The sequence below is a fragment of the Chiroxiphia lanceolata genome, chromosome 14 (assembly GCF_009829145.1).
Source record: "Chiroxiphia lanceolata isolate bChiLan1 chromosome 14, bChiLan1.pri, whole genome shotgun sequence".
Taxonomy (NCBI): domain Eukaryota; kingdom Metazoa; phylum Chordata; class Aves; order Passeriformes; family Pipridae; genus Chiroxiphia; species Chiroxiphia lanceolata.
Window position 1 is genome coordinate 10,503,308 of NC_045650.1, and position 114,564 is coordinate 10,617,871.

Here is a 114,564-nt window from a genome sequence, read left to right on the forward strand (position 1 = left end):
TGGATTTTGACATTGATTAATTTTCTTTAATACCACTTTTTGTTGTGTATGACAATCTCATTATGACCCAAGGTTTGAGATTCACAACCACTGCAAGTGCAGAGACCTGAGAGAACCAGAGGGCTCAGCTCTGCTCTCAGTTCCACCACAGCCTGCCCACTGTGTGCTTACAGTCATTGTCTTCCCAAGCATTGCCAACACAGATCAGAAATCCCAAGCCATTAAGGCTCTCCAAAACATGATCTGGGAGCTGGTCTCGTGCCAGAGGAGGAGCATCCAAGGGCGGAGAGCATGGTACCTGATTTGTTGGACACCTGATATAGTCCTGGAAAGATATAAAACAACCTTTTCTCCTGCACATCCTTCCCTGTTGTTGAATGCTCCCTTTTTCCTGTTACTGCTCTCTGTTTTCCTTCACTTTTTTAGCTTTCCAGCATATTCTGTTTTTACCTTCCCACCAAGCCACTCTCAATCTTCTCTCTTCCTGCTGAGCTGCACAGCCAGGTCAGCTCTCCCTGCCATGGGCAGCTGGTGATCTGCTCACACCGTCCCTCTCATGAGCTCTGGTCTTCTCACCTGAGGGAGGAGAATTAAAATTGTCTTAGCAAAACCCTACACAGTGATGGACAATTGACCACTGCACTTTCCCCCTGGACATTGCATCCCCCCACAGGCATTGCTTGAGCTGGCAGCTTGCTTGGTTTTTTGTGTTTTAATGTGTGCCCATGAGCTTCCCAAAGAGCAGCCTGGGCAGTGCAGGTCCTTTCATTATTTTTCCTTCTGAAGCCCCAGGCTCCATCCAAGTCACCAGCTGCAGAGGAACAGCCTGTGCAGACACAAAGAAATATCACAGTACTGGTATTTACCAGCAATTACGTAAAGCAAACTCTCACCTTGAGAACATATTGACATTATTTAAAACTTGTGCTCCCAGTGACTTTGCTCACGCCCATCACGATGGAGGCTGCAGCGGATTGTTGCCTGGAGTCTGCCATGCCAGTGATCTTTCCTCACTGCCAGAGCTGAGACTCTTGCTCCTCATGGGCAGGGCTGGGTGCTCCCCCCTCCACCCTTTAGGTCTGCAGCTCCCAAAATGACTTCTGCATTTAGTCACTCAGCTCAAAACCCTCAAGAGCAGCTGCTGTCTCCCACATGGCACAACCTGCTGGGCCACATTGGGCACTGATCCCACTAGAAACACCTCCTTTGTCCAGATGCCTTCCCCACTAATTTTGCAGAGCAGGAAGGAGCCATCAGAGACAGTTGCCACAAAAGCAATGCCTTCACAGCCCCAGTGTGGGTAAATGGCCCTCAGGCTTCCTGCCAGCTGCTGCCCCAAGATGGGAAACACACCCCCCCCAGCCAGAGAGGTCGGCAGCTGTGACATGGGGCACAGGGGAAGATGAGCAGCCTGAAGACCACAGAGGCATGTATCCTATTTTGAGCAGCTAAAACTCTCTGCAGAGAACCAGATACTAGCCTGGGCTTTTCCCCTGCACATGAGGAGGGGGGTTTCTGCTCTCACATCGGCTCACAGTCCCTGCTGTCATCCGGGACACACACACTGGGCTCACCATGCACGGAGACCTCGCTGCACATGCAAACTCAGCAACATGGTGCCACTGCTGGAGACATCCAGGTGTGGCTGTGCCCCTCCACACAGAACCCAGGTAGCTGCAAATGTCAGCTGGGCAGGTGCTGCTGTCTCACAGGCCAATTATTGAGCCAGAGGCAGCAGCACTGTGCTGGCCACCAGCAACTCTCCTGCTCACTCGTAGGTGTTATGCATCCAGATGAGTGATGAGAGCTGCAAAACCTACCTGTCTGGGCAGTCAGCTTTAATTGCAGCATCTTCCCCCAGGATGGGGCCTCAGAGGGCAAAGCTATTCCTCCCCAGGGACCAGCTGTGATCCTGAGGGCTCACTCTGGAATGCTGGGCTCTGGTGGTCCTTTTGCTTCAGGCTGATGCACTTGTCATCACTGAGCATTTGCAACCAGCCCTCAAGGATCATTTCCATGGATGAGGGCAGCTAGTCAGCTGATCAGCTTGTGAGTTTTGCTGCTGCACTCTCCTTACATGAAAAAGGCAGCTTTAATTTGAGAAAGGCAGCTTTAATCCTGCTGGAGGAGAAAAGCCATCAGGAGTTCATTTAGTGTAGTTCAACGGCAGTGCTGCATGTCAGCTCTCACGCCATCGGATGCTTAGTGAGAAGCAACTCCAATTGGGAATTAAACCATTTTGCAGTTACTGCTAAACCTCTGGGTTTAATTATTTTTAAGAAAGTATTTTAATCCCCATTCTTGTTTCTTTCCCAGAGATCTCTTGGCCTTAAAGCAGGTTCATTTCTACAATGGCAACTTCAGAATGTTCTCTGAGGTAGGTTGGATCCAGAGCTCAAGAGGCCCCAGGCCACCCAACACATCCAAGTCTCCCAAGACCATTAGCCTCAAGGGCTCTTCTACGCATAAAAATAGCCTTTTTTTTTTTTCTCCCCCCTTCCCTCCATTGGTACAGCTAAATTTTATTTTCCTTTATGCCAAGCCTTTATTCCTTAACAACAGCCTGCCCTGAGAGAAGGATGAAGAGGAACTGTCTGGAGGTTTGTGTATTGTAAGGTCACAGCAGGCTTTCCCTGATGTAAGGCACTAATAGCATGGCTAGACACACTAAATGACATAAAAGTCAAGAGTGGACAATTAAATATAATTTCAAAGTGATAGTTATCCTACTTGGGAAGGCCACTGGATTTACCGTGTCTAATCCTTTGCAAAATGCCTGTACATTAAACAGCAATATTTAATGTGACCACGTATCCTCTTGGTGACCTCTTTAGTCTATCCCCTGGCTAAAAATACTCTTGGATTGTCTCTGGGAATACAGTGATTCTCATTAGCAAATCGTGGTTGCTCTTATCTAATACAACAGCACAGACTAATACACATGAAGAATACATCAAAGAAACTAAACGATGGCTTTATGCCTTTCTGAGGGGTAAAAATAGTCAAAGCAATCAGTTATTTTCTTGTGAGAATATAAAAAACCACCACACCACTACATGCAAAATCTAACAATAATCTTGTGCATGTATAAATTACACAATGCCCCTCCCTGTGCTCAGACCATGCATTGTACCCACAGCCACACCCTTTCATTCCCTTATGGCACCTCTTGGAGTTCATTGACATAAGCAACACACCAACCTGGCAGGGTCATGCCAGCTGGAAACACCACCTTACTGCAGAGCTCTACACCCATGTCAGGCTCAGTTTAGTTCCTGAAGTCACAGCTTTCCAATGTCTCTTCATTACAAGAAGTTGGCCTCAAATTTCAGGCAGTTGCTTTTTGAATTTCTCCGTGCTGTCACAGCATCCTGAGGGATGCAGCACAAGCCCTGTGTTGCCTTTTCACATAAAGGCCTAATTGCTAAAAAAACCCCAAACCAAACAGTTTAAAGAAGTGTAAAAGCAAACAACTGGGAATTCTTAAGACTATACAAAGCACCTCCCATAAGAGTGTGCTGGTCATGGGGCTGATCAGGATCTCCCTTTCTTCCTCTCTACCCGCTCAAGGTCAGTACTCTTATTTACCAATAAAAAGGCTATTCTCATTAGCAAATCATGGTTACTCTTATTATTATTTACTCCTGGATTATTTAAACCCCAAAAGGAAGCACCATTACCTTGCAAAACAGCATCAGGAAGGCAAAAACATTCACACTCACATGTTTATTTTTATTATTGGAACAAGGATTACACATCAGTGAAGAAATAAAATGATACTTTTTTTAATAAGGGTAACTCTTTGGAGGAGGAAAAAAACCCACAAAACACAAACCCCCAGACTTACAGATTTTTCCTGGCAGTAAGATCCTCCTGGGATCTGGTTAGACAGCAAATACCACTTGGCATTCAAGAGCTTGTTCACCTCCTCTGCTTCATTTAGCTTTTCTATTGAGAAAATGAAGTGACCAAAGTAAGACCTGTATCTCCTGAAGGCATCCAGTTTGGAGACCACCCACTCCAACAGCACAGCTGACTGAGGAGCAGCTGGTCACACCAGGGGCAGCCCAGAACTGCTGGGCAGGTGGGTGCTGAATCCAGCCCCTCTCACAGGAGGAAGCAGAGGCTGCAGGCAAGATGCTCCCTTGTCTGGAGGAAGCTGTGCCCCAGGAGGCTGATGAAGCTCTCAGGTACCAGGAGCCTTGCCAAAGAGCCTGCCCAAGGCCTGGATGCTTCCCTGGCCTCCACACCTTAAAACAGCAAAACCCCAAGAACCTACCAAACAGGCTGAAAGGGAAGCAGTATTGTTCCTAAAATTCCTTTAAAAATCACTCTAGCTTTCATAAAACTCTCATTTTACCAGTAATATTATCAAGGTAAAATAAGCTCGTTCCTTGGTGATAGCCACAAACAAAAACTCACACCACCCCATGCCTGTAGTAATGCTGTAGGCTAATGCTCCAGATATTTCTCTAAGCCTAAAATCACTTGGAATAACTTGAAAAATCTGATCTGTGACCCCCACACAAACATCTCAACTGGTTCCACATCATTCACTGGAGCTGGAAGGAAAATGGACCTTAACAAATATAAACATCTGAGTATTTTAAATTGCATCTTTTTCAACTGAGGGAAAACAGTTCCCCTGTTACACTTTTCCTGTTCACCACTTTATTCAGCTGGGAACACACAACTATTGGTGATAGAGACCCTAAGAAGTGACTAAAATTACTTCTAATTAGTGAACAAATGTAACTTTTACTGAATAAGTAAAGTGCAAAGCTTTCTTTTGTTCTTATGGGATGTATTTTCTCATATATTGTCTGTGATCATATTACCAGAGTCCTGATATTATGCAAACGTGGTACACAAAACATCAGGCAATCTGGAAGGTCTGAACAGGGCAAATGCTGTGGCAAAATGGCTGGTGGGGCTGTACCATTCACAAGAACAAGTTGCTACTGAACTACTGCAGCCCTTTCCAGCACCTCAGTGATGAAAAGTAAAGATGTGAGCTTGTGGAGAAGTGGTAAAGAACTTGCTAGAGGCCCTGAGAAGGAGAAGGGCTGAAACTGTCATAAATTTGTCACTGGGGTGCACATCTTTACAACCAAATTTTCATGTATAAACCACGATCCATTAGCTGTGATGAGACAAGCACTAAAAATGAAAGAAAGAATGTTCAGCTGCTAATTACCTACTCACATTTTTTATTTAGCCATTCAAGGTGGTTTGATTTTTTGCCCCTTTTTTTTTTAAACAATTCATCCCACTCCACCTTGACATCTTGTTTACAATTTGTTTCTAGCCACAGAGAGAGCTGACAGATGTGATGTGATTAGCAAGACAAGGCAGCCTAAATACAGAGCAGACAGCACAGCAGACAACACGCAAGGGGACTGCGAGTCACTTTGCACGCTCCAACATACCTACCAGCCTTGGAAGTGTTCATCTGACAGCAGAGATGGGCATTAACCCCTGAAATTCCAGACAAGTTTCCATTTCAAAACTGGTTGCATTTAGGAGCAAACCCAGTTTTTGTTGAATTACAGAGGAAAAGTAGGTGGCTTTCTGTGGCTCATTTCCTTCAGACAGGAGAATTTCCAGCTCAGTTCCACTGTCATTAGCAGAGTTACTAAAATAGTTATTGCAGCTCAGCTTTGTGCTGGTGACCTTCTCCTTGGTGCCACCTCTGCAGTGCTACAGTAAGAGGAGCCTGCCCGACAGGCACTGCAGAGCACCACACCTGCTCTGATCTGCACACGGACGTGCCTGCGGGGAAAGCCTCCCCTCCAGTATTCAGAGCTGTCAGACATGAAGTCATCTGTGTATTTCCAAGCAAAGAGGTCATGACTGGGAGGAAGAAGAAAAAACTGAGGAACTGTCTAACAGACCCAAATGAGCATCTCTGGTGTTAGCAAATTCAGATACCTGGGGCCTCCCTTGCCAGGGTCTTTACATCACAATGCTTTGGCTTCTCAAAAAAACCCCCAACCAAGTAACAACGTCCAGAGAAGAAGCCACTTTGCAGCCTTTTGATAGAGTCTTTCCAAAATATTACTCCCTAGTTTTGACAGGCACATGAGGCTATCTGATATCCACACCTCAGGACCATGCATTAGAGATCACACTGTCCAGGATCTGCAGACAGGTCACAGGCCTGGGCAGGTGGCTTTACTTACTGGTTTGGTGGAGTGTTTTCACTGAAGGCTGTCAAATCACATGGATAAGTCAACAGTTAGAGAGTAGACACCAAAAATTGAGTGAGATGCACACCACCTTTGGCAAGAGCAGCACAAGTCATTTCAGGGGATGATGGTTCACATCCCAGCAGCCACACACAGCATTTTGGCAGGGGCATTAACAAACAGGGATGAGTTCAGAGCCAGGAGGGGCAGCCTGTACCACAGCAGATATTTAATTTGTACCACACCAGACTTTCAATTGCTTACTCCTGTGACAAGCAGCAATTCAAGAACTGTTTTCATAAAATAACCAGTGGGCATAGGTTCTTGTCTGCCTTCTGTGTATGGCCAATACAGATACTTGACACCACAGTCTTTGCTGTTGACATCAAAAATGTCACCTGACCCAACATCTACCTTCAGGTGGATCACAAGATGTTAGGGCTTTTTCAGAAAAAAAAAAAAAATAATATCATTAAACAGTTGGAGAAAACAAGCCCTTCAAACCTTACATGAGAACCAGCATCAAAAGAGTGCCAGAAATTACTGGCTCCCATTTCATGCATAAGGGAACACAGGCTTTCCAGGTGGCTTAGAAAGGAAACAAGAAAGAAAAAGATCTTCCTTCAGCAAACAGAATTAGGAAAATAAAGACATATCACACACTCTGACCAAGACCCACCCCTGAACAGGCCAGGCCAAGGGTGCCCCTCCCAGACTCTGGCCCTGCTCTCCCCAGCTCCCCACCCTGATCCTGCTCACAGAACCTGGGCAAACAGCAGGGCTGGTGAAACTGAGGAGCCACAGTGCTGGAGGTCACCTCTCACAGGAGGTTCATGATGCTCCTGCTCTCAGGGCACTGGTTTTGCCCACCAGTTACAGCATTCAAGGCATCTTCCAGCAGGTCCTTCCCTCTACTCTCAGGAAACATTGTACCTTTCAGATTTAGCAATACAGAGGTTTCACTTGCCTATTAGCTTTCATATTTGCAATCATACACATCGAGCATTCCTCTGCTTACTCCCAACCCATTTCCAGTGGCCAAGCAGTAACAATGAGCACAGGGTCTAAAGGTTTGATGCTGCAGTCAGATCTATGTAGGGCATGGGGAGAAGACTCAGAGCAGGGGCTTTTGTAAAAAGAAACTCTTTCAATTTTTCATTTGTTTGCTAATTGATAAGCTGATTTTATACTGCTCAAAAGAGTAACCGCTATTTCCTTCAGCCAGTGAACTGTTAATGAAGCTGCAATTTGTGCTAAAGACCATATGGCACACGTCATCTCTATCAAATTATCTAAATTCCAGAAAGTCCACATTTATAAGTGTACAAATATGGAAGAGGAAAATGAAAAGTGATTCCTTAAGAAGTGTATTTTCTGGAGTAACCCTGAGCTGCAAGCTGCAGCTGTTTATCAAATGGCATTGGTCTCTCCTTCCACATGGTGTTAACAGAAGACAAAAAAATTCATCTGAATTTGGAACAGACAGCAAAAATGAGGAGCGATATGGAGAATGTGAGGCACCTTTTTAAAACTCCCGGTCTGATGCCTGGTCTAATCAAAATGTTAGTTTACAGTTAGGATGGGTTTTCTTTGGGGAGCAAGTAAAGAGGGGGAGAGCAAACAGGGTCACAGCTTTTTTTGATCAGCATCTCTAATTACAGGACATAAGCTTGGTGACACAAGGTCTTAGTCACATCTCTAACTACTTAGCATCTACACTGCCCAACCTGCCTGGAATCAGACACACAAAATGTCTGAGAAATATTTAAGGACTTGGCAGAAAATTAGGGGGGGGAAATCTTGACCCTCTCCAAAATCAGTGGCTGATGAGTGCTAAAACTGAGTGATCTCATCTAGACATGCTCTTAGTGACCTTACATGCAATGATTGCAGCTCAAATTTGCCCTATACTTTGGAGAGCCAAGATTCAAATTATTCTGATGAACAATCAAGGATATAAAAAAAGATCCTTCCTCCATGTTGCTGGATGAAGGTATTTTCATGGCTCTGCACAGGAGCCCTGCTGTGAGCCTTGCTGGTCAGACAGGCAGAGCAGAACATGCCTTCCCAAACCCATGCTCCCTTCCCAACCTTCAGCTCCCCAGCACCAGAGGCTGGAGCCCAGCAGGGACAGGGGTGCCCTGTGATGGCCCCTGGCTCTGGGAGTGGACCTGTGCCCCAGGCAGGAGCAGAGATGGGATTTGAGGCTCAGTGCCTTCGTGCAGGTGAGTCTGCACTGTTATTCCACAGCATATGACAAAAGTCACAGATCGGGGAATAATGCAAAGATGTTTGCCAGCACTGTGTCACTGCAGGCCAAATGGAAACTCCCTGAGTTACTACACAAGATAAATCTGACAGGATTATAAATCAGAAAATTGTCCCAAATGGCAGAGCTGCTGACAACATACACTATAGTCCTGTTGGCATCTGATGTTTCCTTTTCTTTGTTTCTTCTTGCCACCAGAAGAAACATCCTCTCCTTAAAACTGTGCAGTGAAAAGAAGGAGAAACAATTCCAAAAACATCTGAGTGATGAAACAAAACCTGACATTCCATGTTTGCTGGGTTTGACTAAATGCAATAATGCTAAAATAGCTAGATACATAAACTAGCTTTAAAAAAACAGTTTGGAAAAAACCACAAAAGTATATCCTCTAATATTCTATATGAAAACATTATTCAGAATTGACTATATGGAAAACACTGACACATGGGAACTAGGGCACAACTCAAGTGATATGAGCACTTGAGACATCCCAGATATACACAAAGTCAAATGTTAATAGTGTGGCATATCAACAGAAACAATCTTTCTGTGTTTCAGAGACAGACTTGGGGATTTATTTAATTGTCCCTATTTACAGCAACAATCCTTTCCTTGCTAATACCCTCAACTCCTGACAAAACATGCCTAAGGGACAGCAGCTCTCCCTCTCAGAAAGACTCATTGAGATTGATGTTCTCCCAGCTTCAGAGGAACAACGTTGTGTAACTCAAGAACCTGCACCAGGGACAGGAGAAGTGAACTTGGATTGAAAATCAAAGCAGCTTCTGAATTGCAGTTAAAATACAGTCAATGACCAAGTCAAAGTCTTTCCCATCAGCAGGAGTTATATGGCTCTGTAGTGACATTTACTGACAGCTGTCAAGCATTTGGGTAAAAATATGGAAAGATATACTGGCAGGCACTGAGTAAGAAACATGGGGAGGGGACTCAGGTGATCATTGGTGTGTTTATTTCGGTGCATAAAACATGTAAGGAAAATGATTTCCACATTTCTAAGAAAAGGTTACAAGCAATGAAAAACAAATGGAAAAGAAACCAAGCAATTTTTTTACAGTAACGTTGAACAAGGAAGGTAAAGGCGAAGTTGTTAATTCAACAGAAGCCAAGTATTTTGGAACAATCCTGGTTATGACAAACACAGGTTAAAACAGACTAAATTTAAATTTTTCCTTTCCTAATTGATACTGTTCTGTGAGACAATGTTTAAAATCTGAAATGTTCCTACAGCTCTTTTTCCTGCAGTGTTGTGCAGACAGATGAGAGTAAATAATCTTGCTCTCTACTGAGAGCTGGAAAGCGTGACCAAACCCTGACCTTCCCTCCTGCAATCTCCATCTGGGCACAGAAGAAAGGCCAAGAAAATGAATGGTTAACCAAAGAGTTACTGCATCTGTCCCCTTCCAGAGGACTCAGCAGCTCAGGTACCCAAAACTCCTTAAAAAGAGGATAAGGAAACTCTGGTGGTCTTTATATGCCAAGGTAACTAAAATTTTCAGCCTGAGAGATTTACCTCCCGCACACAGATTTGAGCTGGGTTTGGGAACATCTTGCAAAGCAGCAAGGGGCTGGTGGGGAATTAAATATCAAAGCCATGGCCCTCATTCCGTGACTCCACATGATCTTTAGCTCCACAGGTACTTCAGATGCAAGAATCCAAGCTCAGATTTATTTTGGAACACAATCAACAGGCAGCATGGAAGACAGGAGATGCTCTTACACGAGGAAGCAAATGCCAGACATCACGGAATGCTGCGGTCTAAGGGAGAACACAGCAACAGGAGCCAAGAGTGTAAGCAGGTATGAACAACTGAGCTTTGCTTCACCTAAGCCAACTATAAATTATTTTAAAAAAAGAAAAAAAAAAATCACTCTACACAGTCTGTGGAAGCTCAGTGTCCAAACTAGCCACTGAATAATGCCAACAAACTCTAAAAAAAACCCCCAAAACCAACCAAACAAAAAACCCTGGCTTTTCCTTCCAGTCCAAACACATTTTCATCTGAGATCTTTTCACATTGCAAACTGATTTCTTCTAAATGCTCAGGAAACAGAGCTCCACATAGAAAACTTTTTAATAACTATGTGGATAGCCTGACAGCACATAACTCTGAAAGAACCAGCTGAACCTCTCACTCCCACTACAGACTCAGAGAGGCATTACCTGTTTCATTAATAAAAGTTAAAAACTCAAATAGCAGCAATAAATACTCCCAATGAAAGGGAAAAAAAAACAGCACTTGAGCCAAAATAATACACAGGGGACCATCCCTTCCAGAATGTCAACCACTCATAGTTCCCACTGTAGCACCACTCCCAGGTTATCTGGGCTACATCTTCCATACAGATCACCTGGTCATTAAATAACTCTGGAGGACTCCTGTGTGTCACAGATGATAGAATTCCTGACAAAAACTAGCCATAATGTTTAACTGAGTAAGATAGGTTGTGAAACAAATCCCACCACATTCTCCCCAGAACGGGTAATCAGCAGGTCCAACAGAGCTGGACATCAAAACATGGAGCCTACAGACGGAGAAAAGTTCACTTAATGACATGTAAAAGACTGGTGACAAGAACATGTGAACTGGTGACAGGCAGGAAAGCCATCCTAATTTCCTAGCTTGCTCTCAAAACTGCAATCACCTTTCCACAGCTGAATGGGTCCTGCAATACTCACAGGACCAAAAACGTTATCATTAAGCAAAGTATACATAACACTGCACTTTAAGACTTTTTTTTCTGACCACATTTGTACACAAAGAACTATTATTCACAGGTAAACTAAAATACAAAAGAAAAAATACCTGATAAGCTACATATGGTGTGCAAGTAAAGAACACTTTCACAGAGCTTAGAGAGCATAAAGTGCTACATGAGAGTTTGACTCACCCTACAGATCTCTGGGTAACCACAACCCAAACACCACGTAAGGTGCCAGGAGGAAATGGGCACACATTACTCCTTCAACACACACAGACCTTTCACAGCTTAAAGCTGCCTGTATATTTCCAAGTAAGCACAAGCTGAATTATGAATATATTTATCAGAAGTACCTTACATGCCAGCAGTGGGCTGTTTTGTCCCCTGACATAAGGACTGTGCCACTAGAAAAGCTTCAGTTTTATTGATTCTTATTAGGAGCAGGGGAAGTAACAGAGATGTCAGCTACAAAACAGAGGGATTAAAAAACTAGTGACCAGCAGTCAGACACCAATGTAAAGGTGAGGTAATTACCAGCTGGAGGGCAAACCAAGAAGGAACAACAATTCCAGTAGGTAGAGTGAACTTAAAAAAAAAAAAAAGGTGCTATGATCTTTCCAGATCAGATAATCTCCAATTCTTTGGTTATAAACTTCTCCAGATGTTTGTACTGCACTTATTGCTGTGGCATCAAATTATTTTTTTATGTCCAACCAGCTCATCAGATTAAGACTGTAAGCTTTTGGGGAAAATTCTATTTATCTGTATGCAAACTGCCCTAATCCAAGATTTCCATTATTCCATTAAAGAACCAGACTACTGGATTGAGTTTCTGATTGATTCCAATCCTCAGAAACAGAATGGGCAATTTAAAAATAACACTGTGAGCAAACAACTCAATGAGAACAGGTAAAGTGATTCTTCCACACAAGGGACCTTTAGAAAGGCCATCAGAGCTCATCCCTTCAGCACAACTCCACTATCCCAAGAATGCCAAGACTGCAAATGCCCCAGGATGGGCTGGGTCCTGCCACAAATTGGTTTCCCTGGACTTGGACTTCACAACTTTCTAAGGGAAAGGGAACCCCTGAAAACTGGATATCTGCAGATGCTCAACTCTTTGATGTGACAGGGCAAAGAAACTTCATGTAACCTGGGTCTTCCCAGGTCTTCTTCCCCATTGCTCCTGTCCTATCTCAAAACACAGCACAAAGGAAATGTCACCTCAGATGTCTCCAGTCAGAGTGTTGTGTTTTGCAGGGATGTCAAGCAGGGCTTTTTGCTGAGTTGTATATGGAAGTAAGCACTTTTGGCATTTGCTGCTAATTGGACACCAAAAAAGCAAAGTCTGACCGAATTTTGTGATCACAGTGTGGGTCTGCCATCATCGGGAGAGGGCAGACAGCTCCCGTGGCTCTCCCGGCTGGCACACCATGTAGTCTTAATTTCATTCAAGTCAAATATCTACTAATTGCTTTTTATCCAGATGCTTTTCTTATTTAGGTACTACAACTGCAGAATGAAAGACTTCGACATTTATGAAAAGAAAAGGCAGCTGGTCACCATGTGGACACTGCTGGCTCTAGTTACCAGGATAACTCACTCTTCATACAGGCAGCCTTACTGATAATGGAGATGGAATATCTGCTGTATCCATATGTACACCTACAGCTGTGGATTCAGAGATGGAAAGGGTTTCTTATGCTACAGTTAAGATGTAATAAATATTAAATCATTTTACACTGCATTACAGCAAAAAAATAGTTTGCAGGTTTTGGCAAATTTTTGATGTTTGCTTTTCAATCCTGGTGAGTAAATGTTAACTAATGTCATTATGAACACTTTAATCCAGAGGGAGATATTAAAAAAAACCCCTCAAGGATTAATTTGATTGAAGCACTACATTTAATCCACTATGTTGTGTCCAACACTGATGTCAAAATGACGTTCAAAAATAATTCTTCCACTTTACATGTAACAGATAATGAGTCACTAAAAAAAAAATAAAAATCTCTATATTGTGGCCATATACCAGCTCCTGGCTATTCAAGGCTCAGACACAAAACTGACATCCTGACTTCAGACCATCTCAGAATGGTTAGAACCCACCCTAACCTTCTTCCAGACAGAGAATGCCAGTGAAGATACTCACTTTTAAACAGTGTGTCTCCTCATCCCCAGCATACAAGTAGCAGGATATACTTACATTATCCAAAAGGAATTGCAACTCCTTCAAGTACTTTTCAGTTTAATTAATAAAGAGAAACTGAATATGGATTTCAGAGGATTTAAGCTCAAGCAGGGTCTAAAATTTGGTCTCTGAGATAGGAAAAAAAATTAGTAGCACGTGACACTTAAATGACTGACATACTTAAACATACTTAAAATGGCATACTTAAACAACAGAGCAACATTTTCCTATCCAGTGCTTTGCACAGCATTAGAAAAGTATTCTTAGGGTGATGAGTCAATTTATCTTCACTGGCTACTTTCCAAGAGTATCCACTGGTGTCACTATTCCACCTGTAACAACCTTGCACAGCCAAGTAGAATTAAGATTTTATTACCTTAAAGAGGAAGAATTAATTTTGATTTTAGTCAAAACAATCACAAAACCTACAGTTTACATGTAGATTTTGGCAGTGATCATTACTAGTAAACTGCATAAAGAATAAATATCAGTACTTCCAAAACTGACACCATAGTAATGCTGCTGCTTGATGCATCAAGCAGGGACGAAATACAAATAACAAACTCCCAACAAAAGTTTATTAAGTTTTACTTGGTTATTGTTAACAGGTAACACAATAAAATAAGCTGATTTAAACAGTTTTCCCCAGAGAATACCCCTGTGACTGTGCTCATTGGCAAAACCACTTGTAACATAAGATGGGAAGTTCAGAACAAGCAGGATGGTATAATCAGAGCTGCAATTTGTCAGCAGTGGACTGTATTTAGGAGCAGATAAAGATTTCTGTAAATTTAAAAGGCTGCATACATAAGCAATAGTTCTCCAAGTAATAGTTCTCATCAGTCCTTAACAATAAAATGAACACATCAGACCAAAATAGTTTCTTAAAAGTAGGTCAAAAATACCCATTCATGATCACTTCTGCATTGGTTTCCTGGCAAATTCATCTACCCACACAGATATACGTAATGTGTATCCTGGAGACAGTGAGGCAGAGGAAGAAAACCAAATACATTAATGAGGTAGCTTAGACTGGGTAACTGCAGTTAAAAGTTTTATTGAACAAAAGAAGGTAAAACGTGGTAGTCCAAATTCACTGAGCAAAAGCAGCTCTCTCGCTGAAGCTGCGTTTTGTGCTAAATAACCTTATTAACTGAGACTATACAGAGGACACATTATGCAAGTTATCTCAACAGCAAAGGAGAAAAGGTAGATTAAACTTGATCTGATGGAACGATTTGGTCAAATTCAGTGGCTTAAGTTACTGTTTCTAGCCCTTAACTACCTCTATTCAGTACAGGCATACAACAGAGTATACAACTGCACTGAATTCCCATTTGTTAATAGTGTGTGCTCCCATGCAAGCGGAAGCCAATTCCTGAAAAAAAAATAAAATTAAAAAATGTAAAGGTATTTAAAATGTTTTATTTGAAGCATCATTCAACTGACTCAGGAAAAACACTCGATATATGTTATAAAAAAACTCCCGGCTCTACAAGGTCCGCTTCCTGTACAGTGCTAATATTTTAAAATTATTTTATTTCTCCCCTCTGCCTAAGAAACTTCATATGCTCTGAAAGCACCCACAAAGTTAGGTGGGTAAGCAGATATGTCAAAAATACTCTGTGAAAAGAGGGAGGTAGCTCAGGCCCCTTGGCAACCTTCGGACAGTTCACATTGTTGTGGTCTACCTCCCCTTGTCATCTGCAGTCAAAAATGAAAGGAAACAGGATTTCAACTATGAAATTTAGTGAAAGAACGTGTTCAATACAAAAATCTTCAAATTTGACTCATTGGGCTCCCAAATGTAAGCTATAAGGTACCTCACATCCAATACACAACATTAATAACGTACCTAGTTCATACATTTTATAGACAATATCCTCTCATTTGTTAAACATTTGGCTCGGGCGAGTACATCTTTTTTGTTAACCACTTGACAAACATTCTAGGCCAAACAAACAGCACAAGTAATGTCAAAGTCTTTTTTTTTTTTTTTTTTTCCCAGTAATTGTACGAAATGCTGTAGGCTAAGCCTAACAGAAACTACTGAAGAAAAATAACAGACTCCATGATGCAGTGCAAAGGTGTTACTACAACATCATAAGTCAAGGGATGGTTCTAAGGTGCTGAAAGAGGAGATTCTCTAGATGGTGACCCTGAATTGTCCTCCGGTGGGAAAACAGTAAGAGTGCAGGCTCGAATGCCACCAAGGGATTCTGGGAGGTCAAATACTTTATGCCACTCATCTTTTTCTGGATCATATTTCTGAACTATTTCCACCATGCACCGATTATTCCAAGAATATCCTCCAACAACATAGATTTTATTTTCAAAGACAGCAACCCCAACATCACTTTGCCCACGTAACATGGCAGCAATTGGAGTCCACTGGTCTAGAGTTGGTGAGTAATATTCACAGCTTAGAACATCATCATAATCACTGGTTCCTCTAAAGTGATTTCCACCAATAACATACAGCTTGTCTCCTACAGTACACATGCAATGCAGACCTCTGACTGTCGTCATCGGAGCTTTCTGAGTCCATTTGTCTGTGTCAGGGTCAAAACACATAAGTTCCTTTTGGAAAGTATCATGGGTAATTCCCCCTAGAGAGACAAAACATATGTTAGAGTAGTGCTCACCCTAATAATAAGCATTAAATAACAGCCCCCCCCCAAAGAAACATTTTAGTGAAATAATTCCATCTTCCTTAAAACTTCTTCACTCTAGCTTAGATTACTATCACAGATGTACTCAATTTCAAATGACACTTGTTCCTTTAAACATCAACACAGGCAGGCAGAAGCCATGTCTCACACAACACTTTATTACACATGATTGTTACTGTTTATTACACATGATCGCACTTCAGTTTGGCAAAATTACCTTTGCTTACATTCAATCAGTTTCCTAGTTTTGTTTCTCACCATCTAGAAAACAGCAATCCATTTCCCTTTCCAATTTTGCTGCTATGCCATTGTGTTTTAAACAGTCCTATCACACAGCAGAATTTTATCAGAAAACCTTTTCCATCAACTTCAAGTGAATAGAAAGTGGACATAGATTTCAAATATTCTTCTCTTAACAGATGTCTATGGTTCCCTCTACATTTCTGTCATTCCCATAGCTCTCTGCAAAAGCACATGGAGAAAAACTTCAGGGGAAGTCACAGGATGATTTCCTGTTAGTGGATGAAACATCCCACCTTTCCACAAGGTCACTAGGCAGGTCCCAAAGCAGTCACACCAATTTCAGGCACTGCAGGTGTATTAGATATGGTTTAAGACCATAATGCTACTATATTTGATGTCCAAAAAGTATGCAGAGAACACACTGCTACTGAACAATCTCTTGCTGGGCTAACCATGCCACATGGAATTATCACCAGACAGAGATGGTATGGTGTCTACAATACTTAATTCTTCAGCTGGACAGTAAGAACTAAATACAGAAAAAACCTGGACTATCCAGCCTTGGTCCTTAATGGCACCTATAGCAGTGGTAGTGCGTGGGAGCTCATCAGAAAGAACAGCATCTAAAGACAAAGGAAGCAATCTTCACATTTTCAGTCCCAAAAGTGTTTGGAGCAGATCAAAGGAAAAGAAAAATCTGGGGGAAATACACAGCATCTACATGAAAAAAACCACAGCAGAGAGCATATACATGTGCTACCTGCAGTAAAACAAGCAAAATGGACAAAAAAGTACTGATAACAGCACAGTAATTAGAAGCTTAATGAACATGTTCACAGAAAAATCAGCAGCTGTACCTGACAGTAAATTTTAAAATAAATCCCTCCTAGTTTACTGGCACAAGGCCCCCTAATTTAAGATACCCCTAATTTAAGGATCAAGCTGCTCCAGCACATTTCCCCACCAGTTCTTGTCAGCTAAGCAACCTTGTCCCACCTCTTGCCCTGAATTTCATCTTACTTCTTAAGAGGACATCCCTTAAAATTTCAGTAGTAGAATATACATAAGCCTATGACCTCTCTAGTGATCACTGACAGACAGATTGAATCTTCTTTAAAAATTGAGAAGGTACCATATTATCAGACAACCTATTGCCCTACTTTGGAAAAAAATGGAATGAAACTATAACCTTGGTGACGTACAGGACTGAGCATATTCCAAATGAAAGACCAGTGAAAGTACAGACGTCATTCACATACTGTGATTCCATGAAAACTTATTTTCCATTAGCTCAATGAAGGCAAATGTTCTTCTTTAAAGTAATAAAATTTTCAATGCTTTCCAAAGGGGATGCGTTCAATTATACTGCTATAGTATAATTTTATTATATAAAATATATAATATTATATTTAATTATATTGCTATATAAATGTATATCTGTGCCATTGCTACAAAAACTGTATTCTGATAGTTAAAGTGAATAACTGCTTTGGAATTCAGAACTGTCAATTACTATGAAAATGCATAATATTATCTAAAATAATTTTGTCAGAGCCTGCAGTATGTATGTTATTTCACTGCCTTCATGTGAAATTGCATCAGTACTTATAGTACAGCAAACCTACTGCAACCACAGATAAATTTTTATTGTCTCCCACTGAAATAGAAAAGGTTAGATAAGTAATCGTTTCATAGAGATAACGTCATAGGAATTATTTACCTGAAATATACATTAATCCCCCATACACGGTTCCAGCGTGACCATAGTGGGGTTCATTCATTTTTGCGACGTAGCTCCATTCATTCATTCTGGGATTGTAACATTCCACAGTGGCTGTTGGAAACAAATGACAACATAAAAGTGTTGAAGCCATTGTGGCATTTTAGTATTGAGTACAGTGCAGTGGCAGAAACTCATAAACAGAGGAAGTACCCACAAGAAACACGGTTCAGCTGAGAAAGTGTCAAGGGAATTATTGAGCTTTATCACAGAATCACAGAATGGTTGGGGTTGGAAGGGACGTCTGGAGAACATCTAGTCCAACTCCCCTGCTAAAGCTAAAGCAGGGCCACCCAAAGCAGGTTGCACAAGACTGTGCTCAGCTGGGTTTTGAATATTCCCAGAGAAGGAGACTCCACAACCTCCCTGGGCAGCCTGTTCCAGTGCTCTGTCACCCTCACAGTAAAGAATTTTCTCATCCAATTCAGATGGAACTTTCCAAATATAAATTTGTGCCCCTTGCCCCTTGTCATGTCACTGGGCACCACTGAAAAGAGTCTGCTCCCATCCTCTTGAGATCTGTCCTTCAGATATTTGTGTGCATTGATAAAATCCCCTCTCAGTCCTCTCTTCTCTGGGCTGAACCCAGCTCCCTCACGTTTCCTCATAAGACAGATGCTCCAGTTCACTCATCTTCCTAGCCCTCCACTGCACCCTCTCCAGTAGTTCCTTGTCTTCTTTGTACTGGAGAGCCCATAACTGGACACAGCAGTCCAGATGTGGCCTCACCAGGGCTGAGCAGAGGAGCAGAATCACCTCTCTCAACTTGATGCGAACTCATTCTCTTCCTATTGTACCCCAGGATACCCTTGGCATTCTTGTCCCCCAGGGCACACTGCTGGCTCATGGACAGCTTTTTGTCTACCAGGACTCTCAGGTCCTTCTCCACAGACCTGTTTCCCAGCAGGTCAGCCCCCAGCCTGTGCTGATGCCTGTACTTGCCTGTGCTGAACTTCATTAGGCTCCTCTACAGCGTGTCCTGGCCTTGCTGAATGTCAGCAATACTCTGACTGTTCCAGTCACTCCTCCCAAGTCTGTACCATCAGCAAACCTGCTGAGAGTACACTCTGTCCCTTGTTGACTAATTTTCTATTGTCTAGTGTTTTATTAAGTACTTGCACAGCAACATACAGCACAGCATATGGAAGTCACTAAACCAAACAGTTTACAAAAGCCAGGCTTTAAAAAAATACAAGATGAAACATCCCTGAATCTGGAAAGGAGAGGAGTGCCTGTGTCAATACACAGTTCCATTTGTGCAGTTTTCTTTGTGAACTGGAATGTTAAAATGATCAAAGGATTTATCAGATCAGAAATCACAGAGGATAGATAGTACTAAGTTAAAAAGAAACCCAGCACCCAGGAGTCCTTGCAGAATGCATTGCTGAGAAGGAATCCTCTCTTCCAAGTAAGATGGGAGAGATGCAGGCTGCAGGGAAAGGGTTATACAATAAATACAGAGAATACAAACAGAAAACAGATTCAATAATGGTTATGTGCAGGCTGTAGGGATTGGCAGCTTGAATAGTACAGTGTGATTGGAGGGGCAGGAGATCCTCCAAAATCCTCTAATATACTAACCTTATGATGCACAGAGCAATTCTCAATAATTAAGTTATCTTAAAGACAAATTAAACCTCATTTAAAATAATTAAAATTGAGAATGAGATTCTAATGCCTGTTATACAATGCTTAATCTCTGAAGAGAGATGTTTATGAACAATTCACACAAAAAATGAATCTGTCTTCAGAAGTGGCATTTTACATGCTCTAGAAAATGTTTTTTATGGAATCAAGGGTAGAAAATCTGAGTCAGCTCTATGGAATCAGTGATGGTAACTTAACAGTCCAGGATTATGCATCTACTGAAAGAAACAACAACAACAAAAAAAACAGAACCTGAGAAACTTGCCATTTTAAAGGCAGAATGTAGTTAGTGTTAGTCTAAGTCTGCAAAATTAGCAGTACTGGCCAGGCCAGTAAAGAACCCCAAACAGGAGCACTTATACAGTGATTAACAGGCAACTCAACCTAACTCCAAGCTGTCCTAAAAATATCCTTTGCCTGGATTATGGTAATGAACACATCAGAAGTTATACTATTAAATATATACATATCTATGAGTTGTATTTCTCTGTACTGCAACTTGACACCACATGCAGTATTTGCCCAATCTCCAAATAAACCCATGCTCGCTCTGGTAAAAATGAATCCATCCATTCCAATATTCTTTTCTAAAAAGGAAAGCTCCTTTCTACTCTGCTCCATTTAGCAATCAGAAGCAAAGATGTGCGGAAATTTCAAAAACAGAAAAAAAAAAGATTTGATGGGTAATTATAGCTGTCCCATTTCCACCCTTCCGACCTGCTGCTCATCATTCTACTTGCTTTCACAAAAACAAAGGCATCCTCTTTCCCATGGTGCTTCCATTGTGCGCTGAGGTGAGGAACTTGGATTTCTAACACACTAGGACAGGAAGAGCAGAGTATGTGCAGAGCAATCACAAAGCCAGCAGCACCCAGATGAACATGACATTCAACACTGGACGGTTTTATCTCACTCTGCACTATGGACTGCATTTAAGAGAGAAGTTGTAGCCAAAAAATCACTTCAGCAAGAGAAAACAGAACATGCAGAAATCGGTACACATTACTGCCCTCACTATCACCAAGTTATAAAGATATTAGTTATCTGAGAAGGGAGGATGTTCAGTCCAAGATCCCTCACATCCTGATGTGTCTCTAAAATTCTCTCGAACATTCCCAGTAGGGCTAAAGTACTGTTTGATGGTATTTCAGGCAAACTATTCCAACTCAAATCTCACTTTACTGTGCTCTAGAACAAAGTTAATCACTTTCCAGTTGAAAAGCCCTACTCTTGTTTGATTGATTGGTGTAGTTGTTTCCCTGTTACCTTGCAAGGTCATTCAATTTCTCTGCACTGAAAAGATATCCCTCTGCACTGAAAAGAAAAAAATATTCAAAATTCCAGTTATTAAAGGTGTCCATCAATTTAAGGGAGGCATCAGGATGTTCTCTACAAAGTCTCCAGGCAGAGCACAGTTCACAAAACACTCAAAACCTGCTACTTTACTGAACCTAAGTATATATCCTATAAAGCATGAGACTGATGGATTTATTCTTTCAACAGCATGAATGATTCAAACCAGACTTTATTTATGTTTAACAGTAGAACTTCTGATGTGTTCATTACCATAATCCAGGCAAGACAAGCCTTGTTTTAATAGAATTAAGCAATCTCAAAAAGACACAAAGCTTTGGCAGTCCCAAGGGATGCTCAGCTCGCACTCATTTTATGGTGCCATCTGTGATGCTATTTGAGGAGTATACAGATATTTAGCACTTCTCTGTCAGTAGCATCTACTGTGTCCTGAGATTTATTACAGCAGCACTTAGCAACTGTGTGATTCTTAATTTTGTTACATAATTTCTATAATACAGTTGGTTTCTGTACAACTCAAAGATGACTTGGTTAAAGAGTTCCTGACTGATTTTGTCCTAGAATAGAAAGGAGCCACTTCAAAATAAGCCCCTATGCAAGAGGTCCTCCAGTTGACATTTACTTTGATATTCACATTACTACTCACAGTAAACAGCCCAAATGGGTAATGATGCTTATATCCTTAATCAAAAACATTTAAAATATATTTTTTTAGTACATAGTTATAATTAAAATATAGACTCCCAGGAGAAGTTTTTACATAAACAAGGAGGGTTCAGCATCATAGAGGGCACCTGGAAAATAAATGCTTTCCAACTTGATGGGCAGAGGGTCAGAAGAACAAGTCCTGCCTGGACTACAAGTCTTCTCTTTCCATCTTCATTGCAGCGTGGTGATCAAAGTATCAATGAATCTGTGGTTGAGTCACAACTCAACATCCCCTAAGGTGCTTTAGGAAAAGCCCATATATAAAAATCTCAAACTCCACTCAGGCCCATCAACAGCAGAGCCTGAAATATTCCAAAATACCTAAATGCACAAGTTTTCTAGTACTTACAGGCACAGCTTCTGCCATCAAGCATCACAACTGAGCTCTTGAAATGAGCTACAAAAATCTGCTTGTCTGAGAATAGAACACAGTCTCCAATACTCTGCACAACAGCCCAGCTGGAAATTACCAATGTGCTCTGATTCATGAGTATCTCAGTGAGTCACACCTGGTTTTCCCTTTGCCTCCTTTTCCAAGAAGTCTTGTCTTTTGCACACCTGCCTTCTCCAGGTTGGGCTCCTCCTTTTGCCAAAGCGCTGTTCTCCCTGCCTTCTGTTCTAGGAATACCTTTAGCAGGTGCCAGCTTTGCCACTCTAAGAGAACCAACCAGAATTATGTACAATCCTTCCAGGAGCAGTGCATGTTTCTGCACAGCCCTAAGTTGTTATACAGCTGAAAAATCTGAATTGTAATTCAGGATGTTTCACGTATATATTTACCACATTGCAACGCATGTAACCACACACCTGGAAATTCACTTGTCCTCACCAGTGAACCAAACTTTTCTCAGTGGCATGCACTGGTAAAACAGCAGCTGATTATTACACTAAGGCACGTACTGCAGAGGTAGAAAGTGGCATTTACAAAGTTCTCAGAAGATGAAACACCTGAAAACTGTTTTGATAAGGCTCGATAGAAAGCTTCAAAAAAGCATACTTTCTATTCCAGTGAATGTCAGGAGAAAGAAAAAAATTCATTTTAGTAACTTTAATCTTTTGGCCCTTTTCCATAAGAGCTGATCTTCCAGAAAGCTGAATTCTGGTTTGGGGAATTTTTCCCCTCTAACAACAGACTGAAATTAGTTTGAACCCAAGGGCAACTTCTTTAATACCTGTCCAACACATGTTTGACCTTCTCTTCTATGAAATGCCTGAGAGTTTTTCTCATCTGAAGAGAATGGGAAGTTTAAGCTGGATTTCATCTTTTGGCTGTCAAGGTTTATGAAAGAAACATGAAAATGAAAAGTGACTTGCCTCACAATTAACAAGAAAAGAAACTGAAGCCCAAATCAAAGCATCAGACAGCTACAATATTTAGCATTTAGAGTGCTCTTCCCACAGAATGATCCAATGACATTTTTCAGGTCTGTGTGGAAATCGCTGCAGCATTTTAATGATACCTTTACAGAAGATTTTATATAGGTGATAAATTTTGTATTTTAATTAAAGCTGCAGAAGAGTTGAGGTCAGCAGAACGATACTGCTTGATCTAATTTAAGGGAACACTGCACTTAAAGCCTGCTGCACACACAGCTTGCACTGGCTTAGTGACGGCATTATTTCACATTGATTTGGGTAGACTTGCAACTTTTTCACTGACATTTTTATAACCCTACTCTGCTGAGATGGTACAGTGCACAAGGTCAGCAATCTGATTATCCACTATTAATTCACACCATTAGAAAATAGCTCACTGAAGTTATTTTTCAGGTTTTCTGATACTCAAGAAAAATGTCAATACGTGTTAGTTTGTACATTTGGCCTTTTACAGCCTATTAAGCTTGTTTAGAATGTATTTTCAGGTAAATAAAGTGACATGTAGGAAAAACTCTGAAAACCTCATGATCTGCATCAGAAAATGGCTGTCTAAGGAAAACAAATTATTGCAAAACAGTTTCCCATCTTTTTTGGAAACAGGAGGCATTTTTAAATGTCCCATTTTATCAAAGATTAGAACAGATTTTAAGCTTCTAGCAAACCCAGCCCAGTTTTGTGTGGTGGAAGCAATGTACTATATGTTTCCTCAGAAAGTTTGCAACATGATCATGAAAAAGAAAGTGTGTATGTAAATAACTGAGATGCATTAATTAAAAATATCACAAATGCTGCAGCAGAAATTAGATTTAGTATTGTTTCAATTAAAAATGTTTCTCATTGCACTTAAAGATATCTGTGCATGTCCAAAAAGCAAATCCTAGCAGCAAGAGATACTGCCAGAAAGACTTGACAAGACACAGCTGAGTACTGGACTGAAAGCAGCAAACAAAATAATGAAATGTTACATCTGGTTGAGATGCAATATTATGCTAAATTATTCCAAGCATAATCACTGTAATATTTCAATTTTAAAGCACAGACAAATGTACAATTGAGTGCACTCCCCCAGACTTGAATAAATGCTAACCACTGTGGCTTTGCACAAAGCAATGGATTAATACAGGTCATCCTCTGCAGACTTTTGCTAAATTGAAAGTTACCATGTATTTGTTGTTTCCAACCATCTTACTTCCCATAAATTGATTTTTTTTCTTTTTTATATGTCAAGTGAAAGGAATTATCATTTGCAAGGGGGAAGAAAAACAGGAGGCAGCAGGAGAGTCATACATACAAGTAAGTTACCTATGTACTCACAAAACGTAACAAATTAAATAATTAAAAAGCCCAGAATGTCAGAATAAATTAATCTCACTGGTCTCTGAGTGAAAGAAATCACTGTCATTACTCCACTTAAAAAAGAAAAAAGCAGCAGCAAAAAACCCTTAGTATTTCAAATTACTGATCCAGAAAATTTGTGTCTTTTAAAATGTAACCTTCATTGAACAGCAAGTTTCAGTTACTCATGTATCCCTTAAGAGTGGGTTTTGTTTCTCAACTAATGATTTTTTTTTTTCTTATAATTGCATTTATATACCACCACACTTGCACACATACATGCTTATTTCATGTTTGATGGTAAGGGCAAAGACATTGGATGTCATGAATCACTACACAAGATAAATGCATTTGGACTTTTTTTTTTTTTTTTGTAGAATCCCTTCTAAAATTAACTTCTAACGCTACCCAGACAAATTTCCCTCTGCATTTGCAGTATTTTCAGAAAGAAGCTGCACGCCAATGACTTCAACTTGTTTCCTCTCCACCCTTCAAGGCCTAAGACACGGGGCAAGAGGCCGGCTCCAGGAGAACTCACCTAGTTCACCCGCTGCATTTCGGCCGCCGACTGCATACAAATGTCCTTTGAGGGCACTTAGGTGGAAGAAGGTCCGCTTCTCATTTAAAGACGCGACTTGCATCCACTTGTTGTAGCGAGGGTCAAACCTGAAGACCGTGTCAACCGCCGTCTTTCCTTTCGTGTCGTAATTGCTCTGGCCCCCGACCACGTAAAGAAAGTTTCCGATCACGGCGATGCCGTGCTGGTACCTGGGTGCATCCATGGGAGCCAAGGATTTCCATTCGTGGGCCTTCTCGTCGTACATCCGTAACTCCTTGCTGACAACCAGCTGCTGCCTCAGCACTCCCCCCAACGTCACCAAGTGCGTGCTGTCCGACCGAATGGCCGTTCTCTCCGACTGCATCACCGGCTGCATGTATGGCATCATTTGGTAGTTGCTGGCTTCCAAAAGCAAGTTGACACAGGTGTTGTCAGTTCTCATGAAGTCCACTGTTTGAACGTAGTTAATAAGATCATTGGGTGTCATCAGTGGAAACCTGATGTTCTTCATTAGCTTTGCAGCGTACTCCATCCGAGGCTCCTCGTAGCGCAGCCAGCGACAAGCCGCCTTGAAGAGTTCAAGTTCAGTGCAGTGCTTAAGGCTATTACTTGAAAGCACAAAGGCAAGACGTTCAAAGGGGAGTTTCACAAATTCACCAGTACTTAATAATGCAGGGAAGTTCTTCAGGATGAAGTTATTAACATATTTATCCACTTCTGTGAGATTGTATGTGTTGGCAATTCGCCCAACCTCAACACAGTTTTCCAACGAAACCTATTAAGTAAACAGAAAAAGGAATCAAAACACTTTCTTAATTTGATGTCTAAATGATAATGTAAAATTTAATGAATACTGTAGAATCAGCAATATTTCATCATTTCACAATGCTCAGGGTGATTTACACATGAGCATATAAATATTCAATGTGATGTATATATTCATGACTGCAAGGGGAGACCCAATTTATTTCTTATTTTGAAGAAAGAAATGAGACAAGTAACGAGCAGATGGCATATATTGTGCCAAATACATTATACAATGACTATGCATAGCAATCATACAGCACTTCGTCTTTGAAAAACTCTGAAAACATCTTTGTAAGAAAGACATGTGGAAAATACAGTTAAGGGAGAGGTGATCAGCCCAAGGTTACAGAGAGCAATGCAGAAATCTTACCATTAGACATTTAAACTTTTAACACTTAGACTTTTAAACATTATTAAAATTGTATTGGCATAATGAAACCAAAGAGAATGGCACAGCTACCCCACCTATGCCACATATTTCAGACGCTTTATTTACAGTGTTCAATCCTATGAATACATTCCTTCAAAACAAACAAAAATGGATCTTTAATAAATTAAGGTTGTCCTCATACAAACTATGTTCAAAATTAAATACATATAAAAAATAAGACAAAGGTAGTGACTTTATTTCATATATATATAAATTTTTTTAAGAAGGAACCTAATACCCACCACATTAAATGCTATAGCAGCATGGATCACACCCTACTTTAATTCAACACTTGAGTGACCATAATCTTGATAAACACCTATTTTACACTGTTCCTGCATCTATGTTTCTGATGTCTTTGGCTCCTAAATTTCTGAGGTCACTTGGGATCCAAAGCAGAGGGAGGAAGAAACATGTCAGGCATGGGGTGTAACTTAAAGTGGGTTTCCAGAGAATCCAGTCAATTAATTTCATCGAGCTCCGTGCTACATGTACAAAGCAAGTCAATCGAACGCTTCTTGCTGAGAATTGCAGCTTTTTTTGCATTCAAACCTTATTGCAATTCAAGCTTCATTTACACATGCTTTCTAGTCTCTGTGCATGTCAGTCCTACTCAGTGTCAACCATTTCCACGACTTTGTGATTCTCATTATACTTGTAATGCCAAAAGAATTTAAGCTTCCGAACCTCATGGTTATTTTTAAAAAGATTATAAAGATTGAGGACTATGACCTGACTGCAACCTAAGATTTCAAAAACCTTCAAATGACCTTCTGGTCATGACAGAGATTACAAGATTTTAATGCTGTATAACTCAATCTGATCATTGCCCTTTAATACCAGACAATTCAAATGTCTAATGAGTACAGGAATAGGAGATAATCTTAATTCACTAGAAACTGATCTAACTTGCCCTGGAGTTAAGATCTGTGGTTATCCAAAGTCTTCATTCACACATTTTGAAACGCCTTCATACACTCAAAGGTTCCAAACCTTATTCTTCATCTCCAGGAACAGTAACCCTGTAATCAGATCCTATCTGTAAGATGAAGGTGCAGTGGACTCTCAGGAGTTCTATTATGAAACTATATGTGCAATGGATACCTGGAAATTATTTTATTATTACAAGACAGACCACATTGTTTATATAAAAATGTAATCACACCAACAAGTAGTGGCCTATAAAACATTCTCTGACTGTTTTTTATAGTCAGTACCAAACAGGTTGTTCATAGAAGTTGTGGATTCTCCATCCCTGGAAGTGCTCAAGGCCAGGTTGGACGGGGCTCTGAGCAACCTGGTCTAGTAAAAGGTGTCACTGCCTATGGCAAGGGTGTTGGAACTAGATCATCTTTAAGGTCCCTTCTAACCCAAGCTGTTCTATGATTCTAATTTCTGTACATTTCCTAAGGATGAATCCTAAATTTTTAATTTACATAAATTAATTGCATAATGGAAGTAACACCACGCCATAAATTAAGTAAATGAAACAGGACATTCTTACTTCTAAAATTTCTTTCCAGTTGTATAATAAAAAAATTAAGCAATGGAAAAATCATAAACATCTTACTTGCAGCATAGCACAAATCTTAACTCTTGGTATACAGTTATTGTATTTAAAAATCCCTTTGGAATACATTTACTGGCATCAAAACACAGAGATGCAGCACTTCCTCCACGTGAAGGTAAGATACTGCCCACTGCAAAGGCATGCTTGAAGTTAAAAGATCAAAGCAAAACCCATACAGGTTCTGTACCATTGGTACATGGGGTTCAGGCTGCAGTGAAGTATTTGGAGTCACTGCAGACACTCTGACACTTACCAAGTGCCCAGCATGCATTGAGTTATGTATTATCATAGTTATGTTACACTGTAAATCAATGCAATTGAATATATTCCTGGAATTCTTACATTTGAGAAATTTATTGACACATTACACACTGTTAATGACTGATGAACATGACATGAGCAGTTTCCAGTCACCCCAAAATTCTCAGAACATTTACCTTACACTGCCTTTATTAATCCACTGGAACTGTACTGCACTCAGGGTTGGGATTTTTCATATATGATTGCAAGAACTTCCCATTATGCTTATGAAATTGTGCACTACATTTGGCTCGCTAACAAATTCCACCATTCACCTCAGATGAGGGTGCCAAAGCAAATATTTTCTTAAAAGTTACTTTCCCTGGCAAAATTACTATTACCCTCTTTACCATGTTCTAAGATAATAATCATTGTACCAGGCTAAATTATATTGCAAAGACTTAACAGTCATAAAAATATATATATTCTATACATTCTTATATCCTGAGTCAAAAAAACCCCAAAAAAACCTTCAATAGAATGTAATGCAATAGCTACTTTTACTTAAATATTTGAAATTGGACAGAGAGTAAGTACAGTAATGCTACTTAAACACTTAAGTACATCAGTTACTCAAGTGTTGAAAAAAAAAAAAGGTCTGACTTATGCTATGCTACTCATGAGACGCATGGAAATGGTTCTGTATGAAAGTCAGTCAATCAGGAGCTCATCAACTGTAACTTCTGGAAATCCCACCAAAGTGAACAGGAGGAATGGAAATATCAGATGAAAATATAAGACTGGCTGTACAGTGTATCCAGTAACTACTAAAAATACTCACACAGAAAGATCTAAAAGCCATAAACAGCTAAGCAGCTCCATAAGGAGTTGAAAATTTTATTTAAATAAATTCTATTTTATGTGGTCTTTGACTCCTGAGCAGAGACACTCATTCATGTTACTCATTGCAATTGTTATTACAAAGCAGAAGTTGCACAAAATACTAAAAAGCTTTTCAAAAAAGAAAGGTCAAGCACAACACTGTATTATTACAGCCTGCAAATCCCAATGCAAAAGCCAAAGTGCTTTCTTGAGAATGTGGTTCACTTAATTCTTTGAAATTTTGAAGCAATCACTACCCAAGCTGTCATAAAAACTTAATGGACTATAAAATACTACAAAACTGGACACAGCAAAACGATTGCAAGCATATTTCTGAGAGAAGCTCAGAAATAACACGCACAGAAAGTCAAGCTCTGAAGCCCAGTACCACAAAACATCTGGGTGCCTAACTCTGTTTTGTTCCAATGACCGTTAGACATTGAAGCACTTAACACAGTGTTTCAAAGAGTGGAAGTTTAAAAGAGCTCACATACCCCTGAAACCCTCAATTTTTCTGTGGGCTCCCATACACAGAAGCCAGGAAAAAACAGCAAAGAAATTTGACCAGCTCAGAAAGTGGAATCAATCATACCCCTACCTAACAAAAGGCAAATTTCTGGTGGCTGGCAGAGCTGGTCGCAGCATTAAATCCCACGCTCCCACAAAACAGATTACCTTGCTCCATCCTCAGATAACCAAGTTCTTTTGACAAGACAGGACTTCCAAGTATTAAGCCCTCAATATTTGACAATTTGCTAGTTGTTACAAAAAACTCTAAAGCACAGAATTATGGAAGGAATAAATTTTACTTAAGCAAGTACAGCCAAAACATTCATTTTCAATGTTCTGGAATGTTGTCTTTAATTACAGTACAACACCCCCTTCCCCATTACCCTGTGATTTTCCCCTGAGTGCTGTAATTTACTTGGACAGTTTCTCATCTTTCTCCATTTTGTACACTACTCCTACTTTTGCAAAATCACTACTGCGTGCTCTCCAGCACTCACTACTCTGAAAACAGTTCCATGGCATTTTTATTAATTTAAATTACATTATGCCTCATTTAGATGTGAACATAGGAGTAGTCCTAGTCTATTGTACAGCTATAAATATTTAAAACTGAGTTAAACTGAAAACATCTTAGGAAGTATTTCAGTGTTTCTCAGAGTCAGTTTGGCTACAGAGCAAAGATTGTCACAGCAATGGGCTACTCGACAGGAGAGGTGTACATGCAGAGCAAATAAAAGAACACTTTCAAGTCAACTACAACAGATACAATTCTTTGAAGGTCTCACTGTTTTTGTTACATGAATTAAGCTGTTACCTTAAGCTTCTCCTTTTCTTTCTAAATATTTCCAAAACCCTCTTATGAATTAACACAATTACATTATGCCTTACATAAACTGACTTCTATAATCTCTTTAATAATGGACTCCCTAGACAATTCAAAGACAAATAAGCATTTGTCTGGAAATGCTTACATCAGGTCGTGGATGCTGCTCTCAAGTCAGATATCTTCAGTAGAAATCAGCTCAAGACTTGCTTAGAATACTCATTTAAATTACAGAAATGCTCCTTCAAAAAAATAGAGTGAAACTGGGGAATAGTCTTTGTAAAGCTAAGATATGATAATTAAAAAAGTGAAAAACCACAACCCAATTTCCTAGCCAACTCTTGTTCCAACAAAAGTAAGTTCATTCAAAATTTCTTTATACAAGGATGTGGAGAATACAACCAGGTCAACAGCACAACCTCAATTTTGTACTTCCTCTAGAGCTACACCATGAATTAAATTATGTCTCCTTAGACATTTGTGTAAATGAAAGCCTTCCAGAAAAAAAGAATCAATAAAATGAAGAGAATTAATAAAGTCTTCCTGATTCTTTGAAAATGTAGTATCAAACAAGACCTTTTTTACTTGAACAAGAGCAGTGACTGAGTCGATATCATAAGTGAAGGCACCTTCACAGAACAAGCATTTTAAACAATGAAAAAAATTATTCCAAATAACACTATTTAATATTAAAAAAGCTCTTTCCCTCAGAAAGCAAAATAAACAAGCAGCTGCCCTATGCAGAAAGGGGAAAGGGCAACATGATGTCCCTGGGGCTCACCTCCCATCAACGGGAGGCCGCTCCAAATCCCTGATTTAGAACACCACTAAGACCTTTTCCCAAGCTGATATTTATAATAGTGTCAACCCTGGAAAGGCATACTGTGTTCATTTTGGAAGGCAAAAAACCACTGAGCAACATAAAATAGGTGGTGTAGGATTGAAGAGTATTAAGATTAATGAAACATTATTGCAATAATCTCAGAGAATCTCAGCCAGTTAGAAAATATTCCCAAATTAAAAGCAAAACAGCACATTATAGACCCTAGATGTCTCTAACACTTCCTTTACAAAACAAATTGCTGTTATTACCAGCTTGGAGTCCTCTTCTTTGCAGAAATCCTGGTAGTATATGTCAACTAGGGAGGTCACATTTTTAAGCCTGTACTCTGCAGAGCAATGGGAATACCTGGTTCTTTATTTCTCATTACAGGCTATCAGAAAGCTGAATTCCATATAATATGAGTTCATGTGGAACACACCAGTCTCCCTGTTACAGGTAAAATGAAATTTCTAGTAAGGTATATAATCAATTAACATTAACATTAGAAAACCTCCAGGAAACATTACAAATAACACCAAAGTGTCTCTCCAGGCAGAAGTGCTTTGATGGCACAGCTCTTGCACTTACATAAACTGACACTGTACGTAATACTCAGAAAAAAAAAAGATTTTCAAGAAAACAACACAGCAAACTTGTTCTCTGGGAATCCAAATTATGAATAATGGCAAGTTTTAGACTTAACTTCGACTATTACATGGTCAATGTCATTATAAAAGAAACCCCCACATACCAAGGCATTAATCATTGTAAATGGGAAACAAGGAGTCTTACCCCAGAGATAAGAAACACTTTACAGAAGTCCAAAACAGGTAAAATCTGCAAAAAACTGGCAGCTTCCAGAGTGTCCTGAAGGTTGTCCATGTTAAGGGAAAGTTTTGCAGTATAGATGAAATCAATGATCTTCTTTAGGCCTATTTTGTTCACACCATGAAGCTTAATGCACATTAAATCTTGTTCCTTCATTCCCCCTGAAAAAGACACACAGGTAAATTTATGTGATCATTTTGATGGGGTTGAAATAATCTCATAAACTTATACAAAATTAAAACATAATTTAAAATTTTAATTAAAAACCCCATATGCAAGAGTAGAGAGAGTTAATTAGTCCATAACGTCGTTTGCAGTCCTGATTCACACCCAGCACTGAACTTGTGTCTGAGTGTCCCAATGACAGCAGCTTGGAGACAGCAACTCTAACAAAAACCCCACCTGTGAACATGGCCTTGAAGTAATCACTGGCAGAAGCCATCATTGCTCTGTGAACAGGAAACACCTCGTCACCATCTCCAGGAACAAGCGTCACATCACAAAGCAAACCTTCCACTCGCAGCTGGTCAAAACCCTGCAGGAAAAGCACAGTGCAAAGCACCCACTTGATTTGGGAGGAGAGTAGGAATCTTTCATTTCCCTTTTGTAAATACTTATTTATACTTTTACATCCATACGTACTGTAGTACCGAAAAAGTGACAAAGAAATAATTTGTCATCTTAAACCCATTATCTCTAATATATTCTATTATTATTATTCATTGAAAACAAGCAGAATAATCATTATTTTCCAGATATGGCCAAAGAATGCAAAGTACACTGGACCTTAGAAAGTAGCTTTATTCAAATAATTAAGGTATTTTCAGGAAGGTGTTTCTTTTGTAAGCATTCACAATAGCAGTTTTTTCAGGTAGGGACTGATGTCTTTTTTTGGACCTACCTTTTCTGGACACATATGCATTCTAGATATAATTCTGTTCCACACCAGTTTAAGTGCTTTGCAGCCTAAGTGGCTGCCAAATTCTGCAGCCTGAAAGAAAAGCTGTCACCTGGTTCCATGATTATCAAATTTGTTACCAAATTCCAAAATTAGCTCCCATTATACATCTGATCTTCTCTGAATTACATATAATGGCTAAATGTAATAAAACAATAGAGTCAGCTAAAGCATTGTAGAATAAGATTTTCCTCTAAAGTTGAGGATACTGGAAGATGGGTGAAATACTCTCCTCCTTCATGCACTACAGAACATAAGCGCAAACATAAAATATTTTCCTTCAACCTGGTGTTTTTCTAATACTAGCAAGAATGCAAATATTGTCTTTATAGATTTAAAACTTAAAGAAGTCTTGGGATCAACCTGCATGCTTTAAAATTTAACTTCTCTTAAAGCAAGTTTGTATTTTTAAAACTGCAAAAGTAAGTAGAAATGAACATTCAAATTTGTTGCACAGAAAAGAACAGAGTGCAAACGAAAAAATGAGTATTGGCTTCAATGTATCGGAAGCCAAAGACAGGATTATATAAACCCAGTGTATTTCAATCAGTCAAATGACTTGCCTGTAGTTCCTACAAACTAGGCTACAAACAAAACTACCAGTTCACCAACTGCTCAAATTTGGAAGAAAGAAATTAGTAAGGAGGAAATAAGCTCTCTGCCTAATGTTCAAGCAAGGAAAAACTATGCCCAACCATGCAAGCCTTAGAAACTAAATCAAAAAAATCACTAGCTTCTGTGAACTAAAAATCAAATTTTTTCCCCAAACTGAGGCAATCTATTTAGGCAGCAAGTAAAAAAAGTTAGTGGCAGTTTTCCAAGGAATCATTACCATAGAAAAGTCATCTGCACTACTGAGAAAGACCACACTGCAAAGCAGCAAGAGCTATGAAGCTGTTGGATTGACTCTGTATGGCATGTAAAAGCTCCAGCAGAAACGAGAGGATAAAATGACTACACTCTTAAATTCCTAAAGCTTCAGGAAGGATCACATTTTTATCTGTTAGAGGAATGTCCTGCCATACAGCAGCGCCACAGTCGGGCCCAGCACAGGCTGTTACACCAAACCTGGCAGGGCTCTGCCAGCTTAGGGATGTAAAGATGGAGCACAGAGTTCTCCTCATCACATCCCTACAGCAGCTTTCACACAGGAGATGGTATACAAGTGTTTGCCTAACATAATTACATGATTACATTTAAGTGAGCTTCTTTGACACTGCTGTCACTTCATAATTTAAATTATATAACCTCTTAGAAACTGAGAGTGGACAAGGATACGACCCAAGGAAAAGGCCAGGCTTTTCATGCTGTTTCTACAAGTTGAATCTTTAACTCAGTGGAAATGCAGTCACAGGCTATGCTTGCTTGTGGGCATTGCCAGCCCAGCACAATAACATGGGGGTTTTTGAGGCCTTTTTAGGAAATACCAGACTGATAAAGGCTATTGAGAGGAGGCATTGTTTAGAGCAGCCAAAATTCTCAGCACAGATCAATACAAACATAAGAATATTTAATTACCTGTAACACCACAGAACTGTGAGTATTGCTGGTGAAAAATCTTGTGGTTCCTGTCTTCGAAGACTGTAGATGGGCAGAGACGCCCATATCGCTGCTACCAAGAGATACTTTCATATGAGGATCCTCCTCTTCCACCAGAGATCTACGAAAATCGGAACAGAGGAAACTTAAGACCAAACTCATTTTCACTCAGTGATCTTTTGTTCTTAAACCACAGTCTTCTGGGATGAAATGTAACAGCTGAGAGGCTATAGGAAAAAAAAAATCTGCAGGCAACAGAATCAGTCCTTAGTGGTTCCCTTCAGCTAATTTAAGAAAGTGAAGCATTAAGTCTCTAAAAAAGCATAACTTCAAAAACCTGATTTTCGGCTAGTAAGTTTTTCTTTTTCCTTCCACTCCCAAGTCCCTGATTTAGACACTAGCACACCACTTTATTTCTACATGTGCTTTCAGTATTGTAGGATGCTTGCAGGGGTTTTATCTGGTTTCCAAAATCAAGTATCTTAGCTTTTCCTTGGCAAACTCTGGTGAAATATAAAAACTCTAAGTGTAATATTTTTAAGTAAGCATTTTCAGTCTTATGGTTTGCATTATCTTGCTCATCTATGAACACCATAATAGAAAATACAGACCATGGAGTTTCAAGCTGTAACTTTAAGCTGCCTTTAGAAACTAGAGACTAGAACTCCATTAGGACATGATGATCCAGTATTTTGCTACTGCAGGCAACCACTTCACAATTTTAATTTAAGATTTGATTCCCAGCAATTACTGTCCAAATCTAGATAGGAAGAGCTAATTTTGAGTAGAACAGTTAAAGAATTACTGCACTATTATTAGCCTTCTATTTTCATCTTAAGATGTAAATTAGGTTTACATAAAGAGATATACATATGAGAGTCTAACTACCCTAACCTGTAATTATTATACAATGTAAATTAATTTCATCTCCAGAAATATTAACAATAACTAGCTTCTGTAATTTCCGTGATCTAATGTGCCACCTATGAGCATGCAGGGCAGCATAACTCATATATACACAATTTTAATTAGCAAACATAAGCTGTTAATCTACAGATGAGGGCATCTTCATTATTAATAAAGACTCCGTGCCTCACAGAAGATTGCCATTTGATGTAATTGCTGCAAAACTCAGACAGGAAAAGTTTTCCAAATTTTAAATGTGCAGGTTAAAACACTGGCCTCCAAGCTAGTTTCAGAAATTACTTTAAATAAATGCTTAAATCCCCCTCCTCTTCCCCAATTTTGATTATGTTCACTATGTAAGGGCAAATTTGGAATTTGCAGAAGATAAATAATTTTCATCATTTCCTTTTATAAAAAAATATTTCCCCCACCTTCTTTGGGTACAAAGCCCATGCAGAGCAGTTTCTGAAACTCACACATTACCCCGAAAGCACCAATGTGCCTTGTTCAAACCCATGAGTACAAAAGGTCAGCTACAAAAACATATTCAGAACAAATTCACCATTCAACAGCATACATGGGTTTGAAACAGTGAGATTTTATGCACACAGACATAACATTGTAGGAACAAGGGTACATCTAAATAGCTGTGACTTCTAATGTATTCAGACAGCTGAATAAACCAATAAATGTGGATGTACTGCAGCATGCAAAATTTGTGCAATTTTGAAACAGAATTATCTCTATTTTATAAAACAAATCCAGAATTTATTAAAGTTTACAGGGTGTACTTCAGAAAAGTGTTCTCCAAGCTATCTTTGGCATACAACAAATACAACAATGTAACACAGCAGCAAAGGAATTTCTAGCTCATGACCCAAAATATTTTTGTTCACTTTGTTCTAGGGTGTTTTAGCTTTGGTGGTGTTTGTTTGTTTTAGTTTTAATACATTCACATCAAGGCAAGAATCTAACATAATTTCAAAGGACACCCAGTCTCTAAATTTGTACATGTCTTTCTAAGAAGAAATATAAAATAATGTGGGGAGACTTGTAAGCGTGGGTGGGAAGGAACAACAGATTCAACAAGCACGAATCTGACTGTTTGTTCTTGAAGCAGTTTCCCAGAATGTCAGATCAGATAGATGTTACATGAAGGAGCTTTTAAAATACTTTCTCTAAATTCAGAAGAAAATAGAAGATGTACACATCCATTAAAATCATTAGGAAAAGAAATACACAAGTAAGCCAACCTTCTTGGCTCTTTGGACTGAGCTTTTTACCATGTTTGCCATAACACTGCTTGATTTCCTGACAGCCAGTATAATTCATAAGTTTTGTAAATGAAGGCAAAGACCTTGACCATGTTCCATTTATTCCAAGAACAGCAGGGATCATGGAAACATTTTTCTGAACGGGTCATGTCACACACAGTTTCCCAAGCTCTGCCCTAAGAGGTTGGTCTCTATAGCACACAGTGCCTTGTTACAACTGCACAGCCAACAGAGAGGATATAAAAAAAGTTACAATACTTGCAATACTTAACAGTACACATTCGATGTGCCAGGTGTGACTATAAGCAGTTATTTCCCCTACCTGATTTGCAATAGATAAGCAGTTCTCTAATACCTGTACCACACACATCAGCTCAGCAGCTCACAACTTGGAGCTCTTCTGCAGAAGAGATTTGCACTATTTCTCTTCCACACTGGTTGTTACATATGGACAGGAACTTGCACACGTGAATTAGACATTAAAACCTGCAAATTTCACACTATAAAAATCCACCAGAATATAAGTGTTACAGTTCTAGTCTCAAGCCTTGACTTGGTTGTGTATGACTCCACGAGAAAAAATATTAAAGATAAGCAGATTGTATTAATATTATAGTGATTTTTTGCTTATATCTAAGCAACTATGACAAAAAAACCTGGGATGTGTTTGTTTGTGGGGCTTTGGGGATTTTTGTTTGTTTGTTTTGTCATTGCTAAATAAACCACCTTTTTAACCTACAGCTTAACAGTTTAGGAGGGCCAAGTACCCTCTCCCTTTCTGCAGAAAGTGACATTGAGGAGCTGGGTTTGGCAGGAGTTCCAACGCAAGTCAGCAATAAGACCTGGTGACAGCACCCTGATCCCCTGAATTCCAGCTCTGTGACATTCACCGAGAGGGAAAGAGCACTCCCAGAGCAACCAGAAATCATGTCTTTGTCACTGGCTCTGTGCAAGTTTCAGCATTTATCGTCACACAACAAGAGGAACCTTTCTTTGCAAGACAAAGTGCAACTGCGACAGCTCTTACTCTCTGTGTTGATAGAAATATATGGAGAGCAGAACCCAAGCACTGTATCACACACAATAATTTAAAACTGCCCTGCAGAAAAATTTCAAAGCATTCAGAACATAACTTCTGCTGGGGGGGCTGTAAAGTGAATATTCAGAAATAACTCTGCCATTCACAGCCAGAACAGGCAGGAAATGCGCTTCATGTCCAACTGAATTCCCAACAAAACCATAGTAAGTACATCTGTCTTCTTTGGACACTTACCAAAGGCATTATTTACATTCATTAACATAGGTCTGCTAAGCACTATAATTAACTCAATAATAATGAATGTAAACATATTGATTTTTTTACTTTAATATAAGTACAGTGTATCACAATTAAGCATATACTGAAGAAGAAAGTTAATTCACTTTCTAATTAATTCTATTGTTCTGATCAACGGAAATCATTAAACAAGAAGTGCAGCACAGCAGTACCATTTTTAACCAGTTTTAAAAAAAAGAAAAAAAAAGTTAGAAAAAGTTAAAACTACAATAACATGTAGTGAGAATTCATAACAAGCTGCTCTGAATGTGGAAATTAACACCACCTTCAAGGCACACGCTTGGCCTGGAGGGGGTTGAACATTATAGTGGTAAGAAGAAGGGAATGTTGGAATTGAATGTGAAATGAATATTAACACTGCAATAGGAGGGCAGAGGAGCTGCAACCTCTGGGATGCAGTGGTTCACAGTTCAGAGAAAGGCACCAGAGGTTAATTAGTTGCCATCACAAAGTAACTTGAATCAGAATTTTCTTTCTAACCTTACACTGATCCTTTCAAGTACAGCAGTTTTTCCCTTACAGCTATAACCAAATGTGACTCCAAGTTAATCCTCCAAGTACTTCCAACTGGTATTTTTGTAGCAATGAAATACAGAGTGTGCGTTATATGGATATTAATATGCTTTAGCTTTCCAGCAAATACTGACAAATTTAACTGGCTGGAGATACAACATGATTTACAGAGGCAAACTGCTTTCTAAAGCACTTAGCAAATATTAACCTGGTAAAACTGTTCAGAGGCATCCAGGCGACCCACGATAAGCAAAGATCTGTGGAAACTATTACAAATTTTATTCTCAACTAGAATATTCAAATTATGGAGTGGCCATTTTGTATAGAGCTCAGTGGCATAAATAAAATAAAACAATATTCTGTTATGTTTTCTTCAGAAGTAGTTGAGCTCATTCTGATGCAACAGAAACAAGGCAACCAAGAATATTAAGGATTTGTTCATTTACATTAGTAAACCATTCATCTGTTGTGCAGAGTCTTTGAAAATAAAGGAGATCAGCCTACAGCTACAGATATTTTAGAGTGCATGTTCTCCATTTACTTAAAACCCACAATCTTTACATAAGTCAGTAAAAGCTTGCCAAAGCCATATAGGTCAGACAGTGAATTCTTAATTTCTCAGCAGCTTGTTTTTGAAAGAACTACAACTTATTTTCTCTGTCAAATTACTGTTCAATGACTCATAACCACAAGTGTTCTGGTCACTGGTAAATGGCATCTTCAGCAATCACCCTTGGCATATGCCAGGACTCTGGTATTTATCAGGTAACAAAGAACAAGATTTCAATTTCATATTAAGACATTCTTACTATAAGCCAAATTTTTACAATTTTATGACTTATTGAAAATCTGTCACATTACAGGGCTATCCTGTACATGCAGCTATGAATGTAATTTGCTAATGAACTTACTAATGAAAAGATCTGTAAAATACAACAAAACTTTCATTTACTATTAAATATACAGTAATTTTTTTTTACTTTGCGTAATCTGACAGAAAGTATTTTAGTAAGCTTGTTCTGCCAAAAAGTAAGTGTTGACTCTATTACTGTCTTCCTATTATGAACAGATGTTCCAACTTCATGAGTAATGACTTTAGGAATTTCCCAACAAATTAAATGTCCACCTTGGAGTTCAATAAGCACAACTGATATGGCAGCATTGTATAAAAGAAAATCTCATAATACTTCTATTAAGAAATGCAAATATTAATATAATGTAGATGAACAAATTACACTATCATGGTATTTCACATTTCTTCCATTCCATATCTCCTACTCATACAATTTCAGGAAATCCTTTATTCAGGCAAAGAAGTTACTTTTACACTTGTCCTCCCCTAAAATAACATCTCTTCCTTTTATTACTGTTTTTTAACATGAGTTTCTAACTTAACTCTTCTATGGTATCACCAACCCAGTAAAACTAAACAGTTTTATCATTTGTTAATGATTTCTTATTACAAAAATACAGAAGTGTCTATAAGAAATGCAAGTTTTTTAAAAGAGATACATGACTGCAGAAGAGAAAACAAAGAGAAAAGTTCATTTTTGTTCTGATAGGTTGACATAGCAAGTTAACTCCTCTCAACAGTCCATCTAGTACGTTCAGTTCTTGCTCTGGGGGCACAGGTACTGACCCACGCTGCTGCTTGAGATCCGACTGCAGGATGAACACAGGAACGGCACTGGAAGGCAGGACCTAAATCGATTTGCATGGATCACCTTTGTGACACACACAGAACATTAGGAGTGGGAATCTTGCCCTTTTTTTTCCCTTATTATTATGACCAGTTATCCCATTCTATCAGCTTCAGATGTCGGTGTTTTTACTGGACAGTTTAAAGACTATATTTTTAATAGATGAGCTAGGGGTTGCAAATGTAATTAAAAACATTTTGCATTTATCAGGTTACTGAATTTCTTAAAATCGTCACTTAATGATGTTCGCTTGAAAGGGGCCATCACAACCACAAGTTTACAAACCTTTTGCCTCAAGTCAATGAACACTGCACTGTAACTACTGTGAATGCAATTTTCTAAAATAGCTACAGCAGCTAGTGCTGAATACTGCTCACCTTGGGCAATGCTCTGATGTTTATATTCAAATATCTCACTTTTTACACCTGACCTTGTTTATAGATTAGAAGGACAGCAGTAACAGCAGAACATTTAAACATTTATTTAGTAACTTCATTCTGAGCTCTTTTAAATCTCCACTCCAGAAGAAAGGTATATAAACCTAAGCTTTCTGTTTCTTAAATTGAAAAGCAAATAGATGTTCCATTTTTCACCCTTCCTCGAAACTAAGGGTGTTCTGTAAAAGGAGATCAGAAAACCAGGCTTTATATAACATAGCAAAGCAGTGAGAAGTGGCTTTTTACTTTTACAAGGCTCTGGCCAAGGGCAGCATGAGATGAGGATATAGGACTTCCAGACCTCACAAAATCAGCACAGAAGGACAAAGGTGGTTTCTGGGCACACGCTGGAGAGCAGAGGCAGGGAGTGCACCAACTTCACCTGCTGTTCAGACACAGGTGTAGCATGAGATGCTCATTCCAGTGACCACATGAAGAAGGTGTCCAAAAGGGAAAGTCAGTACAGAAGCAATGCAGTGTGAGAGCTCTGCAAGTCTGATCACCCAAGGCAGCAAAGCCACGAGGGGAACAACAAACACAACCTCATTTGAAGGACAGGACACTGAACCGTGTTCAAATCAAGTCAGGCTCTAGGTAACCTACTTAAGCTACTCTAGAAGCAAAGTTTTGGAGACTAGTACTTAAATGTCAAGCCTTAACCTTTCTTTTTTTTCCTTTTTTTTTTTTTTTTTTTAATATAGTCAAGTCTTCCTGGATTTCAACACGCAATCACCATATTGAGAAAAAGTTTCTGTCGGAGCACACAAGCCCAGGATGTCACCAGAAATGATGACAGCTACTAGAAACACTCAGATGATTGAAGATATGATCACTGTTTCCAACACCAATGGATATGGATGGACAACACAGAAATGATGACGCTCCCAACATCACTTAAACCTTTTTGTATCGCTTTTTAGCAAGGCCACACTGTGACCAAAGCCAGCACAAAATTAGTTCCCACAATACCAGTAGAAGAGGACTGAGCAACATCATCCACTGATTTGGTACGATTTCCAAAGGATATGCACACAGAAAATATTATCTTCAAATTCCTTCTAAAACAACTAAATGATCACAGGTCTCAAGCTGTTTGCAGCATAATTACAGCCCGCTGGTTAATTCAAATTTGTTTTCCACAGAAACAAAGCAATATTTGGCTCAGTCAGTGCTATAAAGCTTTTGTTCCTAACAGCATTTAGTCTCTCTGGGAGCCTTAGTATCACATCCACATTTATCTATTTGACAAAGGGTTTACATTCATTGAGCCATTTGTAGTTTAAATTTGCAGACTCAGATTGTTTAATGATGCTAAATTAGAAACAGCTCTGTAACGACTTTTTGCCGAAGTTGGTGTTAGTCTATTGATTCCTACTATTAGAAACAGAAAAAGCAAGACAAATACACATACCTTGTAACTTTTCTACAGCAGCAGAACTATTTTATTCTGTCACTGTTGAAAAAGCTAAAATTCAGCAGTCAGAAGTTTCACAGTTTAGGCTGGACTAACATTTATTTTTTGCCCTTTATATTTGGCCTTAAGTGTTTAAAAGTTAACTCATAATTTTGGCTAGGCAGCTTAAGCCCTCCTGAGCACTACAAAATACTTAAGAAAACCAGCAGATTACAGTTCTACCTGATGTGTCCTTAGTTTTCATACACAGAAATTGCTGAGTTTGCAGAATAAATGGTTCCTTGGAGACAAAACCCTATATATGACTAAGGTGGTACCTGCACATGCAAGATTTGGTCATAGAATATATATCCCACTGTATTCCTCTAACAGGTTTAAGAACAACTCCTTTCCAGAGTGTTGGGGTTTTTTTTCCCCTATATACTGTACAGAATAATTCTGATACCTTAAAAGCCAGTAAAAAAAAATAAATAAGATTCTGACATTAGGGTTTGGGTTCTGCTCTACCATTCCTCTTGCTTTGTCACTTCTCACAGTTGTCTTGGCATTCCTTTATTACAACCTCCTGGGGAGAATGCAGAGGAGCATTAATTACTTTAAATAGTAAAATAGTTTTTCCTCTACATGATAAAGCATTTAGATCTAAGCATGTCAGATAACAGGTGTGACTTGTTCATCCCATGAAAAAAACACATTTTTGCAATTTAGACACTGAAAAAAAAAAATCTCAGTCATTGCTGGACAAAATATTACAGCACTAATATAGATGTGAACTTCTACTGAAGTGTTATAGCTATGTATTATTACTCTACAATTCCCACTATTAACATTTAGAACAAGCAACTATTATTTTAAAACCCAAATATTCACCATGTACTTTATGAAAATCCATAGGTATTCTCATCCAAACATCAACAGAAAATACCTCAAAAGTAGAAAAGTCAGTGAGTAGAATGTGATTGGACAACAAGATTTTTCCACATTAACAAGGAAATAATGGCAAAAATAACAAAGTGGCAGAACTGACATGCAGGCAGAACAAGCTGAGTAACATATTCTAGATAATTCAATAAAGATGCTTTAGCATGTCACAACATAATGTCAATATTGCCACAGCATGCTATATAAGGAGAAGCATGGAATTTTGAGGACCTGTAAGCCACAGCATCACCTCCAAAGGTCTCTCACCTCTAAAGGTCTCCCCAGAAAAACCATTAGCCCTGGGAAACTTCATGACAAACAGGTTGTGTTTTTTTGCCCTCGTTTTTACCAGTTTATTACTGCAATAAAACGTCACATTTGAAAAGAGTAATCTACTGAAATACTTGTTATATAAAAAGCAAAAGGAAGATCAAAAGCCACAAATGAGAACTCTGTACGCAAAATTTATGGGATTGAAAGCAGTCTTCTACTAGTAAGATACAAGCCCCTTCTATTCCCCACTCATCCAATTCATCTCTTTGCATGTATTCTCAGATTAGTTAAAAAAATATATGACGTGACCTGCACATTGACTTTCAATGTGTTGAAATTTGAAATATCTAGGAAGCAATGTCTTAAAATGGAAATGCTGCCAAAGACAGTTGAGTGTGTTTCTCTGTGAATATTGTGTAACCCATCAAATGCTCAGGAGCCCAACAAAAGGGTTCATCTACTAAAAATGACCGACAAAGGCAGCAGACACACACAGGGTGGTCTCACAAAGGAGAACTAATACAGGTGGTCTAATGAATTAGGCATGCACAGCTTTTCCCATTTAAGTATATATCACTGTATAGCATAAATTCAAAAAGCTTATTGTAAAGCAAGTCAGATATTTGAAAGATGACACAAAAGCATTAACCTATATAGCCAATATAAGCAGCTAAAACCAGCGCTGCTTAGTCCAGAGTATTAAGAATTTATTCTGCTTTTCTGCACAGTAATCGATCTCTATTGCTGTGAAGCATTTCCTATCAGACAAATTTCACAAGCACATGACTCAGGATAGACTGACAGTGTTGCAAACCCTTTGATAGTAATATATTTGGAATACCACATTTAATTTATTTCTCCTAACATTAGTCAGTTACTTAAGAAAACACATGCAAGGGATAGTTGCCATTTAAAATGTCAACATAGTATTCCATGTAAAAGGATAGAAGGCACTAAGATTACAAACGGATTATTCTTAAGAATTTTTTCATTTTTCTTATTTTTCAGAATGGCATGTGGGCGACTAAAAACACTTAACTGAACATTTTACTCTTCAGAAAACAGCTGAAAATATTCTCACATGACACAGTCTGATAGAACAATCCTCTGTAATAATATGTTTCAATTAGTATTTTTGCATTTTTTTTTGCATTACTGAATTCTTTGTAGATGTCCATCATAGTTCTTTAACCTCCTGAGTTTCCACAAACGTTTCTTCCGTTCATATTAATGGAAGATGTGCACAACTTTGGAAAACAATATGACGTTGGTAGTGTGAATAAGAAGGAATTCTCTTGCTTCTTCATGTATGAGATGATGTGACCCATGAACAATAACTGGGATTGATGTTCCTTAGCACCTCAAAGCTGTTATATGCAACCAAATGTGGAATTGTTCCTCACTCTGTCTGTAATAGTGCTTTAATTCTTAACCTCTACTTAGGTCAGTCTTTGGGGTTTTTTGTTTTTAACACATGGCAGTCACGTTAAATGACAGCTATGATGCCACAGAATGCCACTTTTTCAACTCTGTATTATTCACTTTGTCCTTTCCTCTGATTCACTTGCTGAAACTGCCCACATAATACATTAAGTCACCTAGGTCTCTGCCCACATAGTCAACACGACCACAAATATGAATATAATTTGAGTAGTGGTGCATAAACTTGCTGTAACAGCTTCCACACTGTTTGACAAAAGGAATCTATATTCTAAATCCCAGCAACATGAGTGCCATGAAAGAAAACGCAAAGCAGCCTGACAAAGGCATGTGCACGCACCCAGAGCTGCACATTCCTCCCTCGTGCACTAAACCAGCTGTGCTACACCTACATATACTGGCACATGCCAGCACTCCAGTTTTAATAGTACCTAATTTTCCCTATGAAATGTATCTCTGTAACTTGAGGGAAAGTTCAAGCAATTCTGGACCAGTTCCACCAGAAGACAGCGAATGTCTGCATTCCCCATCAGAGGGACCCTTCATCCTTTGAGTAACATCAAGAGTTACCTCTTGCAGTCAGGATGTCCTGAAAATATCCCTAATAAATAACGGGTGGTAAACAAAGCTACCAGCCAAGAGGCAGCGAGTCACTGCTGCTCCTTCCCATTGCCAGGAAAGCAGTACCAGACCCAGCAAAACCAGCAGAATTCCCAGTAACAGAACCACCTCCTCGCCTTCAAACTCATCAGCTCAAGTTCCACAGGTCCTTTATTTCATGTACTGCCCATCCACTACTTTCCCACAGCACAGAACTCTCCGAGCTCCTCATACTCATTCCCCACCTCAGGAACTGCCACAAACTTTTCAGGCAGAGATTGAGCTAAGCTACCCCAGCAGCACAGTTTGCAGGACAGTCAACGTTTCACAGTGGTACTTTGTACGTAGGTGCTGCTTCATCCAAGAACACACTTCATCCAAGAAGCCAAACATGCTCACAACCACCAGTCTTGGCATCAGGATACAGGGAAACTAAGGCAGAGTTCAGGTATTGGGTACCCAGACCAAGTGAGATTAATAAAATCTGTGTGTCCTGATCATTAGTTTAACCTCTAGATAAGTTACTTGTAAATCATAAGCAGCATGAAATTTTTTTAAGTTAAGGTCAACTTTACTAGAGGAACCTGAAAAATTGGAATTTCATTACAAATATAAAAAAAAAAACCCAAACCAAAAAAAGCCCCACACCTTTAGGACCTCCTTACTTTACATTTTAAACCACACTAAAACCCGTTTTGTACGATTAAGATGACAAGTATTAAAGGGATTAAAACTCCATCACACCTTTGTATATCCTAGATCCAAAATGCCAAGTATAAAAGCATTCATCTGTGAATTCTAGAGTTTTATGGTCATTTATTTTACATCAATATATGTACTGTTTCACACACCACTTATTCCTCAATCTTTTACTCAAAACATAAGCCCTTTGCCAGTGTGCAGAGTACTACTTATGACAGAAAACTTATAAATATGAATGCGAAAAAGATTGGATCACATAAAACAGTAATAAATTTACTGTAATCTCTGCAACGGAGATAATTAATTCTATCACCTATTTTACTGGTCAACCTATATTAGAAGGGGTTTTTTTAATCAGTTGATATATATTGCCAAATCAAATAGGTGCCATTTTGTAATGTTTCTCATTCTTTATAATAAAGTGTATGAATAATTTTAACATTAGATTCATGAGTCCTGCTAATGTCAGGTCTGCGTGCCACTAAAGAAATGCCTTCATAAACGCTGAGATACATTGACTCATTATAAGGAGATGATTAGGGCTGCTGATCACATATTTCTCATGCTCCAGATAAGCTCAGCATCGTATAGTTAAGCATGATCACTAAACCTGTTCATGCTTTGAACACACTGAAATAATCAGCTACACGATCCCCAGCACAAAAGCTGGAGCACACACAGAGCTAAGATTAGTGATTTAAAGGCGACGCACAAAAGAAACGCTCGCTTTCAGCAGCAGATAGATCAGACTGGGCTATTTCTGATTTTCTTGCATTTAAAAGTACTACAGTTTAAAAAACAAAAGCATCACATACAACACTAAAGGCACTCTTTCCATGAAATAGGTTCAAATGCCTCACAGCTCTTCTAACACCATGACTGTCATTGTATTTAAACCATATTTTTAAAGAACTCTGAATAGGTAGCAATTTATTGGTAATAGCTTATCTTCTGGTGGCCTTAAACATACTGGCTCCCAGTAAAAAGGTAGAAGCACTTCCATGAAAATTAATCTTAAAATTGGAGCGTGCACAGCCCAGGTTCTGTACAGCCAGGTTATCTCCCTCAGCCTCAGCCTTCCTGACCGAGAACAATAGTGACCATGCACACGGCGCTGGATTGTTTCAGCCCCACTGTTACCAATGCAGTTCTCAGCAACAACAAAAAAAAGACATTGAGAGGACCTGTGTATCTCTTACAGCGTGTCCCTACAGTAGCTGAAGCACAAGCTTATCAGTAAGCAGACAATACAGGCTTAAAAGTACTAATATTGTAGGTATTAGACTGGAATACTATTGGAAAGTACTAGCCTTTACAGTAATTTCCAGATAGGAAAGTCATCTACAGAGTGAAATTTAAAGCAACTCTTCCTCATTTTGAAAGAGCTGCTTCCTTAAATAAAGGCAGAAGCAATTCAGTACCCTGTGCTCAGTAGTTTTATTCCACAGAAGGAAAAAAAGCCACCTGTATATGCTAACACAGAACTCGCAGCAACAAAAGGTGAACAAAAGCTGCATCAAGAGTTGGCAAGACAAAGGCATATTGTCACCATGTGTATTAAAATACTCATTTATATGAAGTTACTTTACATGGACAACCTGTATAAACTGTAAAAGGATTCAGATATGAACAATTTATATTTATGTTTTAAGCTTTTATTGGAATTTTCAATTTATATTAAGGCTAAGACTTTAAAGAATAAAACAAGACCAAACAGGATGATTTCTTCTACACAAGAACTCACACGAACAAAAGTGCAGTACAATATAGCAGGTGATTTCAAGCTCAATTTCCAAGTGCAAATGTCAGGAGGAAGAAATGTTAGCATATATACTATAAAGAAAGCCTGCCAGCCTCAAAGCTTAACTTGTCAATTCAAGATCAGCTCTACAAATTAACAACAACACAAACTTTTCAAATGAACATATACAATATTATTATGAATATGGTTTAATCTGAACATTTTCTCTAGGTTTCAACAAGAAGGGAAAGACTCGACACGACATCCATCATGAAACATCCAGGATAAAATCTGGGGGGGTCTACACAGCAAACAGAAAATTCTGAGTGCCAATGTCATTTAATATACAACAGGGTATTTTGCCACAGGGTAGTCTCACGAAAAAAATTCCCACCTTATTATCCTCATTTCTCTCACTTACATGTATGCTGGAGAAAGTGGCGATGACCTGGATGTTTTAAGCACAGGAACTGGGAATTTCCAGATAGCAGGAGAGCTCGTTTTCCATTTCAATGGCATGTTGTCACCACGGTACTACAATAACAGTAAACAGCGTTTCCATAACAGACTACCAACTAGGACTTCCATTCCACACACTACTGACACAGCAGTGGCTGCTGCTAAGAACAAGGAAATGATTCTGCCAATGCCCTTAAACCGATGCTTCCAATCTGTAAAACAGGGCTGCAAGGCATCTCCTTTTAAATCCTGCTGTCCCCTAAAGCAATATGATGATTCTATCCTTCTAACTCAACAATAGTGCCACCTCGTTAGGGAAGCACTGACTGCAGTATATGCTTTAAAAAAAAAGAAAGACTGCACTGTGCACACCAGCACAATGCAGCTTTATTTAATAAAAGCAGCTAATTTTTAAAGAACTGTTTCTGATGCTATTGTTCTACCTTAACAGGAACACTGCAGCACTGTACTATATTCTCTTCCTATTAACCTCATTTCTGACCAATGGAAGCAGAAAAAAAAAAATGGGTTTCATATGAAAATGAAACAACATACCTACTCAGAATACACTTGTCATCCTCTGAACATTCTTCTTTTGAGCTGCAACAATACAAATGGGATATAAATCTCAGCATAGCCTTAGGCCACGGCTAATAGAGATCAGTGACTAAATTCAGCAGCCTGTTTTCCTCCTGTGCAAGCTCTGACCAAACAATACAAGAATGCCATTATGGAAAAAGCCCATTGCAAAAATCAGTCCTTCTAATCCATAGCTAGGAAGACAAAATAAAGCACAAATCGCTGCAGGTTTCTGCATGTTCTTCTAATAGCTTCTGGTTCAGGATGCTCTCATTCTCCTATTCTCATTTCCAAGGAGGATGAGCAAAATCTCATGCATTTCACAACATGCTATGGGAACACAAATATCACTCTGTCTTCTGCAGTAGAGAAGCAGAGACTAGCAGGCTGTTAATAGCAGCCTTTGTAGGAACGCTATCAACAATCTAATTCTCAACGCCCCCCCAGCAGCTCACAAATTGCCTGAAGAACTGACGAAGCAGATGGTCACGCAGGTCCCCATCAGGGACCACTCTGCAACTCAGTGCTCTGCCTGGTGACCTCCCGGGGCTGATGACAGCAGGGAGCATAGCAGGCAAACTATTAAAAAGGGAATGGAGAATTTAATAGCATATTATGCATAAGCAGAGCAGGTTCCTAGGGAAAAGAAGGCAGAGCTTCAGTTCTATTGATCACCTTACAGGGGAAAAAAAAAATAAATCACTTGTAATTTATTGCCACAGTCGACCAAATCAACAGTAAGATGTTTAAACTACAGATTTCAGAACAGTCTTTGTACAGCGTGACAATATTTCTGTTCATCAGGACAGCTTAATCCTGTCACCAAAAAGCCAACACCCTGTCATGCTACCCAGCAATGAAGAATCAAACCAGGAGCTATCTCTACAAATGTCTATAAATTTAATCATTCTAATAACATCTAATAAATGTTGATAGGTTTTTTTGTAGCACTGAAACCTCCAACATTAATTTTGGGATGGAATCACCAGGGAATAATTGCTGCTTCTGATCACCAGTATTGAAAATGTTTGACCAAAATAGTTTTGGACGTTTGAAGCTGTTACCATAACCACAGGTAAGGAACTACAACAACCCAGGGTGACCAGAGTCAAGGACTCATTCAAAACTAGCTGCACCTCCTGGACAAACAATTGAGGAGCTCTCTCCCACTTCTTTGAAGAAGTTCTAAATTACACACGAGCACCATTAACCCAGGCAACAAATTTCACAGGAACTGCTACCTGGGTTGCTGAACAGACATCACTGTGTAGGACAACAGTGTTTCATATGCTATAACTACTAAGAAACACTAGTCCTGCAGAGCATGCAGTATTAGCATAAAAAAGTCATACTTTTAGTAAAATAATTCATGCATTTACATGCCAACAGGCACGCTTGGTTGCACACATGGTAAACACTGCCTGCAGTCTCATACCCACACATAACACCAGACTACCAAATCATGCCAGCTCTGCACTGAAGGCCTAGAAGTCAAGTTGAAAGATGTCAGGTAGCAGCTATCACAAAGAAAAAAATCCCCATTTTGAATTCATACACTCAACTGTCTTAAAATACGATAAGCAAGTGCTGTAACTCCCATCCTCACACTGAGTGCAGCCAGTGCAATAAACTAGTAACTGCTTGTAATATCTCTATTTCCCTGCTCTGCTAACCCCAAGGAGATGATCATGTTTTATGTATTAGCAGTGGCATTACTAATACTAAAGAATGAGGTTAAAGACACTCAATGCACCACTTTTCCAAAAGTAACTCTTGAAACACCCTTTTGACCAGTAAAAGCCTACTCAGGCCACAAAGTCATTGCCAAGCATTGACTGGCATTTAAGTCAATCAAAGCGCATCCAGAAATCAGACTTATTTTTCACTTTTGACCCCAAGAAGATCATTCAGCCTACAGGACAACATGAGTCCTCAAAAACCTGCTCTCCCTTTGGGTGCCTCTGATCCCATTTATTTTTCCAGTTAATCTACAAGCAACCTAAATAAAAACTTTACAGGAAAATCCAGTAGCACTAAACATTTTTTTGAAAGCACACAAATCCCAAGCACTGTCCAACCAAATCTCCTCCCACTGTCCAGCACACACTATTCAAACTGCCCATGTACAAAATGCAGAATTGAAGAAAGCAGCAACACCAGGTACTCTAAAAATAGAGAAATGCTTTTCAATTGCTAAAGAACAACCATGTGAGAAATGAATCACCTCTCTGCACATAAGGAGAAAAAACAAATCAAATCCCATTTTCTTCCTGACAGTCACAGAGTGGTTGCATATTCACAGGGAAAATACTATTATAATGTATTTTACACTTTACATAAACTATTCTTACGACAACAGAAAATCACAGTATATTATTCTGATATTTTAATTAAGACCTCAAAATAACAGTCTAGTTACACATGTAAAAATATGAGAAAAGAAATCTGATCTCCTGGTGTGCATTGCACCTACTGAATGTACATTTTCTGTTCTCATATTACAGTGCTTTGCCACTCATCCCCAAATGAACTGGTTCTGAGGGCCAAAAGCAGCAATACAGCTCTGTGCAGAATCCTACTTGCTGGGAAAACAGTTATTTCCAGACAAATGCTCTGAAAATACAACAAACTGACACACAAACCAGAGATTTGCTTTAAGTTTAAAACCCTTAAATGCTGAAGTCCCATGACAATTGCACAGATTACACAGCATCTTGAGACCATATAAGGAACTTGTTTTCTGTGGTTTTCTCACAAGCAAGTTCACACCCAAAATTAAAAACACTTATAACTTGCCTAAAGTTACATTCTACTTATTATCTCAGTCTCTTACATATCCTTTACTCTGCGTACAAAAGATGAGAAAACCTTTGAGGCTTAAGCAACCATTTCTGTGCTTGTGTTTCCAAAGCTGCACTGAGCAGATAGAAAGCAAGGAACTGACAGTGTCAAGCACTTCTGCAGAAAATTCCTCCATAAAGGAAAGGAAGAGGTGCATAAGAAGGAAAAAAAAAGTAAATAAGGCCACCAAAGGCAAGATCCCAAGATGCCACTTTACAGACCTGAGATGTTAAGCAAGGCCAGAAGCTACTGACTGGGGCTGTACAGAAGTGAGGCTCTGATCCCACAGTGAGAAGGGACACTGAAGAGCTGTTAAAAGAGCAAAGCATTTCTTAACCCTCTTCCTCCACCCCTGCACCCCAAATCCTGCTTCACTATTGACCAATAACCACGATTTAGCCCCAAATCAGAGAAGCAGGCACTCAGCACCATATTCAGCAAGCACATGATCAAGTCACACACAGAACCAACCACCCCCTGCCAGGAGGCTGATCTCAGCACCATTTCTTCTGCAAGCCCTCCCTGATCTTCAGGGCAGGAATGCAGCTAAACCCACGTCCCTTGTGACTCCTTTTCCTTAGGATATCCTCTTCCTTTTTTTGTGCAACTTGAATGCTAACTCACACTGCTTCGTACATACTGTCAACATATATGCCTTTGCTGCTTTTTACCTGCATTATAAAATAAATGCTGTCCTCTTACAGCCCACCACATTTACATTTCTGGAGCATGTATACTTCCAACAAAACTTTTAAAACTACCTCTGCATTTCCCATAAGACTTCCCTTCACAGTTGTTCAAAGGAAAAGGCACAGGCAGAAAGATGTATCAGAGCCCAGGCAATGTAAAACTATACTAGTGTGAAAATATTTATTCTTAGCCTTAGCCACATGAATTTTTGTAGGAAAACTAGGCAGAATAAAAGTCAACTTCCAGAAATGCCACTGGATTTTCCTCATTTTGCACAGATCGAGTTTAACTTTCCTCACTCTGTTAAAAACAAAACTGAAAAAAATATTTGCTCAGTGAAGTGATGTGGTGCAGTTAAAAAAATTTGCTGTTCCACTCTAACAAGCTACTTACCTCTCTCCTTTTATTCATCTACTAAGTATCAGAGGAACTGAAAGCATTAGATGAAAACAGGGTTATGCTATATGGAAACTTTCTCAAGTCTTGCAAACTGTTTCTAGCGTGACCTGAAAAGTCTTCTCACTTCCAGAACCTCAGGCTTCTTTTAGTTTTACAGAAAGAAAAACAGTCAAAGTTACAGAGATAGTGTGATTTACATCTCCTATTTTCATCTAGAAATTTAAACAGAAAGGTCTAAATATTTGTGTCACAAATATTATGTGTTCTAATATTAGACTGTTTCCTGCTCATGAAGTGTTTGTATAACAAAAGACACCAGACTCAGATACACAGACAAATACTTTCAAATGGTGGTGGTAAGACCAGTAAACATCTTCAAACTTTTGAGATTCTTGTCCCCAACACCCATGTTCTAAAAATTCATTGAGACAAAGCCCTGTTTCCATTTTAAAACAGGTATTTGTTATTATATGACAAACCACCTGATTTATGATATTAGCACTAGCAAAGCTCACTCTGAACTGAAGGCAGAAAATCAGTTTCACATTGGGAGGAACTGCTCTGATCTTTTCCATATCTTCAAACTGCCAGCCTGCTGAGCTGATGCATCCTGCTATACAAGGTCCTTTTGATACAGAATGAAATAAAGCAGAACCTCCAAAATCCAATAAAGTATTCCCAAAGCAATGGAGCTCAAATGCAATAATAATTTCAATATCAAATCATTTCAGCAGTTTAAATATGGCTGTAAAGACACAAGTCTGAAACTGAACAAATAAGGAGCAAATAAGGATGCATAAAATTTCTCTTCAGGTTCCCTAAAAAACTGACGGTGTGATAGTTTAATTGGCTTCCTTATTCAGCTCTTTCCCCTCCACATGGGTGCTTCTCATGCCTCTACCTCTGGCTTTTCAGTCTATTAAACTGCAGCTGCTCCAATTACTGAAAGAGAATAATTAAAAGATGGTGTTGACAGTATTGCCCTATATATGAGTCAGTTAATTAATACAATTTCTTTGACCATATATTGTGAAAATATTCACACCAAAATTCATATGAAGGGAAAACAAATCTCTGCCTAAGGAGGAATCCAAAGGAAACCAGTCCTCTTGCAGTGATACTGTAACATTCCAGAAATACTGAAGTACAGAAAAAAATTGGCAATATCCACCTGGCAATGCTTTTACTGAAACTGCAACTATTCTAGAAACACCAAGGATCTATCTTGCTAAGAAACAGAGTTTCAATTATTTTTTTTTTTTAATTTCACTCAGAAATAAGCTTTAAAACAGCTCAAGACAGTTCTGACAATTACACATTTACTTTGACTTACTATCCACTATGCTGTCTCAGAGAATTTTTTTTAATAACTGGAGGTAAAAAAGCCCTCAGACACCAGATATAAGTTACAGCATCTTTTGGAAGCAGTTGTACTGTAGATATCAACATGCACATGGCCTCATAAATGGAGAAGAGACACTTACTAAGTAGTTACTATCAAATATATTTAATTCTCTTAAATTGGTCTGACTGCTCAAGGAACAAGGAACAATCATAAAGCATAAAGAAGTGAGATAAAATGAGTTTGCAGCCAACCCCTCCTGCTGTCAAAATGCTGTAAGTAGTGCAGGTTCCCATCTCTGTAGCAATACGTGTAGGGCCATTTCTAAAACACGGGAAAAAAATCCCCAAATCTTTAAATATTAAGTTAAGCAGTCAGGGCATGTACCATGTGTTTAACAAGAAGTACTGCAGTTTTCCATCCACCCACTCAGCATTTTTTCCTATATAAATGAGGAAATTGCTGCAGTAACATTTTATGATGCATCATTTCAGTGAAAATTATTTTTATACATAAATGTACATATGCATTTTTATACACAAATATACATATGCATACTATATATATGGGATTGTGTATATAGCATGTATATATATATACATACTATATATATATATATACACACACATATATTATTTCTATATATAATTTGACAAATGTATATTACCCTGCATCTGACACAGTCACTTCCCCTTCCTTCCCAGACACTACAGTTAGGAAAGATTCAAATTCTCACATGATTTTGGGACTACCAAAATGTATGTTCTTCAACAAACAGGCAGCAGCTGTCCAACTGAGCAGGAATCATTTTGAGAAATTAATTTCTCCATTTCATACATTCTTCAAAAGCCCATTATCCTGGTCTTTGCATCATTCATTAATGAAAAAAAAAATGATAGTCTGAGTATGAAACTTCTGAAATTATTCAGGAACAGCAAACAGTCAAACTCACACCATTTCCTATCAGGCCACAAGCAGCTATTTTTAAAACAATTTAAATAAAATAACTTCAGTTAAACCTTAAGTCAGCTTTCAAAAAACTTTCAGGAAAAGGGGGAAAAACAAGAAACGAGCAAATTTAGTCCATGCAGTATTCACACTTTTAATATTTGGAAGTGTTAATTTATTAAAATATTAAATTCTGTTTCAGGTATATTTTCTAACTACTCATGGTCTCAAAAATTTTAAATCTATTCCTAAGTGTGTGTTTCTGGCCATGAAAGTGGTTTTTATGTTATGCCACTTGTGGATGCCCTGCATTTTCTTGTGTGTATACTTGAAGAGGGATTGTTCTAAAATTGAGGTAAGATTTCCAGCAAGAAATCACTTTCAAGAGTCAAGATGCACTGTTAACTTAATTACAAGCTACAGGTTATAATATGCAAAAAAAACCCCAAAAAACCAAACCAGTTTTGCTTGGGCAAATTACTCTTACATAAAAGGCATTAGGTAAAATAAGGTCTTAAAACACTTAATAGGAGGTAAAACCGAAGTGAGTTAATGAAGGTTTCCAATTTTTGATCTAAGCCAATGTACTCTGCTGACAACACACTGCTAAGAACAAATGCTTTTGAATTAACACCAATTTATTCAGAGAACTTTGCTCATCTTCCCCAGGTGATTATATTTAATAAATCAACACAGAAACCCGAATGCACAGTCACAGCAGCCAGACTGACCCTGCTGAAGATAATTGTCTGAAGCAACAGTTACTTTTATTACATCAAACTGTGAACTACAAAGAATTTATTTCTAAACAGCTTCTCCACAGCTGTTATGGTCTGGTGGCTGCACAATTTATTTTAGTAAAGTATGCTTAAACACATTTACACATCTGACTCAAATGATGCAAATATATTAAACAATTTAGTAATTAAACAGTGGCTAGGACTGAGCACCAGCCACTAACAAGTTCAGTATTTCCTGCACCACAGACAGCAAAGTGCAAACTACTTGAGCCATGTGTTGGGTAAAGTTTTATGAAAATATTCTTAAAATTAAAGTTTGTAGGCTTTTTTCTTTCATTCTTCCACTATTTACAAAGAATCTCTTAGTCATTTTGCATTCATAAGCCTTACTGTCTTTATCCTCTGGAATGAGTATCTGTGGTCCTTCACACCTACACAAAGTGTCCCTGATGAAAAGAGCAGGCATGGGGAGGCAAGAATAAAGCCCACTGACACCTGCTCTTGTATGCTTCTGTAATGACTCAACTTCATTAAAAGACAAAAATACAAACTTTTCCTGAGCACAGGAATTCCCACTGCACTGTCACCTCTGTTGTCTGCTAACCCACAATCCCCAAATCTCCACTGTGGGCACCCTGGCATCTTTATCTGAGGGCCAGAGTCCCTCGGGAAGACTGACAGAGAATGACATGGAAAAGGTTTTGAGAAAGATGCTGATACTTCAAGCCCAGGTTGTGAGAAATTGCTGTGTGCCACCCAGGAGCCAAAAAACCAGCAGGAATGCATCTTCTCCAACAACCCTTGAAGCTGCTGCACCATGCTGCCCATGGCCACTGCACTGCAGCTGGCTGGATTCCTTTAAGGAATCACAAAAGAGACACACAGATGCACTCAATTTAATTTTCTGCCATCAGCATGATAGATACAATTTTTTATGAAATAGCAACTTGACCTTAGAGTTCAGCTTGCCTTCACATACAAGGACATGTGAAAAAGGCTTACACAGCAAAGAGTTTGATTTCAAATTTATCACTAATGTTAGCTTGCCTTCACATACAAGGACATGTGAAAAAGGCTTACACAGCAAAGAGTTTGATTTCAAATTTATCACTAATGTTAATTGTTTATCACCAGTAAGAAAAAAAGTACAATTTCTCTACACTAGGAAAGGAGTTTCAAGTCCACAGAGTATTCCAACTAAATGCCATGAGAAGAGGTAGAAATAGTACCAAAGTTGGAACAGCTGAAGAGGTCATGTGAGAAAAAGGGAGTCTTGTACTAAACACTATACTTTAAATTTCCTTTTTTTTTCCTCCCCCTATGAGCCAGAAACAATCAGGAATCAACTCCTACCAAGTGACAAAGGTAGGTGCTGTCCAAAGACTCCTTCCCAAAAGACAACATGGGGGAAGTCCCTGGTTCACTTACCCAGGATCCTCCCTTCCTCGGCAAACCAAGCCAGTGATAACCTCCACATACCTCCTCCCAAAACCAAAGCAAAATCAAGCAACCAGGTCTCTTGTTTTGATGCACTGCCACACCCAATAGCAGCAGTGAGAATTGACAAAAATGAATAGTTTTCACATGTTCTTTCACTTGGGAGGGGGTCAAGAGCAAAGACACTGATGATGTGTGTTTGCAGTTCACTGATGATTTACACCTCATGGATCCCTGTAGCCACCACTGCAGTCCTAAGCGCATGGAGCAACTTTAATTCCAAGATTTCTGCAGAGTTGGATACTACCTCTTCAGAAAACATCCAGTTATCTTCTATGGCAAAAAGAGGTGTTCTTGGCAAGTTCTCACTGGTGAGTGTTGTTATACAAAGAACCCAAGGCCACAGCCTTTCACATGGAGCTGAACGGAAGGTATAAAATCAATGAGTGTGTTCGTGCCACAGAATTAGCACAATCTTAGTTGTCATCAACATTAAAAATAACACATGAGACTTTAAAAATGCATACCTTGCTTACATTTAGATTCTTCTAGGAGACAAAAAAAAAAAAGCGTGATCCCAAAAAACAATTCTTTATATGAAACAGTTCCATTTCTCTGAAATACACCACTATGTTATAATGCTAAATCATCAAATGTCAAAATTCCTGCGTAATAGTTACAGAAATAAAATTACAAACTGCTTTCTTCTCTAGCAGCTATGAGAACATAAATTTAAAGAAAATTCTGTATTTCCTAGGCAAAGTTTCAAATTATGCGAGTTATTTATTTCAAATTTGTTATGCTGGGCAAACATACAAGCTATTGATTCATTTCCAAAAGCAGATTTAAAGTGACAGTTTTAAGATATTCACTTAGCAGATTGGAAGAACTCTGAAATTGCAATACCCCTATTTAGTGACAGTGTAACTATCTGGATAATTTAGGATCAAATCAGGACATGCTGCTTTGCATAAAATAATTGTACATAGCAAGAAAAGTCTAAGTACAAGCTGTTTTTAGAACGGCCCACAGAAGAACAGCAATCTTATTTGCATTTTTAAAAGCTATGAAATACTTAAATAGTTTATAGTCTTCTGATTGCAAACTCTTATAACACTTCAAAGATCTGACTCTTCAAAACTGAAGTTCAGTGCTTTCTCCAGTGTCCACAGAGCAGCTACTAAAGGTCCCTCCGTGGAGAAATTTAACCAGCACTCCACACACTCCAGGCAGTTTTCTACATCTTTATAGCATTGTACATGTGACCACATCACGGCAAAACCACCCTTCAGTGACACAGAACTGACAATAAAATCGGTGATGCTCAGAGGAGGAGAGGACTGCAGAGAGGTGGGTGGAAGGCTCAGCCCATGACAGCTGCAGCCACTGGAGCGGCACCATTTCCTTCCACCCACCTCCCAGAGGTTTGGTCAGCAAAATAAAGGGTTTAAATTCTGCAAAAACTCAAGGTTCCTGTGCAAAACAGTCATATCCTTCTCATCTGTGCTGCTCTAATGAATCACAGCAGGCTCAGGGTAGACCACATAAAAGAGAAGAAAAAAAAAACAAAAACCAGTAGATCTGGTATAGAAGTCCTTGGGGTGAAACAGCATTGAACAGCTGTGGTGAGCAAAGAAGCAGTACAACAGTCAGCTAAACCAAGAAATATTGATATTTCAGCACCTCCTACAGCTGCAATAATGTACTTTTCTACAGCTGAAAATATCCTTTTGATGCACACACATAGAACATCAAGCAACTGTGATAACTTCGAGCTGGGACAAGCCTTTGTCTGAAATATTTGAAAGTAAAGCAGTTGTAATTCAGGTGTTTGTCTGCCAGAGGGAGCTGAAGGAAAGAGAAAAAATCCCATGTATCTCATTCCTTCAAAAGTTTAGGGGTTATCCTACACCAATTAATTTTACTATTCAAACAAAAAAGAGTTTTAATGCGAAATCAACCCCAGCGGTGTCTGGCACCGGGCAGTCACAGCCTCATCCCTCACAGGGCACCCCTGCACAGACACCTCCACTGCCAAAACCTTGCCAATTATGCCCAATGCACTCTCTATGAGTAAGTCCCTCTAGGTCTTTGAATGGAAACAATACCTATTTTTAAAGTATATTTAAGTGCTTTTTGATCAACACCACAGTGAAGATGACAGCCCTAGAGACAGACTAATAAGGAAAGCATCACATGAAATGGCCTCTAATAACATCAGCTTGTCATTAAATGCAGGGCAACACTGCACAAAGACTAAGTTTCCTGTTTGTCAGAATGAAATTCAAATTATGCTGAAAACAGATCGTCATTTAAAGGCTTATTGGTCTTTTTTGCACACTTTTCACTTACCTCTTCTAACACAACACTGGCACACCTATAAATCTGCATGTGGTTAGAGCTGCTACAGCACAGAACTATAAGTTATGAGTTACCATACTAATAATTTATTCTTTCATAGCACAAGTTAACAAGAAGAGCTTAAAACAGGCAGGAATTGGTCTCATTTTGCAAACTGGTAAAGCAAAATATCTAAACAATGTATTCATGGGAAACTGGGATTCTGTAAAACAGCTCAGGAAAGAAATTGCACTTATAGACATGGTAGAGGATCCCTTCCTTCCCCCTGCACTCTCAAGTAAAGTACTTCCAACTTCAAAAACTTTAGCTGTAAAAGCCAGCATGAATCTCACCAGAGGTTTCACATTTGGGGAAAAAAAAAAAAAGCAGAATGCGTATACCTTTAAATAACTCCCTCAAATTTTAAGGTCCAAACTGATCCAATTTCCCTTAGATCAAAATTTCAGCTTTAAAATAAGTGTAGTAGCATCCTGTGCATTTCTTGCAATCAAAACATTTTAGGAAAATCTGTTATGCCACCTTCTGGTATTCACAAGAACTACTCTACAAGACAGATATTTTTATACATTCCCATTTTAAACGAGAACAACACCAATACAATCAGAAAACTCAGTTCATATATGAAACTGATGCAAAACGTGACTATTTTTAAGCTTTGGTTGATCTGTGCAACTTCATAGCTACGACCTGCAAGCTTGGACTAGCTTGTTTCCAGCCTAAAAGTTCCTAAGCCTGTACTGCCCAGAAGTTGGACCTGATGATCCTTTGGAGTCACTTCCAACTCAGGATACCCTGTGACAGCTGCTGACAAACAGCACCATTCCCCCACATTACCTAATTTGAGATATGAGCTGTTCTGCTCCCTGCCCCATCTCACAGCAAAGGAACAAGGAAAGGCAGAGAGGGGAAAGGATGAGAAAACTTGTGCAATGGCTTCTGTACAGGGATCAACTTTTAACAGCACAAAAGGCAGACAAGCAAGAAGAAATACATTAAGAGTCTACAGTGCCACAAAAAGCACAGTAAAGGTGTGGGGGGGTCATTATTCACCAGCTCTCCAACACAATAAAGAGAAAGCTTCACATGAAGCTAGCAGATGTTTGGTGGAAAAGAAAAAAAACCCAAACAACCAAACAAACCACCAAAACCTGCGTATTAAAAAAAACCACAGGAGCCTTAATCACATAACATGTTTCCGCTCTCCCACTATCAGCTTTCCAGTAACCATTTCTTTTTACGACACAGATTCACAGAAGCAACTGAGAAAAACAGTTTAAAAATAAGTGGTTTGTACAGAGAGGCTCCAGCAGTGATATACAAGGCCAGCAATCAAACTTTGCCACTTTACCTCCCACTACCAAAGCCTCCTTAATATTGCTGAGGGACACACACGTGCATATGTGAGGCCAACTATAAGCCCCCTTCCCTCTGTGTTATGCTTGGATGTATGCAATATAATCTGTACTGCTAAGCACACAAGGAAGGATGAATTTAAGCTATGACTTCAAGAAATTTTTGATCATTCCCAACCTAAGCCTTCAATATAAAACTGTTTCTAGATGTCAAATTTCCACTGACAATTTCTCAAGCAGAAAAAGCTTCACTGAAGGAAGAAAGAAGACACAGAATTAGGTATGAAATAACATTAACAAATTATGTGGATAACTTACTCCAAAGTGTGTCAATTCAGATGCTTCACTGTTCCTCCCAAGACAACCTAGTGATTCTCCAATCTTGGAGAATCTTTGATGCAGAAAGATATTTCTGGTTATAATTTTCCACTGTAACTTTGAACTCTAAAGTTGAACTATATGAATTTAAAATGGAATTAGGAAGTTCGGTGTAGGCATCGGACAAACCCAAGACCACGCTCAGGTATGTACAAGCACCAGAACCAACAAAAGACAAGTGACATGCAAGGACATCCATACGCATCCCCACTTGTTCATCACACCTTCCCACAAGCCTCTGCATATTCTTTCAACTATGTATATTCAGCTCTCTGCAGTATATAATCATTTTCTGGATCTCTAAACAAAGCAAAACCTTTGTTAAACAAAGTTCTGCTCTAACGTGTTCTTACAATTAAGGTATATTTTACTCATTCTTAAGTTCAGCAGTTTGTTCTCTGGAGATGCTGTAATTATGATTTTGCCCACACAAGGCAGGATGATAATATGCAGGAGGGTATACATACACCATGAGAAATACAAAACATGACTTTCATCACAAGCAACATCATAAGTCATGCTGCAACAACACCTTATTTGCCTGAAAGATTTTCCAAGAACCTCAGAAATAACTAATATAACAGCAAAGTTGAGCAATAATACTTCAGGAGAATCATGACAGCAACTCAGACCAGGAAAAATGTGACTGTGATCACCTGAACAAAGTCTTGCTGCATATGGCACAAAGCATTGCCTGGAAAATGCAGTGCTATAATCCCACATAACCAACTCTTAAAATAATTTAAAAAAAGAGTCATGCACTGACATCAGTCATGCCTGAACTGCTCCTGCCTGCCCATGTATTCACAGACATTCAGAACTGGAACTGAATAGATTTCTGCAGTTTAGCAAAGCATTTCTTCACTCACTTGGAACACTGATTCTAAATTTCAAACCTAGACTGAAAGTAGTATTGGTGTCTAGCAATTCAAAGGCAATCTCAAAGAAACTCAATACTTTCATGACACTAAAATCCTTGAAAGCTGAAGCTTTTGAGGCCTTTGAACAGCATATACTGGGAACATGAAAAGAAGACAAGATTAATTCTGGGGACACCTGGGAAATCTCTGCTGAGCCAGCCATATGCTATTCCAAATCCAAAAGCACAGGATACAGCAGTCAGATTAGGAAGGAAGGAAGGCAGGGCAGTAAGTCAGACATTTATTCAATAGGGTCAGTACTGAACTCAAAGTAAGATGCAGTTGGTAGCTTGAGATAAGATGAATGTTTGCCACAAGGGTTTCTGTAAACACTGAATAAAAACTGTCCAGTGAATAATAAACTTACAGGGAAACCAACAGGTACAGCAACTACTGGACCACAGGAGTTTTACATAAACTGTTACAGAAGACTTTTCCTTCTTTAGTGCTTCTCATCAAATTTCTGCAAACTTATGTTCTGGCACATATCCCAAATCAAGCACCAGCACACACAAACACACCACCTTCCTCTGTCTGATTCTTTCACTGAAGTCAAAACATAAGCAAACTACCAACATCTTGCTGCACAAAAAGCAGTCTCTGGGGAGAAGTTTCTAAAACATGACAAAATTTTGCTGGATCCTGAAATTTGCATTCAGGAACTTTTTTTTTGGGGGGGTGGGCAGATGGCAATAATCAATATAAACATCAAAGACTGATTCGATAAAAAGAAAATACATATTTGAAGACTCCTAAGTATTTTAAATAATGACATTCAGTAAACAGTTAAGAAAGTGTTTGGGGTTCTCAGACATTGTATCAAGGACCTCGATGTAAAATAACTAAATATAAGTATGTGTAGATAAGCAGCCTATTTATGATTCTTTTTAATCAACACCCTAGAACAACACACAAGGCACAGTGTGACTAAGATTTTACTTCATTGCTCTAATCTGATGAAAGCATACAGAATCCAAAGGGTAAAAGTAAAATTAACTAAAATTATTATGCCTTAGTTTTCTGGTGTTGAACGCACAAATTCTTTTTAACAGCAAATTCCGGCAATGTGATTCCGTTCATTTACCCTCCTCCCTCCCTTTGCTCCCAAGTTCTGCATTGGTCTTCTAAACCCAGTACGTTAACTGTCCAGAAAACAAGGCCATTTCTGTTCTCCAGCATCACTCCTCATTACTCCTGGAGCATGTACAGCAGAGAGGTGGCTGGTCCAACTGCACCTCAAGCCAGCAGGCAACATGTAATTACTCCTCATCAGCCAAAGTCTTTGTCACCCCACTGAAGAGCAGCAATGAGAAGGATTTCCGGTTCCCAATGACAGACCAGTGATGTCCCAGCAAAGGCTCTGAGCAAAACCTGAGACAGACAACCATGTATTTTGCTATATGGGCCCAGCTCTAATTATCTGAAAACAGAAATGAACACAGCCACATTGCTGCTCTAATTACTGGGGAGACAGAACAACAGAGGAGAAAACCTCACTGTGAGAGCAAAGAGGTACCCAAACAACAGCCAAAAGACACTGCTCCAGCTAGGAGAGAAGAGCTTTACGAAGCCTGAAAACTCCTCTGCTTCAGTTCTCATGTTCTGCTTCACTCCCACATTGACTCACTCAAGTCACACCAATTCACGTTCAAGCACCTGCAAACACAGCTTTGCTCTCCTCGTCCAGCTGGGCTTCTGAGGGACTTGCTGGCTTGTTGATACATGACCTCTGTGCAATTTGGGACAACAGAAGCAAACTGGGACTGTCTGAAGATTTAACACATTCACTTCAAACTGATTTTCCTCCCAGATTTTTGGTTGATACACCTCCACCTACCTGGCTGTCGGCTTGGATTCAACTACGCTGTACTGGGTGAGCTGGAGCAGAATAATGAAACTAGAAGCCTGGAATTTGGAACAGGGCCGTTGCATGCGGAAAACGTTTGGAATCCAACATGATGGAACTGGATGTGATAACACAGCTTGGGAAAATGGAAGGAGATTATCAAGATGCTCAAGTTTCAGAAATGTCATAGGAAGGTCAGGCATAAATATACACACAATATTGTGACAAAGCAGAACAGTAGTAGCTGTAGCTCAGGGTTTTTCTGTGACAGACTTCTACATTTTACAGTTATTAAATTGGCTATTATCTGCAAGAATCATACTGATGTCTGGATGTCAGGGTGCACCTATTTATGGGACTGGTAGTCACCAAGCTGCAGTACAAGATGCTGCTTGAAAAACTGAGCTGTTTTCTTGAACAGCACTCGCTGGTCCTGGAGGATACTTGTGTAACACCTCTGAAGATCACATGAAAATTAATTGCTTCAACTTTCACTGTCCAGGGCAGGACACAAATGCAAAGACAACCCAACACCTCTCACCTTTACAAGATGTCCTTAACAACATTAGCAAGCTCGAACTGCAGCTCATTAAAACAAATCTGTTTCAGATGCAAAACCTACTGATCTCCCCATACAATGAACACCCAAGGGAGACTGAGTATCTTGTGGAAGTCAATAAAGGAATTTTTGGACTCCAACAGTATCCTGTTTTTCCAGCACAGGCTCCACCACTGTGCGATTACTTTCCAAGATATGTCTGATTTTGCATCCAAGTGAACTAAAACTGAATCAGACACATCCCAGATGTTTAACGACAGCAGAATAATCAGAAATGTATTACCAAGCTGCACATAGGAACATACACAGACAGAACACCTCTAGCATTAAAAAATGGAATATGTAAGTGGAGGGGGGAGGGGTTGATTGGTTGAATTTTATAAGACAAGTTTTTTTGGTGTTCAGGTGCAGGGGTTTTTCCTGTTCAAATAAGGCACAAATATACACATCCCTCAGTTGTTTTGGGGTAGGATGGGGGGAGTTTTTTTCTTTTTTTCTTCTTTTTGCATGTAGGAAGTACCAAGCTACTTAGCATTCACAAAGAAAGGGACACTTCCCTTTTGAAAATGAGGTCACTTCTTAACAGAAAAATGAAATAAAACAGATTAGACGTACCCACAAAAAAGTTCTATTTATTTTCCCCCTTTTCTTTATGAATTGCAGGTTTAATTCCTCCATGTTTGGCTATATGGAAGGACACTGATTATAGCTGAACGTTATCACCAAATAATTTTCTGAGAGTAAGTAAAGACAGCATTGTTGCTTTTCAGGATTACAAGTTTTATTTCAAAAGTATTGATTTAGATGATTAGCTGCTAGCTAAGACAAATTAAGTTTTTTAATGTTTTGTGCATTATCAATTTAAGAACTATACTAGCCTGTACCCAAAAGTGATACACTCAGTTAAAATACAGGGTCACAATGGATAAATTTCGTGCAGAAAAACAAATGCCATATTTCCTTCAAAGGGACAATGCTATACACACTATGTGAGTAGATTATTTTAGGTTTAGGATTTAAAAACACTTTACCATAAGCATAAAGTTGCTTTGGTTAAAGCCCCTCTTTTTAACTTGATGTATTCAAATAAACAGCAAACACAGCAGGGAAACAATTACTCATAACCCTACACTCATCAAGAGAACAGCTACAACCAGTACACGTCCACCCAAGTGACAGAAGACAGACATGGAAACAACAGGGAAAGTGACAATCAGCAGGAGACCACATTACACACCAAACAACGTGTCACCCCCTGGAGAACATTCAGAGAGTCAGAGATTTACTGCTTACACGGTATCAAACATGGTACAAACCAGCCAGACCTTCCAAGCAGCCAGCCTAATTTGCAAGCTCACACATCCCATTAAAAGCAGCAGGATCACCTCCTTCACATGAAATATAAACTATTTTAGATCCACACCTATTTGCTTCCAACTTTAAGTTCAAGTTGCAAATGTTTCACGTGTCAAAAGGTACTGGTTTACAAATCACACATAAAGCTGCACTTAAACAGATGTTAGAGCCAGGTATAGAGGGAGTTTAACTGCACATAACCCAGAACCAAAACCCAGCTTTTAAATATGCAAGAGAATGTCTGAACCACCATTTCTTTCTTCATGGAAAAAAAAAGAAAGTAACAGGACTACACCTGTGTTATATTTCAGTATGTTCATTAAGCCTATATGTCAATTTCTAGTCAAAGAAGAGGAACTTTTGCTTTTTTATCAAATACTCCATCAAAAAGAAAATATTACTTTTACCTGGTCAACTAAAAAAAACCCAGAGATTTTGTTTCAATGCAAGTCAACACTAAAGCTGTGAGTTTTCACTATATTAATCTTTAAGTCATTTGGAGTGGTTGGTTAAAAAATGGTAGCTTGGAAAGCTAAAAGCATTGATTGGAGAAAAACTTTTTACTGAAGAGGTTAATTCTTCCACTGAAGTAACAAAATCTTTTCCCTCTAAACAAGCATTAACTCTGTCATACACATCATACTGTGACCAGATGTGACCAGTACAAGTGTCCAGTAAATAAGGTATGAAACTTGTCATTTCCCAAAAAAAATCCACTCTTTTTTCCCCAGTTCTTTACCTTCCAATTTTAACTCTTACATGAATATATTCAAAAGGCTTCAGATGACAATGTCAACATTCACATTTTGAATGGAAACATACTTCTAAAGTATTCAAGTGCACATGCCTGGCAATGAAGGACATAAATTCATGGACCTAATAAGAAGGAGAGAAAATACTTGTAACATCAGTGCTATGGATGGAGAGATGCACAACTGCTAAACAAAATGAAATATAAAAGAATAACTAGAGGGAAATAGGACTGAGTAGGTACTGTTTGGAATTATTAGAGACTGGAAGCTTTTGGAGATGGAGAGAACACACACGTGATAACTCCGCTCTAAGGAGAGCTTTCATAATTTTTTTTCTTCCAAGTTTCACAGCATTATTCATTAAAGAGCCATTTCTCCTGCTAAGCAGAAACGTGACTGACCAAAACACTGCTAAGAGGTTGTGTGCACTCAGAGCGACAGCAGGACACAAGAATTCCACCCAGACACAAGTCTGAAAAGTGAAACTTGAGACTGAATATGCTCAAGTACATAAATGCATCCAGCAGACAAAAGGCACTTGTGTGCCTGTTTTGAAAAAAAAAAAAAAAAAGCTGAAAATCCGTTGCTTCTAATCCAAGATCAAACATGTAGGGAAAAATCCCCCCGGAAGCAGAGAGCAGCATACTGATGAGTTTGGTCATTCTTCAAGAATGATTTAGCTACTGCCAAGACATAACTTCAATAATTTAAACTTTTGTTCCATGAATTATCTGTTAAGACTGAGACAAAAGTACACAACATCAGTCAATGAAACTACAGAAACTACTTCATTAGATTTCTTTAGTCTAAACTTGCTAAAAGAAGGTTGCTTAATGTCAATATAACCCTTGGAACAGAAATAATTGAGCATTTATTCTTAAGATGAATGCTCAAAACAGTTCTTTAAATATACTAGGCTAGTTAAATGAAAGATTTAAATGCCATTAGCAATCAAAATGAAAATCGTGGAAGTCTTAAAAGGCACTAACAGAAAATCCTAGTCATGAATGATGCCATTTGATGCAGTAATATTTTCAACCACCTATAAAGGAAAATAAATCCTACCAACATACTGAAACACTCATAGCCAGGCTCCTATGTTTCATATAGTGGTGAAGAAAAGCACATGATAGATCCCAGTCACTTTCTCAGACAAACATCAAATCAAAACTATCACTGCTGGCAATCCTTTACAAAGGATTGTTTTAAATGAGAACTTTATTTCAAGAAAAGAAGACACTGAAATAAGGTTGCTGAAATTTCTTCTAGGTTAAGGTAATCAACTCTAGTCTTAAAACTGTTTTTTCTCTTTCTAAAAAAAGAGTAAGCCCAAAAATACTAAGTAGCAGGCAAAGTATAATTGAGACAGAACTGCTAATTTCAGTATATTTTAGGACACAAATCCCTTTTCAGCTGTATCAGAAGATAAGCAACTGTTATTACCTCCTTGTTCTAAAATTGGCCTTTGGATACCTAAAAGCAGATGCAATGGCAGCTGGATCAACTAAAGCAGAAAAACACACAGCAATCTGGGATTAGAGAACTGTTAAAGACTAAGCCTGGGTGTTCTTTGTGCTTGATTTTAAAAATCACATAGTCCACTATGTAAGGAATAAATTAGCTCACTAACTGGGTCCTTTCATTTCTTAAGTAATTTCTTCATTAGCTTGTCCAGAATTTCTCAGTTTTCCAGATGGGGAAAAAAAAAGGTTCCAGGCTGCCAACCGGAAAAAAAACCACTTAGATCTCTGCAGGAATTCAGGCACTTGCAACACACCTGTCATGCAGCACTGCTGCTACCTCTGAGCACAGAATGATCCAGTGCCACCTGGGTTAGTAACTCCACTGTTCACCAAAGGAGGTAAAACATAATTTTAGATGACAGTGGCCACACTGAACTGTGCTCAGCAGGGCAGGGCAAAGGAAGCTGCTTTAAATGACTGTTGAAGATCTGTGGAGTCTACCTTCTGTTTTCTGTAAGAAAATGAATCTCGTAGTTTAAAGTAAAAACTAAGCCACAGAAAGCCACAAAGCAGACAAGACACATTCTAAAACGTATTCCAGCACCAGAGGATCTGCATGCTGTCCATCTTCCAACTGACTCTGGAGGTTTTTACAGAACTATGTCAATGCTATTAACAGTGGCAGAAAGAAAAATCGACTCAAGAATAAATCCCATCAACTCAAAAGTCTGAAGTCAAAAAAGAACAAAAAATGTGACATAATAAGAAGTACCAATTTCAATGAAAAGCTTTTATCCCAATCTTCCCCACAGCTCGTGTACACAAACTCTTTCTGCATTAATTTCCTCCCTACTGCTCAGCCGTGTTGCCTGTTGCTGCTACTCCCTTGGCTACCATAAACTTCAATTAGTCTTCTTTCGGCTTGCAAAGGCAGGAGCTAAACCAGGATGCTAATTTCTAATTAATTTCTTGTATTGGGTTTGCATGGCAAGGTTTTGGTAGCAGGGGGGCTTCTTCCATGTCCAGTGGAGCCAATGCCAGCTGGTTCCAAGACAGACTCACTGCTGGCCAACACCAAGTCCATCAGCAACAGCAGCAGCACCTCTGGGATAATGTATTTAAGAAGGATGGGGGGCAGAGGAGAGGGGAAGAAACTTGCAGCCAAAGTGAGAATATGTGAGAGAAACAACTCCACAGACACCAAGGTCAGTGCAGAAGGAGGGGCAGGAGGTGCTCCAGATACTGGAGCAGAGATGCCCCTGCAGCCCATGGTGCAGCCCATGGGGAGGGAGTTGTGCCCCTGCAGCCCACGGGAGCCGACTTACCCTCTGTCTAGAAGGAAATATAACAATAATGTTCCATTTCAATGCAAGACCCAAAGCTCAGTGCACCAAAGCTCTGCTGTTTATCTGTTAAAAGACTGAACAGCAATGAGAGCAGAACTGGGTCTAACTTGAAACACAAACAGTAAATGAAGTGAGAAAACTGAATTGTTCTCTTACCTAATTACTCTTTGTAGAAGAAAAGGTTCAGAAGGATCTACTCACAAGTTTCCAATTTCTAAAATGTAGTTGTAGAGAAGATGGGAGTTGCTCCTTACACAAGGATACACTTGTATTCTTTTTCAACAAAAATCTCTCTTGAAAATGTGTTAAACTGAATTACTTTCCAATGAAAATCAATATTGTCACTTTCGTCACCACAAAACATTCCAGATAATCAAAATATTATGTATTACAAAAAAAAAAAATAAACACAACACTGACCTTTACTAGTTGTTCTCTTCAACAACAAAGCATCAAGAATTAAAATGAAATTCAAAAGTTTAACTAGGTCCTGAGACATTTTAATATTATAAAGCCTTGGGTGAACGCGACAATATTTACATCAACATAATCTTTTCATGTCTTCTTTTCTACCCACATACTACATAGAGTTTTGGATAGATCTACATTTATGCTTTTCATCTTGCCTGCAGCAGTACATCATTAGGGACGTGCAGTTTTGCCTGACTGGTAATTTGTTTCCTGGCTGGGGGGAGTAAAGAAAGAGTGTTTTGTTTGCAGGATCTTTTCACTTGGCAAGAGAGAAAAGACATAGGAAACACGAAGGGTGCTGTTTCTCAAAAAAACTTAAACGTTCAGACCAGCAAGAGCCTTAGAAAAAAGAAGTTACACTGCTAAATGGCTTTTATCAATTTATGTCATCAATTAGGATAAGTTGGGAAAAAGCCATCTTCCACAAGTGTATGCTGCCCGTATAAAGAGTTACTGGCAAATAGGCAACACATTTTTCCAGAACTATTTCCACAACATCTTCAAAATGGAAGCTTTTCTCCCTCGTTATCTACTTGGGTAAAACCCATCTTTCACAAAATTAAATTATATTCTGGCTTCAGACAAGCCCCACATTTCATAACCTTTGAAAATACTGAAATGTCTTCCTGCAGTGTCCCTCCAGCCACATTAATTACTACAGCGCATCCATCCAATACTCCTGCTTTTCTCACCCCATCAAGCATGAAAAGCTGTTTTCTAATGCCCTTCAGGGCTCAGCTTTGCTGTTTTTGCAACATTTGTTCCCTTCAATCAGATCAACCTTTGGCAAACCATCCAACAAGCACCTCTGTGTTGACTTCCACGTGACCCCTTACACACAAAGGTGCCTTAAAAAGAAGCAGCGATAATTTCTCCAAAAAAACACCAAGTCAGCAATGGTCCTGGCACTTGGCAGCCAGAGTGATGATATATGGCAACTATCGGTTTTTAGGCAGTCAGTTTGATTTTCCAGAGATCCCCAGACTATCCATGAGCTCTTACAGCAGGAACCAGGAGCTCAAGGCTGGCACAGCACAGGTTAAGTATTACCAGTGCAAGTGAGCTGCAGTAACACTTAACCAACTTTTTGTACTGGGATTGCAAGTGGCAATCTCTGATTAAAAGCCACCAAAACTAACCATGGCAAGAGGTGCAAGGTGATTGCAGAGCACTCTGCAAGCACAGGAACAGCAGAGACTTAGGAGCAAGGATTAAAGAGGGCATCAGGCAACATTTAAAAAAAAAATATTCTCCATGGATTTTTCTCTTTAATTGAGAAGACTACAACACTGTTCCTTATTACCAAAAAAAAAAAAAAAAAAAAAAAAGAAAAATCAGCACCAAATATTCAGTTTGGCACCTTGAAGCAAAAGTAATTGTTAAAAACATAAGTTGTGCGAAACCAGTCCAAAGACAAAATTTTAAGGAAGTTTTGTTAATAAAAAACCAATACAGTTCATAGTGCACATAGGAGGTCATCAAAATTCAGCCATAGACACATGATGGATCAGTTCAGACTTCCTGAAATGCCATTTACAAGCAGTGCAATTTCAGGTAAGCCACATACACTAAAAAGGAAGCGAGACTTTAACAGAACAGGATCCACTACACTGAACTCCATGATACAAAACCATATTTTACATCAGTGTGAGTAATTCTTGTTTTATGTAAATCATTCTACTGCAAAGCTAGCTTGTACAGCACACAGAGTACTATTAAGGCAATGTAAACATCTGGTTTGTGAAAAACACATTCTAACACGAAGGATGCAACCTGGTCATGGACACACTACCAATATGCAGAGCGTAAAGCTCCAAAAGATCTATGGCTTTGCTCTCATCATCCCAAAAATTCCCTAAAAGGGCCCAGAATGACACCTGTACCGAACCAGAATACCAACTGCTTCATTACATAGCCACTGCAACCTTCAGTAAGACATTGTACAGCAGCAATATAAACCTCTTTTGCTGTTACATGTAGAAAGAAAAACCTTTATACAGTCTTAATGCAATCAAACTTGTAATCTCAAAACCATTCAGCAACTTCAACCTCTGCATAACATTTACAGGAACACAATTGTGCTTCTGTGTTCCCAAGCTAAAATGGGATTATTTCATTGCCTAAGCACACCAGCATCTGTGCCCTAACAGATCTTGACTCTTAAGTCAATCCGTCTTCTGGCAGTTACAGGCTTCCTAAATTGAACTCCAAGAGTGACAAGTCTGACAATACCAGAGTCATTGTTAAATTTCAAAGCAACCAGAGTGGCATTTCACATAAAGATTTATGTAACTAAAGTTTAAAACCAGAACTGTATGGGAATACACTCGTTAAGGGAGATGTAGGACAATACACAGCTGGAGCACACTCTTATACTGAAGCTCTAATCCACTCCTTTGTGTCTGCCACAAGCCATCAGAGGTCCCTCCTCTCTTTGTACATTATTTCTAAAGTTGATCTGTTCCAAATGAGCCTCTCTGTTCATACCAATGACCTTGAAGATGACACTGCCTCCAACCTCTACCTTGTGCCTAAACAGCTCAGTGTGCCTGCTGCAGTTTGTAGCCAACAGCCTCACCCAGAGCAGGGACAGAGAGCTCTTCCCCAGCAACACTTCACCTGCAGTCAATCCCACTGACATGACTCTCCAGGCATTAGGGTGCAAAGAAGCAGGCTAGTGAGTCCCATGCACCTCACGTGCCTTACAGCAGGCAGAAGAGTCCTCCCTTGCCCTTCCATTCTTCAACAGCCTTATTTTACTGCCAAAGCCAGCTTTTACCTAAACATTTCCAAGGATGAAAAAACTACCTTGTTGCACAGCATCACATCTTTCCTCAAATGGGCCAGGGACCCAAAATGCACCCATTTCCACATGCAGGGCTCATGATCCCAGGTCAGGACAGCCTTAACTCACTGCACTGAACATAAAGTAGCAGAAAGCAAAATTTTTACTATGCTGAGGTGTGTGTACCAAAACACTGTTTTCAATAAAATATTCTTCTGAATTTTAAGTCAGATGATCAACGGTTTCATGTCTGAATTTGCATTTTAATGAATCAAACGTAAACTCACGTATCTATGGTGAGATGAATCAAAAATACCATGAAGCTTATTAGTTGGCACTAAAGGATCTAATCAATTTGATGTGGAATTGTTCTTAAAATGTTTGTGTCCTTATAGATTTACCATCTCTTCAGTGTTCTGTGAAGGACTTACATTTCACCTGTGTTTTCCATCCCTCATAAAGCCTTTCTCCAATATAAGTCACCTGCGGCTACAACTTCAGCATATTAAAGCTCATTCATCACCACCTATGCTTAATAAATCCACAGTGGCAAAATAGACTCTGCTGACACAAGGTGGATTATATAAGAATAAAGGCACACAGAAGCAAACCAGCCAATACAAGAAAAACCAGTATTGTTTCACAAAGATAACAGGTCTTGGACATTTGGATTCCACTTTCTCATCACTATTAAGGGAAAAAAAATCCTGATAAAAAACCAGCTGCTGACTGTCACTTATTTTAAGAACATAAAGCTTTATGGGTTACTGAGATCAAGGAAGGCCAGCAGAACATATTAGTCCATTCATGAGGAAACTGAAGAGCTTAGATACAGCACGTCCCTTCAGTGTCCAACTTGTCACATACACCCCTAATCTACTGACTACCAAGGGCACAGCTCAAGTACCTATTACTATTGTACAAATCAGACTTACTCAGACATGGGCAGATGTCAAGTAGAACAAGGCACCCTCATTCAGCCTGTCTGGAAAAAACCCTGCAGCATTGGGAATGGGTGTGCATCTCTCTGTTTTGGTTGAATTTTAAGTTAAATATTATCCAGTATACTTAGGAATTAATATTTTATGAAGTTTATGAATGTAGGGGTCAACACTCCATGAAAATGAAAAGGTTTTTCTTGCACAACTGCTCTTTATTAGCAAAGCTACTTTTTAACTGAATAGACTAAGCTGCAGTGTATATTTCAAGCCCTTTAAAGCTCACTGCTTGAGCATTCAAAAGGTGAAATGGTTTTCCATTTTTCACCAGAAATACTACACATCAAGTGCATAGTAAAAACCACAAAGAGAACAGCAACAGGCAAATAGCAATTTCCTTTATACAGTCCACAAACTTTATAAATACCCCTCAAAGAGAAAGATACTACAGCACAGAGGTTAAAGTCAAGGTTATGATCAAGTAGAACTGGGAAAAGGAACCAGTTTCTGCACATCTGCCCCCCAACAAGGACTAAACTCTATTCTATTCACAACTTCTTCCATTTTATTTTACACACATTCACCCTTGCAATAATCCCATAAGAACTCATGGAACTGGCCAGATAGATAACTACCTGTTATTGCAGCTACTAATACTGACAGAGAGGAGTCTTAATGTAGGCAAATCCCAAAACAGTGTCCACAGTGGGTGTCATTGGCTGCGAGCCTTATCCGCTCTCTTAAGTATCAGAGCACAACCTGACCCAGCCATATGCTGAAGACTGAAAAAGCTGACTGCTATGCAACTAAAAAGGTCCTTAACAGCAACCATCTGTACAAATTCATGCTAACCCCACAAAATAACTGCTGCCTATTTTACACGGAGCCTTTTCTGAAAATTACCACACTAAAATATAGTCAACAGCTGTAAATAAGCTCAAAGAAAAATCCATGTGTTACCAGTAACTGTGGCATCACTACGAGAATATTTCACAGTATGTAGATTGATATTTGGAACATTTATACCTGAACTATATTTCTTGTTTAAAGCAAACAAAAAAAATAAATTTCTATTTTATTAAGCTGATAATTATATAGATATCTTATTTTAAAAATAATAAAATAAATAATATTCCATATTATTGTTGCTGCTCAGCCAACTGCAGCAAAGTCTTCATGGACTTTATCCACAAAAAAGTGATCTCAACATCATAGAGTAAATCAAATCAACACTATCTCCTGGGTAAGTCAGCTGGATCAGCACAAGGATTTCTCCTGCTGCTTCATAAAGAATCCAGCATCTGGCCAGGAGACTGTCAGAAAGAAATCCTCACGCAGCCTCCCTGAACTGGCAAGCAGAGCCTGAAAGAAGCCAAGGGAAAGATGACTACAAGCCAACATTATCTTGAAGCAGATTTTCTCTTGACTGAAAGCAAGACAGACTTTCAAATCAGGCACTGTTTGCAGACACTGAACCAGAATGAGGAAATTAAGCACTAATGACAATTTTTTTTAAAGTAGTTACTAAAGTAATCAAAAAAACATATCTAAGAAAATTTGCAAAGGGCTCCAGGATAAGGAAAGCCTAAAAATAATTTAAAAATCTTTTTCTTAGATAAAGGCTACAAAAAAGGCAAATCCCAGGTAAAAACCCAAACTGTTTCCCTACCTAAAAGTTTAAGCAATTACTAGTCTACTATAATAAAAGGATTTTTTTTTTAATTTAAGAAAAAAAAATTAATTGTGTAGCTTTAATGCTACAAATGTCGAAAAACTTAAGAAATCAAGGTGCCTGAGGTAAGAGCAGTTCTTCTAACTTGAGCTCTTCTGTGACAAGAAAAGCACTGAAGTTGTCCACAAAGGAATCGTTGTCCTAAAACAATTATCATTAGAACAAAGCAGTAGCTCCAGAATATCAAAGCTTATGGTTTTAAAAGAAAGCACTCAAGACCAAATAACTCATATTTTACTTACATAAACAACAACAGCAAAAAAAAAAAAAAGAGGCACAAAGACTGTCATGGAAAATTGTAAAATAACATGCTGCTTTAATTCACAACTGTTACTGGAAATCTGGCAAAAAAAAAAAAAGAAAACACTAGGATTAATTACCCCAAAGGAATGAGCTGACTGATGAGCCTACAGCACTAGAAACACAGCATATTTATGGAATCCATTTGAAAAGTAAGACATTGCATTACCTAACTGTGATCTCTAAAAATGACCTTGTTTCCACAAAAGCAAGTCCTTTAAGTACTTATTTAGATACAGTTATATTCCATCATAGAGGTTCTTCCTTTCCTGTAATATTTTAGTAGTGTAGTTTACCTTTATGATCCCAGAATATTGTTGTGTTCCAGCACACAAGAACTGAAAACTTTCAGGAAAGCTTCTATTCACTGCTACTATTCCCATCATCTTTACAGCAAATATATCAGACTTGCAGTCAAAATTGGACAAGGACAATACAGTGTTAATAACATGCAGAGTAAGCTTCCATGAGTACCAAATCAAGTTAACAATACTGAAGGTTCCCCATATACACAATATCAGGGGTTTTACTGTTATCTAGGACACTTCAAGCAGTCAACAGTAGAAGTCTTTGGTAGACTGATCACTACAGAGAAGTTGGACATCATAGTTAATCATTCATGAAAAGAAAAATATTCTTTTGCTCTGTCTTCCAGCTCCTCATTTCCACAATCAGCTTTGTCTATGGGTTCCATGAAGGGCTCCCTATTCACAGCTTTCCAGACCCCAATGAAACTGTTAGATAAACAGCACACTTATTCTAAGTCACAGTATTAAAAAAAAAATAAATTAATTTCCACATTAGAATTTTGGGCTTTTAGAAAACACATGTCAGTTACTCACAAAGTGTCTCTCCACATCATCTCTGATAAGCGGAAATACCTCCTCTGTTCTTCATGCACCTGTAGTCAAACAGAAAAGAACTGAAGCAGAGTCACAGACAGACATCCCCAAATAGCACCTGCCTCTCAGATCCCACGGGTTTTCACAAAACAAACCAAGATTTGTTCCAAACATTCACACACAGTATATCTCTTTCCAAACTTCACTAACTGTCTCTGGTAAAAATACAGAGATAAAGGAGCACAAAAGCAAGAAAACTGCTTCTTGTTTACATGCCTTATGCTGCTCTTTGCTGTGGAAACAAGGATGAATTATGAAAACTAATCAAGTGAACAGAGCACATGCCCTAGATTTTTCAAATAATCTCTTGGTTTAACCCAGTTGTTCCTGAGCCTGCCTATCCCATGAACAATTTGCTAAAATGGAAGCTGTGACTCATTAAAGTCACCTTTTAAGAGGGAGAAAAATAGCTCAAACTATTTATGTGCAAGATGTAATGACATTAATTTGCATGGAAGAGGCCAAAATCTTAATGAGTTCCATTTTTAAGATCTAACAAAGTTGATAAACTCCTTGTTTATCTTTTTCTGTCTCAAGAGTATATCTTACAGTCTTTAACTAAAATGAAAGACTACAGACTGTATTCTGGTTCGTGAACTTATACTTCCACTTGAAAGGGCAGTGAAGAAGTTGTAGCATTTCCATTTGCTGACACTATTTGTCAGCGAGCATTGAAAAATATGAAGTATGCAATACTCTTGAAAAGAGCCACACTTCAGATTTTTGGTCTTATATTTTACATTTATAAACATAAGGGAATGATCAAAATTTAGTAGTTGTATGAATTGGATATTTCTTTAAAGTAATTTGCTATTAATTCACAGACCAAAGCAGAAATTCCTATTTCTTAGTCAATATACGAAAGAAACCTTGTATTTTTAGATACAGTCACAAAAGAGTAAATCCATGTAACAGTTTTGAAATAACAGGTCATTTTATATATAACAGAAAACAGAAGCTTCCGCAAATCATCCTTTCCCCTCCAGTTGCTTTGCACCATGAACAATAAAATTTTCACTTCAGAGAGTAAGACACAAGCACTCCTAATTTGAGAGCCTGTCTAAAATCTTATTTTGCTAAGGCAAATTTAGACATTTAGTGGAAAGAAATCACACATGGAATTTGTAAGCATAAATTATAAATTCAGTATTTGCTTTGCAATACTTTAAATATGCCACAAATGAGACAGCATCAAACAGAATTGTTTAGCAGCATCTAACTTGCCCACTCCCTCCCACTGATGCTACAGCAGCTGGTAGAATAAGGTGGTTCTTAACTCCTGGCATTGCTGCACCTCAGGACATCCTCATTTCAAATAAACTTCAGTTTTCCTCTGTTAAAGAAGTCTACTGAATAAATAGAACATGTTTTATCTGTCCTCCATCATAAAACTGACATGTTTAAAAAGTACCATATACACATGAATTGCTTTCCTACCATCACTCAGTGATTTGTGAAGTCCTACAGGATGTGCAGTGTGGTTAAAGCAGTTAGGATGGATACTGCAGCCTCAGTCCTTAATTTACCATCCTGTGGGCATTGCAAAGGCTTCTCTAATGAGACCAATACATCACACAACAGTATAAAGGGATCAAAAAAATTCCATGTTAAAATAGAATTTTTGATACTTAGAAAAGTTTTAGTTAACTTTCACCTTTATCAATAGAGCTTCTATCATCCTCACCACTGATTCTACATTCCCAGCATAGAAATACAAGAAATTCACATCTCCACTTACAACCCTACAGCTGCTCACTATGGCCACAGACAGGACAAATCTGATCACCAGCAGGAACTTGCATCCCCCTGCCAGGAGCTGGGGGCTGAATTTCACACTGCTGTGCAAGTTCCTCAGATCTCTGGTTTGCTGCTGCTGTTGCATTTTGCCATCATTCTTTTGGAAATTCAAAAAGAAGTATATATATTTTTGAATAATGATTCATTTCCTACATAAACCATTGCATTTGTTTTAAAAATCTTCAGCCTGAATTCAGGAAGACAATTTAAATGGGGTGTGGTTAAAACCCATGTAAAATTGTTCAGCATTAAATTACTTCTAATTCCAACTTCACAAAATAAGTAAAAACACTACATCCGTTGGTCATATGCCACTGAACACAACTCACATAGTGGAGTTCCCTACCCTGTGGAAACATTTTATTTTTATGTCTATGTTTCCTCTGTCAGAAAGTTCCAGATTATTCAGGGTTGACAGCGCACACAGCTAATGTAGGTTACTTGTATCAGTTGCAGTAAACTCTCCAGAAACAACAGCAAATTAGTGACGAGACACGCCAAAGAGCGCAGAATAGTCTAGGAAGACATTAAATGAACAAGTCCACACATCCTCAGGGGCCAACATGAGCATACAGGGAACATGGGGAACACTCGTCAGACCTCAGCAAACAGGTCATTCCTACAGCAGGGAAGTAGTTTCCACACGGTGCTCAGAAATCACAAAGCTGGCAGATGCTGGGATTGAGCCTGACCTACCATAGCAACACCATCCTTCCTCCAGCACAGCAGTCAATGTGAATCAAAACCATAACAAAACACAACTGCTGAAAACCAGACTGGGCACCAAATCCACAGGGAGCAAGAGGCTGAATTCTAGCCCGGGAGCACCAACGAAGGACACAGTCCCATGCTACACTTAGTTTGACCTATCACATGCCTACCTTGTGCTGAACCCCACAAACCATCCAGCTGCACAATCCAAGAGCAAACAGCTGTCAGAGGGAAAGCAGAGCCCAGCACAGCCAGCACTGCCTCCCATCAGAGGAGCAAGGAGATCCCACTGTCCTGGCAGCGGCCGCACGTCCCTGGCACCCGTTCTGCAAAGGGCAGAGGAGAGCAGCACTGTCCCTTTCAGCAGCAGCTGCTCAATTCTGACACACTATACCCTTAAAGAACTGCTTTAAGCTCTAAATAAGTAATAAGAAGAAAGTCTCCCTCTAAATACTGAGAAGTATGTGCCTAAAAAAGCATTATTACTAAAAGTCGGATGTAGACTAGCCTGATGCAGGCAGTTTTCAGTGTGAACTTTGTACACATTTCTGGAGGTCAGCACAGCCTCCCAGTTTTTATAACAGGCATCAGAGTTGCATTACCCAAGAGCAGCATTAACCTATATCAAATATCACCTGAAAATCAATAATTAACAAGTAGAATCATGACTAATTCCACCGACAAACTGGAAGTATATAAGACTTAAACATTTGCAGTAAAAATCAACTCCAGACACAAAAGAAACCCCATATTGTAGACTACAGAAAATACAATCTAAGCTACAATTTATTTCAGTCAGCCAAGGTACTGCATTTTGAAAAACTCAGTGTCATAAAGGAAGCCAGCAAACTGTCAAAGTTATACTCTAGGTAGCAGAACAGATCTTATCCTAATGGAAATTTAGTAATTGTATGAAGTTTTACACACAAAAAGCAGCACTCATTAACTGCAATTACAGAATGGCCTTTGCTAATGTAATTAAAAATATGTTTGATAAAAGTTTTATTCGACCTGTTTTAGGAACACAAAATAAAACAAGCTCAGCATGTTCATACAACCTTAGAAGTCTTCAGGAATATTAAGTATAAAAACCCAAGCTTCTTGGTATAGTATTTCACTCACACAGCAAGAGAAAACAATTCCCTGAAGCAGACTGAGCCATTAATACACCACGTATAAATCACACCCAAGTAAAACACCTGCAGTTTAAAAGGGTACCATAGGCAAGAGGAAAATGCTACATAGGATAGCTGTGCTAAACCTAACAATCCTAGACTGGATGCCCCTATATTATGCTCTCAACACTGGGAGCTTCAGCAGTTACAGTATAGCATAATCCAACCCCAAGGAATCAATGGACTTCTCTCTCAGTAGGTTGAACCTTAAAAACACCATCTCCACACACAGTGATCCCAGCCAGGGACCAAAGGAGGGGGGGGACAAGGCTGCAGATGACACACCATAGGGACAGTGAGTTTAAGATGTCAGCACAAGGAGCGGACAAGGATCCAGCAGGGACCAGTGTCCCAAAACACCAGAAAGCACAAGCGAGACAAGCCAGCTCCCTGCCAGAGCCACAGAGACCTGACAGGTGAGTAACTCTCCTGGGCTCACATCAGCTCTGTTCCTTGGACAGCAGCACAGTCTCTTCTGCCCTTGGCTCAAACATCTGCACCATCTCATCATCCCCAGCTGCAGCTCCATGCATCATTCAGAGCTGTGTACAGCACCCAGATGGTCTGGCAGTGGCAGCTGCTGTTGTCCTCTTCCTGCCACTCCTCCAGCCACAATCCAGAGCAGGACTCTAGCAATGGCAACACCCATATTCCTGTTTGTCTGTGTCCAGACGATAAAGTATCTTCCATGCCACTCCTCCACTAAAGGCAATGTGGGCTTCTGCCTCTGTGGTTATGACTGGAGGAAGGTTTTAAATCATTATCTCACAAAAGCACTGAAAGTACAAAGTTATGACTCTTAGCCTAAATGGATTGCTTCCATTTGCCAGCAGCTCCATTCTGGGAAGTGTATGCCACAGATCTAGAGGCGTCAACTAACTACTGCTCTAGAAGAGTTAGTGAAAAGGCCAGTTCACATCAGACTGAAAAGAAGTGATAAAAACAGGAGGTAAAATCCCATGAAGCTTCCTAGTAAAACAATGTACACTTCAGCAGACTGAAATCTTCCACTCTTCAGAAGTGACTCCTGGATAGCCAGCATACACTATCTAACAATAAAAGCAAAAAAGCCTAACATGTTAAAGCCCACTTTCTCATCTTCTGCTGTAAAACCTTTTGGTGCCCTCTCCAATATCACACACCATCAGGTGTGTGATATCAGAACCACCTGCGTCACTGAGAAACTGAATCCTTGTATTTCCTTATTGCTACCATTCAAACATCCATGTGACAAACCACCTTGGAATCACTTTCCACTAAACTTCAAGCCTTCCCACCTGCTGTTACTTTCATCAAAAATGTCCTTTACCTGCAGGCATCACCTAAACCACAACCCTGGGAGATGAAAAATCTACATATGCAAATAAAGGCCTGGGAAAAATGCTCCTAGACCAAGTTAAGTCAGCATGATTTCAAACTCCAATCACCACCAGCAAGCTTACTAATTTTGGAGTGCTGTTATGGGTGAAGGTGGAAGCTAAGGGAACACCAGGCTGCAGGTCAACTTAAAGGCATTACTTTTCCTTTATTTTCTAAAGCTATTTTGAGTAGATCTTAAAAAGACCCTACCACTGAACTCTAGGTCAGAAATGTATCCAGAGCACAACACAGCTCACAGCTCCCACTGCCTTATCAGAAGCCACACAAATTACATGAGACATGAATAAGATGCAATTTACGTGTTGGTCATTTATCTTTAGTTAATAGCATGTAGATGTTTTCTAACATGACAGCTTTAATAGCAAAATGAGATTTGGTTTTCTGATGCTACTTGTCCTACAAGTGGACATTAAGTACCTCCCAAACACAAAGATCTTGAACCAGTACAGCAACACTCCAGCTTTTTTGGCTCCAATAACCACCTCAAAAGAAAAGCCAGAAAAGAAGCCACACAACTTTTAGATAAATGACTGGCAGGGAACAAAAAGCCCAAGATCATTCTAGATGTCCAAATTTGTACTGAGAATCATTTCCACCCTTAAAATTTGTTTCTTAATAATCCCTAATAAGTGATTATTCTCTGACATTACATAATTTGTTCTCAACTTCACAAGAAATTACAAGGTTTTGTCAGAGCAGATCTGTGGAAAGCAAAGTTCTTTCTCTTACCTTTCGAACAGTGAATTTGCTAAATTGCACATAAAGTTCAAAATGAAGGAATGTTTTACCTCCAGCAGCACAGCTTAAATCGTTAGCTCAGTCAATCCATGATCAGAAAAAGTAAACTGAAGCTTTAGCTGCATTCTGGTAAGATTTCAACGCTATTTAATAATCTACAAATACACACATTTATCTTTTTCAAGTAAGCTGGACAAACTTCTCAAAAAGCCAAAAGCAATCAGTCTTACCAGAATCTCCTTGTGCTACATCACTACTTTGTACAAAGAACTAAATGGCTTTGTCAGCTGTTCTAATAACTGACATAAGGCTCTGTAAGTTGATCTACAACAATTTAACAATTATTTTCATCAAAGGAGAGTTCTGAGATTTTCAAGATATTAGCAGTGCCTAACATCTCAAGTAAATAAACCAGCTTTTGAAAGCCTTGGAAGAAAAACTACTTCCATGGAAGAATTAAACCTGACATGGTCAGAGTTCCAGAAAAGAAAATTAAGTATTTTTTCATTTGAATATTTGCATATTAAGTATTTAAACTGCTGTGAAGAGTTTAGCTACAACAGTTTTCAAGAAATGTACATTTTCAGTCAACTATATCCAAATCATTATTTGTAACAATATAAAAGCCTTCTAATTTCTGTCCCAGTGAAGGCTGACAAATAGTGTAAATTTTCAGCAGACATTGTTGATACTTCACAAACATGCTACTCACCCACATAGTCTCTCATAAGTCATCTATTTTGTACTGGGAAAATTAATCAGAATAATTTTCAATGCATCACTTTAAGGATGCCTACTGCAACATCTGGAAAAGGCTATTTAAAGAACAGAGAGCATGTACATAAATATTTATGTCTCCTTCAAACTAGAAAGTCTCAGGCTACCAACAACACAAAAATATCTGAATATTTTGATCAACACTCAAGAATATCTTTAAAGCTGTCTGCTGTCTGTTAAATCAACATCTATTAAACACTAAGTTTCATATAAGAAAAACACCAAACAAAAGTCGGACACAAAAGCTCAGATGAAAGACCTAATGAGCCAAGCTCCCTGTCCATTCAGGAGCAGTGAAATGACACAGCTTCCCTCAGCCAGTGTTTTAGGGACTTCCTCCCTCAAACTGCATCTGGAATTCAGGCTTTAGTACTTCACAATTCACTTTTTTCTTCCACTAATTTGTCTAATCACACTTCAATTTAATTTGCATTCAAGATATCCCATGACAGTGGAGTCTCGATATAATTATACACAAGGTAACAATGGAGTCTCACAATATAATTACACATTACAGGAAAGCATCCTTCAGATACCACCTCAATAATTTCCTAATGCACCACCCACAGCAGCTTCCCACTTCCAGTGCCATAGTGACTGCAGTGACTTCCCCATTATTGTTTCCCAAAGAATGCTCCCCTACTGATCCACCCCTCTGACCTACTGTACTGCCTCTTTACTGCATGAAAAGCTGGGAGCACCTCCACACTGAGCTACACAATGTCTTGCCAAGCTGTGTTAATTGAACAGGAACAGTTTCACTGGGATTTAGTCATTAAAAGAAAATTATTATTTGCATACACAAAGCATCTCAACTTTCTTACTGTTCATGGCAGGATCCCAGGGCTATGTTTCGCCATTCCCAAGTAGTCCAGGTAAATTTTGACATCTAGAACAAGGTTTGGGAAGAGAAAAAAAATTGTCACACACGTTTGCACACTATTATTCACTGTAGATGTTATTTTAAAGAACTGCAGAATAGAGCATCTCCAACAGAGCTAACTATTGGCTTCTGAAGCTCTTTGAGCTCTATCTCCAGCACGAGCGGAAAATTGGACAGCCCCACTTCTTGCCTGAAGGGAAAGTTCCCATAACTCACTAAAAATCTGTGGCATCCTTCTCTTTTCCACATATATGGAGTATTTCATACAGAATTCTGCAAGATCACAGCTCCAAATAAAACTAATTTCAACAACTGTGCAGAAGAAAAAAAGTCAGAGTTAATTTTTTGCTTTGAAGCTACTCAGGCAGTCACTCTCTCAGAAGTACAGCCACCATTTTATGTAAATCACTAAATGCATACACGTCACAGGAGATACAGAATTAATACCTTGCATCATGATCCTAAGCCAAGCACGCTTTTCATAAATTCCCCCCACAACAGGAAGCTCTGGCTGGACTTGCAAAGGGAGCACCAGTCACAGTGAAGTTGAAAGAGCACAAAGTTACAGTGAAAAGTCATCTTACCAGCCATGAACAATGGGACAGAGGGATTTAGGAGGAGACACAGCATTTCCTTTTAATGCTGAAAAGATAGCATGTCCAATTGCAAAGGAAAACAGCAAGCAGTTACCCCAAACCACAAGGAGTCATTTGCAATGGCAGTCGTTTTAATTCATTCTAACATAAAGCAGAGTAAGGAAATACTGGCAATGATGCTGCCAGCTTTTGTTTCCTCTGCATTTCCTCTCAGAAAAGAAAAAAACTGAAACATTACACTTGGCAACTCATATTCTCACATTCAGTTACTATCTATAAGTGACAGTCACTTCTCTAATTCAATGAACAAACAATATTTTTTCCATTAAAAGCCCTTGCCAATCTGAAGTTATTCATCCAGTTAAAACAATAAAACAATCCTAACAACAAAATCACATAGGAAAGCACAGGTTAACCAAGATCAGAAGCACTATAGACATTCAAACTTCTTAACCAAAACAAGGGGTTTACCTGAAGATGAGCAGCTATTGCAGTCTTGCAGGAAGCTTTCTTCCTTTTGATACTCCTCCTTAAAATGTGTCAAATTATTTTGCTTTTTATATATGCATATCTATGCATGGCAGTGATCAGAAAGACCCATGTTCCAGAATTAAAACATTACTGTGTCAGGAATGACACACACAATTTAACAGGAAGCCTCTTACACAGGTTGTTTTGGTGAAGAAAGCCAAAAAGACGAGTTAGAAAGTAGTTTCTGGTGGCAAGAAGCCCTCTAAAACTGGGAGTAGGATCCAGGCTTCCCACCATCCCCTGAAAGCATTTGCATAACCTGCGTCTGGGCAAGGCTGTGTCAGGCTGCCCCAGTGACACACACAAGCCTTACAGTGGAGGGCCTTGTGAAAGGCCCTCAGGAATGAAAACCTCAAACAATGTCAGACTTGTTAGACACATCTGGGATGGCACCGAAACAATAAAGCCAATACAAAGATAGCATTTTTTCCTCCAACCCATTCATTTTGTCCTCCAACCCACTCATTTTTTCCTCCTCCCATTTCTTTTTCCACCATTATTTATTCTTGACTCCTTGTTCAGGACCATAAAGCGTTGCCACGCAACCTCTTATCTTGCACATTTGCATTTTCTGGCCCAACTCCCCCCTACCATTAATTTTACTAATGAAATAAACAGTCTGAACTAGTAGTGGGAGCTGGTTACAACCATAACATGGACTTTTCTGTGAGCACGTGGAGAAGATAGGACAGTGCTGCAGAGCAGCACCACCCCATGTGCCACAGCACCTGGCAGCTCTGCCGTCCCCTGCATCCCCATGAAACATGTCTAAATTTAACCACTTCTTTCACTCCACACCAGGAGATCACTGTAGATTAACCAGAAAATACACTCATTCCCTAAGAGGATGATGAATTGAGATTTCCTTACTTCAGCTGTAATCACAGGGTTATTTGCAGGGAGAAGCCACATTCCCACCTGCCAAGCAGTCCTTTAACTTGTGAACCTCTGCCCTGGGTTTGGATCTCCTCCTCTGGGTACAGCTGTGCCAGGGAAGAGCTCAGCACCTTCATCTGCTTGTCCCTGCTCTCTGCCAGAAGGCTCCAGCTGAGCTGCTCTTAAGTACTTTCTAACCTATTTACTCAGGATCAAGCGATACAAAGAGTGATTATTTAGGCTGTTTAAACCACTCCAGCTTATTTTGGTTGGCATTCTGCACAAGAGCTCATATAAATGTCTGAGCTGACAGAGGTAAGGTTTACAACCCCCTTACTGAAATATTTTTTCCTTCTACAAACTGGGAACAATAGCCAACAGCAAAGAAAGCCAACAGCAGACAAGAAATCCCGGCCATCATCCCAAAAGAAACTAGGGCTGCTGGCACATTCATCTTCCCCCAAGAAATCAATTTTAAGAGGAGGGCAAGTCTAGCTTACATCTGCTCAGCCCTTTCCAGGGAAGTAATTTCACCAGGCTCTCAGAGGACACATAACTCTGAGCTCCATGAGCAGGTACAGCCATGTGAGCACCTACAATAACACTGCACACAAGCCTCTGCCCTTGAAGGAAGGCTGGTAAAGGAAGGAAGATGCTGGTAAAGTCCACCAAGTTGCCTTAAGGCTACAAGTTTTGAAAGAGAAAAATACTACCACCACAGGCTAGAGCTAGACTACATGCTTACTAAGATGTTACTAACAGTGTTAAGAGTTCTTTTATTTAGTTGTACCCATCCCACAAAACACAGAAAAAAAACAGTGGAAGAAAGTCTACAGTAGCATAGTATGGTTTGGGAACAGAAACTGCCTTTTTGTTCAGCACATGTGAGGCACTATCATACCAAGGTCTTGGTGCATCACTGTGGCTCCTAAATACAATTAGGTATACACATAAGCTAGAATATTAAGAAAAACAAAAATAAGGAATTGTGGTAGGAACAGACAATGTGAGGGTCCCTATCTTCTTGCTAAAAAGAGATGCCAGAGAGTTCTACCATGGTCCATTTAGAGCCTCACTGCAAACTTCTCCAAACATTCAAATTTACATTAAGATAAGTTACTAAACCATTCCTAAAAAAGTTTAGCAAAGATACTGGCCAGGCTCTCTTGTATCAAGTGATACCACCAACATCATAAAGTGATTGAGTTAATGGCAGTTCCACCAACTCCAAGACAGGTGATAACATGGTCATCTCATTTCTCTTATCCTCTAAATAAAAAAACTCCCCATCTGGACATTAAGGACAAGATTTTCAGACTCAGGGTTAAAATACAGATCACAAAACTCCCCACACTGGTCCTTTTGCCACTAAAGATATCAGTGTTTGGTACTGTCCAAGCCTAATGAAGAACAGTGACAGTGAATGTTTGCTGTTCCTCCCCTGTGACAAATGTGAGCAACCACAAGACACAGGTTGGATTTGCAGAGCCCCAAGGGAGAGGTGTAAGGCAGCTCAAGCAATCTAGTAAATTCAACATTGCTGAATTATGTAGATTTGTCCTTCAATTCTTTTGAATTTCCAGTTTGAATGTAAAAGCTTGCAAACTCTTTCATTTATATCTCTCACAGGACATACACCCTGATGGAAAAACTTTAATTCCACTGTATAAAAACAAGCTTAGAACAGCAAACACAACAGCCCAGATTAAGTTTCTAGCTGTAAAATCATTGCTATATTATAAATTCAACGGTAAAGAAAACAAAACTGGTAACACTCTGCTCCTGTTAAAAGCTTCCAATGTAAACAGGCGATGAAATATAGTTGCTAATAAGTGTCAGCAATACAACCTCACATGTATTCTGTAACTTGCAGTTGCTACTACTTAAAAAGTTACTAACATTGAGTTTATGATCAGGACAGGAGTTATACGGATAAACTATTAACACAAGTTTCCTACAACTCTGACACTGTGGTGGAGAATCAGCTTCTAAAAAAAAAATATATATATATATATATACATACACAGAATACATTCCGGCGTCTGTAGGATTCTAGTGCCACTCATGGCTTTCTTTAAATAACGGATGTGCTACTCACTTCCTCTGTTCTATTCAAAATCTGTGGGCAGCCATAAATTTGCCCAGAACCACGTGTGTTTCATAACACTGAGGCTGCTTGAGACTCAGGCACTGACAAGTCAGAAGTTGACAAGGCAGAAGAGTAACCCCATTTCTCCCTCTCCCTTCAAGAGCCAGATAACATCCATGAGCAGGATGCAGGACTGTGTTTGAATTCTCCAGAGCAGAGACAAAAGTTTTCCCCCTACCTTAATGTAGTGCAGAATATACACTTTAATGTAAACATATACCTGAAAACATAAATTTATGCATTATGATAATTCAGCTCCTTCACAGATGGAAAACTAGCTGGAAAACAGCAGTCCCAGGAACAGCTCTTTAAAGGCATCTGGAAACATGATTAGTTTGAAGTGGGAGCACTGACTGCCCCTGCTGAGGTGAAAGATGCTTCACCCGAGCACGTGCTGGGAGAAGCTGTGCTGCTTTCCCCTCGTTCCTGCTTCTACCTGTGAGAGCAAGGTGTAGCCACAGGGTGAGTTAGCAAACTGATAACTACAGCACTGAGTGGGTAAGTTTCCCATGAGATAAGTAGCATGAAAGAAATCACCCTGCAATCACACAAGCATTAGCTCTGCCAACAGAGCTGCAGCAGATCAGGGGACAAGGCAGGACCACCCAGAGGTGCCTCTGATGAGGTACCTGCAGCACCAATCTGCCTCTAAAGCCTCCAGCATCAGACTCTGCCCTCCAAGTGTGAATCTTCTAGTTAATTTTCAATCCATAACAAGTTTATGAAGAAGTTTAAAATTTAAAAGAAACATTGCGCATTTATTTCTTACAGAATTATTTAAATATGTAGAAAACATACTACGGTCATGTATGATGGAAATGGAGCTTTGACTTTAAAGAGCTGGGGTTTGTGCCAGTACAGTAAAAACCTGCTGGATATTTCAGATCATCATCTCAGCATACTGCTGGATATTTCACATTAGCATTATCAGATAAGGTCAGTTATTCCAAAGAATCAAAGTTCTCACAATGCTAAATTAAATGCATGTGGAACACATTCAACTTAAACTAGAACAGACCGCTCACATGGAGATCCCAAAGAATAATCAGGAAAAAGGAACTGGGTTGAAATTCACATGTTTATCCTTGCTTTCCCCGACCTATAGGATTCTAATAGTTAATCATTATTACTCATACACCTCAAAAATTCTGCCGAATTTTTTCATTACATGGCACCTCACTTTTCTCATAACAACAGTTTGCACTCGACCGGACAGAGGTGTTAATCAAGCTCATTTACCACATAACATGGTTTTCGTTTGCCATGATGCTAAATCCTGGTCTGTGATTTCTGAGTAATAGACTGATAAAATCAGTTTATTTTCCTCACCAAGAATAAAGGAATTAAGTTCTTCCCTTGCTTCCCTGCAAAGATGGAAATTTACATTCATAACAGGACTAATATGATGAGAGGCTGAGCACAGCATTATTTGTTAAAACATGTACTTTTAAGTCCTCCGAGCAAAGACAGGCACTCAAGTCACCCCACCCCTGGTTTTAACCAGGAGACCCATGGAACACATTCCCATAAGCTTTGTGCCAACTGTTTTTCTTCTTGCCTGGTGGAACAGCTTAGACAGGACCTCTGTCCTAAAGCAGCTTACACCTCCCACCTTCAGGCAAATAAAGAGACTTCCAAGAGGCAAGACAAACAAGTACGTACACCAGCAGGCAGGAGCCAAAGCAAGGTGCCTGACATCACAGGTAAATGGTCCTGCTGCTTTGCCTACTCACAACCAGTTCTGCTTCTGGTCCCATCCACACCTGCACAAAAACATCAGCAGTTTTGCCCTTTGATAGCCTTCCATGTGCATCACTGTCCGGGCACCCTCCAGAGCAGGGGCCCTTGAAAGGGAGAGCAAAATGCACAACCTGACAGTCCAAGCAGGCACGGGGCACCTGCTCAGACTGATGCTCCTGAATATGGCAATGGAGAAGGTTTTAAGTTTTCCCCAAAATTTAAGCAGCTAGAAGTCAGGACAAAGGCTCTGAGAACTTCTCTGAAAGCAAAACTTCCGTTCACAATCTATTTTCGTTTCTACTTTCACCTGTACATAAGCTTTCTCACATTTTAAAATATTTCACGGTAAAGAAACCAAGCAGAATAGCTTCAAAAATGGAGAGTGTGTTGGCCTTGCCAAACAAATCTCACATTTCACAACTACAGAACGCACCACCAAGCAGCTGCATCAATCACAAAGAAGTTAAAACAAAAGCTCCAAGGAATCATATGACCATTGTCATTAGTATTAACAAAGCACCATTTCCACAAAAGGAAACAAAATTATATATTTCCTACAGCAAGTTTAAAACAAAAACATTGATAACACAAATCAGTAACTGGTCCATTCTTCAAAAAGTAGTACAGCCAACTCACTTTAACAGCTTCTCAAAACAGGCATTGAAGACATCAAATTCATTACAGGACACTGAACATTGAAAATCACTAAAATTTTCTGACTGTTAGTCTTCTGAAATACACAGACCAATTAAAGAAGTCAGGTTTAAATCTACAAGCTACTCTTGGGTTCGAACAGATCCCTTCCTACCCCATAATCCCAAAGATATCTTCAGGAAACACACTTCTGAAACAGTCTTGTCACCAATATCAAGTCACACATTCCAATTCCCTGTATCTCCCATCCCAACACACTTACAGCCTGGTTCCCTCGTCAGAACAGGATACAGGCTGTCCACACTATATGGCATAGGCATGCTTTTCCCATCTACTACTGTGCAAAGCCCTCAGAGATAAAGCTTTATGAAAATAATTCAGATGAAATTGGAAAATTTATCAATTTCCCTGAATACCCACTGAAAGCATGCCTTTGTTTCCAGAGACTACAATCTAATATTGTTTAATTACTTCATAGTTTTTCAAAGACACTTTGCTTAGGGATAGGAAATATACTGAGGAAAGTTTTTTCCACAGTAGTGTTTTTAATTTACCCATAAAGCTCTAATATCCCAATTTTAATAAACCTGTTCCATCACAAATAGTTAAAAAGAAAACAAAAAATAGTCAGTATTCTGACAATGCAATACATCTGTGAGAATTAAAACTGAGAGAATCTTGAAAGGAAAGCAGAACATATGCTGCCCCATCTATTTAAGCTTTTACCTCCCACTCACACTGACACCCATACACACTACAGCAGATCTGTGATAAAGGCATCTATCCCTGTGAACCCAGCCCCAGGCTGCCAAAATCAACTTTGATAAGCCTTTAAGAGTAATTAGAAAAGTTTTGCACTATTGATACAGTGAAACAGCCAAACACCAAATATGTTCTGAGGCTGTTTCTTTTAAAACAAACGCTTCATAATTGTTCAATTTCTGCCATAGTGCAGTTTCACTGAAAGTTTTGCCAGCACAGACACATCATCTAAAAAAGAAAAAAAAAAAACCAAACCCAAAACATATACTAAGCATCACAGTTACTTCAGCAACATAACAACCATGAAAAAGCCAAGCATTTTTGACAGTTTTGCTTGTGGTGTTTGTGGAGGTGAAAGAGTAGTGCTAGCAGAAACACTCCTAGCAGAACACATGGTGGATTCCTTTGGAGTCTCTACCAACACATTTCTTTGTAGTCTGGATTAATTATCCCTTTCCAACAGCTGGACCACACCAAGAACATATAGCCCTGGAGGTAAGATCATTTATCTCTCATTACAGGCAAGAGAGGTTATGCTTTTAGATCCAGACATCCTGGACTTGATGACCACTGTCATAGAAACATATACAAGTATCATATTATACTGAGATACACTCAATATGAGATAGCTTTTTGATTACTTTTTTTTTAAGAACTCCAAAATTTTTCTCGACCTGTTGGAAGACGAAAGAAAAAAACCACACTTGTTACTAGAATTCATAGAACCATAGAAGGATTTGGGTTGGAAGGGACCTTAAAGATCACCTAGTTCCAATCCCAGTGCCATGAGAAGGGACACCTCCCAGCAGACCAGGCTGCTCAATGCCCCATCCAGCCAGGCCTTGAATTCAGGGGGAAAAGGCAAGGCTTTACTTTTTTGCTCAATCCCACCCTGCTTCTGGACAGTTCACGTGCCAGCACAAGAACCCCTCCTGGAGCAGCTACACCTCACTTCCCCCCTGAGCCTCACACACTGCCTGGGTAGTGATACCAGCTGAACATACTCCCTTTCTTGGCTTCACCCCACTCGGCCCTGTCTGAAGCCAACCAAATCCTCACAGGCTCTTTGAGATGATCCCAGTGCTCTTCACCAGTCCACAGACGAGCTCTGCTCTAATTTGTGGGACTCCAGTGCAAACTAGATCAGGGAATCTGAGCATGACCCTTTTTTTTCTGGCTGGGTACATTTGCTGATCTGCTTCATGCATCACCAGAAGTTGTGCCAATGATACCACAAGTTGCAGAAGTCTCCAAGCCACTATTACTGCTACAGATTAGGTACAGCTGAACTATGGCCTCAGATGACTTTCAGTTTAGTGAATCTTTTAGAGAAGAGCAGATGAAATTCTTTAAAGTAATAATAAAAAAAAATGCTGGCTGGGGCAAAGTCACTTTAATTCATTTTTGACACCTAGTGTCAAGCCAAGGCTCACTAGAAGCAGTCTTGCTTCTTTGAAGCAGAGCAGCATGCTAATTTGTGCTGGCAGCTCACTACAATTTTTTGAACTTCAGAAGTGAAGGAAAATGTTTAGAAGCACAGTTTTGAAAATCACAGAATCAAAGAGATCACAAGAAGTGCATTCAGGATAGCACTTAATCCTAGTTACTACCCAAACTTTTTTTTACTATCAACACTCTGCAGCATATTCCACTATTAAAGAGGACTGCAGAACAGGCTTTACCATGAAATCAGAGAAGTGGGAAGAGTGCCCTGAAGGTTATTCATTAGCATTATCTCTATGTGTAGCTCACTGGGGAAAGAATAAGGAAGACTCCTCCATGGCATTCTATTCAAATGTATGAGGCATATTTAAATGGGTAAGGGAGATATTTCTGATGCAGACTTCACAGAAGGTCCAAGTCAGCATCAGTTTCATTAACACTCAGGCTGAAGAGCCCTTTGCCATACAAAACTGAAAAAGATGTGCACCTTGCATCTCCTGAATTATACAAAGCACCCGAGCCAAGACTCCGAGGGTTCTCAAGTTAACATCGCACTTTTCTTACGGAGGCGAAAAGTCCTGAACAGTACTTACTAAAAACAGAGCTTGGCCTAAATTTTACGCGAACAGAGAGAAGAGGAAACCAGCAAGTTCATTACAACCTACAGCTACATCCCTATTTCTAATGGCCGCATCTCAAAACTAACCCCCAAAACTCCTTCCCGCACCCAGACCTCCTCCAGCCTATTTAAAGACCGAGGGAACAATAAACCCTGACGAGCAGAACGGGCCGAGGGAAGGAAGAGAGCGATTACAATGGCTGCACAACAAAGCCTGGAAAAGGGGAGTTCAAGACACTTTTCCCGAGCGGCACAAGCCGAGCAGCGCGGTCCGCACACACCGCCGGGGCACCCCCGCTCTGCTCCCGGTCATGCCCAGCCTGGAGCCCCGTCCTGCCGGACCCGAGTCCCTGCCCCGACAGCCTCCCCCTCCCCAAGCACCCCGGGGCACGGGCACTCCCACTCTCCCCCCGCGCTAGCGCAGCCCCTCGTAAGGCACCCCGACAGCAACGGGGGGCACCCCCTTCTTCCCTCCCAACGAGCGGGGGCTGCCCCACCGCAACACCCCTCGCACAGCGGTCACCCCCCAAAGCGCAGCCGGGACACGCCGCTCCCGTCCCGCACGCAGGGAGCCCCCGCCGCCCGACGCGCTGCCCCTCCACGCCCGGGGCAGCCCCCGCGGCGACACGCACCCACCCCGCACCGCTCACCGAGCGCGGCCCCGCTCTGCCCGCGCCCGCACAGAGGCCCCGCAGGACGCAGCCCCCCCGGGACCCCGAGCGGGGCAGAGCCCGGGGGGGTGTCCCCGCTGACCGCCCTCACCTGCGGGAGCGGCCGCGCGGCCCCGGCCCGGCCCCGGCGCGGGCCCCGCTCTGGAGCGTCCCCGAAGTGCCGCGCGCGGCCCCGCTCCCCGCGCCCGCCCCGCCCGGCCCCGCGTCACCGGCGCGGCGGGGCCCGCGCACTGCGCGTGCGCGCGCGGCGGGGGCGGGGCCGCGGGGGCGAGGGGCGGGGCCGCGGGGGAGGGGGCGGGGCCTCCGCGAGGGAAGGATGGAGGGGCCCGGGGGGCAGCGGGACGGGAGCTCTGCCGGCGGAGTTTGGCTCCGGGAGAGGTGCTGCGGGAGCGGGGAGCACAGCGAGAGGCAGCAACAGTCACTGAGTCATAGAATCGCAGAATGGTTTGGGTTGGAAGGGACCATGAAGATCATCTCGTTCCAGTCCCCTGCTGTGGGCAGGGACACCTTCCACCTCCCACTATCCCAGGTTGCTCAAAGCCCCGTCCAACCTGGCGTTGGACATTTACAGGGATGTGGCAGCCACAGCGTCTCTGGGCAACCTGTGCCAGGGCCTCACCACCCTCACAATAAAGATTTTTTTCTTCACATCCAACCTAAACCTACTCTCAGTTTAAAGCCATTCCCCCCTGTCCTATCGCTACAGTTCCTGATGAAGAGCCCCTCTCCAGCTTCCTTGTAGTCCCCCTTCAGACACTGGAAAGCTGCTCGCTAAGCCCTTGGTGACTTAGAGAATGCAAGTGATAGGTGTACAAAAACATCTCCTTGTGTTCTCCAGAGACTCCATTTGGGATCAGCAGTATTGCCAAGCAAAAGGCCAGCCCCGAGCTACTCTCCTGACCATAGTGTTTGCTGCTGGAAAGCTCAAGATTGCCTCACCTGCTCCCGTAATGCTGCTGGATGGTAACCCTGAAGTTTCTTCACTGTTCTGTCTTTCATGTGGCAACAGCTTTGATTTGGGAACTGCTGTTCTTCTGCCATTCTGCCTGTATTGTTTCCTGTAAACACACCTTTAATTACTGAACCCCCAACATTCACCAAATTTTTGGCTGCAGGTAATCTTAGGGCAAATAATGCCTTAGTTAAACCCAGTCAACCCTAATGAAGTTGTAGGAATTCCAGCAATGCAACTGAGGGCAGAACTTGATGCAAAACTAATTATGAAGCCATAGGTAGCCTTCCAGACAAGACTGCAACCAGCTCCTCATCACAGCTCTGTAACTTCAGCTGATAAGTGTCCTTGGCTTGAACAATGCCACCTTGAACCCTAAAGGAAAGGTTGAACATCTTTTGAGACCACACCACACCATTAGAGAGTTGCTTGCTTTTAAAGCTCTTTTTTATCTGGATATTTTTTTACATTGGCTTATCAAAGTCAGTGCAGCATCTATCTTGGAGTGAAAGATATCCTGGTTGAGTAACTCTCTAACAGATTTTGCTATGGGCAGTTTCAGGTTCAATTCTGTTCTCTTCACATCATTAGCAGCAACTGAAGCAAATTCAGGTTCAGGGAAACAACTCATCTCTACACTCAAGCTGACAAGAAAATCGGTATCTCGTTCGCAGGAGAAAGCATTTTTTGTGTATATTTTTCCTACTTCTGTCCTTGAAAATGACCTCTTGCATAAGCCAATGCCAGTCTCGACTGATCTTTACAAAACTTTGGGACTTTACAAAACACACCTCCACTGAGAAGACATATTCACAAACATTTCCTTTTAAAGTATACTTATGGAATAGTTCCTTTCAAAACAGCGTTCTAAATATTTACCCTGACTAATCTGACATTTGATAATTATCCTGAACATAATTTGGTGTGGCAATATATGTTTTCAGCATCTAAGAGCAGTAAAAAGAATGAACAGTTACCAGTTCAGACAGAGCAGGTTTATATCCACTTCATAATCATTTTGCATTGATATTACAGATTAGAAAGAGAGAACAATATCCATTAAGCAACTGTACTTCCTATTCAGAAATTTTACAGCTTGGTTTTATCTCGAAAGAAAACACGTACCCACCACCATCTGAGCTCAAAACAATTCACTCTGAACATTTGTCATAAATCGTAACAGAATCTGTTACAAAGCAGAACACAGAACTTGGGTAGAGGAGGAACTAAGCTCCATTAAGCTTTAATTGCTTGTGACAACGTTGAGTCACTATTTGTAGTTCTGCAGACAGTTACTGGTGAACTTAAGCTGAGCATGTGAGAGCTGCAGCGCACATGTAGTGAGTACCCACACAGGTGTATTTAAGGCAGCATTTCTGCAGCTGTTTCAACCAGCATCGCCTGCCAAAGTGAACTGTAGCATCCATGACCCCTTCTCCAAGTGCAATGCTACAGGCAGGGATGCATCTGTGTGCTTCCAGCTGTGAAGTGCAGTGAGCTCACCTGCTGCATCAACACTTTTTACTTCCTCTTACTTTCTGCATTCTGCAGTTTAGAAAAGTTACTTTCAGGATTTATACTTTTTCTATACTGAAAATGTTCTGTGTAGGATAGATCTGCATATTCATGCCACAATAACAGCCTCACAAAATTAAAATCATTCTAAAACGAGAGGCGAGGTGCATATTTGTCAAGCAGTAAATACTGAAAATGTTTTGTGGTAAAAAATCATTCATTTAAATATTTTTAAAGCCAACTTTCCCCCTCAAGACAGCTTGATACCAGCCACACACGGTGTATTTCCGAAGTTCACTGACTACTCTGGTCCCTGCTAATGCACAACAAATCCTACAGAGCTGGAGTAGAAAGTGACATCTGCTGAGTACAGGCAGTTCCTGAGTTGGTGGCTGTTCCTGCAGGCTGGCATCCCATTCCAAAGGCCAGGACGTGCAGATGGAAGCTGCTTGGCAGCTGACCATCTGGAGTGGCTTGTGAGTACTACTCCAGCCTCTGAGAGGGATAAAGGGATTTGAGCAGCAATAAGTCATGTTTGCCGAGGCTGATGAAGCCTTATAAAAAATCTTTTTCAGAGTGGAGCGTACCTGCACCTTATTCTTGCTGTTTTCCCATGGTGTGAATTGGAAATTTCCCCAAGAATGTTACCAAAATAAAAATCCCGAGAGGGTAGAACAGTGCTCTACCATGTTGTCCTACTCCATCTCCACTTCCAAAAGCACCCAGGAGCCACCAGCCACTTTCCAGGGACATCAGCAAGGAAAGCCTTCCCATTTCCAGGATATATTCTGAAAGGAAAGACAGTCTGGCAGCCTCTCTCCCTGTCCAGAGATGCAAACACCAAGATACCTTTAGTGCCCAGCATGAAAAATGGAAATTCCAGCTTCCAGCCCCATGCTTTAGGGCAGATAAATGGATATTACCTTCCTCACCACAGTGCTGGTCTATTCAGAGCCAGCTGAAGCTCACAGAGCCACAGCCATGCCTGCCTAGACAGCTGCAGGCAGCCCTCAAAAGCAAATTACACCAAAATATATATTAAAGCTTTGTGGAAAAGATATTTGAAATATCTCTCTTTGCAGAGTCAGTGCCTTTGCATTACAAAAGTACCAGATATCAGGGTTGTTTCCAGTGCTTGGAAGACGAAATAACTTCCTGTTATGCACTGGCACACAAAAGCATTTTAAATTACAATTGTAACATAGATAAACCTTGCACATGCAAGTCCTGTTTTTCAACCTTTTTTCACCTTCCACAGCCATTTTCACAAATGTAAAACTGAGGGTAAAACACCAACCTAAAGATTAATTTTTCTTGATGCCACTTCAAATGTCTCATCTCTTTTTGCCCTCTTAATGCTTTGTCTCCCTTTGCCCTCCATACAGTCACCCGCCACAGAAATGGCAATTACTGGGGCAGCAAGGAATCACAGACAGTTTGGACAGCCTGCCCTCCTCTACTAGGTAAATCCAGAGCAGAACAGGGAAGAAATTAGCATAAACATCATTGCCACTCTCAGAGAAACATTTCCAATGTAAATGGAGCATCTCACTGGAGAGACATAGTTAAAATATTAAAATATGTAGGAAGGGGGAATTGTTTTGGCCACTGAGCATTAAAATTCATCGGGGGGGAAAAGGCAGAAAACATTTAGGCTACAACTGATCCAAATCTTAGGAGTTTGGGAAGACAAATGAAATGTGAAAGGAGTGGAAGGAAAGATGGGGAAATCAGAGAAGATGACTGCAGGGAGTACAGTCCATAACTAGCATTCAGGCAGAAAGGAGGCCATCCAGAGCAAGCAGAGATTTAAATGCCTCAAGGATTTGGAGTGGTTCTAAAATTTAACCTAACAACTACAAAGACAGTATCTGACCTAAATACATCCTTACATTGTCCGGTGCAACAATAACCTCTATAGTTTGAGACCATGAAGGACTGATATAAAAGCAGCACTGACATTTTAATGCTATTTTTAAACCTCATACATTATAAGATTGCCGATTGAGTTATTCTTTTCAAGACATACCAACAGATCTTAGATTCTTTATCATACCAGCTTTGCATAAACAAGTGAAGTGAGGATCAGACAGTCCAGAGGTCCATCACTCAGGGTATAAGTTCTCATGGTGGACACACAAAATGTTTTACCCACTTTGTCTTGCAAAGTATGACTGCGACATTTATATTTGCAACAAGGACTCCCTCATCTTCAGTTGACTAAATTGTTTTGGAAGCCTTCCTTGGGAACATAAGCAGTGAAAAATAACAACCTTTACCAGCTGCAATCTGCCAGTCCCAGACCCAAGTCTTCCCTCACCTCAAAGGATTTCACTCAAAGAAAATAAATAGCAGTGGAACTTGTCATTTCCTCTGAAGTAATTTTGGATTTTATCGTGTTTTTCCTCCAGCTAAACTCAGTGGAGCAGAATTTTAGATTTGGAGAAATAGCTATTTTAAAAATGGATTTCTTCATGCTATAAAATGTAACAATAAAGTATCACTATCAAAAGATTAGAGTTTGCTTTTCCTCAGTTGCAGTAGAGAGCCATGTGGGAGCTGGGGCAGGTTGCAGGTTACACCTGAGAACTCGGTGCAGGTCTCAGTCAAGCCATTTCTTTGGTAATTCAGATATTCTCCCACAACAGCTCTCATTTTTGAGTAATACAGAAATTTTTCTGTAAGTCTTTCCTTGCTAGCTCTCTTTCAGATTTATATTTATAAAAAGGAGTGGGTCAACTTAGTGTTTTAGTTGTACAATTTCTCTACTTTGCTTTTTCTTGATTTCTTATACACATTTTGAGACAGTCCAGAGAGGGGTGGGAATTTGAGTCATAGATTTTCAGAAAGTACAAAGTCTCAGTTATTTGTCTTTTTTAATGCCAGATTTGTATCTTCGTTGTGTGTTTCCTAAAGTTTGGCTTTTTTCTAACTTTTACAATCTTGGGAAAAAATAGCCAGATGTAATTCTTTTTCACTGTTGGTCAATAAGTGAAGTAGTGCAAGTCAGGAAATGCTTCCACCAAATGTCAGAGGAAAAAAGCAAAATATTATACTTGGTTTCAACTCTACACACTTCCAAAATGCACTACAATAAGGTTTTTAATATCATTCCCATCAGTTTCTTTCTTTTTTTTTTTTTCTAATGTCTGTACAGCAGAATGTACCAGCATTGAGCTTTGATGTGCCAGCATGGGGATGCTTTATGAATCATGAAATAATTATGTTCTCATTTACCATATACAAGTTCCAACAGCCAACAGAAATGCTGGGTTAATCAATGTCTTCTGCAAGTTCTCACTGCTCTTCAAGCTTGGGCAATAACTGGAAAAACACATTTTGCACAGAATTAGCAGTCACCACAGAACACTTCCACCACTGTCTCCAGGCTAAACAATTTGTCGTTGCACACTTATGCTTTTGTTCCCCACTGGCAAATGGTACAAACTCCTCTCATATGTCTCTTAGGGCAGCTTTCAGAACATGACAGGAATTTTAAAAAACTAATAATAGTTCTCGACTTGAGTAAAATCACCTTACTTTTAGCTCCTAAAACTGGTGATACAGGTCTCTCTTATCACAAAGAGGAAACGAGGAGTTCAGCGCTGCCAGAAATGCAGCAGGATAAAGAAGATCACTTTCATCTTCCTTCCTGTTCCCACAGGTGAGGATGAACAAGGATCAAGTGCCAGTGGAGGAAACTGTTTCAGCCAACACAGTTCAACCAGGATGCAGGAAAAGTGGCCAGTGCCAGATAGAGGCCTTATCTAAATAATTCCCCCTGGAGCAATAGGGAGACCAGTGGCTTCTGATGAGGCAAAATAGCCTGGCAGTACAGCACTGCACTCCTCATTTGCTCACTGCACGTGGCTTGATACCTGGCAATTTCTTCCCCTAGAGAAGAAAGCAATGCATCTTTGTTTCCTTAAAATTAGCAGTAAGGATAGAAAATGCAGAGCTTGAACAACCTCTGTATGTCTTAATAAGTTAACATTTTTCACTGTAGTATCAAAACTAGATATAAACTTGTGTCATGTATTATTTTTCCTATCACAAAAAAAACCCAAAAAAACCCAAAAAAACCCCACCAAAACCTAAACAAAAGGCCAGATTTTGCCTGCATTTTGCAAACACTCATGCTGATCTCTGGACCACTGCTCATGTGAAAATTGTAAGATGTGACCAAAGTTGGGTATGACACAACCTAGCCACGTCCTGGCCAAAAAGCTGCATCTGACATCCGCAAACATCACAAAAGTGAAAGCAGCTGTGTGCTCCCATTCTCCAGAATGTAAGCTGCTAAATGAGCTTTCTGCAGCAATCAATAGTTCTTAAGGCAATCAGTCTTTAGGTTCACTCCCAATTAAAGATCACAACGAATATAAAATAAATCATTGATCACTGTCAGGAAATACATTAACAAATCCATCTCTGAGCAAGAGCAGTTCAATCGTTCCAAGTAGAGCAAATTTAGTAACTGTCAGTGATGTGGAATGACTCCATTCATCAGCTGAGCTTACCCAGTAGTAAAGCATCTTAGTACCCTCTGAGCTACTTATAAAGAGAACAACATGGGATGACCCAGTGGTCATTTCCCAAAACAATGCTTCAAAAAGAAGTTTCATTTTGCCACAGGGTAAAATGTAGTGCCTCATCATGATATTCCTGAAAGCAAGGGAATCTGCCCTGAGGCAGATTTAGGCACCTCTACTAAGGCTAACCAGCACTGCAGGAGCAACAGTGAAGGGTTCACGTGCTAAGTTATTTCTGCAGAGATAAACAAATTGTTGTGAAATGTGCTTGCACCGCTGAGATGCTGCAGTGTGCTCAGCATCAGCAGAACCCAGTGACACCAGCTATCTCATTACAGGGTATTTTACTGCAGAAGCTGTATGGGTATAAATCCTGAGTTTTGAGCTGTGACTGCACTATAATTCTGTGCCTTTATCTTTCTGTGCAGCACAAGGATGTTAACTGTGGAGGGAAAACAAAGAAGCCGTTCAGTCCAATGCTTTAGCAACAGGGGAACATTTCAGCTATTGCATACCAAATAGGTAACACCAAGATCTGCTAGAACAGACGGGGTAGAGGAAAATTTTGGAGATCCCCACTGATCCTGAGCAAATGGCATAAGGAAGGTAAAATTCACAAACAAAAATGCAACACAACACACAACAGATGAGAAACAAGATGATCTCTTTTCAAGGTTCACAGCCTAGCTCTGGATGGATGGCTATGCAAGGTCTGCCCAAGGATGTCCATGCTGGCCACAGAGATTTACTCTCTTTGTGAGCTTTCTTTCATTTAGGGAGGCACATCTGACTGTAAACAACAGCAATCAGAGTGTAGTATCATGATTTCACTAGTTCTAGTCCATCTCCTTTATGGTGTAAGGCCATGTAGAAGTTGCATGAACAAAAGCTCCTGCGTATACAAGTTCTGTATCCCTCAACAGGTCATCCTAAATTTTGTCTATGAGAAAAAGAGCACAGCAAAGAGTATCAATACTGACAGAAACCTGGATCACCACCAGCCCTCCTTGCTTGCCCCAATGCCTGTAAACCCCTGCTTGTTATTGCCAGGAAGGGAGGGATGAGGAGGGGGTGGAAGAGTTACTATTTTAATATTAAAACTTGATTCTTTGTGTTTTGGCAGAAGCTCTCAGCAACATGTAATCCTCCCTTCAATGAGACCAAAAGAATTAGCATAAAGTGGGGGTTGTAAATAACAGGTCATCAGTATTGGCAGGGAAATTATAGGTGTTTGGAGGCACAATAAATACTGGAGGTGAACTCAGCCAATTGCTTTTGAAACTCCTTATTTACTGCTGGGCCCAGCTGCAGGTTGTGATCACCCTTGAAAAATGGGATGAGAATCCCACAGAACATCTGTCCATAGGGTAGAGAGGCAAAGCCATACACCAAACAGAGAAATGCAATTTTGAAGGTAATAGAATAATACAGAGTGTCTGTGTCAGGGAAGCAGCGCTTCATTTGGCTCAATACATCATGGAAAATAATTTCCATGAAACTATACAGCAACTGTTTTCGAAATATCCTTGAAAGGCTCCTGGAAATAGTTGTGAGTGCCTGACAAGCCAGCACAGCAAGTGTTCTTCTTTGTGCCAGTAAAACCAGAGGCACAGGAGTGTCTTTTCTCCATCGTTTTTTTGTCTGGGCTCTGTGACAGTGGTTTTTATGTGATAACTGGAGCCTACCCAGCCAGGAATTTGTGGAGCTTTATGAGGTAGATGCTCCATTTTCTTTCAGATATCTGCTCTCTAGCAATTCCTTCAGTGCCAGGGAGAGATCCTTAGGGAAACTCTAATCCAGGTGATCGGGCAGAGAGGGGAAAAGAAAACCAGTTCTACATTTCTCTTCAGGAGCAGAGGTTGCAATGTGCAGCCCCCACGGGCTGTGCCTTGCAGGCAGTCCTGTCTAGTCCACAATTAAAGATGCACCTAATGGCCCTTCGCCGTTTCACAGCCAAGCAGGATCACTTGATGTCACAGTGCCTTCCAAAGGACACTGAACACACTCTGCCTCCACTCCACACCTTGGCACACTTGCCACTATCTGACAGAGGGACTCTTGCAGTTCCTTTCCACCTGCACACCCTGGGCATGCCGATGGCAGTCAATTTTCCTTGCATGGGCAGATGTGCACCCAGGGTGGGGACAGCCACTTCAGTGCACAGTTTCCGTACTGCTGGAATGCTCAGAGCCACGCTGGGCCACGAAGGGATGCCTGAATAACTTGTTCCTTCTTTTTTTTTTTTTTTTTTAATTTCAGGGAGGAATTTAGAGCATCTTTTTAAATTATTTTTAGTATACATGTTACATTTTTTATATTCATTTCCTGGCCAGCCCATATGCCCTGGTGGGGGAATGTGCTTTCTCTGTGACTCCTCGTAGCAGAGAGTCAGTTTATTAAAAAATGAAATGAGGATTCTCATTAAATGAGAAAAATCATGTCCATCCTTAGACCTGCTGTCTCTCAAGGCTGAGCTGCTTAGCCCTGTCTTCAGTCTCCTTGCATGAGTTGTTCTTACGTGGTACCCCAGAGGCAGGTCCCAAAGAGCACGGGCTTTTCAGGAGGGACAAAGACATTGAAGTACTTCCAGTGATTATTTTTTTCATTAACAGACTTGGTGTTAAAAGTGCACATTTCTGACTGCAGAAACTTTCCCTGGTCCCGCCACATTATCACTGAGGATGTCTGTGAGAAAATTACTGCTCCTGCCTCACTGCATCCTTCCTACTTGCCTATGGTGCTGCTGATGCTCAGAAATGCAGCAAGTGTCCTGGATGCTGCCTGCTTTTTCTTATGCAGCTCCTGAAGGGTGATGAGGAATCACACTTCAATACAGTGCATCTGAATTTTAATTGAATTGTAGCCTCTAGCTAAGTGGAAAGACATTAAAATGAAACTTCAGAGTTTCACTTTTTAATTGATGCACCATACCTCTGAAATAACTGATCAACCCTCTCCATTGTCTCTGTCTTCACCCATGGCTCTGTGAGACCCTACCAGCAGCCTGGTACAGCTTCCCAGGCAGTCACAGAGACAAGGACCTTGTCCCAGTGACACTTGTTCAAACCCCTGCCTGACGCTGACAGTCCTGGACCACGTGTATTTTCTATCCAAACTATATTTTAATGAGAATAGCTGTAAGGGCAACGTTTTATTGGTAACTCTTGTCCCTGGAGCATCTCTGACATCTTGCTGATACATGAGAGGCGCTGGAGGTGGTGACTGTGGGAGTCAGCAGAGGACCTGGTCCCTCCTCAGCAGCAATTTAATACAATCTCCTTCTGCTCCAGCAACTGCTTCCGCTGGTCCAGGCGTGATTTAGTTCTCACCATGAGTGCTGTTGCTCTCAGTTACTCTGTGTGTAACATGAACATGGAAAATGTGCAGAGGAGGGTTCTGAAAGTTGCTGTTTTATTTGGAACAACAAAAGAACAAGGAAAAAACACAATCAGAAACACAAAGCAGCTATAAACAGACACACCCTTGAAAGAGTGGAGATCCAATAAATATTTTAATATACTGACCTCTGAAATCAAAATGCTAAAAATAGCCTCTAGCTTTTATTTTTCAGAAAAGAGAGTATCCTGTTGCCAGAAGATTCCTCTGGTATTTGAGAGTAGAGGTCAGCACCACACTTCCTAGCTGATGTGAACCTGCTGCTTGCCAGGAGCAACAGGAGACTTTGGCTTCTGCAAAAGTTAGTTCCCACAAGGTGTAATTGCAGTCTCCACTCCATGTCCATCCCTGCTCCATCCCAGTCCCCATGATCCACAGTGGGATCTACAGCTTCCTGCTGGAGGAGGAGGAGGAGGAAGGGCTCTGGCGGCTCTGCTCATGGCCTGGGAAGAACTGTCGCATTTCCCTGTGGAAAAAGTCAAGTTTTTTTCACAAAGCTCTGAAACCATCTGCAGAGCAGGAATGTCCCCCTCTGACCAGCCCTTGTTTATGTTACTTGCCCATGTGAAATTGTGAGTGTGGGTGCAACATCAAGGTGCAGCACAGCTGCCCGTCCTGTACAATCCTTGGCTGCTGCTCCATGGGGACTGACCTTTCTTTTTCCAGACAGTTTAACTGCCCATCACCATTAGTTAACCCAGTGGACTTCATTTGCATTTGAAGACTGCATCTGCTGTTTCAGACTTGAAGTGTGGGTTGTATGTGCAAAACTGAGTTGGTCCTTCCAGCTCTATCAATGTCACAGAAAAAGCCCTGTCTTCATGAAACTTGTCCCACCTTGTCCCATTCTCAACCTACCATAGCTCCAGCAATGCTAAATATTTTTTAGCCATTTTTCTGGTTTTCTTGTTTTTTTCAGGGACATTCCCGCTTTAAAGAAAGCCATGACAGTACAATCAATTTTATATTAAAGGGCAAAACTTCCTCAATATGTCCTGCTTTAGCATTGGAAGAGGAACCATTTTTCCAGTTTGATTCTGGGATACTATCCAGCAAAATCCACAAAAATATTTCACAATTATTGTTTTATATTTTATGAATTAATTTAGCATGCATGGAAGAGACGAACAAACAAGGGTCCACACACCAATTCTTTGAAATGCCTGTGATATAGAATATAAATATTATTGTGCAAAAGATAAATAATAAAATATAAAAAATAATGCTCCTAAGAAATTAAATGCCACCAAGGATTCTTGCATCATGGTGCACCAGCTGGCTCCACTCCTTGAGGAAGTGGGGAAGGATTTAAGCCCTCCTGCCACTTCCAGCCAGTGGCATTGGGGTAGAAATTGTTCAGCCTGCTGGGACAGAGTTGGGAGGCTGGCCTGAGCTCATTCCTACACCTCTTGGGTTCTCAGAGAGTCATGGTGAGCTGCAATGGCAGGACAAGACAGGGATGTGGTCCTGGCTCCAGTTCCATGCACAGGGCACAGAGCATCTCAAAGGTCAGGGTGGGAACACCATGAGGGGAAACGGGGATGAGCCAGGTGAGCCCCAGCCCCTCCTGTGAGGCCCAAGATAAAACAGGCAGAATTTTATAAATCTTTAATAACAGTAGAGCACTGTTTAATTGCAGCAATTAATATTGAATGTAACAAATGCATGAAGCAAAAATGCAAAGGCACTGGTCACCTTAGGGCAAACTGGAACACTTGTGCTAATTGTCCCAAAGGGCTCCCAGCACCTGCTCCATTCAGTGGGACCAGATGATAAAAAGCACTGAACATCAGAAAAGAGATGTTGAAATGCCAGGCAAGGAAATATTGAGAGAGAAAATGCAGGTTCAATATTTGCATGCAGAGGTGATGCCCAGTGCAGAGCAGACACCTGCCTCTACCAGTGACCTCCCTCGAAGGGAGATGTAGGTCTGAGTTCATCATCTGGGATTATTTACACTGAGATCTGGTTACCTGCCACTGCTGGCTAATCATCAAGAACAGACTACACTGAGGCCTCCACCAGGGAGAATGCTAATTCTTGCTGCTGCTACTTCTGTAGTAGCCTTGGCCTGTAAAAAGACACTTAAAAATTCTTTCTACAAAGCTTTTTACTTTCTATGCCACAGCTTCACCTCTTGGGGAAATGCCATCAAATAGGAATTCCTTGCAGTTTTTTTAAAGAAAATGGGAGGTAAAAGTGCAGTCCAACAAATAGGACAGTTGTGGCCAACAGAAGCAGGGAGAAGGCTATGGAGGTAGATGCAGTCAGAATAGTTTGTCATCCTTGAGATTCTGATCTGGAACATGCCTTGACTTCACTGAAACACGCTGCTGCTCCCTCTGTCCTGCTCATCTCAGGCATGGCTAAGCCAGTAGCCACAGGCACCAACGTGCTGCCTTGCTGCAGCCATCCAGCAGCACTGAGTCGCATTTATACTGCCTTTTTGTATTAATTTTAAGTGCTTCATGTGACTCCTCACATCTGTCTGTTCAAAGCATTTGCCCCACTTTGAGGAGGATGGGGCATCACTGGAGCTGGGCTCTGCTGCTTTGGGCATCTGCGTGGGGCTCACGGGACTCTCAGCCTGGGACTGAGATTCATTGGAACGTACAGGGGCCATCACAGAATGTAATTGTGTTTACAAGCACGAATGAAACTCATCAGTTTTGCTCACTATTTCAAGGGCTTTTTGCTTGTTTAATGCTCCATAGCTATTGTCTCTGCTGCAGAAGAGACAACGCTATTGCTCTGTTCTCAGTCACAGCTATTTATATCTGGTAATAACACTCCTCAGGATACAAGGAAAGGTATGAAACCAATAGTGTAAAATTAGGACAAAGACATAACCTTCGGGGCCTTTCTGCTCGAAAGCTGTCACTAACGTTAGCACCTCACTTTTGTTTTCTCTGCTGGATTCCTCCCTTGCAATCCCTCAGCCAGATGGTCTTTAATTCTGTTTATTTAAGTTTAATTCAAAGCAAAAGGAGTCCATGTCTTTGGGGACATCAGTCCCACATTCAGCAATAGACATGCTGACATCTCTGACAACAAACCGTTTAAGAGGCTCTAAATGCTGGGGAAATCAGAGCCAGCACCGGTCAGATCACACCCTTTATTGCAGCTCTCCCTGTGTGGCCACTGTGGGTTGGACATGTCTGAGACTACTTGCTGGGGAGGGATTCCCATGGGAGCAAAGGGAAAAGAGGCCGGTGGAAATCCAGACACATCTGAGCACTTGGCAGGTACTTATTGTGCCTTTTTAGATGTTTCCTCTAACTTTGAAATCACAGCTTGTCTTCTCAGGAGTTTGTTGAGATATTGCTTTGCTGCCCCTTGGATGTTTTTCTCTTAACAATTCCCTAAGGAGAAACTAGCTGACAAAAATAAGTACTTAGTAATTCTTTAGAAATCAGATGTAGATGCTACTGCCTTAAATCTCCACTGCCAAAATAGATGTATTTGTAGTGTATATATAGTTCCTTGTGCCAACTTGTATTCAGATGATTTTCTAATTGTTTCCCTTGTAATAAGCCCGTCTGCTAGAGTTTCAGAAACAACATTTGAGGTCCCACTCCTTCAAAAAAGAAGTCTGCGCTTAAAAGTGACTCATGTAACCAGATGTGCCCCAGTGTGTTACACACACTGTGCTATTTTTAGTCCTCTCACTTTTCTTCAATGATTAAAGCTTTTATGATGCAACCCAGCACTTTGAAAGGGCTTCTCCTCAGCTGAGTGCTCCATCCCACATTAATGTCTCCCTGATTGCAGGGAGATGCTGCCCCAAACACTCTGGGCAGATGGTTTTGTTTTGAGCACAACCACCACGCCACCTTCTATGGCATTTATTTCGAGAGGTGTCTCCTCTGGATAGGGACTAGCTTTCTGTAATGGCTTTTCAGGTCTTCTTGGGCCTGAAGGAAGCCAGTTCAGGTCAGGGGAACTACAGAGATGTTCACAGACTGCCCTTGCTTTGTGCCTGCTTGTCAGTTGTGCCCCCAGCATCACTCACTAGTCAAACAGCTCTGCAGCTGCTGGGAAAGTGAAGCACAGATCTTTCCTTTCCTCTTTTTCCTACATTTTTTCCTTCAGAATAAATGCAGAGGATGACTGAAATTATACATGGTTTAAAAAAAAAAGAATTAATTACCTGATAAGGGTATGAGAAAAATGTCCATTAAAAATTCCACAGTTCTGTGTGCGATTTTCAGAAAGACATATTAAAAAAGAAACCAAATAGCTGTCAATATTTCAAATCTCAATGGTTGTGACCAAGAACATGGAGGACAGCTGTGCCTGTGTGTGTTCCAGTGCATTCCCTGTGCCCACAAGCAGCATGCCTGAGGCTGGCTCCTGGATCCATCTGCACCTACCTGGTTTCTCCCAGCGCTCAGAGCTGCTGCCTCAGCACCCGCAGCAGGAGGGGGTGCACTGGATCTAGATAACAAATATGCCTCGTTCAACAAACATTTGGCTAGAAATGCAGACAGCATAATCAAGATACTCATCTGCTTCAGAAAAGGCTTCTGAGGAGTTAAGTTACACCCTTGCTACGTCACATATCCAGTTATAATTCATCTACCTCCCCCTGGGAATTAGCATAGAAGCTAATCACTATGTAAACTGCAGAATGTGTGGGAAATTGTCTTTTATCAGCTCCAGTGTTACCCCTGGGAATGGGAGGGTTCAGGCACCAGTATGCAAGGTCCTCCCTGCAGCAATGCCTCCTACATGCTGGTGTGTGGGGCTTGGGGAAAGCAGCTCGACCCAGGGGTTTTCCTGCCCCAAACCCCATGGGGTGAGCACCACAGCCCCCTGACATGGCTGTGATGTAAGGCTGTGGGTGGGGAAAAAAGGTGCTAAGGCTGCTGGTGGTACCTGAGAGCCTTCTGGCCAGTGGCACAGGGATGTACAAGGGGACCAAACTGGGAGGAAGGCTCCAGCCCCCAGGGCTGACCCACTGCTGGTGCACTCTGGGACACACACACACACACCCACACACACCCCCTTCAATTCCCACCCAGAAGGGCAGGTTAATTCACCCTGAGCATCACCAGAGCATCTGTAATCCCCACAGCAAGGGCTGGAGTAAGCTGTTGTTCTGTAGATAAAAGATGAGTCACTGCCCTCCAGATTAGCAGCTTTCAAGCTACCAGGAAGACAGGATGGGGTTTTTTTCAATAATGTTGAGCTTTTTTGCTTGATTTTAACGTGTGCAATTGCGAGAACACAAAATGAATCTACACATATGTGAGCAGGTGGTGCAGCTTCGCTCTGAGTGAGCCCTGGGAAACCATTGTGTCTGTGCATTGCCAGCAGGACTTCCTAGTTGAACTCTCTTAGAAGATAAAATGGTATCTACTAACTCAGTGTTTTCCACTGAAACATTTTGGTTGTCCTGAAATGCTTCTCTCCCACCAAAAATGAAATATTTCGAGCCAGCTCCCTGAGGTCTGATGTCTGTCACTCTGCAGTATCAAGTTGAAAACTTTTTCATCCTCCCTTCGATTAAGCCACCATTGTGTCAAGAGAAGGATGGTCCTGACCCCAGCCAGAGGCTATCTTCCACGAGGAGGATGCAGGCAGGAGGCCCTGAACTGCCTCTCCATGAGCAAGAGCAGGTATGTGACACACTAAGCAATCACCCAGCCAAATGTGTGGCACAGGCATATGCTTTTAGAGTGGCTGATGCCTGAGGAGGTGTCTGACATCCCAGGAGAGGCTGGAAGTTGATCTGAGATGCTTCCCTGGGCACTGTGGCAAGGCAGGCAGTCCCAGAGCAGTGCTGACATGTTTTGGCATTTCCCAGTTTACTCTTTCTTTCTCTTTAATTTTATATTTAACAAAGGCATGACACGTGCACAGTGACCTGCCCCAGGACACAGTAAGGTATCAAGCTGTTGGCCTCTCCCCAGGCCTCTCTCCATCCCTGCTGACCTTTGCTAAGCAAAGTGCTGCCCAAGTTTCATGTCTTGAGGCAGCTCTCAGCTCCTATGAGGCTGCTCAGGCTGAAACTACAAAGTGGGGCTTAAGCTTGGCTGATGGACAATGTGCTCCAGAGTAGGTGGCAGCAGGGATGGATGGGTGTCAGCTCACCAGGATATTTGGAAGGACATTTGGCAGAGGGCATGGGTGCATTTGTACACTGATACGTTTTAGAAAGTCTGTAGGTCACGGTCCTTGATTTCTGAAGTCACTCTGCAGAGCTGCCTTTGTCTTTTCTACAGCCAGATATAATTTGTGGTTTCTTATTGCTAGGGTTGACCCACAGCAAACAAGCAGCAAAAGTCACATTAGCATGTTCCCACAATAGTCTCCTTTTGAGCCAGGACTGTGGTGTTATCTGCATTGGAGCAGCAGCCAGTCCCCGAGCCAGAGCCCTGATGTTCCCTTTGATAAGGGCCGTGGTGCTGTACCAGGAATGCCTGTGCCTGGCTGCTGCACTGGAGAGACCTGGGTTGGGCAGCCAGTTCCATCCCAGGGCACTTCAGATTAGTGGGCTCAAAGCAAATACTGCCATAGTTTCACATTCCTGACCGACCTTGTGTCAGTTTACATCAGCATAAAAAATTGGATGAGCCCTCAGGTTGAAACAAGATGGTTCTTCTTGAGATATAATGAACTACAATAGGCAGAAATACAGAAATCATTCCTGGCTGAGGAGTAAATCAAATGCAAGTGGCTGAAATAACACTGGAGCCTTGAATTTCAATATGCTGAGGGTCAGATGCATCCAACAAGAGTACCAACATTGTGTTTCCTGACAAGCTGCTCTTCCCAGCACCTGAGTTAAACTCTTTGAAACACTGATTGAGCTAAGTTTTCTTCTGCACCCTGAGACCATAGCTCTGGGAACAGCCACCCCCTGTGAGTCTCTGACTTGGCCATCATCTACACAGAGGTGAACAATCATTTCTGCCTGGAGTGTGTGCACAGGTCGGTGTGCTGTGAAGGGGTTTTGGATGGGCTTTAAGCCTCACTGAGCTGCCTTTATTCAGTCCTTGACTAATGGGAAGTAATTTGAGCATTGATGTAACTCCCAGATTCAGCAGAACTGCTGCCACAGGCAGGTCTGGATCTGGCCCGACCCTCATTATCAGGAATAAGAACAGATTGTCACAGTTGCCATCAGAAGTCCCCACCTGGCCCTGCCACTGCACCCAAAGGTTTCCATCCTGTATAAATAATAAACACAAAAGCCAGACTTGAATTTTCCCCTCGGAGACTAGACGAAGCTGTGTTCAAATGAATTAAATCTGCTTGCTCTCTTTTGGTGATGAACTTGAGGCTGATGAAAGTGAACTATTTTTAGTGCTAGCTAGAGGCACAAGTGAATGGCTGGCAAAGCATGGAGTGCATTTCCCTGCCCTGCCAGTGCAGCCAGCCGGGACCTGCACCACCCAGGCACAAAGGATGCCAAGAGCCTCAATGCCATGCTCTGCCTCGCCCCCTTTATTTAGAGTATGTTCTGCAATACCTGTTTCACACAGAGAGGCTCCTTTCAGCTCAGACCCCCCTTGGGTAGGTGAGTGCCTGTCTTGCTTTGCCTGTGCCAGGGGTTAACACTGCTGTGTTCAGCAGTGGGGTGCTGGTGTGTGAGGCCAATGGTTTTGCCCCCCGGGGAACACAGCTTTTCTTCATTGGAACAGCTCAATGGAAAACACCCCTGGTGCAGCTGGTTTGTGCTGGGAGGCAGCACGTTGACAGCACTGCCACAGACTGGAGAAGGGGAGGAATCACCTGCCTTTGGCTCAGGGTCATCCTTGGTAGCACGAGCACCTAAATTGGCTTCTGTTGTATGTCCTGCACCTCGCATCATGGAGGGGGGAGATTTTGGTACTGGATCATCTTCTATTTCCTCCAACTGCTCTGAGGGCTGCTGACAATTTCAGCTTTACTTATTGTAATGTGTCCTTTACTGTGCTCATTTGTCTTGTTATTTAAAGGCTACAGTCTGACATTTGGTCTTTGCTGGATCATACATTGCTTGTGAGCATAAAGGTCCTGTCTGCTTAAATAAAGTTTTATCCCAGATGCTATTTACAAGTTTCTCTTCCCTCTTCACCAAAATGTCAATATTTGCTTATCCTCCAAGCTGGCAGGACACATCACACTCACTGCTGGATAGCACTGCAAACTGCATGTGCTCAATAACCAGTGTTTCTGAGACCCCAGAAGAGTCTCGTGCCCTGTGGAGCACCCCCCTGCACATCCAGCTGTGGGTCCCCAGGAAGGGTCTGGCTTCTTTATTTCAAAGTTCACACTAGTAGTTACACGTTGTACTTTTTATACACAGATATTATCTCTTAAAGTGTTTTCTTCTGTTCCTTGACATATTTCTTTTTGCTGCATGCATGGAGCCTCTCTGCATGGGACATATACTCAAAACAGAATGGGCAAGTCTTTATGGCCTTGGTAGAGGCAGCTGCTTATTTTTCTGTTGTAAAAACAGATGAGGGGTTAAAATCAGCAAGGCAGGAAGATCCTGTCTTGTGTTTGCAAGCACTGAATGAGCGGGACCCAGTTTCCACTGCACCAAACTGCACTTATTTCCCCACAGCAGTGAGTTTTTCCAAGTCATTACCACAGAAGCAATAGTGCTTTTCTGTTATCCTAGAATTCCCTTTTACTCCTGCCTAAGGGAGGGGGTAGCAAAATGTTGTTTGCTCTGCTTTAAGACACCGTGAGAGGAGATAAGCACCAAACAGCAACCTAAGCAACACAGCAAGCTCTTTCCAATACACTGGTCTGCACCAGACCTTTGCTTTGTGCAATGAAATCAGAGTCCTTCCCAGAGATCTTACAAAACAAGATTTTCTTAATTCCATGGTATTCAGGATACAGAGCTAAACTTGCAGGACTTAATCTATTTAAATTGCCCTGTGATATATATTCAAGAAAACAGAGGTACACTCATAAGAGTTAATCCATTTTAAATTGATTTTGCTTCTCAGCCTTTGTGAAATATCTGTGCAGGAGAGCCTGTGGGCTTTCTGCATTTCTCAATCAGGAAAGAGACCAGCCAAGCCAAACCACACACAGGGCAGACCTCGGCTTCCTTTATAGCAGACATGCTGCATCCAATATTTCAAGTGATACCCAAGAACCAAACGGTCGGAAAGGAGCTGGGAAAAGCCACTAGAGTCTTTTTTCTTGCAGAGAACATCAAAATAACCCCCGAGAACTGCTGCAAAGACAAACAAGTGGAAAGGTCCCAAAGGAGTGAGCATGCTTAAGCTCAGCTCTCATGTGGAGGCTGTGGCACCAATGCAGCGCGCTGCTTAGCAGCAAAACCAAGGTCATTTCAGCCAGACAAAACACTTTCCCCATATTTTTTACATCTGTAGCCATGCCCCTCTGCTTTTCTCACCGCAACCCACTCAATTTACTGGTTCAGCGAGCTGTCCTTGCCCTGGGGAGTGTCTCGCAGCCGCTGCGCATCAAGAGCTCCGGGCTCTGCAGACATCCTGAGCACCGCGCACCCAGCGCAGCCCTTCGCTGCCGGGTGACATCACTCGGAGTCCGGGCAGTGCCGGGTGACACCATCCCGCAGCCCTGTCTCTGCCCGGTGACACTGTCCCGCAGCCCCGTCTCTGCCGGGTGACATCAGCCCTCAGCCCGGGCAGTGCCGGCTGCTCACGGCGGGGCCCCAGCGCCACCCTCTGGGGACGCGGCCGGAGCTGTGCGGTCCCGGCTGCCCTCCCGGCGTCTGCTTCCTCCCACCAGATCGGCTTTTGCTTCCCCCTCCAGCGCCCCTCAGCTCTGTTTTGGGGTTCAGCCCGTGCGGAGCATCAGGGGCTGTGGATGTGCGGGACGGGGCTCCGCTTCCCCGGCAGCGCTGGCTCCCAGCTCTCCACTTGCCCTGCGGGAAACGCCCAGGTTTTCCAGAGCATAGCCAAGCCGGGCTGCTCGTGTTCTCCCACCCTGCTGCTGCCAACACACACCAAGTGTGCCAGTGTAGCCCGTGAGTCCGGGCACTGGCCATCACTCTCAGTCGTTTCTACTTCTGACGCTGCTGGGCAGACTAACAGCCTGTCCTGACTCACTCCAGCCCCAGCTAGAGCAACACTGTCAATCAGATATACAGCACTTAGTCTGGA

The 114,564-nt window shown here is 40.5% G+C and overlaps 1 protein-coding gene across 7 annotated transcripts; it reads right to left on the reverse strand.

The window, feature by feature from the left end:
• Nucleotides 1–9,405: 9,405 nt before the first annotated feature.
• Nucleotides 9,406–94,223, reverse strand: KLHL13 (kelch like family member 13). Of its 7 annotated transcripts, none has more exons than XM_032701880.1 (9): nucleotides 94,161–94,223; nucleotides 83,970–84,034; nucleotides 76,508–76,566; nucleotides 34,394–34,535; nucleotides 32,320–32,452; nucleotides 31,882–32,078; nucleotides 24,984–25,779; nucleotides 18,005–18,118; nucleotides 9,406–15,978 (listed from the first exon to the last, which is right to left on the reverse strand). In XM_032701880.1, exons 3-9 carry the CDS (start codon nucleotides 76,525–76,527, stop codon nucleotides 15,491–15,493), a joined length of 1,890 nt encoding a protein of 629 aa, XP_032557771.1. In that variant the 5' UTR covers nucleotides 76,528–76,566; nucleotides 83,970–84,034; nucleotides 94,161–94,223; the 3' UTR covers nucleotides 9,406–15,490. The 7 variants fall into 7 exon arrangements, with proteins under 7 accessions (XP_032557771.1, XP_032557772.1, XP_032557770.1 ...); XM_032701881.1 differs by lacking the exon at nucleotides 94,161–94,223 and adding an exon at nucleotides 85,096–85,115; XM_032701879.1 differs by lacking the exons at nucleotides 76,508–76,566; nucleotides 94,161–94,223 and adding an exon at nucleotides 85,096–85,354.
• Nucleotides 94,224–114,564: the final 20,341 nt, after the last annotated feature.

Coding starts and splice junctions, on each gene's coding strand:
- KLHL13 (XM_032701876.1), bottom strand. CDS start 48,190: ATGCCATTGAAATGGAAAACGAGCTCTCCTGCTATCTGGAAATTCCCA. Junction 32,453..34,393: donor ACAGTTCTGTGGTGTTACAG/GTAATTAAATAT, acceptor CTTTTCCTGCAG/GGTTTTGACCAGCTGCGAGT. Junction 15,979..18,004: donor GGGATTAATGTATATTTCAG/GTAAATAATTCC, acceptor TTGTCTCTCTAG/GGGGAATTACCCATGATACT.